General features: G+C 42.1%; 4 protein-coding genes across 12 annotated transcripts; 1 reads left to right on the top strand and 3 right to left on the bottom strand.

Moving 5' to 3' along the window:
- Positions 1-23,261: 23,261 nt before the first annotated feature.
- Positions 23,262-28,878, bottom strand: prdm14 (PR domain containing 14). 3 transcript variants are annotated; one of them, XM_085418645.1, is made up of 9 exons: positions 28,684-28,877; positions 27,199-27,884; positions 26,876-26,929; positions 26,605-26,765; positions 26,246-26,516; positions 25,962-26,164; positions 25,531-25,632; positions 24,451-24,670; positions 23,262-24,079 (listed from the first exon to the last, which is right to left on the bottom strand). In XM_085418645.1, the coding sequence occupies exons 2-9, from the start codon at positions 27,830-27,832 to the stop codon at positions 23,919-23,921; spliced, it is 1,806 nt and encodes a 601-aa protein (XP_085274771.1). In that variant the 5' UTR covers positions 27,833-27,884; positions 28,684-28,877; the 3' UTR covers positions 23,262-23,918. The 3 variants fall into 3 exon arrangements, with proteins under 3 accessions (XP_085274771.1, XP_085274769.1, XP_085274770.1); XM_085418643.1 differs by having other exon boundaries at positions 25,962-26,516; positions 28,684-28,878; XM_085418644.1 differs by having other exon boundaries at positions 25,962-26,516; positions 27,199-27,881; positions 28,684-28,878.
- A 1,424-nt stretch (positions 28,879-30,302) lies between these two features.
- Positions 30,303-92,757, bottom strand: ncoa2 (nuclear receptor coactivator 2). 7 transcript variants are annotated; one of them, XM_085418635.1, is made up of 22 exons: positions 92,509-92,757; positions 75,079-75,161; positions 62,382-62,489; positions 61,290-61,462; positions 58,081-58,184; positions 53,599-53,776; positions 52,055-52,243; positions 49,746-49,847; positions 48,375-48,515; positions 48,050-48,197; positions 46,118-47,462; positions 40,273-40,471; positions 39,959-40,159; positions 38,997-39,200; positions 38,450-38,579; positions 38,117-38,282; positions 37,703-37,999; positions 36,595-36,675; positions 35,927-36,401; positions 34,937-35,114; positions 34,412-34,616; positions 30,303-33,182 (listed from the first exon to the last, which is right to left on the bottom strand). In XM_085418635.1, exons 3-22 carry the CDS (start codon positions 62,468-62,470, stop codon positions 33,171-33,173), a joined length of 4,617 nt encoding a protein of 1,538 aa, XP_085274761.1. In that variant the 5' UTR covers positions 62,471-62,489; positions 75,079-75,161; positions 92,509-92,757; the 3' UTR covers positions 30,303-33,170. The 7 variants fall into 7 exon arrangements, with proteins under 7 accessions (XP_085274761.1, XP_085274764.1, XP_085274766.1 ...); XM_085418638.1 differs by having other exon boundaries at positions 36,595-36,672; positions 92,509-92,756; XM_085418640.1 differs by having other exon boundaries at positions 38,126-38,282; positions 92,509-92,756.
- A 5,487-nt stretch (positions 92,758-98,244) lies between these two features.
- Positions 98,245-105,967, bottom strand: tram1 (translocation associated membrane protein 1). Its single transcript, XM_085418634.1, has 11 exons — positions 105,694-105,967; positions 103,375-103,438; positions 102,412-102,533; positions 102,214-102,330; positions 102,070-102,128; positions 101,903-101,987; positions 101,641-101,711; positions 101,371-101,475; positions 101,156-101,299; positions 100,564-100,715; positions 98,245-98,599 (listed from the first exon to the last, which is right to left on the bottom strand). Exons 1-11 carry the CDS (start codon positions 105,814-105,816, stop codon positions 98,529-98,531), a joined length of 1,113 nt encoding a protein of 370 aa, XP_085274760.1. The 5' UTR covers positions 105,817-105,967; the 3' UTR covers positions 98,245-98,528.
- Positions 105,968-110,912: 4,945 nt separating this feature from the next.
- xkr9 (XK, Kell blood group complex subunit-related family, member 9) lies at positions 110,913-112,519 on the top strand. Its single transcript, XM_085417781.1, has 3 exons — positions 110,913-111,244; positions 111,593-111,807; positions 111,889-112,519. The coding sequence occupies exons 1-3, from the start codon at positions 110,928-110,930 to the stop codon at positions 112,515-112,517; spliced, it is 1,161 nt and encodes a 386-aa protein (XP_085273907.1). The 5' UTR covers positions 110,913-110,927; the 3' UTR covers positions 112,518-112,519.
- The last annotated feature ends 4,367 nt before the right edge of the window (positions 112,520-116,886 follow it).

Genomic DNA, 116,886 nt, shown 5'->3' with positions numbered 1-116,886 from the left:
CAAATAAACATCAAAACCTTTAGTTTTTATTTGTATTTGTAATATGAAGTAGGGGCACAAACTAAGCGCTGGTCCCTTGGATGAGACAAGTACAACACTACCATCTAGTGCATGGATGCATGCAGAGTAGCTATTAAAAGCAGCGCTTTTGGCTTTTTAATGATGACCAGTAGATGGTGCTTTGACCTCAAGATTAGCAGCTTCAACCAGAGGATGCTTCTGGGAAGACATACAGCACTGATTTTCCTGGTTGTAGACTAAATGCATAGTTTATCTAATAATTTTTTTCTGATACTAAATATGAAGATATGCATTAATCAAGCAGAGCATTGCTTAGCCATATCTGCTGCATGTCTGAAAAACTAACCCTTCTCATCTCAGGCTCTCAGATTATTATTAGTAGTAACACCTGAAATGATGAGGTAAGGTAGGTTAGATCCAGCTCTTTCAAGAACCTTCTAAGACACATCTTTACATGTTGGTTACATCTGACTAACAACTGAAAATCAGCCATATCAGATGTGGATATTTAAGAATAAATTGCACAGGTGCCCCTTAAGATTCATTGTGTATCCTGAAAAACAGAAAATGGCTTTCTCACCCATTAAGTGCATTATTTAATTTTTAATCTCCTAGGACCTGGCGTCTACATATGCGGACATCACATTTTGGGTTATTTAGACCAAAACACTACATTTTGCTCTACAAGGGCCTGATGTCCACTTATGAGGACATTATACTGCCACTGATCTATCAACATTTTATACGAATATCCTCATATGTGGCTCTCATTTTTCTTATAAACAAAAATCAGATTAAAAAAAATCAATCTGGTAATTCTTTGTTTTTACATTCACTGGGTCCCACTATGCCCAAATATCAAAGAGAAATTAAAAATGTATGCCATGGAAGAGCTCGGGTCTTGGGAGGTTAATGTTTTTCCTAATGTTCTACCTGAAGTATAAGATAAATAAGGATTATTTTGAACTTGACTCATGCAAAGCTACTCTAAAAGAGCCCAAGAATAGAAATCATAAGTGGTAAATAAGCTTCATAGTCCCCCTTTAAATAGTAGCCTCATTCTTCAGATTCGGTATTTACATAATGCCATTACTCACAGTTTGAGTATTTTTATGTCTGAAGTTATGGAAATATCTTCAGAACGTTTTGGTTATGCTGAATAAGCACAGCACTTTTTCATTCATTCATTCATTTTTCAAAGTTCTCTAAAAGTACACAATGATTTCCAGAGAAATTGAAACATTTACCCACATGTGTTACACAACCTTGCAATACAAACACTTCCCACCCCCACCATAAATTAGTGGTTTGATCTTTCTGGTAGCATCTAAATCACGTGAACAGCAGATATGCTTCTGATTCATTTTCAGTGATTTTCTGTTATTTGTATCTATATATGGACTCTGGCAATCTTAGTTTTTCACAAATGTCCCACGAATGTCTCAACTGAATGATGCCATGTGGTGTACTGATAGCTGCTAGAGTCAATAATGTCAATAGTGCAAAGATTTCCAGGCTCATCAGAACTCCTGATATAATGGGGCTGCAATCCTGTTGCAGGGTTGAATGCGTTTTACATTTTCTAAAATATTTCATTGGTTTTATTAAATGCATATATTCAGTTATTAATAGGAATGGTGGAAGTTGTTTTACAATAACAATCCGGAAAACAGCGAATTTCCTAAAAAACAAACTAACAGATGAACAAAAACCTAACTGTACACTCACTTCATTAGGTACACCTGTTGGACTGCTTGTTAACAGAGACATTGTTGGTGTCAGGCAGGTACCAGGTTGAGTATCTGACCGTCTTATCTACTGGGATTATTCTGGACGACCACCACTAAGGTGAAAATAAGTGTGATGATACCAGAGGTCAGAGGATATTTAAGCTGACTGGATGTCTACAGTAATTCAAATAATAACATTTTACAAGCAACGTTTGCACAGGAATAGACAACACGTCGAACCTTGAGGCAGATGGGCTACAGCAGCAGAAGAGTAGCTACATCAGGTGTTACTCCTGTCAGCCAAGAACAGGAACCTGAGGCCACAGTTCACACGAATCATTCCAACTGAAGACTGGAAAACATTCCCTGATTTGATGACTCTCAATTCCTGATGCAACATTCAGATGGTATGGGTTGGATATTTTCTTGACACACTTTGGCCCCTCAGTACCGACTGATCATTCTTTAAACACCACAGTCTACCGGAGCATTGCTGCTGACAATATAAAGCCCTTTGTGAACACAGTGTAGTCATATTCTATTTGCTACTTCCAGCAGGATAGCATGCCATGTCACAAAGTTCAAATGATCTCAGGCTGGTTTCTTAAACATGGCCTCTACGGGCACTAGATATACATCCAACAGAGCATCTTTGGGATGTGATGAAACGGGAAAGTCACATCAAGGCTGTGCAGTCAACAAATCCACAGCAACTGTGTGATATTGTGTGACACTACCGTGTCAACATGGACCAAAATCTCTGAGATCCTTAGTCCTTAAAGAGATATGTTGTCTCATGTGCCCTCAAAGTTAGGATATTTCTACTATTTTTCTAATTAAATAAATACAGTATGACTTCATTATGTGTTTAATTGTTCGTACTGAACCTGGAAATATTACATTTACACATTTTCTTATAATAATTATAATATGTGCAATGGACAGCTAAACTGGGATGCTGAGAATTACCAAAAGAACTTTGCTCTGATAGGGTTGAATTAAAGTGTGAAATGTTTCAGAAAATATTGTATAGTAATTATACAAGCGGAGGCTGGGGCGGTCCCACGGACCGCTCCAGCCTCCATCAGCTTCGTCTGCCTTCATCCGCCTTCGCTGGGGGGAGGGTCCGTGGGACCGCCCCAGCCTTTGTCGTCGCTGGAGGGTCCGTGGGACCGCTCCAGCCTTCATCCGCCTTCGCTGGAGGGTCCGAGGGACCGCTCCAGCCTTCGTCGTCTGCTGGAGGGTCAGTGGGACCGCTCCAGCCTCCATCAGCTTCGTCTGCCTTCGTTTCAGCCTTCGTTTGTCTGCATCAAACTTTTCACTTGGGGTTACATGTTTGATTTTTGGGTAGGGGGAAATGTTACGTTTCGGTGTGTCAGTGTTTTGTTTTTGCATGACTTATGTATTTCCTGCTTTACTTTGAAAGTCTGTGTTATCTTAGTGTGTTCAGTTTACATTTTCCCTGTCTCGTCAGTTCTAATTTGCCCCAGCTGTGTTTCCCTCCTGTGGTCCATTTCCTGATTGCTCCCGCTTGTCGTGTCCAAATTCATGGGCTGCATTCTCCTGAGGCCGCATTTGTAGACCGATTACGTCACAGCGACGCGCCGAAGGCTGTCCAAATTCGTAGACCCCTCCGAATGCAGCCGACAAATGCGTGCTCCTTTTTCCGAATTTGAAGGATGGGTCGGGTGTGTCCTTCGTGGCCCACCATATCCCAGAATTCATAGCGCGGCCCAGCCAAGCTCCAGTTTCCGGCTAATGGCGGCCGCTACTAAGTTTTAAAAATTACTCTTATTAATCTTTCTGGGTCACGAAATAAACTTTTAACATATTTTCAGGCGAGAAAGTAGCTGTGTAAACATCAAATATCTGCTCGGTTTATCAAGATATCGCATCTTTGCTAAAGTGCTTCGACGTTTTCGGAGACGTCTGCTACCCACCAGCTCGATAGCTAGCCGGGAGCTCGAGGGTTACTGATGCGGCCGAGAATGGCACAACTCCCGGCACATCATTTTCAGATCACCGCGGACTTTCGCTGCTCGGGTTAAACGTTGTCAGCCAGTGATCAGCTGTGATCAGCTGATCACGGGGCCGGGGTTAAAAGAGAGACGCCACCCACCTGTTCGCCGCTCAGACATCATTCTCTTCGTGTCAGGAGCTCCGAAACTCTGCCGACGTCAGTCTCCGCCTGATTCAGCAACCGTGAGTGATTATCCCTTCAATCCTTTTTCTCTTCCCGGCTCCGCTCGCTCTCTGTCGGTAACGACCGTTCCGAAGCCACGCTTCGTGCACTGATCGTTACTAGAATAACTGCGTGCCTGCTCCAAACCCACCGCTAGCCTTCGCCGCGCTTGGGTCTAGCCAGCACGCCACACGGGCACGCCGAATTACTGTGTGTAACCCGCCCGGCCGTGACAAACGTAATATATAAGTCACTTAGACAACCTAAAAATGTTATTGTTGGGCTTTTTTCAGTGTTTTGTTTGTTCGTGAGTAAATCGGTTTGGCTGAGATTAAAGTTATTAGATTAGATAAAATAAAACTTTATTAATCCCCCGGGTGGGTTCCTCCTTGGTTTTTACACAGCTGACTAAACGTCAAACAGAAAACTGATTAAACAGAAGTGTGAGATGGCCGAGAGTTTACTCCAGTGTCCTGTTATATTTTAGACAGCAAGGAGCAGACGGCCGAGTTTATTAAACTCCACCGAGACAGCGGTGACGCTAATCAGAAGGCTAGACCGTCCAATTTCACGGCCGTTTACTTCCGGCCTACCCGATCTTCTGAGGACCCGGCCCACGTAGACCGCGAAGGCCGGGTCCTCAGGAGAATGCAGCCCATGAATTTGGACACGACCTCTATGTATTTAAACCCTGTGTTTCAGTGTGTCATGGTCGCGATCTCCCCCGTGTTGTAAATAGTTTGGTGTTTTGTTGTAAGTAAATAGTCTGTTGTAAATAGTTGTGAATGGGTTTGTCAATACTTTCGTCATGGGATATTTTCGTTTTGGGGATTTTGGTGGAGAGCCTTCGTGGTTTTATTTTCCTTATCTTTGTTTTTCTACGTTGCACCCCGGTTGCCTAGGCCGGGGTGTAACACCAACATCTGGATGTTAAGAAGGGAAAATGTGTTCTCTCAAACATCACATTAAAAACAAATACTCGGTAGGCCTTTGATTTGGGGGATTTAAGCTTTTCGTTGTCCACTGGTCGATTGTACACAGTCTTTACAATACTCAGAGTGCTTCCTGCATATTTACTGTGACAGTGAGATCTCTCTCTGTCAGCTGATGAGTGATGGGCTCACCACCGTCATCAGCCTGGTCCAACACATCCCATGGCCTTGGGTCGGTCTCCCCCTGCCCCATCCCACACTCTTCCTGTTAACCATCCCAACTTTATTGACATTACAGGAATCACTAATGAAGCGCTGTCTGTTTCTTAGCTCACAGTGTCTGCCTGTTACAGGGAACGGCACACACACTGGCATGTTTGTGCATGCATATATATACACACATATATATATATATATATATATATACTGTACATGCCCATCCCCCACTATTCAAATCCACACTTTTTCCTGTATGTGCAGCCTTGAGCATCATGTCCACCGAGTGGCATACGGGAAAAATCTAATAATGGTAGACACGGAGGTGTGTGCATCTGTAACTGGAAGTCAGGGGTGTTACTATGAATTCCTGGACCACTGAGCAAATGTGATACTTTCTTTATAAGAAATACTACTTAATCTTTATAATAACAATGCATCTTTTTTAGGTCTTTTGCTGTTTTTGCGTCACTGTTTGAAAAGATATAATTCAGTTTCTGCTGACTGTTGCATGGCTTCATCAGCTAATGGCTTTACAGCAGCACAAGATTTAGGAGAACTCTGTGCTTGAACTATAACCCTCTGTGGTACTGTTTCACCATCTTCTGCTTGCAAGAACGGCATCCTTGTAAATTAGCTCTTCTCTTTGTGCTGCTTTTCTAAGTCTACATTCTTGTGTTGTGGACAGGATCCCCTGTCTGTGTCTTAGGACTACTTCCCAAATTAGTTCACCTATTCACGCAGGCATGCATCTGGAAACTTCGCAGCCCAGAGAGCAACTGATACATATGAATGAGTCAAGCAGGTCAGGACAGAAGGTTGATGTAGTTGCTGTGGGGTTTTTTTAAAAAAGGGGGGAAAAAGTGCAAGAACCCTGAAATAAAGACCCCTGGTACAAGCCTGTGGAGGGCCCCTTACTGTGCAGAGCAGTCCTAGCAGATTGAGCCCATGCTTATGCTAAAGTCCTCACCCCGCTTTCCCCAGCCCATCCTCCAAAAAACTCTGACCGCCAAAAGCCTGATTGGTAGTCCTGCTCACCCAATGAGAGCTCTTGTATAGAGGTCTCTCCATGACAAAGGCTCACTGAATGTCCCTTTCCCAATAAATCAGGAGGACATTAACAAATATGTGCCTTGTTAAGAAAAGAGCACAACAGCTCCTTTCCCTGTAGGGATCTTTAACACTGATAGAATACAGGTTTGATTAGCAAAGTTAATTACGCAGTGATGGCCGAGAACCATCTCCTGCTGAGGGCGGCATTGGAAAACATCTCAGAGCTTAGAACTAATCTAATGTGATTATAGATTGCTGTAACAGTGTAAGAGTTAAAAACAGAAACTTGAAATCATTATGTAGAATATATAAACAAAGCATCATACAGTTCAATAAGCATAAATAAAATAAAGACACGACTGCGCTACACATAGGTCAAGCTGTTGCATTAACAGCCTACATTAACAGCAAGTGCTGGTAAATAATAAATGAAATCTCTAATCATAAATCTGAATGCATCAGGAACTCAAATGAAATGTTATAGTCGATTATCGTATATCAAAATTTAAAATAACTCTGCGCAGTGCATGCGGAGAAATGATCTCAGCTCGGGGAGTTAAATGAAGAGCAGCTGGCGGGTGAAGGTTAAAGAGTAAGCTGCTGGTATGAGTGCCAGCTTTTCCAGATCCTCTGAAGGGACCAGGAGTTTACTGTAAACAGTGGGATGTTTCAAGCTTTCCTCAATTCCCCCATATGGAAATGGGACATACCTTGAGGGCTTTGTTCTCCACCAGGAGCATCAACAGAGCTCTCACAGTGTTAAAGGAGAGACTGCCAAACATTTCATATTCATGGGAGACAATTACCTCCATATGAATGGAATAATTGAGGATTAAGCTGCTATCTGTAGTATGTGTGAGTGTTTCAGGCCCTCAGGCACAGGTAATCACCATCAGCCACTCAAACAGAGGTTCTGTCTTATCTGTCAGTGGAAAGGAAGGTGTGTATGTGTGGGCTCTACCTGCCTGCTAGCAAGTTAGCAAGACAAATGCTAAACTGGTTATTTCTCTTGCATGTTTTCATTTTGAATAGGAAGCATGATTCCTGAAGAAAATAAAATATTTTGAATATGACTTTGTGACTGAAATAAACCAAAGCCTCTGAACTGAGTTGGTGCTAGCGCGGGTGCTTCTAAAAGGGAAGCTCTTTCCTTTTGTTATCAAGCCACCCAGAAGCACACCAGCTCCACTGGTCTTCAGAAGCCAGGGGTACTTGAGTGTGTGGCTTCTTAACCCTTGAAGAGGATCCTTCTGCCCAGCTCATCCCACTAATTACCTTCTAGCCATACTGTAAATGGGCCACTCCTGATAATAAGCCTGAGCTTCATTAATGAAGGAAATGGTAGTATTTCAATGAAAATGACAGGCTGGACCAAAAGGCCTTAGTTTGACAAGTTTTGGTAACAGTTCCCAAGATGCATTTGGTGAGCTAAGATCAATGCACATCTTAGATTGCAAGTGTGCTTCGTGTTACAGTGTGAGAAAACAGTAAGCACTGCTTTGTGCATGCATCTACAAAAAGACACTTAGCACTGATAGTGTAATAAAAATAGGTCAGTTTAGTAGTTTAGAGTTTGTGATTCTGAGGCTTTGGATAAGCGGTTAAGGAAATGAGTGAATGAGATGAGATCATCACAAAAAAAGGACAAATGAGTAGTTTTGTGTGCACATTCAAAGGGATATTTTTAAATTCAAACAGGTCTTTTGTTTTTCTCATTGTGCTGTGTAGACTTTTAGCTGATTTTAAAACAATACAATACGCACTTATTTAAAATAATATAACTGTAAATGTAGTTTGGGAATACTAAAACAAACACTTTAAACGATGAGTCTTCTTTTCTCATTGTCCTCGTCCAGTAAAAGAAGAAAAGTCAGTTTTTTTTATTTACTACGTATTTACTAAGAATTTTAGGTATTTTTCACTCGTGAGAAATAAATTTGCACACTGTTAATTTCTGTCTTTTTGAGAGATTTGCTGATGAAGACTGAAATGTATGACATCACTGCCATTTTTTTATATATTTATTCATTATTGGTGCAAAAAACCCTAAACAAACAAAAATACACAAGCTGCAGGTTTCTTTCCCTTTATTTCCTCTCTGATTTCAATCATTCTGCAGGCCACACACACACACACACACCTCTTCTTCTTACAGCGATCAGGTTCTTGAGACACAGCTGCTAACAGAGCAATGCCCTCACTTCTGTGGACCCACATGCACGCACACATACACACATAAACACAATACAGCGGTGTTTGCACTGTAATTGCCGCAACACTGTCTTTGTCTGTACCATAATCCCATGGATCTCATTGTTGGCCATACGTGCCTGCTCCTTCATTACTGCCGGTGCTCACCCTCCTCCTCATGCCCTGAACCGCCACCCCCCTAGACCCCTCCAAAAGCTCCAAAAGGCTGTCTTTCTTTCGCCCCACACACAAGAGAAGTGTGCTTTGCCACAAAGGGACTAAGCAGAGGCACAATTAGCCCTGTGACAGTAAGCCCCGTCATGGGCCAGGAAGCATGGCCCACAATGGGCCAAACTTTTATACGACATCTTAATGCAAACACTGGAGTGTGCTGCCCCGTGCCTCTGTGTTTAGAGGCCGGCCACTCTCATCACAGGTCTTTTGTCACTGAGAAACAAGTGGTCATTTATTTCATTTATTAGTTACCCATTAATTGAGGAGGTACGGTGTTTCTATTGAGGCACTGAGGGAGGTGGTGTCATGCAAGGTGGATGAGAAAAAGAAATCATCAGTGGGCTGAGCCTTTAATTGAATCCCATGCCAGTCATTTAGAGATTGCTCCGTCAATGATTATATGGGGATCAATACAGCGAGGGCGACTGCTGTTTAAGATGAGATGAGCTCCCGGCCCTCGCTCCATCAACCAGAGTGAGAAATCAAGCTCGCAACTCTCGATCTTGCTTACAGAAACTCCGACAACAGCCTCACACACACACACATCTGGTGCTGGCCTTGTTTGTGCTGCTGAGCTCTTCCAACAGGTTTCCATCCCTGCTCCGTCTCTGCACTGCAGGCCCCACATTAATGATCGGCAGGCTTAAACCCTCAGTGGTTGTTCTCTATCGATCAGGTGATCTGGCTATCAGATAAACTAACAGATCTATGAAGGACTCGCGCTGTAATTGAGTTGCTGTGGGAGTGTGCCTGTGCTCTGGTTTGCAGGCACATTTGTATACGCCCCAGGTATGCTCCATGTAGGATTATCATCATCATTTAGACACACAGTGTTGCTTTTTTTTTTTGCATGTGTTTTTCAAACTCTCAGCCCAAATGGGAGATGTTTTCCCCGTGCTAATTATCAGTTGTAAAGCAGATTGTGATTGTGGTTGTTGGTTTTCGTCCCAGAGGGGGATCAGTATTCATCCTGTCCATTGCACTGTGTGATTAGAAAGACCGGGGGGGAGGGGATTGAGACGTGTGGATTGAGATGTTAAACCAATTAATGCAAAGAACAGAAATAGCAAGCACATAGGTCACTTCACTTCGCTTTGGTCATTTCGTTGCATTTGAAAGATCTTAAAAATCATGGAGACACATGTGCTGGAAGGCTGGATGCAGAGGCCTGGGCTTAAATCTGTCCTCAGGCTATTTACTGTGTGTCTTCTCATGGTTTCTCTGTTCTAATGCAATAAAGACTAAAAAAAAAGCTGCCAAAACTTAGAAGGGATGCTAATTAAATTAAACAAGTTTATGTGTCTGGGTATGTGCATCCCACTTGTGCATGTGCGTGCACCTGTGCTTCCCTGTCCACCTCTGAATACCTGTCAGCTTCCTCACCACACACATCAAAACCGCCTCTCAGCTCAGAGACTCGTCTCAAGGCAGAGACATGTTACAGGACAACAACAGTCACAGTTAATGGATGCTCGGTCTGGGAGCTGCCTTCATTATGTGTGTGTTTGTCACAGGAGTTGAAGGGACAGTGTAATGGTCAGGTTTAAAAATAATGGGGCACAGGGGGATAGGAGCACCTGAGTGAAGCCCATTGCTCACATGTTACACTCATAAGCATGATCCTATAAGCACAAATGATATGAATGGAAGAACCAACCCTTTAAAGTTTAATTAGAAATTTAAATAACTTAAATATAATAATATCTTATGCACAGTAAACAGTATGTCTCCTTGTACGTTGAAGCTAATGTTCAGCCGTCCAAATTAGCAAAGTCAAGCATGTTTCTTTCAAAGCAAAACAAATGAAGGATATTTGTGTGACAAAGTTCATAACCTCCCTTTTAAAATAACCAGCAGGAGGCCTGTTCGAATGACCTGACACGCACATCTGTAGCAACAGCGAGAATCCATAGATTCAGATGGGCTGTGATTCTAAATCAGTGCATGGAGCCCATTAGAGTTTCTTCCAGCCTTTCTCTTCCCCTGCTCCAGACAGCAGCAACGGCTTTTAAAAATCATCACTCACAGCTGCTGCTGTAAATCTGGCGGGCCTCAGCAATCCGGCAAGAAAACCGAATGAGATCATCCTTTTTCTTTCACGTGGCGCTTCTGTTGCAGCGGTGAAATGTCGAGGAGGAGGAGGAGGACGACGATGATGATATGGGTGATTATTGGCGATTTCCTCGGCTGTGTGTATCTTTAGGAAGAGGAGGGGTGTGTTGTCCTTTGTCTTGTTTATGCACACGTGTTTTTACACTTAGGAGGGTCTGCTCAAGGCGGGATGAATTGTCTGTCCTCGGGTTACTGTTTGGATCGCTTGGTTGATTGTATTTCAGCTGTTGATTAACTAAGGTCGGATTAATGTGAAAGCTATTTCTGGCAAAACAAACAGTGATGACTGTAACTCTGTCATTGCTCAGCCACTGTCTTTATAAATCGGTGCTTTATAAATGAAGCACTTAAGCTCTCTATCTCTCTTCAAGGCAAGCCCTATAGACCCCTGCTCTGCTTCTCTCCCCATCGCTATGTTCCCTCTTCCTTTAATTACTGTGTTCATGCTTGACGGGCACTGATGACTTGATTAAGCCTGCCGTGCACAGTTCCAGTCTCTACCCTGCTGATGAATGAGTCTAAAGCTTATTAACTTACTCATTCTGATCAATAAGGCGCTGGGCCTGAACACCGCAAGGACAGAAGGGAAACTCTTGTGCCGCTGACCCTCTTCACTGGCAGCTGAGATTAAATCAAATCAACACACATGATTAGCATGTGTAACCAATCTGGATGCTCTGGGGAGATAGTACAGAGTACAGGTGGATTTATTTCCTGGACTACTCTTAGTTGAGGAGGCTTCAGAGCTTTCTTCCTCTGAGTTTCTTCAAAAGTACAGAATTATTCATTTCTCTTGATTATAAGTCACTATAAAACCATTTAAATGAGGCATAAACTTAAAGAAGACCTTGACCTGGAGGGAGCCTGAATGCAAGGTTGAAATGAAACCTGCTCTACTCTATCTTTTTAAATCAACACTTTATTTTTTGTCTTGATTCACAACAATGTGGTTAATCCATCTGAAGATCCATAGACTTCATATAAAAGATAGATCTAGTACTTTTACGTCATCCATTGGTTTCTAGGCTGTTTTCAAGCCTTGAGTTCAGTGTTTTCTTTTCTTTTTTTTAAAAGACAAGTGACCTTATTTGCGAGAAAAGGTGGACTCATAAATATGGTACCAATATGTTTTGGACCACCACAAAAAGAAAAAAAATCCATAAAAATTGTCACCTCATGCATTACCATGTCCCTCTGCTTGCTTGTCCTCAGGAGGCCTTCCCACAGTAGAAAGCAGAGGAAGGAAGGGTCACATCTAAACCCTTCTCCCCTGAGGAGGCCTTTCAGGTCCACCAGGACCTTTAGAGATGAGTGGCTCATCAGTGAAGCTAATTTGGCTTCCAATAAGCAGTCACTACTTTTCAGTGGTGAAGGTGACATCTCCAGTTGTTATCCACTGGTCATATCCCTGTCCCTGTCTGCAAAAAAAAAAAAAAAAAAAAAATCATATTCAGAATGTTTTGGTGCCTGTGAATCGATCTTTTTATGGTAGGAGGTGCCATAATTGATGTTTTGCGGTCGGTGAGAAAAAAAGAAAACACACACACACACAGCGAGAGAGAGAGACAAGAAGGCTGAAAGGTGCTTGATTTATTTTTCATGTCAAGAAAACAGATGCTTCCTGTTGCAGAGAACATGCAGATCATATGATAGCCACCCACTCCACCCTCCCTGCGATACGCCACCAAGTCTGAGAACTACCGCTGGTTTTGTTGGGGTCCTTAATGAACAGGACCTTGTAATGTAAGCTTCTGACTGTTAGCAGGCCTCGCTAAGCTAAACACTGGACTGACCTCTGTCTCCCCTCTGCTGGCTACTGTGTTTGACGCATGTATCAGAGTGTGAGGAGGAAGGTCTTCTGGGAAGAGCCCTTTAAGATGATACGAGCACCATTATTGCCGACTGCGGGTCGGCTCCATTTCAGACACATTGATCTGCTCCTGGAGCTCGCTGGGCGAGAGCTGAGGTGGAGCCTGAGAGACGGACCCAGAGTGGATATAAAATCATGCAATGAGGGCTACTAATGCCACATGCTTATCTTTGCTCAGACCTGTCATCGGTGTATCCCAAAAAATCCAAACAAATTAACTCTCCTCACACTTTCTGGAAAGAACAAAATGTCTGTATAGTTATTTCTTAAATAAAACAAAATTTGCAGATATATTTAAAAGGTCTTGAAACTTTTAGTTTTTTTATTGGTCCTCTGAAATGGCATTTTAACAGTGTCTGAAAGGTAGCTTAGTGAGGGTCTGGTAGTCTCAGAGTAGAGAATAAATCAATGTTAAAGAAAAATTCTGCAGAAACATGCTGAGTCCTTTATTTGAGTACATTAAAAACGTCTTAAGATCACTTCATGAGTTTATGTATGTTGCAGTTGTCTGCTCCTCTCCTTTCAGTTTGAGACGTGACTTAACTTCCTATCAGCCTCATATGTAAATATGAAGTCTTTCTAGAGGTGGAAAAACTACAGACATTTTTGACTTAAGTAGAAGTACACATATATGTGTTAAAAAAAATACACTAGAAAAAGTCATGAGCTTCAGCAGATGGGGGAACCCTAAGATCTGTTGCAGTTGCTCAGCACAGGGAAAACAACTACAACTTAAAAAAAAAATAATTCAAACGTGAGCTCCAACAGATTTTGTTTGTGTACAGACTTTGATCAGCTGACCTGCTGCTCTTGTGGATTTATACAACTGAATTCAACCTAAATCTGACCACGAGCACCACAGCCACTGTGCAACAGTCCAACACAGTGCTTTACTGTAAATTCACCACAGTACTCCAAGGCAACCTGTTTATCCTGCACAAAAAGTCCTTTCATGCAACATTTGAATAACACAAGGTTGGATGTTTCACAATATGAAAATACATAATTTATGAAAACACATCATATATAGATTATAAATGGTAAAATTACATGTATTCTTTAAATCTGCAGTATATCAAGTGTCACTGATCAGATCTTACCTTTAAATATATCCCCTCTTCTTCCATCCCTTTCCCTCTTTCTTACATCGTTCTCCACCTCCGACTAAAACCGTTCTCGCCCTTATCTCTCCCTGTGAAATACAGCAGGTGGACCTTCAGCTACCAACACACTGTGCGACAGACTGCTCGCAAACAGTTTGTTTTACATTTGAAATAACGTTGCTCCCTTTATGCTAGCCCCTCGTCTGTAGCGCTAGCTTAATGCTAAAGTACCACAACTTGCTCTGGTCCACTTTAACTCCTATAAAGCCATAAATTATACAGTAGAACCTAAAGTAATAAGCCTGGTAAATGTAAGGAGTACAAAGTACAGATATTTGTGTTTAAATGTAGGGAGTAAAAAGTTGTCAGAAATACCAAAGTACAGATACCTGAAAACGCTATTTAAGTACAGTAAAAAATATACTTGTACTTCATTACTTCCCTCCTCTTGTCTTTTCTCTTCCTAGCACTGCTCAATGCATGATAATTATTGTATACTTATTTTCTTGTCTGTACCACAGATTAGTAAAGCCACAATTCCCATAGTGTGTGTGATAACTCAATTATCTGATGACACCTAGTATCACACTGGCATTGTTTCCAGTCTGCGATGTGTGTTTTCAGGATCATGCCATCTCCCCTGCCTTTGGTGCCACCTTTTTTTGTACAGCTAAGCTGACTCCCATCTGCAATTAAGAGTGCTTAGGGCCAGAGAAAGGTGAGCCCTAATGCCAGAGAGCTTTGGTGGTTTTGCAGCTAGTGAGCTGTGTGCATGGTGGTTGATTGCTCCTGCTCTGTGGAAATGAATGTTTTAGTAGGGGAGACCGGGGATAGTTGTAACATTTTTGACATTTCTGTCTGTAAATTGGAGCTCTTTTAAGGTAGTGGATTCAAAATGTAATGCAAAGTATTTACATGTCTCTGCTATTAAATAGTGCAGCTATTTTCTCTGCAGCACAATTACCCATTGCATGGTATGGTCTCAAACACAAAGAGTGAAATGTTACAATTAACCCCATAGTCTGGGTTAGTTGTAACATATCCTGGGGTAAAATGTAACACAATGAAATAAGGGTACTAACAAAATATTAACATGTAACCTTTGTTTATTCAACACATGAATGCACTTACATCCATTTATGTAGCTGTGTGTGTGTGTGTGTGTGTGACAGAATGCAGAAATCTAGCTTTTGAACATATTCCAACCCCCCAAAAAAGACAAGTTATGGAATTTTCTGCAACTGAATATTTCATTAATTTTGGTTGGTCTTCCTTGAGTTTGGCCTCATTGGCTCAGTGGGCATTATAACCTACAACTCTTGCACCAATTTTGAACATAACAACGAAGCTGAAAAAATTTAGTTGTTCACCAGCATCGCAATTCCATTACTTTTTATCATGGCTTACCTTGGTGTGGTTTGCAAAGTGCTTCAGAAAGACGAGGAAATCTGTTTCTTGCACCCATCCTGATTTATTTCCACTACCAGTACTTCCTACTGGTCCATCTCTGACACAGTGATCTGCATAATGTATGTGTGGGAACACAAACAGTGGAGGAATTGTGTTGCTAATGGCATTAACCGCATATACAAAAGCGACCAGTGAACCTCTCTCTGCTGATGTCGTTGCCCCAACTTGTTTAATATAAGTTAAAGTAATAGTGTGGCAAGTTGTAACATCTGCATTATTGTTACAACTGACCCAGACTGTTGCTGTTACAACTGACCCAGACTCCTATAGCCATGAACTAGCTAACATTACAGCCAACGGCTAATGCACTAAAGACTTACACAGAATATATCCCCATAGACATACAAATAACATAATTTAAGTTTGATGAGTTTAACTGCAAAGCAGATAATGCTATTAGAAATTGAAATAAAGTAGAAAAACTTACTTTTTGGCATACAAATTACTTTTTTTCGTGTTAAAATGTCTGTGTTTGACAAAATGTGCTGATTTTTCACATGTGATAGCAGAACTGAATTGGGCATGCACAGGATGAGTCACATCATTTGAAACTTAGCCCTGATTGGAGAAATTGGAAGTGTTACAACTGACCCACGTTACAACTATCTCCGGTCTCCCCTAACTAACCCCTTTTTTTAACTTACTTTTCAGTTTATTGGCCAAAGCCTGGGTTTTGTTTTCCTTCTTTAAAAGTTGAAAGCGGCTTGTCTGTCTCTTTCAGTTTAGTTAGTAATAGGAACATTAATAAAACCTTTTAATTTATCCATTTTGCCCCCATGTCTCCTTTTTTTCAACCCGGACACCTTTTTTCCCTTTCCCTCATCCCTGGACCCTTTAAGGGAATGTAACAAAGGCTAAAACTCAAATTCAGCCTTTTTAAATTTCAAATGGTCTTCCTCAAACTGGTCATCTGTTTAATTTAAATAATACATTTATGTCCATTTCTTTTCTGTTCGTGACACTGAATATTTCTGGAATTTCTGGACATCTGGAAAAACTTCCTCTTTGCCCTTTATTTATCAGTTCATATGTGCATCCTGCCTCTTTTTGTAGCCCATCTTCCTTGAGCCTGAATTGAAATGATTTAATTTTGGGCATTATTTAAAATTTTAATTTAATGTCAGCTTAGCATAGATTTTTGTGTAGCAGCTCGTAAGTAAAAGCTCACTTTTTGCCTGCTTGTATTGTGTTGTGCTTTTCAGCCCTCAGTTGAAGTGATTTACAACTTGTAATTAGGATAATTTAAATTTAGTAAACTGTTTAGTAAAACAGATACAATAAAGATGTTTGGACACAGTTTTATATCTGGTATGTAGACACTATGCACCATTTCTTCACTTCACTCCAGAAGTGAAGAAAATTCTTGCAGACGTGTGCAGTTTTCTTCTGATGAATGCACATTAAGAGAGATATGGACTGGTCCTTACCGTATCCTGAGGCATTTTCTATGACTATTATCTCAGTCAATAAGAACATTGTCAATAATGTAGTCTGGGGTGTAAAGTTGTGTGGCGTGAGCCTATATGTGTTGCTGAATGCTTAATTAAAAATAAAACAAACCAAGCAACAATTATTCAGTTGACTTCCTGAATTGTAAACACTGTGAGGTAATAGATCATGCTTCAATGAGGACTGAAAACAAAGGACGGCAATGATTGCTACCGCTAATTAATTGGTCTGGTGTTACCAAATGAATCAATGAGCATCAGAAGATTGTCTGTGACCGAGATGAATCTCATGTGTTGGAGATTGTTAAAAAAAAGCATAAACAGATCAATGATGTTCTACTTTATAGGCTTAGATATAGCTTAGATATCCATTCTGACTGATGTTGGAGTGTGTGTGGGGCCGATGGGCCGCCTGGAAACCAGAGCCGTAACACTAGCCCATTTAGCATATGGCATTTTTACCACGGAGAGGTAAACACAGTGGGGAGACCGAGAGAATAGTAAAACACACTGCTCAGGCCAGATCTCCCTGTGGACCCACACAGGGTGGACACACACAGAGGACACGGTCCAATGACACACTGAGGTCATTTTGCTCAGTGCAGAAAGCTTTACAGCACTTTGACTTTTTCTTAAGTTTTATCTTCTGACTTTTTTCTTGTTTTTTTTTTTGTTTTTTTTAAAAAGCAAACTATGTAACTACACACAGTGGTCCCTTCCTGCTCTTCAACGCCTTCCTGTCTGCTCTCCGGGTCACTACGCAGCACTAACGGATGCTGATATCAACTGTCAAACCTTAAACCCTAATGGGGCTTTTTTTTTAAAGTGACAATCTTAACAGATCAATGCAGTGCTTAGGAGTCAGGTTGCAAAAACTGTCAATGACCACATGTGAAGGATGAAAGAAACAAGAAGGGAAACAACATGAACCTGGAAGCAAATGACAGAGCCTGCCTTAGCCATCCCCAAAGACATGGAGGACACACATGTGCATATATGCAGCTTTATTTAGAGCGTCTCTTGCAGTAATGACTACGCAGCCTTCCTTTGTCTGCTAAGGAAAACTTCCTAAGGCAAGGCCTCTCCAGTAAAACTGCTGAAAGGGCTTAAAAGACCAGCAGGGTGTTAAGGACTTAGATGCCGGGAAGCAGCACTAAGGTGACGCTAGGCTAGAGTGAGGCCATAAAGGCCTGTTAGGGTACATTAGTTGGAGGAGAGGATCATAAGGCTACATGAATGTTTCAGCAGGACGGGGGCATTTGCCTTCCAAGCTCTACTGTCAAAAAGCCATCATGACTCAGTATTGGGGGTGGGGATGGACGACTGCGGCTCCAGGGCCAAGACGCTTTATTTTCCTGTGGCAGGGCACAGTCACAAACATTTGATAGACAATACACTTAGGAACACGCATGCACGGCGTGACCCGCAAAGCAGAAGCACATGTACTTTTAGCTGTGGTAGTGCACTCAGCAACCGCCTCGTCCTTTCATCTCCATCACTGTCAGCTCGCGCTCTGTTGAATCATTACCTCTGGTCTCCTAGATGAGCAGGTTTACGACCGTTTGGCCTCGGATTTGCCGATGTTTGGCACCAGTGCGAACCATCAGGTGCTTAAACAGTCATGTCAGTCTTGAGGTAGCTGCTAAACATCCACACCCTGGGGCCTTTTAGTTTCTTCTATCCTTTGACCTCACAGACCAGCGGGAGCTGACTGGGGTCACAGTAAATTGTTTCACAAACAATAGAAGCATAGTTAGAATTACAACATTTTTAAAGGCAAGGGAAGAGCATGATATTTACAGAGACTGTACTAGCTTCAGATGACCCTATCACAAATATGCACCTGGCGACAGTGGGAAGGAAAAACTCATTTTTACACCCTTTTGCTGTGTTCCCCAAGCTGTTCTGAGCAATTATTGCAGTTTGGTGCGGCGCACTGTCCTCCAAAGGGAGGCCGCTGCCATCAGTGAGTGCCATTACTATAGTGGGCTGTGTGTGGATGACGTTACAGTGCACATTACTGTAATGAGATGATCAATCTTATTCAATTCACCTGTCAGTGGTTTTAATTTTGTGGCCGTCCAGTGTACACTCACTGGTTATAGTAGATTGCACAGCTCACTCCTATGCTCTCGTGATAGTCAGTGGGAAAATCAATCACTGGCTGTCCTGTGTGGCTGGTGACTGTGCATTCTCAGGGAAAAACTGATGAAGGAAACAAGGAAGATGAGGAAAAGACAAGGGTGCTTATTAGCTAATCCACCCCAAGAGGAATGAAATCTCCCACTTCCTCCATGTTCACATCTTCTGTGCTCTTCAGTATTTGTAGAAAAGTGACACTGGTACAATAAGCTATGTGTAAGACTGTCTCTAAATCTTTATCTCTCTTTCCTCCCCCAAGGAAGGATCCATTCCCCAAGATGTGACAGTAAAAGTGAGAACGTGAACTGAACTCTGGCACTTACTCTTTGTATACCATACGGGAGCGACACCCTCCAAGTGTTTATCTAAGTGGACAGCTTAGTCAGGATTAGCTGGACTAACGGCAAACATCTTTAGAGGCAGAGAGGTCACCTTGTCTGTGCATGGATGCGCATGTTTCAGGAGTACAGTGTCCATATGTTGTAAATCCTTCCCTCAGGAACACACAAAAAAACAAAACATTAAGGATGCCTGAAGTGCCTTAATGCATGTATGCACCAGAATGAAGAAAATACTCACCCCAGAAAAGACTCATGCACAACTGGGGGTCTAACAACATGAGGAAGCTCTTCCAAAGGAATTACATGGTCAGCGTGTGTCAGCGGAAAAAACAAACAAAAACAAAAAAACATATACAGTATTTACACCAGTTCTCATTGGATCAAATAACCTTAAAAAGGTTCTGAAGAAGTATTTCAATGCATGCACATCAGAGGCGTCACAAGAAAAGGTGGGATGATGTACTGTAGAAACAGAAGCAAAAGAAAGAGGGAGGGAGCAAGGGCAGTACAGTAACACTAAGTCCTCTCCTCACTAACCTATCACCAACTTCATCACCCGCAGGAATAACAGTTGGGCACGGACAAAAGCCTTGCGGCTAAAGACACTCAGATAGCACACAGAGAAAAACTTTTGTAAAGCGCAACGCATGGGGAGGAGAACTCTATAACACTTTCTAACATCCCGAATGACAATGCCACATGTCAGCCTACAAGAAGAATCACTGCTTTCGGCTTAGTTGCATATGAATTGACTCGAAAGAGAAGCCCTGCAATCCATCAGGGGTTAAATAGTTCAAACAGGATGGGTGGATATAAATAGATGGATTGATAGATAGGTACCAGAAGACTCAGATATAATGTATACAGTAGATTCTCATAGGTTGCTTTGTGAGTTGCTGGGGGTTATGTGAGGTGTGTGTTTGTAAGAGTGTGTGTCAGCAAATATGTTGCCCCATGGGACCACAGTGGAACCTCACACCAGCCCCCACAGGGAAGGATAAGGCCATCTGCCCACCCTACACACCAATCCCACCTAGAGGATACACACTCTCAGGAGCAATATGGAGGGGCTTTGCAGACAGTGTTTGATCTGCTTTCATCCAGCCAGCAGCATGCAGGATGCTGATCCTCTCTGTATGTCTTACTCCTCTACTGTCCACTGTCCCAGTGGAAATCACTGGCCGAAGAAAACATCTTCAACCCGAGGCATGAATGGCAGGACACAAGCTGATCAGCTTCATCTCTCAGCTGAGGGAACAGGAGGGGGTGGCATAGCTCAGTAGGTCTTTTCAAACTAAAATGACTTAAGTCTAATATTTCTTTGAAAGAAAGGGTCACACAGAGAATACCTTCTCTGAAAGGATGAACTAAATGTCAGAAAGCTGGGATTAAAAATGCAACAAAGTAGATTTAAAAGACTGAATTAACACATGCAAAAATCAAAAACAACTGCAGAGTCAGTGCCTACATGCAATTGAACAACATGAAACTAATAAAATTAATTAAAATTAAATTAAATGAAAGATGCATTACAGTCATTCGAAGTACAAGTGAAACAACAGATGATTGAGAAATAAACAAATCACTGAGAGAGGACCAGAATCTTTCCTCTGATTCTTCTTCGGACTCTCTGGACATGGTGATAAAGAACCTACTTTCAGCTGCTCCCTTATTCACAGGGGTCTCCACAGCAGGAAGCTGTACATGCTTGGTTTGGCTGAGTTTTTACACCAGACACCCTCCCTGACACGAATCCCTCTGGGTTTGAGCTTTCTCCCAGGACTGAACCAGGGATCTTTTGTTAGTTAATCAAATGGTCAAAACGCTACACCACAGAGCCGCTACGGTGACAAAGAGGAGAACTCTGTCTAAAGTGAGAACCATGATGAACAATGGATCACATCTCACTCGTGAAATACTAGTCGTCAGAGGTTACATTCAATTATTTATCTCGATTAATAATCTGGCAGATGGCTGCCCCTCCCTGACTGGTGTAGATGTTTCTTTCTGTTAAAAGGGAGTTTTTCCTTCCCACTCTCACCAAGTGCTTGCTCATGAGGGGGTCGTCAGAATGTTGGGGTTTTCTCTGTATTATTGCAGTATCTTTACCTTACAATATAAAGCCCCTTGAACCTGTGACATGTGATTTAGCTCTATAGAAATAAAACTGAACTGTATATTGGCTAAGAGAGTTCAGGCAAGAGGTGGTACAGGAAGTCACCCTTGTCAGCTTTTTCTTTTGTGTATATTTTGTGCATAAATTGCATATTTTGACCGAAATGCAAAAGACAATCAGGTAAACGCTGGATGAAGGGGGCAGTAGCAATCAAAACTAAACTTTGACCATTTGTAAAGAACAAGAAGAAACATGTTTTAAAGTTCTCATGTATCTTTTTCATCAGTGAGTTGCTGTGTGGTTTGACGCAGGCTCAGGCACAGATGGACGCAGAGCTGCTGTGGTTGTATTTTAAGAGTCCACTCAGCTGAAGATCTGAGGCCTGTCTGGAGCAACGGCTAGCCTCGACATCAGACTACAGCACACACAAACACACATACACACTGACAGCTATTAGGCAATCGATAGAAGCTAATACATCAGAGCATTTGACTACTCAGCTCTGTATGAGAGAAGAGAAGAGAAGAGCTAATCATGAGTGTAAATGCATGATTAGCTCAATATTTGAATCATACCACTGAATGTTGCACTCTTACGGGTCGCATTTGAGTGTTACAGAGTATCAAAGTATTGAAACTGCTTTGTGGAATGTTATGCTCTATTGCTTCAACCTCAGAGGGAATTAACTGCCATAAAAACTCCACTCCTCCAATCATTAATATCACATTAATACAGAGATGAAGCCGATGAATTGCCCTTTAGAGGGCCCTGTTAGCTTGCCAGGTGGTTAAGTGTGAAATCAATCCACATAAACAACCTAAATAAAAATTCTTCCATGCTTTAGCGCTGAGTTCTAAATCAGCCAATCACAGAGGCGCTAGTAAAACCAGTCTTTTAGCACAGCATGCTAACAATCTCAGTATTTCAGCTCTGGCAGCTCATTCTCGCTTTTCTCCTTCTGTCTTTCTTTTTGTCTTTATTTCTTGTCCCGTCCTTCTCCTCCACCCCTTTTGCTCCTGGAAGACCACAAAGGGGAGTATCTTGTCTTTTCACAGTGGGCCCATTCATGGTGGCTTGAGGGGTTGTATACGTGGGAGGGGCTAGTCCATTGAAGGTTGATCTAGACTTGCTCAAGCATCCATATTTTGGCTATTTGAAGAGAGAGGGAGGCTGTTAAACACTGAGTAAGGAGGTGACCCCTGACCCTGACGACTGCTGTCCATCCATTATAGAAAATAAACAGAGAGGCTGGAGTGATTGCTAATCTCTTTACTGCTCTTATCTCTGCAGACAACCCAGGAGGAAGTCTAATTTTCAGTCTTTAATTGCTCTGAGCTGATGGCAACTTTGAATGTCTAATTTGTTTTACTGGCACTTGTAAAATGTTGTGCTTCGTGATGTGTTTTCGCTCACTTTCTTCAGTGTCTTGCTTCATAGTTTTCCTCTTCTACGTTCTACTTGAACCTACCTTTGCAGTGTGATTGATATTACTCCTCCAAACAGTTTGAAGGATGGCAGCCAAGAGGTTAAAGGTGACATAACAGAGCACAGAGACAAAGACTGGACACTGTGTCATCTGTCAGACCTCATGCTGTTGCCACCACCACACTACCAATTGGGGCTTTCCTTAAATTAACCCTAAGACACACACACACACACACACACACACTTTTCTCTATCTATCCGATCTCAGGGGAACACATGTGGGACAGTTTGTGCCAGCATGAGGGCAGATGTCAGTCATGGCGACTGCCTTTGTGTGTGGAGAAATGACCCTTACTGCTTCATTTCATTGTCATTCATTTGGTCCTGTGGGGTTTGTTCATTTTTACTGTGAGCATGACGCATCCAATTCATCACGTGGCTTAAAAAAAAAAAAGCTCGGCAGACTGTAAATGCATATGGAGTGACATGTGCCTGACTGGATGGATGCATGTCTGGAATTGGGAATGGAGATTGCATTAGGCATGTTGAGATGCAGTTATGTTAATTTACATAAAATAAAACTCTTGCTTCTTGGTTGTAATGGTAAATAACAACTGTTTAAAGGTTTTATTCATCATGAAAACATAAAAAACAAAAACAAAAAAAAACCCTTTAAGACTATTAACAAGCCAGAGTGCACAGTGTGGGCAATGTTAATTTATTTTATTCGTTTTAGAAATACATTTTCTACATTCGGAAATAAACAAGAGCAAAAACACTCTTGTTGCATGCGCTGATTTTTGTTTTTTAGGTTAACCATGAAAAAGTGGACGCTCAAAGTGAACAAACGACGACTCTTGTAGTTGCTTTCTGGCAGCTTAACATTACAGTAAAAAACATTATCATACATTATAAATTAGGAGGGGGGGGGGGGGGGTACATTTATACACAAATCGACTCAAATCTACAGCGATAAAATAGGTTTGCTTTTGAAGCGGTAGATGACGCAAGGAAATAATAATAATAATAATAATAACAATAATAGGCATTACAATGCATCAAAACTGTCCCGCACAACAATAGTAGAGAAGCTTTAAGCCATATGACAATACACAACATGTTCATATATAAACAGACGCGGACACAGTTGCCCAGCAGCTCAAATTATCCAGTTATTATCTACCTATTTAAATAGGCCTGTACAACAAATTTACCTTCATGTTTCACAGTCTCACCACAAACACTGCGTAAAGATTCTTCGCTGTGTTTGTGCTGTCTCAAATCATCTAGAATATATCACAGGATCAGTCATGTTTACAGAAGAAAGTGGAGTCTAGTTCCAGGGCCGATATTCTGGATTTAAAACTGTTAAGCCGCTGTAAGGAAAGTTTTGTCCGCTATTCTTCTGATGGTCCTTCAGCGGAAACAGGGACTCCTCCTGCAATCCTCTCTCCGGAGAAGACGGGAGAATGGTGCTGTCCAAGATTTGCCTTTCTGCGGGGAAGAAAAATACCAGAAAATATGTAGTTTAAAAAAAAAAGTATGCAACATTTTAGTTTGGCAGTTTGCAGTAGTTTTTTTTTAAGGGCATTGCCAATGACAGCAGTCTGTAGCAAAGCTAATTAATATTTCAACTGTCTTAGGTTAATTTTATTATGGAATATTATTATTAATAATAATAATAATAATAATAATAATAGTACTGAACTTCTATTCCTCTTAATATTCGATTGCTTCAATTGCTCTACTGTAATGAAGCTTTAGACAGCACCCATAAAAACGTCTGAACCCATAAAATAAACACCTGATGCCATGCTGTTAGCCTAAAACACTTCCCATGCGGGTATTTTAAATCGAGCGCTTACTTTTGTGGCTTTTCATGTGGTATTTAAGCTCCTGCTCTTCTTGGAAAGACACTCCGCACAGCTCGCATGGATACGGCTTGTCTCTGGCGTGCGTCCGACGGACGTGGCTGTCGTGGGCGGCGTGGGAGGCGAAGGCCTTCCCGCAGTGCTTGCACTTGAAGGGCCTCTCACCGGAGTGCTGTCGGATGTGTGTGCGCAGAATGCTGGAGGCAGTGAAGGCCTGGGAGAGTGGAGTTTAAAACACTGGGTAAATAAGCGCAATTTCAGTTGTCAAGTTAAAGGCAAGATAAACGTTGTTTATTTTTTTTTATAAGCTAACAGTTACCTTTTTCACAGGAGCCATTAAAAAAATATTTTTCAGAAAAAGTTTTGATTTTTGATTTTTTTAATGCTCCTTAACATTTCGTGAACACTTTTGTTAAAGGATTTTTTCCCCCTGTTTTGTGGCATTTTTAGGGGCAGCCTAGTGCTCAAAGGCGGCAAAAACCTTTGGGCTCGTGCCACATTGCTAAAATAGTCGAAATAAAGGAGAAAGGGGAACAGCTTGAACAAAACGTCCACAGTCCGCATAAAAAGGGAAGGATATCGAGAACAAAAAAAACTTCTGCTCATTCCAGGGCCATAAAATAAAAGTATAATCTTGGCAGACAAAGGGGTGGGTGTACATCTGGCGATAATTAGCATGTAAGTGTCTATGCAGAGCGTGCCCTCCGCGAGGAACAATAAGGAGAGGCGCGTGCCAAATGCACCGTAACAGGAGGAAACCCGAAATGGTTTAAAGAGGAACGAGTAGAAAGCCTGCAGGTCTAATAGAAGCAGGTTGGGAAAAACCTCTCAGAGGACAGTGTCGTTATTGCTGGTAAAACAATTTATGTTTCTAAGATTTTCATTTTATTTTGTTTGTATATATTTATTTTTGGCAGCACACCCATGGCGTATTCAAACTATTCTGGCACCAGCAATTAAGTCGAATTCCAGGATTTATTCCTATTTTTCTTCAGCATCGAGCCAATTGTCAAACGGTCTCGTCTTTGTCAAGCCAAACGCATCTTTAGAAAGAATACAAAAAAAGCTTCTTACCTTATTGCAGTAGACACACTTGTACGGACGTTCACCCGAGTGCACGCGCATGTGTTTGTTGAGACTGGAGGACTGGGAGAAGCTTTTCCCACAAACCGAGCACTGCAGCAAATTCACATACACAAAGTGTCACTCGAATGCATTAAGCTCAAAATAAAGCTAAAAAGAACCTAACCTCATTTTGTGAATGGGTTTAAATACATTTCGGAGTTGTTTTCGCTTTTCAGAAACAAAACAAAATGCAAGTCTCATATAAATGTTATTATTTTTTTTATTTTTTTACGTCCAATAAAAATCTGAAGGTCCCTGTGACGCAGTGTAGGAGCTGTTCTTTCAGCACCATCTAAAACTTTTCACAGACCACAACCATGTAAAGGGAGGTTTGTGTGGAAATCCCTCACAAAAGCAAGACGGATGCAGGGATGTTGTACCTTGTGAGGTCTGTGTTTCTCGTGGACGTGGAGGATGTGGATCCGTAATCTGTCCCTCTTCTCGAAAGATCTGTTGCAGAGGTGACACGGAAACTTCCTGTCCCCCTGATCCACGCAGCGGGTGTATTTCAGGTGTTTGTCTCTGTAGTATTTGTACGCAAAAACCTTCCCACATCTGTCACACTTGAAGCCTTCGCTTGAATCTGGGGAAAAACTTTTTTTTTTTACAAAAACACTAAATATATGTATGATGATTAAAAAACTGAAGAAGATTAAATCCTGACCTTCAGAGGGAGGCACCGCGTTGCTGTCCTCTCTAGGGTCTTTCAGTGTGAGGGGGATCCCGAGGAACTGGATGTAGCAGTCTCCGTACCACACCAAAAGCTCCTGGCCTGGCGTGATCTCCTTGCAGGCCTCGTAAAATATCTGGCCCTGGACCTGCACGGCAACCAGGTTCTGCTCCTCGGGAAAGCGAGCGCACTTCACCAGAGACATCCAGTTACCAGATCCCCCTCTTCCGTCCACAAAGTGACTGAGGCGGCCGTTCTCAAACACCTGCAGGGTGTGTTAGAAGTATTAGAAGTATCGACAAAAAAAATCTAGATAAAGACCAGTACTGTGAGGAGACAATTCACCACCCTACCTCCCACATCAAGGTGTTATCGTCGTATATTTTAATTTCGCTTGTGTTGACTAGTTTTCCTTGGAAAGGTCCAAAACGGGCGCCTTTAGGAATACTGCGTTTATCCGCAAAAACACCACAGCTCGAAGCGTTTCCCCAGGATGCCTGGAGAATGGTTAACCCTGCAGCACAGAGCCAAAGCGGTCTCAGATTTCATTACTCTATCATGCAATCAAGGACACACGTAAAGGTGATTCAAATAAATAAATAGATAAAAATGGTGGCTTCTTACCCTCTGGAAGTTCAAGAGTTTCTTTGTCCAGTGGGAAAATGTGTGAGTCAGAAACTAAAGAGAAAACAAACAAATGTGAACAAAATAGGGAGATAAAAAAGGTTTATCGTTACTATTTGAGCGGGAGTATTTGAGTAGTGTTTCATCTTTAACTGCATTACAAAGATTCTGATCGATGTGTTATATTCGGCTATAATAGTAGTGACAGGGAAACATTTATGTTTGGGGGATAGCGTGAAATCAAGGGCAGTTTTTATTATCGCACACCAAACAAAATGAAACGCCAGTCATTTTAATCCATAGTCCGTAATCTGAATTCTCACTTGAGTTTTCCGGCAGGGCCACTCCTGATATGGCGTGACCCACGCTACGCTCCTGGCTGCCGGAGTATCCGTAGAGCACCGTGAACAAGTCGTCCTCACTGAAGTTGTACGATGCGCCCTTTTTCTCTGTGGAATGGTCCGTGCTCCGGAGCCGAAGGAAGCTCTCCTTGGGCGGTGTGTTGGCGGATGTAGGAGCAGAAGAAGACCGTTCACTGGACGGGCTGCTGAAGTCTGAAGACAGCGGACCGGCGGCGTGTTCGGTCACCACAGCAGCCAGCTCCTCCGGTTTGGAGTAGAGTGGGTGTCCGGGCAACATCTGGCTCAGATACGGGATGCTGGAGGCGCTCAACATGTGTTCGTGGAGGACCGAGGCGTTGTGGCCGGCCTGGCCGAGAAAGGGAGTGGCCCCGCCGTGCAGGCTGAGCGGCAGGGAAGCCTGAGCGTCCGACACCAGACGACCGAGGGACTTGAGCGGGTGGAGAAGGTTGTGCGTACGCGGGAAGAAGTCCACATAGTGATGAGGGCCGGGGAGAGGAGCTGGGTAGAAGCCGCGGGCAGGACTGCCCTTCAGCATGCCGGCTGGATAGCTCTTCTCCTTCAGCATTACAGGGATGCTGGACAGGGACACCGACATGACAGCACAGGAGGTGAGGCAAAGGGTCAAATGGAGAAGATGATGTAGCCTTCTGTGGGGAAGAGAGATAGAAGCAAGTGGGAGCGTGGGTAGAGGGGAGGGGGTGTAGTCATAAAAGTTTAATGTAAGAAATCTAAAAAAGGAAACAGGACATCAAAAGAGGCCGAACCCACCAGAACTGATTATTTTAATGAACGTAAGACTTTACTTCGCTCTCCAGTTATGAGCATTTCTTCCAAATATTTTAAGATTTTTCCAAAGGTGTTAAGAAGCTTGGCAACCCTCTGGTTAAATGTGGAACTGATACAAACTGCAGATGATTATGGCTAAGAAATTGAAATCTACAACAGGTTCGCAGTGTTTTTCTTTTAAAATGAAAAGCAATGAAACTGTCGGCGACAGATGAAAATACTGCGCACATAAAGGGGGAAAGCAATCCGCAGTGAACTCGGACAGCCGATTTTGCATTATTTCCAGCTGAAGGGTCACACACAAGCCACACATCAAATGTTCATCAGAGGCTTTTCAGATGACCCCACTGCATGATGGTGTGCTTTTTAGGAACAGTTTACCAGTCAGCCAGTAAATAGAGAGACAAATCAGGGTCATGACACTAATTAAAGAACCGCTGGCCAGAGCAGAGGTCAACATTAATGAAGCTTTTAATGACTTTTACAATCAGCCCGCTGTATGAAGGGAAATAGGGTCGCGATAGGAGTGCGTAATGCCCGCTGGGGGGGCTTTAAAATTACTTTTTTAAAGGTACAAACAAATATGAATCATGTGAAATGATGACTGAAATTAAAGCGGACCGCTACAAACATTTTGTGAACTTTAATAAAGAAGCTTACCTTCTGAAAACAATTAGAGGAGCTTCACGCGGGCGATGTGTCCGTCATGCCCACAGGCCAGAGTTTGATCAACCTCCCGTGCTGTAAAATCAAACACTGCAGACAAACGTTCAGATTCTGCCGGGAGCAGCCGAAACTTAAGAGAGGATGTGCTGCTCTGTGGTCATCTGAGGGCACCTATGCCGTATACAGCTATCTCCTTACTCCTATTGGCCAGGAGTCAGCTCAACCTCATGCATTTCAATGCCACCCACCCCATAGGAATAGATTTTCTCAGGGCCAACCCACCCCCGTGTTCTTTGCACTTCGGAGTCGGCTCTCTTTGCCACAGTGAGGCCGATTATGAGAACGAGCCTAAGATTTCAATTTGCTCACGAGGCGTGGAGTGGATTATCGTGCTTCACACTTAGACGCTAGAAATAAAGAAGAGATTTAAAAAAAAAAATAGCGGGGAAATGACCAGGCATTTATTAGATCACTGCTCCGACCTTTATTGTATACAGAAAAAAAACTTAACCCAATCCCCATCAATACTTCAGTAAAGTGCAAATGTAAAGTTGTTTGCTTTTTTATAAAAGGTTTTTATTGCTAATTTTAAACAGGCAATTTTCTTGTGCTCTAGATCAGCGGAGCTTCTTGTGTTTTTTTGGAAAAATAAAACAAACATAAGAGGCCTACAGCTTCATAAAACCATTTAAAAAGCTCAGTTTTTACTGGCGAATGAAATATTTCATTCGAAACTTTTGGCGATTCGATGACTTGCGATCTTTTATATTAATAAAAAAAAGTCTACCAATTATATAACATTTACAATAGCTTATCATATACTGAAATATATTTGTTCAACTTTGTTATGTTTATGAAAAACTAAATAAAGATGTCACTAAGTAGCCAGCTAATAACTTTTTTATGTTTCAGTTAGAAAAACAAAACCTGAACACTAATCTTCGTGCGCTGGGAAATGAAATAAGAGTCGCTCGATTAAATAATGCAATAACAGAATTCTTTATTTACAAGGCAAATAGCATCAGCGAAGCCATATTAGTTCACAACTTGCATAACTGTGGTTTTAACTTCTCTTGTATATCTAACTTTGCATAAAACGCTCACACACTAGGGGTACAATGATCGATGCGGGTATACAGTGTGACTCGTGAACAATGCAGAAAAAATATCTCGGGAGGAGGGGGGTAAAACACAACAGTAAGCTTTCTTCAGAAAGTCCATAGAGTATATTACATATTGCTTCGGTATCCCTATGTATCATCACCTTTGTCCATACAAACAGTGAGCGGAGGGCGAGGAGATGACCCAACACGGAACAGAGAGCAAAGGAGAACCGTGACCAAGTTCCCAGCAGCTGAGAAGAGTTGAACAATGATGCACCCATTCAATATTGTACACAAGTCATTATACAAATTTATACAGACAGCGGTGTAATGTACAAGAACGGACAAAATCTAAGGCATTATGCTAGGGTTTTTAGCATTTCAAGGTTGCATCTTAGCTCTAAGAAATTGGCAGACAATACAAAAGGGCATTTAAAGTTCTTCAAAACCATAAGTTACAGAGGAAAAAAATATTTTTGATTCATGGGTCCAAAGCCTGGATATCTGTGAGGGGCAAAAATCATTTATTTGCTCCTGTCCTCATTATAAGTGCTAAAAAGAAAAAAAAATGCACTGCTACCAACATGGCTTTAAGTCTTTTTAAAATCTTAACAATCTTTGGAAATTTTGCAAAGGGCTGTGATTCCTTTTTTAAAAATGGCTCAAAAGGCTGATTCTGCATGGCCGCATCTTTTTTTTTTTTTTCCTTGTACAATCAAAACAGCATCTATCAAAAAGGTGGGATCTCCTGTAGGTCTACGACAACAACTAGAACAACAAAAAAAGCACCTGCAGAACAACCAAAGCGTTAATGCAGGCTTCCTTTGTTCCACAGTTGAATTGCTACAGCTTCAAATTTCATACAGAAATTAAAAGTGGAAAAAACAAGGAAAAAGAAGCAACGATGGATAACGTCAGAAACACCGAGAAGAGCACGGTGTAACCGCACATGTTGTCCACACCTCAATGCACCACCAGTCACATCCTTAGGCCTTTATGGACAATACATTCAGAGTGATTCTCTTCCTGTTTTATGATGTAACATTTACATCAGACCCTGTTGAGTGACATCATCATAAATTTCTTGTTTTTCCTGTGGGCCAAACCATGGTAACCATCAAATGGTTACTTAGAAAAAATAAATAAATAAAAAGAAAATGAGTAGAATTCAGAAATCCAATTGAAATGTGAAGATTATTTGGCTTGCTCAAAGTCTGTCCTGGGTTAAAATAGTCAATATAAAAAGTTTATTTTTTTTTTTGAGGAAAATCTTCTGAGGTTAGAGAAGATGACTCGCTTTAGATCTTGTGAAGGCCAAACCAACCCCCCCGTCTGGTGGGGCACAAGAACAAGCAGGTCATTACTGAACACTTTATAGGTGAACTAACTGCCTGAGGTCATAAAATATGGCTAAGTGTCTGTCAGAGCAGCTCTTGTGAAGCGTGCAGTCTTAACTCTGACCTCTGCTATAGAAGAACGGCTGGAGGCAGAGAGGGCATGTGTCAATATGGGGACCACAAACTAACTCCCTCTCCAGATCTCAGCCTATGCTGCATAATCTAATAGGAACGCTGTGTGTGTGTGCTGTGTATGTGTGTGTGTCTGTGGATGTAGACTTTCTTGGTACAAACTGCAATAAAAAACTGTGTTTAATACTGCATCCAAACGCAGAGGAAAAACGTGTCCTTTTTTCCCAGGAAACTGTACAAAAATTACAAAAAAAAACCAAACCAAAAAAAACCAAACCAAAAGATTCTCAAGTAATTGTTATTGCTTGTTTACAACACACAGAACAGTTTGCACCTAGCAGCTTGTATGAAGCATTTTTCCACTCCAGACAACATAGAAAGCACACTTTATCTTTTTTTTTTTTTTTTTTTTTTTTTTTTTTTTAAGTGTATGGCTGTGTTGAATTGATTTTTTTCCTTCTTTTATTTATTTTTGTTGTGTTCTATGCTAAAGGCAGAGAAGCAAGCGATAATCTGTACACTGTATACACAGCACACCCATTTACAACCCTCCCTACCTCCCGCCCGCACCCCTGTCTGCACTGTACCAGAACTTTAAGAAGGTGAAGGTTCTCCCTCCACTTCCTCAAAAAACACACACACACACACACACACAACCCCTCCCCCCAAAACACTGCTCTGCTTCAGGAGGCAGTTGGGGACCAGGCTGAGAGACGTTAAGCCCCAGGGAATAAAATAAATAGGAAAGAAAACGATTTTACTTATTGTTATGTACAAACTCTGTAATTAATTTCAAACTATATTTGATTTTGACATCTTCTGAAACTACATGACCAAAGCAAAATCCACCATTCAGGTTAATAGAAGAATCTTCTCAGAAAGAATACAACCATTGCTGTTAAAATTATAAAAAGAAGTGCCTCTTTCACAATTTTAGAAATATTATTCTTCTTGCTACTAAGATAAAGAATAATCTACAATAATTAAAATGAATCTATACAGAAAATAAAACTTAATTTTATACACTATATAAAACCTCTTTAATTAATCTAATCTTAGAATTCACCATTCAAACCAGTCTTCTGCAGTGTTTTCTTCCCCCCCACGTTCAGTTTCTCTCTCACTCTCTTTTCTAAACACCATATTTTTCACTCTACATCTTAAATTTTCACAACAACAAAAATACAAACAGAAACAAACAAATAGGAAAAATCTAAAAAAACAACAACAACAACAATAATAATAATTATAATAACAAAAACAATAAAATAAAGAACAGCAAAAAGGCAAAATCGGCTAAGTGTCTGAGCTCCATCCATAAGTGTGAACATAACTTGGGAGTATTTGCTGCCATTCGGAACTATGTGGAAATTTCTCCAACGATCCAGAGGTTGGGGGAGGGGGTGGAGAATAAAGGGGGCTCCGGGGGTAGAGAAGAGAAGAAATCAGTGTATGTGATCTTTCGAGATGAGATTGTAAATGGCCGCTGTCCACTGAGAGGAATACATTCATCCGAACAAAATCCACCCACTGCCGCCCCCTTAAGTCAGTGTACCCCACCAGGAGGCCTACAGTAAGTCACACTACGGTGAATGCAGGTGGACAGGCAGATTGACTGGCTCGTCACGAGGCTCTCCCTCCAGGAGGATTAGGCTTGTTGGGACAGATATCCGCGATCCTTCCCCAGCCAGTGTCTGAGTGGGATCCAGCTGGACAGACGGCAAACTTGAGCTGGGGAGGGGCGAGGGGTCGGGGGTCAGGGCACGGCCTGGCTGGTTCAAGGGGCAGTCGGTTGATTACGTGTTTTCTTTCTTTCTCTCTCTCTTTTTCTTTTTTAAATAATTAAAGGGCCGACGCGCTTCTTGAGCCAGGTTGATCACTGAGGTCCAGGTGAGTAGCTCCATGGGGGTCAACAGTATTTCTGCAGAGAAACAGCACACTGTAAGTCCCAACTAGAAAGGCAGTTACTGAATCCGCAATTCAACAGCAGCACATCTGACTGGTTAACTTGAACTTGCAGAACCTAAACTTGTTTGCAGAGCGGAGTGCATCGTCGGCTCAAAAACAAGTCGGTAAATCACAGATGCCTGCACTAATGGGCAAACAGTAAATAATTGAAATAATCTAAGTGCCAATATTTTTCTATAATCCTGCAAGGGAGATAAATCAAGTGACACGTATACTGGTGTGTTACAACAGTCTCAAGTGCAGACATCGAATGGCAGCCCCTTGGTTAAATATTCATGGCCCTTTATTGGCTTAAAAGCATCGCGGACAACAACAGTGCTTTCCATATACCAAGCTAACAATACCAGTGAGACAAAGGAAGAAGGATTAACTTGGACAACATTAAAACAATGATAAACACCAGCAACTAAGTGCTGCCAAAGTGAAAACATTTTCACATTTAGTGAGTGGGAGAAGTAGCTTATCTACATGCAAGTATGACTTCACCTCTCCTAATGACGTAGGGTCACTCTCCTGAATGTGTGTAAAGGCTGTGGCGATTTGACAGATCTGAGGCCTTAAGGAGTCAAGCTCTCCATGTTAAGCCAACCAGCTCGTGAGTCCACAGCTGACAGAGGCTGGTCTTTGATCGGCATACCCGTCTTTAGCCGTCTACAGTCTCAACGCTCCGGCTTGGAAGTGCACATTGCTAATTACATCACTGACCTCTAAGTTCAAGTTATGCAGCAGAACTACAGCAAGAAGAGTTACGTAAACAACTAAATTATTCACTAGCCTGCTGGTTCAGTAAGTGTACCCAAACACTCGGGGTCGTATGATAAGACAAACACTGATAGTAGAAGCCAGGAGTGGAGAGAAAAGCCTTTTAGTATTTCTTGGTCCCCTGATTACTGTGTAAAACTTTGTGGGGTCCATTCAGTTAACCTGGAACTGATTTCTACAGAGTACGACTGTAAAGAGATACCCTGAGGATATTACAGGAGCCCCTGAACACCTCTAATTCGGTCAGGCCAAGCCCGATGATGCCCGACTGTGAAAGGATGAGAAACACCAGTGGGTATTTCCTAAACCACTCAAGTTTCACCATTTTTGCTCTAACAATTAGAAAAAAAAATAAAAAAGCTTCCTAATGTTGTCTCATTTAAAGGACCAATGTATCTGGACTGGCCTGAAAGTATTTACCTGTTCTTGCCCCATGGAGGGCAAGCCAGGTGAGGGACCCGAGGCCATGGACGTGACACTCATTTGTCCGGCCATCTGGCCCATGCTGCTGGTTGCCATGTTGGAGGCCAGTGACGCGTTGTTGAGGTTTATGCCATTGCCGTTGTACATGTTGCTGTTATTCGGCTGGCTGAACTGCGGCGATGCCTGCTGCTGCGAGAACATACTGCGGAGGAGAGAGAAGTTGTGTAAGTAAACACAAAATCAATAATATGAATGCAGAAAGAAAAGTACGTGACAACACTCACTTTGGGGTGTGACCTGCTCGGTCAGCCAGAGAAATCTGGCAAGTTTTTCATCTTTAACAAGTGGTACAAACAACTCTATGGATAATGGATGTCAATACTCTCTATGGATATCAACAATGTTGTTGATAATCATGAATCTCCTCACGAGCCCTTCCTAAAAATAGCTACGCATATATTCATAGAACTCGAGTTGACAACATGAACTGATGCTGTAATGAGGTGCATCAGCCATCCTTACCTGTTGACTCCCATATTGCCCTGCGGCCATCCATTCATGTCAGGGGAACCCTGGAAAGCAGCACTCTGCTGGCCCTGCTGCATCATTGGGGACTGTGTGTGGGCCATGCGGGGTGAAAGCAGAGGGCTCTGTGGTGTGCCGGGACCTCCAAATGTTCCATCTGCCTGTTGGCTCATACCTGTGGATCAAAAGAGGTCAGCCCGACTCAACCCACGGAGACTTGTTAATAAACCAATGCAATGAGTAAGGAAGTGTAGTCGACTCCATGCAAATGACACAAACATGCCACATAAAGACAAAACACTTTGACGAGCACCTCACGCGATAATAGCCCATTCCAGAATTATTAGCCAAAATTTATATTTCCGTCATGCATGTGACAAATAGAAGGCAGAGAACTAGAAAGAAAATGGATTGGGAGATAGGTCAGGAGGGAGAAAGGGGAGAGAGAGATGAAACTATTGCTCTGCAGGCACCCACAAGCCATAAATAAAAAGTTCTCTAACAAACCAGATTACCAAATTATATAGATCATACCCAGGCTGCATGTCAAGCTGTTAGACTGACAGGTACCAGAGATGATTCATGTCCTTACTGATCACAATATTTAGAGTTTGGCATCAGTGTGGAGCATGAAATAATGCTTTATTGTGCTTCTAGTGTCCCCTGGTGGAGCAAGAGTGAATAGCCAGGTCACCCTTTTTGGACAGCGCACAAAATAATAAAGACATATGGCCACACTTACAGACAACTACTCACAAGTTATTCCGTTTTAAAGGGGAGAATATTAAGTATGATTTGCATGATGCAATGGAAGCTGATTATTCTAGTCATCAGTATATAAAGTTACAAATCGCATGATAGCAGCTACCAAAAAGCACATGAAGCAGCTCAGGTGGTCACATCAACACACACATACGAACACGAACACAGGTAGTAGGGTGAGGTGTAGGGTGAGGTGTGTGGTTGGCTGGGGTGGTGGAGCAGTACCTGAGTTGGGAAACTGAAAGGCACTGTGCTGCATTTGGGGGCTGAGTACGGCCCCGTACTGTCCGCCCATCATGTTTGTGTTTCCCATCATCATCTGTGAGGAGGAGGAGGGAGTGGAGGAAGAGGAGGAAGTGCCATGCAGGTGGAGGTTGGGGGTAAGAGAGGGCAGGCTGGGGGAGAGAGGAGAGGGGAAGGAGCTGGTAGGGGGAGGTGACGAAGCCAGGCCTGTACTGGTACCGTAGCTGGGCGGGTAGGGGAGCTGCTGGGGGTTGGCCTGGGGATTCCGAGGGTTACTCATGCCTCCGGCGGCCATGTTGGGAGGCAGGTTGAGGCCCTGAGCCCTCATGGCCATGCTCCTTTGCTGCTGGACCTGCTGGGCCTGTTGCACCTGCTGCTGCTGCTGCTGCCTCTGTCTCAGGTGATTACTCAGCAGCTCCCGCTGACGTTGTGCCAACATCTGAGCATTGATGGTTCCCTTCAAGTAAGAGAGGTGGTTTGAATATAAAAAACAAAACAAAAACCCCCACTAACAGCATCTACAAAAAGCAAGTCTACACAACACTGACATCATAGCCTTTAATTTACTGCAAGCTATTAAAGAGATGAACCCTACCTACAGTCACAACATGTCTGTGCAGGCGGCTCATGTAATGATAGTGGGCATATACCTGGTTTGGAGCATTAGTTCTAAGAGGTAGGTTCACATTTGACACACCGCTCATCTGAGTCATCATTGGTTGGCGATTCTGCTGGAAGAAAAAACAGAGGAAAATGGTTGTTACAGAGAGAAATATACACTTTTTAACCCTCTGTAGCTGACGGAGATGCTGTGTGTCTAAAAAAACAAAAACAAACAAACAAACAAACAAACAAACAAACAAACAAACAAACAGGATTTTCAAGGAAAGCCCTCAAAGCACTAACACAAAACAAAACAAAAACAAGACACCTTTCCTATTGGTGGAAAAATACATCACATCAACCAATCACACACTTCTATGGCAACATGTGGTATTTGGTTGCTAAGGAAAAGGAGAAAAAAATGAAAGTAATGGCAAAAGAGAGCGATATAAATAGCAAGTTTCGAGACATTTAGCATGTTTGGATTCTACAGTTAGTGTGTAGTGTAGTCATGTTTTTGTTTGTGTGTGTCAAAACAATGAGGCCGCTCGTTGTGTGTCAATGAAGCCACTACTGAATATCAGAAATGGCCAAAAAGCCACCAAAGGCAGATTGAAATGTACACGCTATCTGCAGGTGGACAACAGGAGTCACACACCTCGAAGGTTTCATGCCTGTGTACAAATTTAGCAAACAACAATTTATATTTGCATTTCAAGTTATGAATATGATGCATTAAACATATTTGTGGTTTTCATAGTTTAAAAAAATAATTTCAACTTTATACTTAATTTTAAAAGTATAAAGTAAATTAAAAGTAGGAAAAAATGGCCAATTATATCCATGACCCTGGAGGGTTAAAACCCTTAAATAATCTAATTTTTATGAAGACACTGTTAATCAGGATTTGAAAATAACATAATCTATAGTTTTACATTAGAATTAGGCTAAAGTCCACTGGAAGCCTAATGCGTGGCAGGTAGATTTAAAAGTTCCTATGTTGTCATCGAAGCTGCTAAAATGTCACCCTCAAGGATAAAAACACAATTCCTGTCCGTGTGTTCTCGATCCTAAAGAGAGAGGTTATAGTAGAGTCAAGAATCAGTGAGCAAGAGTACTTCCAGCAGTGTCAGGACAGTCTAGATTCATGTGCACCTGCTGTGACTGAAGCCGGTGCTGGAGTTGCAGTCGTAGTGTGTTGGGCTGGTTGGGGACGACTCCAGTAGGCCTGAGTCCTGGCCGGGCCGGCATTCGCATCATTTGGAAACCTGGCCGTGGACCCATCTGGCCAGGCATCGGGTGGAAACCTGGCTCTTGCATGGGGCCACCAGGGTAGCCTCTCGGTGCCATGTGTGATGCTGGGGGACCGAACTGCTGGGTGTACATGGGGGGCTTCTGATCCAACATCACCGAGGGTTCCTGGGGGAACTGGTCTGGCTCCAGTGATTGGCTCTGAAACAGGCAGCCATATATTATTAAAAAAAATGCAGCACCACAAACAAAAATAATAAAACATCACTTAAAAACCAAGAATGTTATAATGTAGGTTTGGCAGGATGGAAATCCCACCTGTTCTACCATAGCAGGGATCCCCAGAGCACGATCGAGCTCCTCCAGGCCATCAAAGTCTTTTAGTGCGGTGTACAGCTGAGACATCAGAGCCCCCTCGTCCACTGCACTGCCATCACTTGAGCTGAGCCCTGTATTGCACAGCAGATCATCCTGGGGTGGAGCCCTGAGCGAAGAGGAGACAAACAAATATTTTAAAAACATTGTCTTGTATATGCCACAGCAAACATTTAGACCAACAGTTAAACTATTAAAAAATATAGAAGTCTGATGAGAATAAAAATGTTAACTGTGTAAAATTATGCCACTGAGCTACGCTGGTAATGAGCTTACCTGCTCTGGTTTACAAAAGCTGTCTGATCAATTGGCATCATGCTGTCTGGCCAGGGGGCCGTCTGGTTGGGTGGAGCCTGTTGTTGTGAGAAATGGTCACCAACCATTCCAATGTCTATATCTGGTTGGGCTAAATAGAGAAGAAAAAAAAAAGATTGGCTAAATATTAGACAGTGAAGTACTTATGGGTCATGATGAATCAAGAGTGAATACTCTTTAAAATAAAGGAACGTGCAGGGTAGCAGATCTGAGTTAACGCCATGTGCTGCACTGTGGTTAACCACTAGATGGCAGCTTTTACAAGTATGACAAGTAGATATCTGCTAAGGAGTTTTAGATGGATCACACCTGACAACTCAGATCTAATTTCCACAAAGTACAAGTAATTTTGTTCTGGGTTTCTATACTGACATGCTGGAGAATCTGGTACTCTCTTAGGGGCTGGGAAATAGCTTTATTGCATTGCTCAGTCTGAAAACCAGCAGTGTGGTTCTTTCTGCATTTAAAACATTGTAATATGTATTTTTTTGGTACACAGCGCTCTTACTATTAGGCATAATTGGAGACTGCATCATCTGTCGGGGCCCTGGTTGGCTGTTGGGCCTCATGGGAGTACCACTGGGTCCCGTCCTGCCCTGTATGGCATTTTGATGGCCAGGGCCCGGCGCTCCTATAGGAGGTGCAGAAGCTGGGCCTACCCAGCCCTCCTGCTGCTGCATGCCTGGCCGTGGACCACTTGGAGCCATCAGTGCTGGGGGAACACACACACACACGAAGATAAGAACCAATGAGAAAAATCTCAGGACAGATTTCAGTAGATGCCCGCTGCCCCCATGATGCTACATAAGGAGGAAAGACTAATATGTGGGAGTAGCAGTCAGAGAACTTTGTGCCAGTGTGGGTGATTGTTTCCTGTCACAGGAAGTGAGTCACAGTGCCATGGCATGATACGTTAAAGGGTGAGCGACACACACGAGGAACGAAGTCCTTCCTCAGAACTCAGGAGCAGCTCTAAGTGTTACCACAGTTATCTAGGAGAAGAAAAATACATTTCTGTCTCTACTTGTTTGGCTGTTGTGAGATTGAAAGGTGGAAATCACACTTCACAAAAACCTGTCAAAAACTGAAAAGAGATTCATTACAGACAGTCAATCTAAACTGAGGAAACACATTCAGCGCTATGTAATCTGAGAAACAATGATCTCAAGATTTAGCCTCCGAGCAAGACGGCCAATGTTTCAGGGTTTCCTTCATGCAGCTAAAGCCTGCTCAAATGTGATTTATCATTAGACTACAAAACTAAAACAAAGCTTCTGGTAGCTAAATACCTGCACAGTAACAAGATAAGCCACTCTTACAGACTGAATATTTTCATCCAGCAATCTGAGCATAAACAAGCATTTAAACATGGATTTAATTCATTTTTTTAGGATATAGTGAGGTGTGAAGGCAGTATCACACACATTCAGACAAATACAAGCTTCTGCAAATCATAACCATCACACCTACCTGCATTGACCATAGCAGCCTGGTTACCCATCATGCCATGGTTCCCCACCATGCCTTGCTGTTGCTGCATAACAGTGTATGGGCTTGTGGTCCTTATGGGGTACTGTAATGATGGCTGCTGGGGGGACATATTCACGTCCAGAGACACACTTCTAACAGACAAACCCCTTCCTGGCTGGCCTGGTCGAACACCACCAAAGTCTGAAGACAGGAATAAATGCAGCTTATTCCTGCATGCTCATTGGAGTATTTTATGAATATACAATGTGGTTAGTGCACTTTTTTCTGTTTTTCAAACAAAGAAAGGGACTCACTAGTGGGTCCCATGCCGGGCCCAAGGCCCCGGTGTTGCGGCTGTGCAGCCATGACAGGACTGCTCTCGGACATCTGCAGGATGTCATTGATGATGTTCTGTTTGTCCATGGGACTGGGCAACGAAACAGGCCGCGGCTCACAGAAGAGCTGTGGCTGAGCGTTCTGCAGGTCATTCAGGATGTCATCCAGCTCCGATGACTAGAGGACAGATAGACAAGTGGGGGGAAAAAAGTGAATTAAATTTGCTGTTAAGGCTCCCATTAAGAAACCCTTCACTCATTCACCTGTAAATGCACAAATCTAAATTATTATTAAGCACATCTACCGAAAGCAAACTTCCACGAGGTGTCTTTCAGTGGGATTGGCCTTGTTTATAAAACAGGATAACTAGAAGAAAAAAAAAAATGGAGCACTTTACATCAAATCTAGGCCAGACTTCACTTTGACTTAGCTTCCCAGATTCTCATTCTACTTTGCGCTTGCTGAGTGGTTCTTTCAGGAGGTTTATTACAACTTCTCTACTTTTAAATCCAAAATTTTACTCCCACTGAACTAAGAAAACAACAAATACAGAAAACATGTGGCTACTTAAACTTTGTCCGGCCAAAGTAAAACAGTAGAGCAGATATAAGCAGCAGTCGGGCTAATGCCAACTGTTTGAACTCCTCTCTGCCTCCTTACTGTAAACAGCTGTACTGAGCCAACTCTTTGCAGCCTGAAGCTGCATTCATACACAGCTGGACTCTCTATACAATTTCTGTTTCATTTCTCCACACACACTCAAACACAAGGGCATGCTGTGGACCTGATCTTGAACAAAAGAACTGGAAGAACCACAAAAGAATAAACTTCTTAGTGTCCGTTTCACAACACTGGCATGGCGTGTATTTATCTTTCTGTCACAGATGCGGAGGACACAATAACAGGAACTCTTGAATAATGCAGCTCAGTAAAACATCTCGGCAACCCACACCCTTTAAAAAAAAACAACAACTGTCAAAGCATTAATAAGCAACAACCAAAAAGAAACTACAATTTCACAAAAGTGATCCGGGCACTTTCTAGCGAGGCTTGAGGGACTTTGAGTAAATAAGTTGCACTAGCTGCAACTGTCCACCAGAGTGCAGCACATACAGAATCACTGAATCCCCTGATCATGACATACTGTACAGCAGGAAAGCAGCACACCAGCACTGTTTCAATGTTGTACTTGACAATGACATGTATTTGTTGGGCATGTAACTGCTGCTACAGATAGAAGGCTGCCAAATATGCCTGATAGAACAAATTATCTAGACGGCTCAAGGACTGCAGCCTCGTCTCGGTTATGCCCAAATGCACTTCTTATTTATTTATTTATTTTACATCTTGGAAGATTTTATTTAAATAGTATCTCAGTACAGCCGAATATAGACAGCCGCACATAGCTGATCACAGCTAGAAGCAGACAGGATATGTAGGAAAGCTAGAGAGAGTAACAGAGTGAGGGGTGGCGGTGGTGGTGGGAGAGAGAAAAGCCCTAATGAGGTCAGGAATGATGTAATGCTTCTGTACACTCTCAGTTTGCTCTCCTCCTCCTCCTCCTCCTCTTCAATTCTCTCTCCTCCCATTTTCTATTCTCTCCACTTCTCCAGTTGCTTTTACCCTTAATGGGTCCCATTTCTATCAATTCATGTTACACTCCACTTTCAAATGCATGTCGGTGCATGTAATGCAATGTGAGCCCTCCTTTTCTGCATCTCTCACCATTTTACTGTATTTCATTTAAAACAAAATAATGAAAGAAATCAAAGATTTTAAAACCATAAAAAGGATCATTTTTCACTGCAGAGCTGATTTACATTTCCAGCAGCCTTTGTAGGACAAATACACAATATATATATGAAGTGGGACACATGGCTAGTTGTAAGTTGAAGCCACATGTGAGTTATAAACAGCACTTGTATTATAAAAGGCATCAAAGTAAACTGCAAGTAAACTATTCCAGCGCTCCTGTATGAAAGGAGCACTGCAATTTTCAGGGAGTGTAGTAAGATCGTGATGTTTGACCTAACAACTTCTTTACTGAGTCTTTAAAAGGTCCAGCAGAAAAAAAAATTCCAAATGGCAACTACAAAAAGCACTACTTAAAAACTCTGTTATCTGTTGCAATAGTTGTATTCGAAACATTAGTTAACATACAATTTCAAAGCACGCTTTCAAAGTACTGGTATTTAGTAACGGACCAACACTGCGAGTGTGACATGCGAGTAATCTCCAACTCTTCCATTAAACGTCCAGTGCCCTAATGGTGATGTGGACTTCAAAAGGACACAGGAGCCCTCCAGAAGCCATGATATAGCGCATGAAATTTTATAGGAAAGGGAAGTGAGAAAGGCCAAGAAAAGCAGAAGTGGCACTGTCAAGTAAGGAAAAAGGAAAAAGTCACCCCAGAGTCATGCTGCTCTTTTGTTACCTAAATGTAAACAAGTGTTAAATAAAATAAAAGTCAGGACAACACATGGCTCCAACATTAATTGCAACACTTGCACAGACATCTGACATTTAACTGGGAGTACAAGTGAAGATTTTCTGCTTCTGCATTTGGTGCAGAAAAGTTATTTCAGTCATTCTGATTTACTTTTTTGAGTAAATCAGTTTTTTGAGACTAGCTTAATTCTAGCTTTTTAGAAGCAGAATTTAAACCAATTTTCTTTTTTCCCCCCCAGTTAGATCCAAAATTAGGTGTCGATTGATCAGCTAGTTCTTGAAGTTACATTGGTGGACGCAGGAAAAATAGGCAACGGAAAAAAACTTGGACTCACTTTGTGAAGAGCCAAAATGTGATAGCTCAAAGAAGCCACCAAAGGAAGTGAAGACTAGTCTGAGAGTTACTGTAAAAACTGGTGAAACCTGCATGCTGCCCCATGTCCACTACTGAAAGCACCACTACTGGGGAATGTGGCCTAGTCTGACCACCTGTGGGCTTTTAACCCTGGGAAGAGAAGGCAGAAGGCAAGCTGGTGAAGGTACGTTAATACTCTGGGAATATTCAACTGAGAAACTTTAGATTCACGGATTGATGTGATATATTTTAAAATATATCACCTAGCTAAATATTACAGACCACAGAAACACCTTAATCCATGATGGGAGTGACCTCTTTCGGCTGGATAATGTTTGCATCATAAAAATTCCTCAAGAATGATTTAAGAACGATAGTGGTGAGTTCAAAGTTTTCACTTGGCCTCCAAATTTCACAGATCTCAATCACACTGAGCATCTGTGGAACATGCTGGAAAGAAGAACCTAACAACTTGAAGAAATAGATCTACTTTAAACTTCTTGGTGCCTGAAACTGAACCTAAAAGCACACACTCAGACATAATGTGAGTATCATGTCTCAACGGGGAACACGGTGCACCACAACAATGTAGGTGGTTTTGACGGTGTGGTCTATTGGTGTATATATGGTACAATAAGAAGTCAATTTTAGCTTCAGAGATAGTCTTAAGAAAACAGAAAATGTAAAGATAGTGAAGCAGGTAAGAGAGTGAGTCAGATACAGCCTATTACCTCATTGTCACCTAAACTTCTAATCTTATTTGGCAGATGTGACACAGCGAACATGTGACAAAGCCAGATGCTTTGGTCATGAGCAAGCACATGAAAAATGAAGTTAAAGATCGGATGAAGGAATAACAAACTGACTTCCTTAAATTAGGGATTAAAGAGCAGAGTCACTTTTACGGATTTAATATCAAAGATTATCATTGTCAGGGAAAATATCTGTTAACTGCCTCGTCAATCGCTAATAGTCGATCTGATCGGCAGTTTGGTACAAGTCTGAACCACCCCTGTTTTCAGCCATACTCATAACTCCATCAGAGCTCTGCTCTGATTTCTCATTTAGCTCTGCTCCAGCCATCAATAATTCAGCCCTCAACAATCATGAGGACGAGAAAGGCAGAGGAAGGGAAGGAGCGTCAGCGAGAAAATAGTGGGTGAGGTTAGTGGAGAGGAGGATGAGTGGACTCAAACTAGTACAGTCAGCTCTCACACATGGCCAAGCAGCAAGTCACCAGTAAGGAACAGAAGCCCACTCACACACATGTAAAGGCTCTAATGAAGCCTCAGCTTAGTGCACGTCTAACAAAATGCTCTTGTTCTAGTTAATGAGATCTGTTAAACTGGAATGTGTCACCACATTAAGTCGTGAGTGTGTTAACGTACTAAAGGCAAAAACCCAGAATTCCCTCATTTCAGCTGCACTTTAAATGTAGGGCAAACGAAATCCTTTTAAAATACAGTCTAACTGTGTTCCCTTGTATACTGGCCACTTCCACAAAATAAAACCCTTTGGCATTACACATTAAAACCTGGATTTCTCTCAATTTCTAATTCTCTTTATTGTTTCTTGCACGTTCTGCAAACACACCACTCCCTCTCCCCTCTATCTCCATGGTAGCAGAGAGGACATGCAGGAGCATATGGCTCATCATTTTCACTCTGCCTGCCGAGGCTGGCCTCTCCTGGGGGTATCTACACCTCTCTCCTCTCCCGTTCTTTGTTCAGTTTAACAGCGGCTCTTACTGTATTATCCAACCAATCACCTTTCCCTCTTCTTCACATTATGTACCCCAGCACACGAGCACATACTGTACATACACTGCGAGCGTGCATAGCTGCGTGACAGTCGGTGCCGCTGTCTCTCTGTGAATGGAGAAAAAAAACAAACAAAGCCTAAAATATATTAAAAAATAAATAATAATAATAAAAAAAGATTGATTTTTATAAATTCCCTTAAAACCCACTCTGACGCAGGTTATTCTTTTGTAGGCGGACATTTCAAATTGGACTATCAAACCAGGTTATCTGCACCCTGATCCACAGTAAGCACAGTTTGCACACAGATTACCTTTTTATAAAAAAAATGAACATGCACTTTGACAAAAAAATGTGACCTCTGTTCAGTGTTACTGACATTTAAATGGCATGCATGCAACCCAGACTACGTGACTGGTCGAAGAAGAGGAAGCTAATGATACAGAGACAGAAAAGAAAAGGAAGGGCATTTATGTAATTATATGTCATTTGTTGTAATTCTGCGGTTTAGCAGTGAAGAGTATGTGATAGAATGACACTTGCAGGCTTGCATAGGTGTTTAGTAGAGCGTGTCATGTGCAGGTTTCCTGTATGAAAGCTTGTGAGTGTCTGTGATGCCGGGTTTCTTTCCTGCATTAGGGCATCAGCAGGTTGTTCTAAACACTCTGCCTTGCTAGAACATCAGCTACAAAGAAATTTTGAGTTTCACCAGCAACACTCTGCCCGCTCACTTCCTTTGACTCCTTTCTCTCTTTCAGCACCAGTCTTGACCTGAGCACGGTGCCAAACCTGAGGAATCTGGCCAAAAGCAACCAGGATCAAATGGCTGAAGAACCACAGGGGCTCCTTCCAAATGTCACAGTTGTTTGAAGCTGGCGGATAGATTCCCTCAGCTGCCAACACACAGGCAGTGAAAGGACCTGATGTGTTTATATACATTAATAAAGAGCATACACAATGAGTTCAGTGTATATGCTGGTCATTCGGAATGTATATATGCGCAACAAATATTGTTTGCCTTCTGCATTCCCTGACTGTTTGTACATTTAGCTGTAACATCCTGCATGGACGTGGCATCTGCTACCTAACCCAGATTCATGCAAAACAGAGAGAAGAGGCAAGTGGAGCAATAGAGGGCAGAAAACTTTTGCTTTTTGCAACAGGCTAAAGAGGTTACAGTTAGTTTTGTGGTAACTCTAGTCCTTTACTCATTTCAAAGAAGAAAAAGACAGGAAACAAGATTAACTCCGTTAAACTGACCTGTTCAGCGCGGTCGTATCCTGCATCTTGTTTCTCCGCCTTGACCTGCGGGTGTTTGCCCCCTTCGACTTTCACTTCCCCAGGCTCTAGCTTAGGGACCTTGTCCTTCATTACAGTGTCATCCTTATCCAGTAGGTAGCGTAGCAGGGCATTGTCCTTCTTCTTGGGGCTCAATGGCTCCTGCTTAGGAGTAATGTCTGCCGCAGAAGCAGCACTACCGGAACCCTGGGGTTGGTCTTGGCCCATCTCTTTGCCTGTAGCCTCTGCGGTGAGCTTAGCAAGATCCACGGGGGATGTACTGTTCTGAAGCAGTTGGTGGAGGATTTTATGTTTTTCTTTAAGGGACGTGGCGTGAGTGTTGCCACCCCGGACCCCTGTCCCAGCCTGGTCCTTGCCCTCAACTCCTGCACCAGGGGAAAGAGGAGTCTCCAGGGGTTCTGGCTTGGTGGTGAGCAGTTGCAGTAACTTGGTGTGGCCCTTGTTGTCATGTCCACGGCTGTGAGCATCATGGCCCTCGAGGGGTCCATCCCTCTCCTCCTTGGGCTCCACTAAGTTCCCCTCTGTTTGGGCCTGGGTGTGTCCCTGACTCATCTCTGAATGAGGTCCAAATGAGTCTCCTGAACCACCAATAGCACTGGTGGATCCTCCAAGTTTTGACATCAGATGAGCGTTTACCGCTGACCCTGGTGTGACCCCAGCTGGGGAGCCCATTTTCCGGTCTGGAGACCCTAGTGTATGTGTATGAGGGGGTCCATGCCCGTGTCCTACACCATGGCACTCACTAAGGGCCTGCAGAGCTGACAGAGAGCTGCTAGTATAGCTGTTAGCATGGGTGCTAGCCGTGCTACTTCCTGCACCTCCAGGCCCTCCACTGCACATCCCCACTGGTGAGGGTGAATGCAGACCCCCTGCTACACGAGGGCTGCTTGCACCCCCAGGACTCCCTCGGTGCCTGGGTGATAGCATAGAGTTCTGCGGAGGTGGATGGGGTCCTCCGGCTGGGCTTGGGCTGGCACGAGAGGGGCTATTCATCCTCCAGTTGGGGCCCTGCTGTGGTGGTTGCATGCTCCCATTGTGGTTGTGTGGCTGAGGACAGCCAAAGCGGTAGACCTGCATATGCCCCCCCATAGCCGTTGGTTCTCTGGGACCAGCAGGACCTGGGGGGGAGAAAGGCGTGCTGTTGCTGCTGATGGTAGTGTCCTGGCCCTGAGGCCCTGAACCTGGCAAGCTGCCTGGGGTTGGAGGAGTCATGGAGGGAGTGGAAGAGTTCATTGGTTTGGGAGCCATCCCTGTGGCCTGATTGCCAGGGCCCATGTCCTGACCCATTCCACATACTGTCTGCTCCCTGGATTTTAAAACACAAACACACACATTAGAAAAAAACAATACCAAAAGTTGTACATGGGAGTTAGAAATCTTAGAAAACTGGCTGCTTTAAACTGAAAAGGAACATTTCTGCATTTCTTCAAATACGCTTTTTACTATCATATGAATGCATGCACAATGAGATGCGCAGAAAATCAATAGGGTAAAGGGTAAATAATCTATACAGTATAAACTATACTGCAAGAAAAATGTCAATGTGCATGCCAAGGATGGGATATGACATGTAATAAAACTCTTCTGTTTGCCAACAATGAGACAAAGTATGAATACAACTACATGAATTTACCATGAGGAGGAAGTGAGAAAATATGTTTGTTTTGGTTTTTTTTCTGGTTTTGTTTCTCTTTGGGGGGGTGTAACATATCGCTGTCTGATTTTGACCAAGAACACTTGGAAGCACATATTTTGAAAACCGTGCCATCCTCACAATTTCCATGAAGCCAACAGGCAGTGCTGCAGGGAACTCACAGGACAAAACATGCTAGCAAGTTGATGCCTCGGGTTTATGTCAGTCTTTTTGACTCACGTGGAGCAGGTAGGACATACCTCTGTAGGATGTGCAGGGACATGTAGAGCTGAGGTTCGTTGGTGGCAGACGAGCGTACCAGTTTGCTCTTGGTGTGGGCTGAGACGATGGTTCCGTCAGAGAGGGAGAACCGATAGATGGGGCTGAACGCCTGGCCGTGTCGGAGCACTAGGCACACATGTACACACATTGATGGCAAAATAACACTTTTCATTTGACCATTTCCTTAATGTGGCTGCAGCCCCTCTTTAAACAACCGTTTCATGCTAATGCAGCCATCCCCAATGACTCTAATATCCAGAGCAAAAAATTAAACACGATTGTCCTCATAGTTAATGGAATTACCTTCCTGCTGGTGTCTCTTTGCAAAAGACATCTCTCCATCATTCTGTAGGTGGAACCTTTGGATGCAGCGCCTCACAAGATCTTCCCAGCCCGGCTTCATGGATGCTCGTAGCAGACTGGTATCTAGGGATGTTATCTTACCTAAGCACACAGTACGGGATTAGAGAGACCTTAGTCATAAAGGAAAGCATTTCGGTTGACATACACAAATGTAAAGATTTAATGTCGACATTAAAAATAAATGTCTCTTCTGTTGACTCGGCCAGGATCTCAGTGGTTTAATATTACTTAAAGAATACATTATAAATCTTTGTTTACATTCTAATTACAGCTTACCCAACGTTAGAAATGGCTTCTGTGTTAGTAAACAGAATAGAAGGTCCTGACTATATAGGATTAGACATGGAAATACAATTATAAGTGCTGTCAGTATAAATTTAAAAAGACCACCATTTAGACACTCATTACAGCAGGTAATGAGTTCAGGGCAGCTCAGCCTCAACTATCTTTAGAGTCCAACAAGTACTCTCATGCTGCGTGTGTAAACACAGTCACAGCAGTGTAACAGTTGTCCCTCACTGGAATACAATTTAAATGAAAGTATGATGCATTTGAAAGGGTGACAAGCACACTGCTGCTTGAATGACAGCCATAGGGACTGACTAAAGACTTGTCAAACTAGCATCCATAATAGAACTATTCACAGCTCCGCACCATGTCCAAGAAGCTCTTGTAGGCATAACAAGAATGTAGAGGCAGTACTTTCAGCAAAATATGAGAGAAAAATAATGCTGTCAATCTAGAATAAAACAAATCACGGCAATTATTTAAAATTGTGCAGTCCAAATAAAGAGGCAAATAAATAATAGCCCTGCCTAGATGCATGGCTACTGAGGTCTGTGTGGGAAACCACAGTAAATTACTATACATGAGTGACTAAGTGTGTGTGTGTGTCTGTGCCACACAAGTGGTATGGGTACATCAAAGACCAGGTAAAACACAAACAGCTGTCTGTGTCTGTGTGCCAGCGTTCAGGCAGGTACTTTACCTCCCAGAGAGCAGCCTGTGGTAGGAAGCTGGGTCTACTAAGTTGTTCAATCCTAAGGAACTTTACCGAGGATATAATATTCTTTGAATCCCTAACTGTAGTGCAAAGTGATTTACAAGCTGTTGACATCAAATATGGTACTGCTGGAACTTTGCCTTACTAGAATCGTTACACCATTCTTTTGATGCAGGGCCAAGTTTTATTTGAAAAGCCACATATGGAAAGATGCTATGCTAAAACAAAGATGCAATAAAAAAAATCAAGAGCAAAGTTTTCTGTGAACAGCGGTTTGTAGTTCACTGCCGGCTGACATGTTCGTGTACCTTGTAGGTCCTGACGTGTAGTGAAGCTCTCGTGCGCGGGAAGCATGGGTCTTTCCTTCGTTGGCACTCTGCGAGCTACACAAATCAGGCACGACTGAAAGTCTAAAAAAAAAAAAAAAAAAAAAAAAAAATAAAGTAAAAATAATTAAAAACTCAGAAAGAGAAAACAGAATAGCACAGGAAAGAAAATAGGAGATGGAGTATATAACAAAAAAAACAAAAACAGAGAGATAAACAGAAGAGGTGAAAGGGGGAAGGGATGGGGTGTAAATGATAGAGACAGAGGGAGGGAAAGAAAATGAAATGCATGTTATTCCCAGGCAGCATAATTAATACAGTTATTAATGAGCATAGGGATCAGGGCTCCGCTCCTTTCATGAGGAGGAGCAGCTATCGCTGGCAAGGGAAATGATGAAGTGTGACCTTTGAAGGCGTGTGTGTGTGTGTGTGTGTGTGTGTGTGTGTGTGTGTGTGCGCGCACGTGTGTGTAAGAGAGCTTGAATGCCCATCTCTGGCTACTCTCACCTGCAGGAACATCTAACACTGATGACACCTCTCCTGGCTCAACATTAAAGTCTGTGTGTGTGTGAAGCGCTGACTGACTGATGGCAAATATGACACTGCCAAGTCCAGGACTGGGGTGACCCCAAAAAGTCTGCCATCTAACTTTTCGGTGCCAGTAATACCCACACTCCCATACACGTTTCTTGTAAATGAATGCATGCCAGAACTAACACACACGCGCACACGCACACTCGCACACAGTCCTATTAAAAAGTCTCTTGGGTGGTCCGACCCTCAAATCTGTGAATCTACATTAATTTCTTGCTTTCCATCGCCTCCATTCCCCCTGTTTCTGTCTATAGCTGGACAGATTCCTGCACTGGTAACCACTCATCTTGCTTTGCCACTTCAGTACACACAAACACTGGCACACCTCTGGCCCGAGTCCTATTTGGCCTACTTGCCAAAGTATGGCTGGCAAACAGCTGGTGCACAAAAAGCAAGCCAGAGAGTAGGGAAAAGGCTCTAACTAGATTTGGAGTAAAACATTTGCTTATTGTTTTAATTTGCCGCTGAGTTAAAGATTGGCAATATAGCCTTTGAACAAAAGGGATTTAGGCTGCTGTACAATCACAAGTCCTGAAATATTCTGGCTAAAGGTCGTTTGTAATGGAATTTTACACTCTTCAGCATCTCATGCTCCCATCTAAAGCCTTGAATACCACTGGAATAGCCCTGTGACCTCTCAGTGACTGAACTCCGAAAGCAGAGCAGAAACAACATACAATTTAAAATCGCTTCCCTGGAAAGGAGAGCAGATGTTTATACAAGAAGCTAACACAAATTCCTCTTCTTTCTTTACACACAAATGCTCCCAAATGTGTCGAGTTTGTTTGTATTCTGTTGTTGTGTTCAAGCTGTTGTGAAAAGTACTGAATGACTGCTTTTGCTGTTGCATTACATGGTTAAAGCACATGGTTCCCTTGGAGTCATAAGCCCAGGTTTGGAAGGGATGTACATGAATTATAGATGAGCTTTAATGACAGCTGCCCAACCTCCCGTCTCCCTTGTGTCACTTAACTTTTCATGGGTGTAAGTTGAGTGGCAGCAGCACTGCTCCTCATCATTTGGCTATACAAATCCAGTTATAAGACAGATAATGGTCAACAATCAACGCCCTATGAATGACTAGCAGCTGATTATTACTTTAAATGATTTTACATTGGGTGGCAACCAGCGTTTCTTAAAGACAAGCAAGCTTTCTTACTTTCCTTCTCCAGGTTTTGTCGATGGTGTGTGTATATCTTTACACTACTTAAAAAAAAAAAAAAAAAAAAAAAAAAAAAGTCTGATCCCGCTCACCTTGACTCAGCTCTCCACTGAAGAGGGCAGAATTCAGTCTAATGTTATACGAGTAGACAAATCCTTGCTTTTGTTTGCTTTTTAATTGAACGCTCCAAAGCAAACTGTCAGTTTTAATTGAATTACTTTCTGAAGAGGTCTTTCAGTCCTCTGTCAAGTGTTTTAACGTGCTGACATAAGTGTGTGCAATTTCTAAAAGGGTCAGGTTGCTGAATGTTAAAATGCTTCCCCCGATGATTCAAACACCTTTGTACTTCAGGCTATATTATTTTCTCGCTCTTGGAACCTAATCATACTATAAAACTATTTAACAAGGTTACTGCAAATGGTTTAGACTTAATCAAAGCAAACTATAACATTCAACGCAATTGTGCCTAGTAGGAAATGCTTAAGTGTGTTTCATAGGGTGCCGCTTTAGTCTCCGTTTTTCCCTCCTTGCATACCGTCTCCTTCCTCCTTGATGGACTTGGGCTCCGAAACGGCAAAACACTGCATGGTCTCATATTTCTGCTGCTGCGGCTCGTGCTCGTGTGGCTCTTCCTGGCTCTCGCCGTGTGGATTGACCAGCATTCGGCAGTTGAAAGTGTGACTGTTCCTTCTTGGACCCTCGCTGGACCACGGGACACCATTTACTAAATCGAGGGGGAGGAAAGGGAACAGGAGATTTTTTTTTAAGCAAATTGTACTGCAGCAAAAACTGAACAACAGGACGCGGAGAATGGGAGCTGCAACGAGCGAGCCAAGAGAGGCTACCACGCTGCAAGTGAAAGACATAATGAGAGCAAGACAGAGAGAATGAAGGCAGAAAAAGTGTAAAAAAGAGAGGGTTGTTGCTGGGTAGAGATCAGTCATAATGAGCAGTTGGAACCCTGAGCCCTGCGCCATCTATCCACAGCTATGCATCACAGCCAGGCCTCCATATGCATGTCCTGTAAAACATCATTGCCAATCTTTCTTCTTCTCTCCAACACTTACACAGGCACGAGCAAACACACCAGAAAGGGCACACACATGTGTAAGCGGCCGTGCGCGTACGTGCACACAAAGAAAGAAACGTATAGTCACACACACCACTCTGTTCACTCTAACAAACTCCCATCACACTCCATCTGGTTTGTGATCTCATTCAGTGCATTGATAATCTCCCAGTATCTGGGACACAGCCCACTGATCGTTTCCAGGGTGCTTCGCTCTGCGCTGCTCTCCCACCCAGATGGGCTGGGTACTCAGACCTCAATCCGAAGCGCCACGAGAGAAGGAGAGGAGAACTTCGAGCTCCTGATGAGCTCCAATGGCACAGATCAAAAATCACCTCTCGTGCGGAAGTCATGCAGAGGCAGGATGTTAAATGGCCGCGGCTATGAAAGTAAATTCTATCTTACGTGACAGAATAAATGGAGTAAGGTGAGGATAAACGCAATGTTTTCCGTGTGTGGGCTAAAAAAATGGGAAAGTGAGAACATGAAAATAGGAACTTGGTGAGCGTTCGTGGCAGAGAAAGAGAGAATGACACAAATAAGTGAAGAGAAGGAGAAGGAAGGACATGAAATGGAAATATAGGAGGCGCACGATGCTGCTGACAGGGGAGAGAAGCCAAAAAAAGGAAGTTAATTAGCTGAAAAGGGAGGGAGGAAGAGTGCGAGCAAATGTTTGGGCTGAGCGTCAGCAAAAGGGACAAATGAAGAACCTATAGGTTTTTGCAGCATCCTAAAAGTCTCTGTTAAACAGCTGAATCAAATGCTTTCTGACCGTGACCGTTTAAATGTTTTACTTAATCTGACATCACTGCAACAACAGCCACCTACAACATACCTGTTTGAATAAGGAGAACGAGAGAGGCGAGGGTGTTAAGAGGCAGTGGAAGCACAGCACAAAGGACATACATGCAAAGTCAGGAAAAGCGAGGGACATGGACTAAAAGAGACACAGTGAGACAGAAACTGACAGCAAGAAGAAAAAAAAGGGGAAAAACAATCTCTGAACCAACCGAGGGATTTAGGCAGCAGGTTCTTGATGAACTCAGCATGATCCCCGACATGCAGCACGCTGTAGACACTGGTGTTCATCAGCTCCTCCTGGTTGTAGCGCAGGTACTGGGTCACGTTCTCTGACACGAACACAATGTTACCCTCCATGTTCACCACAAAGAAGAAGCCATCCAGAGCCTGGAGGATTAAAAAAAAAAAGACAGTTCAGAAGTTTGTTCACTATGGACTGGGTCATTTTTCTTTCACTGGTTAATGGTCAGGATATCCAGTTTTAAGCATATAAACTCCACAAACAGATGCAGAGAAAGATGTATATTCTACTGAATTCTATTGTTTGTTTGTCTTATTGTAACTTAATTACCAATTAGCTCGTTAGCTCATTATCATTAGGGATGTTCTATTTGCGCCTACTGTGCCTGAGATGTGATTAGTGTGCTCCAGCAAGAATGCTTATACAGCACAAAAATGTTGGCACAAATCATGGCAAATTCTACAATACGCAATACTTCCACAACTCCCTAACAAAAAAGGAAATCTCGCCACGTCTGGTTATTTTCCGCAACATCATCTAATAAGAGAAGATAAGATAAGATAACCTTTATTAGTCCCACACGTGGGAAATTTGTTTTGTCACAGCAGGAAGTGGACAGTGCAAAAGTTATGAGGCAAAAATTAGAATACAATAAGAATAAATACAGTACACAACTGTACAGAATAGAATAAAATAATATACTATATACAGTAGAATAAAATAAAATAAATATACAATAAGATAAAAATAGAATACAAATACAAATACTATATACAACTGAGTAAAAATACAACGATGACAGAAAGGATTATTGCACTTAGTATTATTGCATATGTATGGATGTGTGTGCTTGATCAGTTAAAGTCTTTATTATGGAGTCTGACAGCAGTGGGGAGGAAAGACCTGCGAAATCTCTCCGTCCCACACCGTGGGTGCCGCAGTCTCCCACTGAAGGAGCTGCTCAGTGCTGTCACAGTCTGCTGCATGGGGTGGGAGATGTTGTCCATCAGGGATGACAGCTTAGCCGCCGTTCTCCTGTCACTCACCACCTCCACTGGGTCCAGAGGGCATCCTAGAACAGAGCTGGCCCTTCGGATCACCCTGTTCAGTCTCTTCCTGTCCCCAGCAGAGATGCTGCCGCCCCAGCAGACCACACCATAAAAGATAGCAGAAGCCACAACAGAGTCATAGAATTTCTTCAGGAGTGGGCCCTCCACTCCAAACGACCTGAGTCTCCGCAGCAGGTACAGCCTGCTCTGCCCTTTCCTGTAGAGGGCGTCTGAGTTATGAGTCCAGTCCAGTCTATTGTTCAGATGAACACCAAGGTACCTGTAGCTGTCCACAGCCTCAATGTCCATACCCTGGATGTTCAGTGGTTGCAGTGGAGAATGCTTGTGCCTGCGGAAGTCTACCACCAGCTCCTTGGTTTTACTGGCGTTGATCTGGAGGTAGTTCAGCTGGCACCAGTCCACAAAGTCTTGGGTCAGACCTCTGTACTCCTTGTCGTCCCCATCAGTGATGAGGCCGACTATTGCAGAGTCATCAGAGAACTTCTGCAGGAAGCACTGGGTGGAATTGTGGGAGAAGTCTGCAGTGTAGATGGTGAAGAGGAACGGAGCCAGAACCGTTCCCTGTGGGGCCCCCGTACTGCAGACGACCCTGTCCGACACACAGCCCTGAGTCCTCACATACTGTGGTCGGTCGGTGAGGTAGTCCAGGATCCAGGTAGTGAGGTGATGGTCCACTCCAGAGTTCACCAGCTTGTCCTTCAGAACCGAGGGAAGAATGGTGTTGAAGGCACTGGAGAAATCAAAGAACATGATTCTCACAGTGCTTCCAGCGGTCTCCAGGTGAGCGAGGGAACGATGTAGGAGGTGAATGACGGCATCATCCGCGCCAATGCCAGGCTGGTAGGCAAACTGAAGTGGGTCCAGTGATGAGCTTATTAGGCGCCGAAGCTGAGCCAGGACCAACCGCTCCAGGGTCTTCATCAGGTGGGATGTCAGAGCCACCGGCCTGTAGCTGTTGAGGTCCTTGGGGCGTGAAGTCTTTGGCACTGGTACAACACAGGAGGTTTTCCAGAGCTGTGGAACTCTTCCCAACCTCAGGCTCAGGTTGAAGAGGTGCTCCATCACCCCACACAGTTGGTCCGCGCAGGACCTGACGACCCTCGAGCTGATGCCATCTGGACCCGCTGCCTTCTTGCCATTAATCCTCCTCAGTTCCCTCCTAACCTGGGTGGTTGAAAGAGACAGGCTGGAGCCTTGTGTTGAGTGTGTATTGGATGCTGTTGTTGGGGGTGGGGGGGAGTGAGCAGGGTGAATAGAGGAGGTGTGAAGTGTCTGAGGTGGAACAGCAGCAGTGGGGGTGGGTGAGTCTGCAGCCGATGTTGCAGACTGCCTTGCACTGTTACCTCTATGATCTCACAGATAATGCCAGGCGACTCAGTGAAGGCACAGTTTATCTAAAAACTCCAACGACTGCTGATGCTAACATCCCCATGACAGCCGACACATGTACTAGTTGTGTCTGAAGAGGAACGATTAGTACGCCATGTGCCGGGTACATGGATCACTCCCACAGACGCTCACCATCGCTGTGGCTGATAAAAAGCAGGATAAAAGCATGTGCCTGCAGAGACGGGCGGATGTGAAGGAGGAGCAGTACTTAATTGAAAGAATACAGCCCCAGGTCAGCCATTACACACAAGGTGGTGTCAATTAGGCCATCAAATCACCGGGAGCTCTTAAAAAGGGAATTCTGCTGCTTGTAATGCTGTAAAGTTGATGTCAAGATAAGACGCAAGAGACTCTTCTCAAGGTGTCTCACCTCAGCTTAAATAAACATTATCTACACTACACACACACTTGTCAGCGTGTAGGGTCACATGAATTGTTCAATGGGTAGCAAGAGGATTTATAACGTAAATGTTTATTTTGTATCGTGTTGGGTTTTTGGCATCCTTGCTCATCTATAACTATAGTGTATATGTCTCAAACTACACTTCCTAACAAATCTACAGTGAACAGACAAGTCTGGATGTAGCAAACCCATATCCCGGGAACACATGATCATGTTGAGAAGAAAGTTTTCCTTTGCACGCCTTAACACAGCACGATCTGAAAATAGATTAAGGAGATCTCATCTATCACTGCATGAAGCAGAGCTGTTCCAAAATGCAACACGGTTGTGTAAGTCCAGTCTGCATGAAGAAAGGCCATGAACTGCACAAGTAGGGCAAACAAAAACAGAGCAAACACTCTAGTGCCAACGCCTGCCTTCCTCCAGACACTCTTGCATAATGTTCTTAGCCAATACCTTAATTTGCAACACCCTCCCTAAATACTAAATATAAACACTAGAGACATTTCTACAGCAACTACAAATTAATAAAGCCTGAATAAATACATTGTGAGTGATATCATAGAACCTATTGTTTTCACATATGATTAAATATTGCTACACAGCAGGTAATGAATTGCAGCAGGGTAGGAATCTGGGAATTTCTCTGGATTATTTAAATCTGAGCAGTGCTTTGCAACCAGAGTTCTCTCTTCTCATAAATTCTCGCTTAATATTAGCCATTTTCTACATTTCTGTCTTAAAGCAATTCAAACATGCCTCTAGTACTGTATGACAGTGATGCTTAACACTTTGTTGGTAGAGGCAAAAATATGCATGAAACACACAACAGCCTCTGTACCGCGTGGGCTAGCAAGGATGCAAACTACATGCCACAATAAATCATGTGACAGAAGAAGACTGCTCCCAGAAGGTTAAAACAACAGCACACTAATGTTTCTTCACAGCCTTGTCCGTCTTTGAGTTGGCATGAGAGTGGGCAGCAGAAGGCCTTGAAGGAGGGTCATGGGGCGCGTGGGTGCATTTCCTGCCGACAGCCATACTCCGCAGAGCACACTGTAATTAGCCTGGGCTGGCGGACGGGGACATGGCTAGAGCGGAGCGGGTGTGAATGGCCGATCGCTGTGTTTTGGGGCTGCTGACAGATGGGAAAGCTTGCAGGCTGCACTGGTCTATATTTAGCTGCGAGTTAGTATGTCGATTCAGTGACGCTGGACCAGGAGAGCTATAAATATTCCATGACAGGACAGATCTAGAGGCGAAGGAAGAGAAGATGGGGAGGGAGAGACAGAGAGGAAAGAGAACTGAACAAGCAGGAGAGAGAAAGGGAGGGAGGAAGTGAGTGAGAGGACAGGCTCAATGGACTGATTCATCCGCCAGGCTGTTGCTTTCTTTCCTATTATATGTAAGCACTCCAGTGGTCCTTCGTGGTACAACGGGGCCCCATTGGCCCGCTTGTGATTTATAGCCAATCAGGGGCGGATACAAGATGCTGGCAGTGTGGGGTACTTCAGCACGAGTCTGGCATTTCATAATATTTTCTTCACATATGGCGCTATGAGTAAGGAGGAAAAGGCCGTGCACCCACCTCCAGCATCATTGGTCCCAAGGCGTCTTTGTCGATCACACTTTGGCCTGTTGATGAGACGTCAGCCTTCTGCACCTCCTCCTCGTTTGCTGCTGCAGCTTTTTCTGTTAAAAGCGAAGTTAGTAAAAATTTAAGAGACTGTGTCAGGGCTCCTTACTGTTTCACAATGAGGAAGTTACTAAAAAAAAGAAAACTGTAACGTACTGTACTGTCAAACATGGAAAAAGAAAAGGCTGAAACAAACAACTTTACTTTTCCTCTGAAACTAACCCACATACTATAAAAGAGGTCACCCACTGACGAGTCTTTTAACAGGTATCCATGCTGCTGCAAAGCAAACACATCGGTCCCCTTTGTGAAACCATGTGGCCATGGCTCACACCGAAGCACAGAGCAGCAGCACAGTGCGAAAGGTGTGTTAGAGCACACAGCTGCCTTGTGGGGGGCAGTCACTGTTTAGATTACTCTGTTATGCCAAAGCCCTGACAAACAAACAAACAAACAAACAAACAAAAAAGGCCAATATGGAAACAATTAAGCATTGATGGTGTCCAAGCAATGTTGTTCCAAATTGGAAAACAAGTTGTAGCAGTCAATACTCCTGTTGATTTTCTATTAATGGATATGGAGAGTATGAATTACTGAGCACATAGATGCGTATGGCTTATAATTTACTACTGTTTTCATCTTATGTCCAATCAAAATCCACTTAAAAAAAACAAAACAAACATAAATAAATATAAATATCCTGTAAGCTCCTGTACCTGTGCTATAATGCGATGCATGTGTCCGTTTGAGTGGGTTAATAACCATGCAGAGAAGCCTTATGTTCAAAGCGTAGGCTGCCCTACTTTTAGAGATGATGATGTGAGGCAGAATATCATTGGGCTTTTTGTTGTTGTTGTCGTTTCTGGCTTCTTCTTTTTTTTGGGGGGGGGGGGGGGGGGGGGGATGTTGCTTTCGCACGATGCCAAGAAGCAGGCTGACCATATGGTGAATAAATATTGTGGTAAGAGTCAAACAAAATTATCCCGTCCCTTGTATTTTCTTTTTGGAAGGGTGAAAGCAAATGCAGGGTTCCCTTGGCTTTGTGGGTTTGTGCACCATCGCACAGACACAAATTCATCTCTTTCAGCATTAATGATGTGCGCATCAGCAGGGCCTCTCTGGGCCCAGCTGGGCCCTGTAGACCAGCACAGCTGCCCTGGGTGCAGACCCATCACTCAGTGTCAGTGCGGCCCTCCCTGCCTTTCTGTCTGGAGAACTGTGGAACTGTGCCAGACACAGAGAGGGACTGACCAGTTGGGTAACAATTGCTGCTTAACACACAACTAACAAGACATTTGCTATATACTGTTCCTTCTTTCAGATATTTAACAATTTGCTCAGTTTATTTTTATATTTTGAATATTGGAATAAATAATGTACTAGGCTCAGCTTAGCAGCTACACAGACCCCAGTCCACAGTTTTTATGAGTCTTAACTGGGTGCTCCTGCCAACACGGAGTGTTAAAGAAAGAAAAAAAAAAGCTGTAAAACTCTTGGCTATGCCATTATTCTAAAGGCTCTATAAGCATATTTCTCCACATATTGTCTGTGAAGGTGCAACAAGCTGGAAAGAGAAAAGACACGCAGAAAATTGCAACCAGTTTCCAAATCAGGGTGGAAAATGTACGCAGACAGTGTGAGAGGAACAAACAGGGATGAATTCATTGCTTTTTTTTTTCTCGTTCCTTTTTCCAAAGGCCATCTTCACCACATGGCACATCTCTACAGGAAGTCACCAATCAGAGAGAGATATTAAGTCACATAAGTGTATTTGAATACATGTAATATTGTCGCTATAAGCAGAAAGTAAACTAAATGTGGACAACAGAAAAAAAAAAATATACTACTAAAAAATAACTACACCTCTGTTTCAGATCACATTAAACACATGAGGTGCAATGAAAAGCAAATAACAGTAGGACATAACATAAGCTCACAGCATCCCCGCTTCACTTGTGCAGGATGAGATGCAGTAGCTTCCTGCTTTAACTACACACACACACACACACACACACACACACACACACACAAAAAGGTTCATCTACGTGGCCGCTGACGTATGGAGGACAAAGCAGAATAGGAAAATTTAGTCCTTCCCTCAGGGGTTCCTTCTGTACTAAAATGTTTTGCCTTGAGAGTCAGGCAGAGGATGTCATTATAGCAAAGGGTTAAAAAAAGAAAGAAAAAAGATGATAATGCAGAGAGGAAGTGTTGGAGGTAGAAAAGAAGGCAGCACAGAATAAGACATCAAAAAAAGGGGGTGGGAGCAACAGACGCTAGCAAGAATTTGATTGTGATTTTTGCATCACCATTACATAACAGTTGGCTCTGTGAGTCACAAAACATGATGACATCATCAGCTGGTCTGATTCATACACACCTCGAGTGGGCCACTCTTTGTCTACCAGCCACTCGGCTGTTTTTTCGGCTGTGCGACGGTAAAACATTAAGATCAGCACGTTCCTTCAAATTGAAGCAAGAGAAGAAGCCCTGTTTTTTTAAAAGCTTTAAGTGTTCTACCACTTACTAAAGACCCCTACTTCCACCCACACACACACACACACACACACACACACACACACAAAAAGAGGCAGCAGCGAGTACAACCAAACATGCTGATCGATTTTCCTGATGTTCTGGCTCAGAGCGCTCCTGGGAAAGACTGGCAGCCAACAAAAAAAAGAAATAAAAAAACTGCTCTGGCTCATCCACATTGTATGATGAGTGTTGGAGGGAACATTAAATCAATTGTGCTGCTCTTTAATAAGAACACCAGTTACTGTGTATGAAACAGATCCCAAATCATAATATTTATGCTATCAGATCTGAGGTTTCTGTCAACACAAAGCCACCCGTGGAAGCTGTGTCGAACTTTAAAGGCACAACTAAGAACACAGCAACGAATTTGATTTGCAGCTGTGTCAAAGCCACTGACGTGTTTTCACTAAGGTTAGCCATGGTATAAAACTGGGCTTTATGACATAAAAAAAAGCTGAAAGGGGAAAATTACAGAACTTCATGGGAATAAAGAAATAAAAAAATAAAATAAAATAAACAGCTCAAATAACTCCGTATTCCTTTCGCTGTTGCACTGTAGGGATCTTGATTGTTTCTGCAACAAAATATCACGTTTCAAAAATATTAGAGGCTGCCATTTGTACCTTGCTCCTTTATTTGCCTGATTTGTTTCACAGTTTCCTTCAGGATTGCACATTTGTCAGGTTTGACATTGAAGTTGTCGATGTCGTTGAAGTTGGCGAAGATCAGCTCGGCGAGCTCTTCGATGTATTTGTTCTCGTGCTCGCGGTTACGCTTCTCGTTGCTCCGTTTGGGACTGCAGAGACAAAAACAGAAGGGTGAGAAACTGCACTGAGGACAGCAGTAACACAACACGGGCGATACAGATTGATGGCTAAAGGTTCAAGAGAGTGGAAGTGCATCAAACAGCTCCAGGGTAGCAAAGTCCATCCATCTATAAAACTACACCAGGGTTCCAGTGTCCACACAATTTTCCTGAGTAGGGCTGAAGAGGCCTCTCATTTTGAAAGCTGCCAAATGACAGCACACTGACAGTGCAATATATCTACTGAGGCATCGAGGAGAGTCAACACTAGTGTCAATTCATCCTTCTAGGAGCTTTCACGCTGCTAACATGGCACAAGGGTAAACCAATATTACACTTAGAGCCCGATTAAATATAGGATTTTTAACATTCTTGCCGACTTAAAAACTCTTTATTTCAATATGTCAGCCAATATTTTTCTCTTTCGTACACATGAAACAAACATTTCCCCCACATTGGATCTATATAGTTATTTATTTACGTTCTGATTTGCCAGACTCTGCTCAGTCAGCAGGTGGCTGTGTTTGTGATTGGGAAACTGAAGGGTGCCCTCTGGTCTACAAACTATTCAGCGTCAGTCAGCTGAAGGGTGTTTCTCTCGTCTTTTCCTTCATTAACAGTTATAAATGCAGATACCGATAGATTGGCAAATAGCTAATATAGGTCGATATTATCAGCCTGCTAATAAATCAGGTCTACTCCATTTATGTTACAATAGGTTAAAGAAAAATGTGTGCAGGAGATTGTGAACCGGACAACTTTGCAAAGTCGTTACTCATTTGTGTGGACCGACTAAAACTGGATCTGACCTTTAGTGCATGATAACTACTTTGCCCCACATTACATTTAACTGTACACAGCAAAAACTCGCAGAAATGTCAAAAACATAACTCCTAAAGGGACCAAATACCTGGGTCCAAGAAGTTCAGCAGAACATTCTTTGCGTTTCCGTGACTCTGCCCTGCCAGGGTCAGATGAGTTTTCGCCGACTCCACTCATCCTCAATGCATATCAGCGTCTGGAAAATGAACACAAAGAGGCACAAAAGAAGAGTTTTACATTTGAAAGAAATGCTTCAGCACTACAAGCATAGGCAGCTATATAATGTGAAGAACACCCATGCTGGCCTGTATACATGCCAACATCGGAATCTGCATACAACACACGCACACTCTACAATGTGCTGGGGGCACAGGCAGATCCACTCCAGGAGAAATGAGTGAAAATGGAGCAGAGAAAGAGATTCAATCATTTCTCTCTGATGGTGGAGCTCTCCCTAGAGAGACTGAAATGAGAACACAGCACCTTGCCCACAGCACCAGACTGCACGCTCAACCATGTACCAAGAAAAACCCATTTGTTACACAAAACCAAAGCAAAGCTGGCGCACATTAAGAGCAGAGTGGGTTTACAATGACAACATGTGTTCTTTGTTTAAGTGCCTCTGAGAATGCTTCACATTGGTTTGTAAGAGTCGCTTAAAATGTAAATGCAGGAATCATATCTTGTCTGTTCTCTCTGAACTTATGGAACAGACTGTAAGATTTTCAGTGAGTAAGAAATCATGTTGTGACCGTTTTGTGTTATCAGAACTGACAAGGAAGCTGAGACTTTGCTGAATTTGTCTCAAACCCTACATGCCAACACGTTTTGAATGCTGCTTTTACTCCAACCCTGAAAGCAACCATAGGCTGCCACTAAATGAAAGACAATCAATTATTGATCAGAGTAATGTCTTATTAATTACCACCTGATCTGAACATCTGATGGTGCCTAATGGACTTGGGTTTCAACATAAAAGGATATCCTTCTTTATAAAAAAAATGCATTAAAAAAACAACATTGCGTTGGCTCATGCAACATGATTAACTACACCTTTTTCTGCTTTCGGAGTTTGACAGAGCAAAGGAGGGGAGGTTAAAGGCAATTAAGACTAAGAAACAGGCAAACCTGGAGAAAGAAAATGGAAAAGTCTTTCCTCACTACAGTGCCCAAGATTGGGGCATGCTGTGTTGTTCTACGCTCTCAGCCACTCTAACCATGGAAACGGCTATGACATACACACACACGCCGCTTTACTGCTCAGCCATTACATAAGGAAGAACAGAGCAGAAAACAACACAATGTAGAGCAGAGTGGAAAGGAAAAGCTCGTCAGAAGCAGGCTAAACTAAAAGGAGAGAAAGTGACCATGCAAACTTGAGTCTGGCTCCCTCCTGGCCTGAAATGACCTACTTTAAGCTAATGGTAGGGTCTGTGCACAAATGGATGAAGCAGTCATGATTGGCCAGAGAGACAGAGGAGAATCTGAAGGGTAAAAGACATTCGGTTGACAAGCGACTTGAGCACTGTTGTTGGCCTGTACAGTGAATGAACAGAGCATGATACACAAACGTCACTGTGCATGTGCCCTTGTGTTACGCTCTTTCAAATGCCATTAGGCTGCTTTCATGCCGAGGCACTGTGCTGTTCACTGAATGTATAACAGTCTCTAAAAAGAGAGGTTACAACTTTTATTAATGACACCGGAAACAGGCAATTAAACCCTAATAGCTAAGTGGCACTCTCTGCTCCGATTGGCTGTGCCCTGGCTTTCAGGCACAAGTTACCATGGGAATTCTAGACCTGATTGGCTCCACCAGCCCCGCGAGGCCAGATATGATTGGTTGCTTCCGTCTCCTTGACATGGCAGTAATGATGGGTCATTGTACGTTGAGACAAATAAGAGAGACTGGATGTAGAAGGCACGTCTCAATGACACCAATACAGACAGCCAGACACCCTGGCAAGCAGGCTGGTAGGCCATTTGTTGCTGGGGGAGGGCTCTGATCTTCACATGGGCAAACTAGGAAAGGATTTCTAATCCTGGAAAATGCGCTGGTTCCCAGGGCAGCTATAAACAGCTGGGCACTGGTGTTAGTACTTACTATACGGGAGCTAAGATTTGACTTAATTATCAACATCACCCCCTCGGGAAGAGCTCCTCAAAGCTTAAATGCTCTTGGACACAGTAGGTATGAAGGAAGAGAATAGTGGCATGCTCCCCAAGTGTGTGTCTGGCATGATAAATTCTTATCCCCATCCCCCAGACCTGAAGTGATGTACACAATTATGATGACAGAGATCTCAGAGGTAACACAGAACATCACAGTTATAGTTCCAAATGCAGGGATGGCTATGCCTAACGACTCTGCCGTGATCCTTACCGACTTCCCATATGCATATGCTTTATTCAATTAAAAAAATAAATAAATACATAAATAAATAATTTACCACCATACTTGCATTTTGCTTGTAGCAGACTAGGTAGTAGCACGAGGGGAGAAGTGCAATTCAAAACAATTTAATTGGACTAAATGATATTTTAATGCAGGCTATGTTAAACTCTGCAATAACAGGGCTGATGAGACTCAACACAGATTAATGACCGCATAAGAGAGTAACCTCATTATGTAGGGGAGTGATTGGCATATTCTGGAAGGCATCTATCAAATGTTCAGTTCATCAAGCTGTCAGCTCATTTAGTTCATTAGTGCTGTAAGTTGAGACATATGGTCCATCACTCATTACAAGCTACCTTATGTTAGTCATACACAGTGTGACATCTGTGTAAGACCAAGCAGGTTTTGCCAAGATTCGCACAGTCACAATAAAAGAGAGCCGGGCCACTTCTAAACAAATATTCTTCACAAGCCAAAAGAGCTACAGAACTGACGGATAGTACCTCAGCTGGTCATACCACATGTCCACTGGAGTAAGAAAGTGAAATTGAAAAGAGAAGTGTGCCCATACACAAAATTTGGGCCTCTCCATGAACTCTTCCTACACAATTAGGAGTTGCACAATCAAATTAGCACACATGTATGAGAATCAACAAATAAAAAACAAAATAGTGTTGTGGAATTTTACATAGCGATACTGTAACAATACACAGACACCAAATATTGGTATTTCATTAAATAAATGAAAATAGTCAGGGAATAGTAGCAACAAGAGGGCTTGACATTAAAATCAACCCCACAAAACCAAAAAAGACACCTCCTAATTCAGAGCAAGTTAATGAGTAAAAATTCATCAGCAATTTCCTTGCATCCACCAAACAAAAATTCATGGCTGCCTGGTCAGTGTACTGATTTTTTTCCCCCCCACATTTTGCCAATGACTACGAGCTGTGTTGACTAAATGTGTATTCGCGTTGCAACGATTGACTCCTACCAGGCAACCTGTGCAATCTTTCTGCAAAGAGTCGCGGCATGACTTGGACTGACTGCCACTGCACTCAGAGAGATGGCCACAGGTTTGCAAATAATACTGATTTATAAATGTAGACAACTGGTTGCTGGCTGTATTCTGGTCATATTCCTATAGAACGGGAAGGCTGATGAGCACAAATGTAATAATTAAATGTGAATTCCTATGTATGTAGACAGCAACAGATATGCGTTTTTGATGGGTTATCACAGCTAATTATTATATTATCAGATACATTTCCAAGTTGCATGTAATTGCCAACTTGACCCCATTCAGTTGCAGACTGATGGCAGACCAACTCCATGTTACATTAACATTCTGGTGATTCCCACATCTAATTATGATGTCATTATGTTGCCTAGCGGCCTCCTACCAATGGGTTAAAACCATCTATTTGTAGTTTATGTACCTATAGCACTTCATAATGGTTCATAACAATAAGACATAATCTAAATCTCATTAAAAAAAAATTGCTTTGCTATACAATGTCATTTTATGCTTTTTTTTTGTTGTTGCTCTTGACATTTGTCAACTATAAGGCATGGATCATAATCAAAATTAGATCATGAAATCCTCTTTAACATGTCAGTATACACTGGATTAACACAACCTTTTATACCAATTTTTCATTATACACTTCATAATAATGGATTGGATTTATATAGCGCTTTTCAAGGCACCCAAAGCGCTTCACAATTCCATTATTCATTCACTCTCACATTCACAGACTGGTGGAGGCAAGCTGTAGCCACAGCTGCCCTGGGGCAGACTGACAGAAAAAAAAAAAAAAAGTACATAGTAAAAAAATAAATGTCAATATTGTGCCATCGGCCCCTCTGGCCAACACCAGTAGGCGGTAGGGTAAAGTGTCTTGACCAGGACAGAGAGCCCAGGGATCGAACCGGCGACCTGCCGGTTACAGATGCGCTTCCCAACCCCCAGCGCCACGGTTGCCACTTTATGTATAATGTCTTTCACTTTTCTCATTGTGATTAACTATATCAGTTTTCAAACAAGCCAAACAATACCGCATCATGGGGAGTGTAGTAGTAACTATGGTAGTAAGCAAGTCAGTTTTGTTTGTTTGTTTTTTTATATCATGAGGAAGACCATGCAACCATGACAAACATTAGCCTGTAGACTGTAAGAGACTATCTGGAATCAATTTGTTTAAAAGGGGGATGTCTTTTACATACTTTACAGCTGGCTGCAGCGGGCTGGGAGGAGAGAGAGAGGAGGGGGGAAAAAAAAAATCAATGGGAAAGTACAATTCCATATAACATGAAAATGCAGCCATTCCTGTTCTATACTTTTCAAATCCACTTTGAGAAATTCTCCTCAAGGGCACATGCAGTAGTTGCTGCACGTGTTGTGGTCTAGTGTCTTTCACAAACCCTCTGGCATGTGGTCGCCTGCAGACAGCCTTGCATGTACCATCTGATTACAGAACGTCACTCGTACACAAGCCGGCCATCACACACTGGCCGTGGAAACTATAATGCCTGCATAATAATGCACTTGGAAATTATCCTGTGGTCACTGAGGTCCTCTAACACACGTTTCCATGCAGATTTTCCACAACTTGAAAGCTGTTAGGTCTCAGCTCATGTAAGTGCAGTAAACACTTACCCACTGCCCCAAATTGACACTTCATTACAGTTTTACATCTTTAGCGCATCTGTGTGGCTGATTCACAAGGCTGAATTAAAGGTCAGGTAATTAAACCTCTGTAACAGCCACACCCACTAGCATAGCAACACAACATTGATGACTTTCCAATAAAAGTATCCGATCAGTTTTAATCAGAATTATTGATTTTGTCAGAACTTAGACAGAAATGCAAATATGTAATGCTTCCCAGCGTATTAAAACCAAAGTGTAAATAAAAATAAACCAAAAAACAAATGCAAGCAAAAAGCTGGAGAAATCAATTGACTTTGAAAGTACTCTGTGCACTTGAGGGAGGTGCTCATAGGTGAGTGTCATTGCTTATATCTTAGGTGTCACCTAAGTGCAGACTCTCCACAACGGACCTGGAGCCAACCAGTCTGGCGAGGATGGACTGAAGAGACAACGAGGGGCTGCTGCTAAGGTTGCCTCTGCTGCTTGAGGCAACCATCTTTCCTCTGATCAAACTCAGCTGCTTCAACCTTTACATGACATACACTATTAGATGGCAATGAGCACATCCACAGCACAAAACAGAATTTATCTGCATCTGTGAGGAGAGAATGGCACAATACAAAACACTTCACTTAAAGAATACACAGAAGCAGAGGAATTTGCTCTGCAGCGACTCAGCTGGGAAACAGTAAGATGAATAGATTAATGTGCAGTATCTCCACCTTTATGGGGTAATATGTGAGAAATCTTTTGAGCAATTTTAATAATTGAACTTTCATTCATGCACACAGAGAGGCTGGGAAAGAGCATTTTAATTCAGATAGGACTTTATAAACATTTACAACACCCTGAAGTAGGGCTGGGCGATATATTGCGTTTTTAAATATATCAATGTCTAAGGAGCTTGGAAAGAAAAGCGTCTGGACTTATTTGAGTTGCTTGAAGACGTTTCACTTGGGAGTTCCCCCCCAAAGATTTGGGGGGGGATACTCCCACTGGGTTTAAATCTGGGACTCCCCACCATTTGACCTTAGAACTGAAGAAGCTTCTCGGATGAGAGGTGAAACGTCTTCAAGCAACTCAAAGAAGTCCAGACGCTTTTCTTTCCAAGCTCCTTAGACTACGATGACCTGGATGACTGAGAACCTTCACAGACATAAATATATCAATATATTTTTATGTGACAATATCGTTTATATAATGTTACTCTGCCTCGCCTTTCTCCTTCACTGAACACAACTTCCCCTCCCCCATCGCTTCACCTGCAGGCAACGACAAGATGGACACGGCAGCTATCAAAGAGGAGCTGGTCGGTAAAAAGAAAACATTTGGAGATTACGATTTTAGTGCTGTCAGCGTTAATCTCGTTAAAATGACGTTAACGCCATAACTGCTGTCAGGGTGTCAGTCACTCAGTAGAACTTGGGAACAGAGCAGCTGCAAAATCTGTCTTTGTTATTATGCTCAGCGTCTTTTAGTTTACATTTTGACTGCACAATTGCGAGCTTTTTGTTATGCACAAAACCAACATTGTTTTATTTTATTTATGGAGCATTATTGTTTAATAAATGCTGATAATTTATTTGAGTAATTTTTTTATGTACATCTACGCTCTATGATAATAAAAGTGCCCGTGTGAGATCTGGGACACAGCATGACTAAGAACTCTTTTTGCTCTTACTTTATGGCTTTAAAAAAAAAATATAATAATCGCGATATATATCGTATATCGCCATCCAACTAAAGAATATCCAGATATGAATTTTGGGCCATATCGCCCAGCCCTACCCTGATGTTTTTAGCTGTATTTCCAAACCGTTAACAATGCAACGGTTTCTGCTACCTTAAATCGGTTTGTAATACTCTTAACAGTATACAGCTCATATACCCACAAAAGGTGAACCAGGTTTAATGTGTGCCACCAAAGGGGGCCTTTAAAAAACACTGAATCACCCATTCTAGTCATACTATAATGATGGGGGAAAGGGATGCAACGCGGGGGGGGGGGGGGGGGGGGGGGGGGGACTGTGTCTGATTGCCAAGAGGAGAGGGTATGTGCCAGTGTGCCATTCCTGTAATCATGTGGGTTAGCAGGGCTTTGATTATAGAGACACACCCAGTGATTCTGGAGCTCAGAGAGCTGGGCATGACTATGCATCAAACTGCATCAAAAGCTACTGGGGAATCGTTTGAAGTCTCCTGCACTATAATAATGAGAGCCCTTCCAGAAAGTGCAGAGCCTCTGTGGGGCACTGAACATTGTCTCGCTGGTGTGTAATCTCTCCTCAGTTGGCTCCTTGGTTCAACAGGCCCCCTGAGAGAGAAACGGAGAGCAAGAGTGCACCAATAAAGACTGCTTCTGGAGCGCTGCAACATGGTCCATTTATTTCCCACAAACTGAAGGGGAAATAGTGAAAGGGGAGGGGCACAGAGGACTCGTGGCTTCTCATTTTATGCTCTCGATATTTGCGATGGGTGAAAAGATGTGCAGAGAGTGCCAAAACACAAAGAAACATGACGGGATCATGTAAGATGGTATTAAAGACAAATGCGTTTGTCTTAAAAACAATATAAATATCAGCAAAATACCCAGTGGGGTGGGGTCTGCAGTGAACTGCTGACAGCTGCTATTACCTTAAACCAGATGTTGTGATATTAGGCTTGGGCTGAGAAAGAGGCAAAAAGAGATGGAGGGATGTATGTGGTGATGGATTTAGTGTTTTGGAGCAATATGACAATGGCGCTTGAGTGATGGGTATTTCCCTGTAGATATATTCCATGTAGAGGAATCAATGGTGAACTGTGATTACAATAATTCAGAGTCAGTAAATGAACAGAGGGGACAGCAACACAGCACGTTTTGTTTTGTCTTGGCTTTTGTTTTGTTTTTTCCCCATTTAAGAGAAGGTTTGCAGAGTGTAATGGCTTGTGTTTAGTGGTTCAAATGAGTGGTTCAAATCTGCAACAAAGGTTAACTTTCAGTTCTCTCCTCAAAAACATAATCACTTACCCACCTATACGCTTACCATGACATTTAAACAACCATTGTTATGAGGGTTAGCCAGTAAACAAAGTAAATTCTTTATTCAAATTACATGTGTCCAAAAAGTTAGACACAAACACACAAACAGACCACTGCTGATTAAATCAACAGAGAGGTAGGATATTTGCCTGCTACCAAGTCCCACTCAAGCATTTGTCCGCTCTAGAATCACTGCAAGGTAATGGCTCTAAAGTGCCCGAGTGCAACCAAGAGCCCGGTCCCCATTTACTGAAAGCTGATCACGCTCATCAATCTTTTAACGCTGGCAGTCACTTCAGGATGTCGCAGGATGCGAAGCAGAGGTCTGTCGGTATAATAAGCACAGAGTGCTGGCTTCTGGCTGTCCGAGAAACACACAAGATTGGTCAGATAGGTGAAGTGAAGTGTCAGCTATCGAGGGATGGTGAAATTGATTAACTGGTATAAGTAAGCGACTCCCCACAACAATCCAGTCAACAATTCATCTGTGGCTGACAGCAATGCCAGAAAGGAGATTCAGATATCACTGCACAAATCCGATTACGGAAGAAGCTGGAAGTAGGGAAACTATGAGCTGATCTTTGAAGTATCAGTTGCTTGATTATTTACTTGCAGCTGTATATGGCAGTACTAAAGGAATTACCACGGTTTCTACAAAGGTCAATAAAATGTAGCCTGATCTTCATCTAAACCACAACTGTAGAAATGCACTGATGAAAGTACTGAAAGTGCGTAAATCTCTGTTTTAATGAATCCCCCTAGAGTCAGGTGTTCCAATCAAGGAGATGCTACTGAAAGTGTGACTTGCAGAAGGTTCCCCTCCCTCTAGATTAAGCCATTTTTTATGTCATGTCTTAAGATTGAGGCACAATTCCCACCAACCGCTCAGAATTTTCAAATGATCTCAGAGGAAGTGGCATAAAATTTAAGAAAGGTTAGAAAAGCATTTCTAATTACTTTGGCATTCATGAAGTAAAAAAGACACCAAGAATGTCTACAAGTCATGTAGTCATCATTGTCATAGGAGTGGAACAAGTTTAAAAAGGATAAAATTCAGGTTTTTGAAAGGCCGAATTGAAGAGTACTGACCTTAACTGAACTAAGATGCTTTGGCAAGACAGAAAGGTCTATTCAATTAAAAAAAAAAAAAAAAAAAAAAAAAAAACACACAAACAAACAAAAAAAAACAACAACCCCAAAACAAAACACTCAAATACTCAAGTATAAAAGGAACAGGAACAGTCTAAAATTCCTCCTAATAATTGTGCAATAAGTATCTGCAGGAAAGGAGTTACTAAAGTTAGAGTTTCATGTTAATAGTTTAGTCTGATTGTGTGTCTAAAACTATGACTTGGATGTAGATGAGAACAAAACAGAGCACTCCAACAGCTCAAACTTTATTTTGCAACTGTACTGTGCGGTGCTGAGAACTGCATACCATCTTTTTTTTTTTTTTTTTTTTAATATTCACTGTGCCACTGTGGATCAGCACGTGGCAGCGCATTCAAGCCACACAGACACACTTAGAGTGTAGCTACGTTAAACAAGTGCAGGCTGCATCAAAAATACAACAAAACTCAGAACATGAAGAAGAAAATCCAGTTTTAGCAACAGCAACCAAAACCATGCCATCTTATGCAAACTATTATGATGATGAATCCCCTCAGAAAATGGTGTAAGAACAGTGAGCAATACAATAATCCCAGGCCCCAACTGAAATGTAACCTTTAAAATAACAGAAACTTAGTAGTAGTAGTACTGGTTCCAAGAGTAAAACATTCTTTCCCATCCATCCATCCATCCATCCATCTTCATCCGCTTTATCCGGGGCCGGGTCGCGGGGGCAGCAGCCTAAGCAAAGAGGCCCAGACCTCCCTCTCCCCAGCCACCTCCTCCAGCTTATCCGGGGGAATACCAAGGCGTTTTCCCAGGCCAGCCGAGAGATATAATCTCTCCAGCGTGTCCTGGGTCTGCCCCGGGGCCTCCTCCCGGTGGGACATGCCTGGAACACCTCACCCAGGAGGCGCCCAGGGGGCATCCTTGTCAGATGCCCGAACCACCTCAGCTGGCTCCTTTCGATGTGGAGCAGCAGCTGCTCTACTCTGAGCCCCTCCCGGATGGCCGAACTTCTCACCCCATCTCTAAGGGAGAGGCCAGCCACCCTTCGGAGGAAGCTCATTTCTGCCGCTTGTATCCGCGATCTCGTTCTTTCGGTCACTACCCACAGCTCGTGGCCATAGGTGAGGGTAGGGACGTAGACCGACCGGTAAATTGAGAGCTTCGCTTTTACACTCAGCTCCCTCTTCACCATGACGGACCGGTGCAGCGTCCGCATTACTGCAGCTGCAGCCCCAATCCGTCTGTCGATCTCCGGCTCCCTTCTCCCATCACTCGCGAACAAGACCCCGAGATACTTGAACTCCTCCACTTGGGGCAGGAACTCATCCCCGACCCGGAGTGGGCACTCCACCCTTTTCCGGCTGAGAATCATGGCCTCAGATTTGGAGGTGCTGATCCTCATTCCCGCTGCTTCACACTCGGCTGCGAACCGTTCCAGTGCGAGCTGGAGGCCCTCACCCGATGAAGCCAACAGAACCACATCATCTGCAAAAATCAGAGATGAGATTCTGAGGCCACCAAAGCGAAAGCCCTTCGCCACTTGGCTGCGCCTAGAAATTCTGTCCATAAAAATTATGAACAGAACCGGAGACAAAGGGCAGCCCTGGCGGAGCCCATCACCCACCGGGAACGAGTCCGACTTATTGCCGGCAATGCGAACCAAGCTCTTGCAACGGTTGTATAGGGATCGAATGGCCCGTAGCAATGGGCCAGACACTCCATATTCCCGCAACACCTCCCACAGGACACCCCGAGGGACACAGGCGAATGCCTTCTCCAAGTCCACAAAACACATGTAGACTGGTTGGGCAAACTCCCATGCACCCTCAAGTATCCTGGAGAGGATAAAGAGCTGGTCCAGTGTTCCGCGACCAGGACGAAAACCGCATTGTTCCTCCTGTATCCGAGGTTGGACTAATGGACGAACTCTCCTTTCCAGCACCCTGGCATAGACTTTCCCAGGGAGGCTGAGGAGTGTGATCCCCCTGTAGTTGGAACACACCCTCCGGTCCCACTTCTTAAAGATGGGGACCACCACCCCGGTCTGCCAGTCCACAGGTACTGCCCCTGATCTCCACGCAACATTGCAGAGGCGTGTCAACCAGGACAGCCCTACAACGTCCAGAGCCTTCAGGAACTCGGGGCGGATCTCATCAACATCAACATTCTCTCCCCTCACACACAAAATGGTTGAAAAGGTCTCTCACTTGCAAGAACAGCTGAATCTGGACACTGTTAAGCCTTTAAAGCCGGTCGGAGCGGGCACGCTCCGTTTTGCAGAACTATTTTTAAATCCCACATAGAACCGGAACCATGTAAGCTAGCGCAATAGTTTTTTTTGCATATGAAACCGGAGGAGTTGTACTTACATCTTATGCCATCAGCTTGTCCTAGGTCACGGTTTCCTTCCACATATAGCTTTGCAAAAATTGCATAAAAAGTGCTTGCAGGAACAAAAACATAATATTCCAGAAACACGCTTTGCCGATCCGATCAGCTGTTCGTAAAACTTCCTACATTGAAATAGACGTCAGCGCGAACGATCGCATGTCCGACATGACCTGCCCGAAACTGGAAGTGACGTCATTTTCACGGAAAATGTCGTTTTTTTTACTTGTAGGCCTTAAAAGCCCATACTGATGTTTTTAAAAGTTATGTTTGACTTTATGCTTTTCTGAATAGTTTCTGGGATGCTTAGAACTCAAATTGCACTGCTTTAAATAGTTTATTTTGATGCACATGCTGTTTTTTTTGCAAATTTGCATCATAGGTTTGTTTTTTCTGCAGTATTTAATAATTGGTGTATCTCAAAAATAAAACTATGAAGACACTCAAAATAAATTTCCTGTTGTTGTAAACTATTTTTTGCAACTTTTTTGTATTTAAAGTTTTGAGGGATAAACCCATTAAATTTCTCCAAGTAGAAGTATATGTAAAAAAACAAAAAACAAAAACGATTTTCAATTTTTTTATAGTTTATTGCACTTTTTTGCAATTTATGTAGTTACTATGGACTTAATGCATACATATAATTAAAATTGGGCTATAATGGTTGTATTGATGTATAGCAACTTGAAATGCTCCCAAAAAATGGCACTACAGCATGTAAAAATATAAAGTAAGCTCTGGCGGACTTGGTTCTATGCTAGGTCTTAAAGGGTTAAACACAAAGAAAGGGGTCAGGCAAGAGCTGTGGTAGATCAGGAGAGACGGTTAAGAAGGCCTCGATCTCCCAGTAATATCTGCATCAGGCAGACTGATCCCTCCAAAGGGAGCTCTAACCTGTAACGAAAATCTTCACTGTGTAGCTGCTCCTCTCTTAAAACTACAAAACTGATCTAAGAAGCTGGAGATAATAGAACACATGAACAAGGTGCTGAAGAAGACATGCAAGATTGTTTTCAGACAAGCTTGAAGACAAATCTAAACTCCCCCCCCCAATAACTTATTAAGGATTGAAGAAAAAAAAAGAAGGTTTGAGCCTTGCATCATCAGTACATCTGGTCTCTCTGTGTTTGGAGAGGAGTGCTTATTTGCCATGTTGCACAGCAGAGTTGCGTTAAACAAGAATTGGCTTTGGCTTTGCTTCTCACCTTGGCTTCAGTCCAGAGAGTCCCTCAGGCCATTGCTGCAAGACGTTAATGCTAGGAAACCTTTATGCATCATCCACTTCTCCCTGATGAAAGAAATAACAGCAGAATTGGGGTCCACAGTCCACAGTGTGAATCAGCACAACTCAGGACAAAAATAAATTAAATCTGTAACTGTGGTATATTAGAACATGTTCTAAGTCAATAATGCAACATCTGCATGTTGTAAAGTGAAGACATATCACGAAGCAGAAAGCCTGGCCTTATTTTCTTGCAACTGTAGCATTAACAGTTTACATTAAGTTAGTGTGAAACTGCAAGTTAGTCGTCTGCAGTCTTATAATATCCTTGGGGATTGTGAAGCCTATTACATCGTGGAAGACAGTGAGCACCTTTTTAATCATGGCATACAATTAATTAGATCCAGAAAAAAAGGTTTCAATTTTAAATGATATTCCCACTTGGGTAATTATAAAATGCAATGGTAACTTTAAAAAGGACTCTGCCAAGTTATTTGGCTACACTGGGGGGTGGGGGGTGGGGAGTAAATGAAAGGCTTCAGTAGCCTCACGCAGTCGTCCTTCTGCATGAAGGTGCCAAGTGAGTCAGCCGAAGGAATTCACTCACGTGATGTCATTTGCTGACATAAGAGTAAACTGATTCCTCTCGTGAACGCTACACAACTGCACGGCTAGAAGCCATGTGGAAAGGTGATATTTGGCATTCTCAACTGCTGCACACGACACACTTCAATACCTGGCATCTAAGAGGAGTCAGGGAAGGGTTACCAAATACTTTAAAGACAAAAATAAATTAACAATTACTGTCAATCTGCACGAATTAGCTCACATGTCTGGAAAAACTGCTACAGTCAATTTCATTTAAAGAAAAATGTCAGTATTACTGTATTTATCAGCTCCACCTTTCATTTCCTCTTTCTAGTGGCTCTTAGTTTTCATCCTCTGGAGGAATTTTCACTAATGCGATCACATGCGAACTCACAAAAAACCCTTAATCTGTGGGCTGAGCGCGAAAACACTATAGAGTTGCTTTAACATTAATATTCTGTACATGCTCAACTGGATCAATACATGTCAGAAGCTATAATCAAAAATAAAATGGATCTCACGGATCTGTTGTTTGGATCATGAGGAGTTATTGCTATGATGCACCACAGGGGGGAAAAGGGTGGGTTACGAGTAATGCTGAAGCATCCTTCCCATTACATCACTTTAACTGGCAGGTAGCATCTCTCCAATCTCATCTAACAATATCAATAGTTCCTGTGACACAGGGAACCCGGTGGTGACATTACCGGTGTCATCGCAGACTAGGATCAAGAGTCATAGCAGAAATATGCAAGACACAAGCATACAAATTATGTAATTAAAACTGAGCAGAGCTGCCCCTAAGAAAAAGGCGGCGTCCCTTTAGATCCATGGAACCTTCATGTTGTGATTGCAAAAACAACAACAAAAAACCAAACACACACACACACACACACACACACACACACACACACACACACACACACACAACACTGTCAAGCCAAGCTACCACTGTGCTTAAGCCGCAACATTAACTGAGTTATGTACTAACATTTATCCAGTAAGACACAGACACACAAAAGACGCTTGCTACTAAAAAGGCCACAAAACCTCAGTACTAGAAGTCACAAAGTTGCAGACTCACTAACAGTGCTGGTCACACAAACCTCAAAACCTGTCACTGCGCTCTGTATGGCCTCAGTCCAACCATCTGTTGGCATTTAGAAAGAGGTCAAAGATCATGAGGTCAGAAGTTCAGGTTCCCCTTAAACAGACTTCAGCCAATTAAACAGTTAACTGATAAAAGACAGTTTCATTATACGCAGCAAAAATCCCAGCTGAATGAAAGAGAAGCTACAAACTATGAGGGAACTATGAACTACTATTTTATCAATAGCGTTTACTTCCAGGTTTACACAGCTATAAGGTGGAATCAAATGTGTGCGTGAGACTTGCACTCCACTCTCTGATATGACACATCAGATGGAGAGCTGATGCTGCTATGTGGATCTCACTAAATCAGGGACTACAATCACCCACTACATTTTTAGTTAGTGAAGTTGGGAGTCGACCACACTGGAAGAGGGGCTTACTAGAGAGGCAGCATGTTACCGCTGTGTTATATCCTGACATTAGTTTGCTCTGCTGTGATGCATACTCTGCCACAGGCTCTTCAGATATGCTATTCAAGACCTAATCAGCATTTCTAAGGAGCCAGTTATGGTGTACTTTACATTTGGCTTGTAGTGCTCATTATCCATGTAGATAAGTGCGGTGCTAATTGACAAGATAAGATAAGACGAGATAAAATTCCCTTTATTAGTCCTGGGGTTGGGAAATCATTACGGCAGAAAAATGAAGAGTACAGGAATAAAATAAATAGATATTGTTATTGTTAGTGTGTTCCTTGATTTTTGGTGCCCACTTAGGGCTGTGCGATATGAACAAAATCTCATATCCCGATATAACAATTCTATCGTCCCGACAACAATATAAATCACAAAAATGTAACATTTTCTGTAATCTCGGGCAGCTCGACTTGCGGGAAGTGTTTCCAGCTGCGCATCGTGTACCTGGAGTCGAGTGTTTTAACCGATGCATGAAACTATACATTTTTAGACATAAGTTGTAACGGCCGCCGTTTTCTTTTTGAGTATTTATTACATGGCGTGCTGCGGGGAAAAGCCTATTCTAACGTTTGAGTCTAAGGTTTATTTTTTTAGCACCTGGCGGCTCTTTTTTACTTCTCATCCGTAAATAATCTGCTGTCTATGCACACAGCAACAGATATATGATTATCGACAACTTGTCACAGTTAGTTTCTGTACTATCAGAAACAGATTGCATGTAATTGCCAACTTGATCCCATTTAATCGCAGACTGACAGCAGTCTGACTCTGTCTTACGGTAACATTTATAACAGGTTTTAGTGTCCATGTTGCTTTTTTTCAGCAGTATCATGATAATATTGTATTGTTGAACCTTAACAGCAAGACAGACTATTGAACATTGCACAGTTTGAAAACTATTGTACTCAGAGATATATCAGACCTCAGACAAGCCTTAGTTCATAGCCTTAGTTTGTAGGAACCGGGTCATGATTCCTGGAAAGACATTGCTGTTAAGTGACAAATGTATTTTTTTGGCACATTGAGTACCACAAGGCAAGTGCCATCAAGTTCCATTATACTCAGAGGGCAGAAATTTCTAAAGCCAAAACTGGGTACCCCACACCAAAGCAATTTTGATTGGTAACATTTTTGCTCTGGTTGATGCCGTTATCTAAAGCCAAAACTTAGTAGTTGCAATCCCTTACTGCTTACTGTTCATTTTGAGTCAAAGACTTTGTCATTGAGGCTGGGCTAAACAATGCTACAAAGCCAGCCAATCAGGTTTTCATTGGACAAAGGGTAGATAGTTCATGACCATAAGAGCCAGGTCACACAAGGGTTAAGCACCAATGGAGCTATAGCTATGTGCCTTCTGAATAGGGCACTAATGGCCATCAATTTAATTAAAAAATAAAAATAAACAAAAAAGGTTGATGCCTATCCTCATGGAAATACCTGGCCGTTAAGTCCTTTAAGCCATTGTGATGTCAAGATATGGTCAAGACGCTGTGGTAAAAAGAAAGGCAAAGGAGAAACTGCAAGGTGTACAGCATTTTGCCAAACTGAGATTTCCTACGATCTTGAATAGTTGTGATGATGATGATGATGCTGATGGCGAGTGCTAGCTAAACAGAATCAGCCTGAGGTGTTGGGTTGAGATCTAGTGACCACAAACGCAAACAGCATTCACATACTTATTTAAACACCGAGTCCCCCCCTCATATCTTATGAAGTGGGACATTGTCACCATTGGATACCATTCTTATCAGGAAATAAATGTGTCATCGTAGGATGATGATAATCATTCTGAACAACTTGTACAGATTTTCATTTACTGCTACAAAGAATACAAGCAGCAAGCACAAAAGGGGAGAGAAGGAAAGAGCCTGCTATCTAAACTATTTGACTAAAAATTCAGTGATTTTTAATCCAGTGATCAGTGAGATCAGCATATACAGAGATACGCTCATTAATAATTCAAAAGACTGGTGCAGATGAAGCCCGGTGTTTGGTGCACTTACATATGTTGCTCAAATAGCAACAGCTAGCACCTTCAACTGTGACCTCACTGGGAGTAAACGCAAATGTATAACGACCGTAATGACATTAATAACGTGTGATGTGAAAGGTGAGTCACAGTGACAAGAGGAAGCACATGGATACATGTGTGTGTGTAGCTAAAAGAGCCACGGGAACACGAGGTTGAGAAAGGGTGTGAACAGAAAGAATAATCTGTGGCCAATTGTATCAAATTTTAGGATGATCTGGAACTTGTCTTGTGACTTCTCTATATATCGACTGCATATCTGTGTGTGTGTGCGTGGGGGTGGGTCTGCCATCTTTTATTGGTTGTCACAGTTTGTAAGGAATTAGTTCCCATGGCGCCTGAAGCTGTACAGTGGAAGCAGAATCAGGATAAGGCTCCATGTTAGCGGGGGGGGGAGGGGGGGAGGGCAGATCAGCTGACACAACTATGTCACTTTCTCAGCCAAAGACTGAGACAATGTGACAGGCTAACAGTCACTGCAAACACACACAAAGACTGATGAATCTGCAAAAGGCTTAAATAAACGTGCTTCAGTTTTTAGTTCTATGACAGTAGCAAGGATAGGGAAACGGTTCCAAATGCTGTCTTCTGCTTCACGCTACACTGTAAGCATGAGCCCGGTAATCATCTGTGAAGCATGTTTAGGGGGATGACTTTAAACCTCAGCATTACCTGATTAAGACAACTGCTGCTGCTCTGATAGTGGAACATGTAATTGGACGAGACAGACTAAAGACCTACGCAAAGCACCCTTCTCTTCCTCTCTCACCATTCCTTCCATTTACACTGTATCCCACTGAAACACTTGTATATGCCAGGTCAAGTAGACCCTAACCTATTTGACCTACACTTGGCAAAGCACACACTGACTATCTCAGTGGAAATTACTAACAGGAAGCAGTCAGTAGTAGCTGAGTTGGTAGCACCACTGCCTCACAGCAAGAAGGTCCTGGTTTCAAATGCAAGCATGGTTATCCTCAAACTTGTGTAAATGTCATGCACTAACTTAGTGTCCAGGTGGCGGGGAAAAACCCACACAAAAGATTCTTGATCTCAACAGTTTCACTTCCTGGTTTCATAATTTGCCAAAAAAAAAAAAAGAAAGAAAGAAAAAAAAAACCCCCACACACAATCATCTAACACAACAGTAATTCATACTTTTCAAAACATAGAGATGCTTAGAGATGGACAAATAGAAAAGCCAGGGCTTAAGTTCCTTAAACTTGCCTTGTGATTGCTGGGGGGTTACATATTCCTTATTGGGCACACATTGGATGTTAGGCTCTAAACGGCTTGAAAAGACTGAAGATCTGGATCACTTAAACTCTGGTGTCATGTTTTCTGAAGAACTGAAGCACAAATTAAATCTAAATTGAAAAGATTATAAATGAAAATAGCTTAGAAGTTTTAGTAGGTGCGATTTTCTGCCCCTGCAGTTCAACTTGTGTGTTCAGAGGTGCTCTTCTGCAAATCTTGGTTGCATGTAACCAGTGGTTGTTGAGTTACTGCTGCCTTGCTATCAGCTTGAAGCAGTCTGACCATTCACCACTGACCTCTGGCATCAAAGCAGCATTTTAACCCAGAGAACTGCCACTCACTGGATTTTTTCTCTTTTTAGACCATTCGTTGTAAACCCTAGAGATGGTTGTGTGGGGAAAATACCAGTAGATCAGCAGTTTCTGAAATACTCAGAGCAGCCCATCTGGCAACAACAACCATGCCACGTTCAAAGTCACTTAAAACACCCTCCTCCTCCATCCTGATGCCCAGTTTGAACTTCAGCAGGTCTTGTCGACGATGTCTACGTAGCGTTTTACTGCGTTTGGCCTCATTCCAAAATGTTTTTTTCTGTGACTTCAAAAGAATTTTAACTAGACCCAACAATACCTTTCAGTCCTTATTAGTGCGCATTTATCTAGTGCATAATGGTTTTATACCTTTAGTGCACATGGCTATTGTGCACTAGATAAATGTTGCCCAGCTTGTACCTGAAAGAATAACAAACTAACAGATAAAAGCATTTGGAAATTATTGTAGACTCCAAATGTTTAGGATAGTTTAAATCAAGCCGAGAACAGCAAGAGTAGCTGTTTGTCATGGGTTATGTAGTTCTTCTTTAATTGATTTTTATTTCTTTTAGAATTTTGTTTACTATAATTGCCTTTTTATCTCTGAGGAAAGACTTTATGGACTGCCATGAGTGAAACTGTTGGAGGCATTTCTTGTCTTTTTTGTCTCTGTTGGTTAATTTCTTAAATAACCAAAGAAAAAGTAAGTACATTTTTGATTTAAAAAAAATGGAATGAGAAAAAAAGAAGTTGAAGTGCCAGGCAACTTTCCAAACATTAGTGATATATTATTTAAATATTCAGTTTATGAGGATACGAAATTATTTCCTGTCAGCACTGCTTTTAATACCAAAGAAAGCTCTCCCCACTAGAAGAGTTGTTAAATTAAGATACTGTCAGTTGGCTTCCACGGCGTAGCATCAGTGCTCAGCCTCTCCTGTGTAATCTCCTCTCCAGCGAGGGCCTTTGTTTTGAACTCCACTGCCAGATGAGATGGGAGGGAGTTTTGTTTTGACAGCCCACATCTTCAGGTGCCAAAACCACAAATCTCTAGAGTTCAGGCATGAATGGTAGCACGTTAACATGCAAACAAACACATGCACACTCACATACAAACACGAGCGACAAATATCTGACAGTTCTGACAGGAAAGAAAACATTTTATTAAGTTATTAAGCATTTGAATGCTTGCACATGTGAATTTCAATTACTATTTTTTTTTTTTTGCTTAAATCCGGACTAGAGATTTTTGTGAAAAACAAAACCAGGTTCCAGCTTAAGGCCACTATAAGAGCTGGCCTTTAAGGATGTGTGTGGGCTTTAACTGCACCTTGGTTTTTTGACGTAGGAATTGGATGGGTTAAGGTTACCAAACAGCTAACCCAAACCAGGCATTTATCCTACAAGCAAGTTGCATCTCTTTAGCCTAAAATTGTTCTCGTCTGTATCTTAGGTGGTAAAACTCCACTGTTTACCAAAATCAAATGTCAGAGCCACACTTTTGCATGGTGGTATGCATGCATACTTTCAGTACTCTGAACAAAGACTTAAGTTTACATCTCTAAGGCTGTCAGCCTCGCTGTCAGTATTTGCATGATGTGAGCCTGTTAAACTTAACATCTAGAAAAAAAAGATGGTTTTGTGTAAAAAAAAAAAAAAAACAAAAACAAAAAAACACTCATAAGTGAAACATCACAGAGGAAAAACTCAACATACGTGTTGCTTTATTTTTACTACTCTCTCCTTCCGCATGTAGTAGATTTAGATTGAGAGCTGAAATAATTTGAGCAGTCAGACAAATTTTTTGACTATGCTCAAACCCATCTGCTGTTTGGTCTCATCACAAGCTCTCTTCTACATTCAACAACAACAAAAAATAAATCTTTCAATTTTTACTTTACACTTATCATAATCGAAGCAGATTAGTTCAGCAAATTCTTGTTAATTATTTCCTCAATTATATAAAAGCCCAACAGCTGAAGTGCTGTTGTTATTTGGTTACAGTACTTCTGCTTTATACCTAAACTCTAGTCCAGATTGAAAACACAGGTTGGCTAAGGAGATTCCCATGCCCACGGAAAGCAGTAAAGACAAAGCACGCAAAACCACATTATAGGTCACTGACGAAACGCTGCTGAGTCAGCAGAAAGAGGTCAACAGAGAGATGAGAGAGATGGGAGGGTTAGGAGAAACCGCACTGGTCAGAGTTTGACTCTCACAATGTGCACAGAAGTGAAAAGCCTGAAACTCAATCCCCGCATTCCTCTGGCTTTATGACAAGCGGGTGAGAAATGCTGCTGCTCTGCACATCATTCCCTGCCACCCTAGCTCGGCCTGTGATGGCGGTGGAAGTGCGGCGTTTACCTCTGTCCTAGAACAAGAGTGAATGCATGGCTTTCTCAAGACCAATTCACACTGCATATTTTTGGACCACCCACCCAACTCCAGCAGGCAGCTTGCTCAATCCAAGTTTTCTCTCCCTCCTTCAGTGCCAAGGATTCCATCCTGGGCAGTGGGAAAGATGCCAACCACATGCTAGCACCCAGAGCCACAAACACATTGTGGCAGAGGAAAAAGGCAATTCACCCACTCACACAAATTAAGACAGCATACTCAAAGACCCTTATCTACAACTCACTACATCCTGTCATGCATCAAATTAGAAAACGCCAAGCTCCCTTTATCATAAAGCTCTCCATGAATGTCTATTTATTTAGACATTTAGTTTTATTTAAGTAATCTTTCCATTACACTAGCGATGACTGTGGAAGGAGCTCCTCTAAAATAATAATGAGCACCTTACGCATTGTTAGATCTACAGTATTGTACAGCTGAGCCATACCAGGTTAACAAACAAAAGGGCAAACAGCAGCAGAAGAACAGCCACACAGACATGTGACCTCTGCTGTCTCCTCTGGTAAAGCCAAACAGGCTAAGGGCACCTTCTTCTCAATAAGCAGTAGATATCACAATATCATTTAGCTTAAGAGATCAATATGCACTTTGCTGTGGCTGACCTACATAAGTGGAGGAGCGCAGAATGTTGAAATCATTGGATTGTCTGTGAGCATCACCATCCCGAGAGGCCTGGTGGAGTCTCCATGGGAGTAGGGCATGAGTCAATCTTTGTGTGTTGATGTTTTTAAAACCTTAATGTCAAAACATTCTCAAACATCTCACAGGGTTTCTCCTGCACAGAAGCACCCCCAGAAGAGGAAAATCACCAGCATTTGTAGTATTTTTTTTTTAAACAGATCTGCTAAATGAGATTTCATCTGTTTAAATAGTTTCACTAAAGGTCATAAAAGGAAAATGCACTGATGTCCAAATAAGGCTACACAGACTGCAAGTTGATGTATCACAATTACATCAAAGGCCCATCTTAAGCCAGGAGTACACCCTTAACAGTGCAGGTGTTTCATAAGCTAAATGCCACAGAGAAATAGCCCGCCCTTATTATGATTAAATGCAAGATTAATAACATTTACTTACTGAGCTTAAATGTTCTGAAATATTACATTAAACTGACATACTCATTATTTAGCACAGACTGGTGTCCTTGAATGCCAAATACTGAGCACGCTTAAGGCACAAGTTATAACTCTAACCTCAGAATTAAACTTCTAGAGTCCTGATATCAGCACAGCTACCTTTGCTCTGTTTACGGAATAATACAGTCCCAATCTAATCATTGAAGCTGGCCTAAAGATTTCTTGGTTAAAAATAGAGCTGGGCGATAGAACGATAACGATATGTATCGCGATATAACTTTTACTCGATAGAGAAATTAAGCTATCGCGATAGACTTCGCCGCTCTTGTCCTCAAAAAAAAAAAAAAAAAAAAAAAAAAGGTCAGCCAATCCAAATTAAGTAGCGCAGAGCCGAACCAATCACAGCCGCAGCGTCACGTCCGCGTGACTTGTTACGTACAGCACAAGTGCCAAGCCGCACGTGTGTTTGTTTGGGAAGCAGCCAGCGGGTAATGGAGCCAGCGGGTAATGGAGGAAATGAGTGTGCCGACTAGAAAAATCAACCGAGCGTGACCGAAGAGAAAACAGATGATGGTTGCAATGCCGGAGAGATTGTCGAACGGAAGAGCCAAAGAAGTTCCGTAGTGTGAAGGTATTTCGGCTATTTCAAGTCTGACAAAAAACAGAGTAGCGTGCACTGTAAATTGTGCCGAAAGCAAGTCTGGAAATACAATAAACTGGTGCATGCGTCACACTGTGCGCCACGTTATTGTTTCGGTGAAATGAATTTCTACAATACTGTTACTGTTAATTCTACTCTCTGCAGTGTTTAAATGCTTACATATACACACAGTTACTGTCCCTCCACACATACGACTCGGTTCTGCTTCTATGCCCCAGCTTTGTTTACTTTTTCCCACCGAGGCTTCTAGACTTCTGATTGGCCAACATTTCGGCACGGTTAGGAATCTAGCGCCACCTGCTGCTTTGGCATGTTCATAGCAGCGTTTTCCTTCATTTCTCCCTTTATGTGTGGACGGGATTATTTTTTAAAACGAAAACCTCCGTTTTCAAAAATACCCATGTACCCGTGGACGTAGCCTCAGTCTCTGACTGGAAGCGCTAATTCGTCATTCGGCTTTTGTCAGACTAAAGTAACTGTTAAAACTGTTTGAAAAGCTCAGCTATACAACAAGGAGAGATTGAGAATTTCCTTTTAGTTCTCAGTTTATTTGATATTGACAAAAGTTAGTCAGTTTTGTCTGTTCTTCTGTAAAACAAACTAAGATTTATTTTTAGAATTAATATTTTGTTTCTAAGTGGAATTGACAATTTAGTCTGTTTTGTTTGTTCTATTTTGAAACTTAAACGCTTTAGCGGCTGCCTTTTGTGTAGTTTGCAATATTTGCCTTTATTTATCTGAAAAAGTCTCATGTTCCTTAAGTACATCTACCCTGTTGAACTTATTATGGGAAATAAATATTTAAATAAAAACAAGCTGCTGATTATTTCACATTTTACTTGTGAGCAACGGCACATTTAAATCTTACAAATATAGTTATTTGGCTTATATCGTGATAGATATCGTTATCGCCTGAAATGAAAAAAACATCGTGATATGAAAAAATCTCATATCGCCCAGCTCTAGTTAAAAAACAAACAAACAAAACAACCTTTAATGCCTCCATACTGGAGACCCTTTGTTGTTAGCTCTTTCAACACTATGTAGCTAGCCTTCTAGCCAAATTGTACTGACGCGTGACATAGTACAAGGACATATGCATTAAAAAAAATTAACATAATTGTCCAATAGATCAGTTCCAATCCTGTATATCAACTTATCTGACAATATATGATGAGAAAGCATCTTCAGAACTTTCTAGAAAGCCCACAAGCAGTTTAACTAAAAAGAGAAACCATATCCAATGTGGTTTCTCTTTCCACTCCACATCGCAAATAGATGAGATGATTGATTTGAGTTCATTTAATAACACAATGAAAACAGTCTTGAAGCACAGAGGGGATAAATTCTCCCCCCCCACACACACTTCTCCTCTTGGCGTCAAAGCCCTCACAGCTTTTTCACCAATCATCTCGGCCTTGCTTCAGATACCTCTCCTCTGCCGTTACACCCTCTTCTCTCCCTCTGCTGTAAAAACCTGGCCATTACCCCACAGCTCATCCCTCACGCCCACCCAGGACCTGTCACATTGCTGTTTCCATGACAACACAAACGCAGAGACAGCAGGGTGAGATGCCCAGCAAGACAAGGCATATAGATACCAAGGGGAGGGGTGCACCATGTCAAGAAAACACTCACAGCATGTGATGGATAGATAACACAGCATAGGTAAATCTGGTACATCTAACCTACCTACAAACAAGAGCCACTTTAAGGTAATAATTCCCCAGTGGTCACTGTAAACTCTGTTAAAAGCAAAGAAACACACTGAATTAAATGTGCACACTTGAAAACAGACCAGCGATACATTTCAACATTCTCATAAATATGAAGCTGCACAACTGTGAGTGTTAGCTGTTGTCTTTAAAACATTAAAGCCCTCAAGTAAGTCAGAGGTCTGTGGTGATGGTCAGAGCGGACTGTGCTAAGCAGCAGACACATGGATGTCATCTTCCAGCCTGGTTCAAATGAGTCAGCTTAACAATGTTAGCAACTGTGTGTAGTAACAAGAGGAGTAGTTTTGTTCACCGCTAAAATGTGACATGGTTAAAAAGGCTTCTGATGTCATTGTTTAAATACTTGTGTGTTAAAATTAACCCAGCATTATCATTGTTCACCAGATTGCTCATGGGTCACAGAGGTACCATATGACAGTGGTTCTCAAACTTTTTTTGCTAGGTCCCCCTTTGTTTTACAAGAATAATGTTCGCACACGCACAAACACATCCTCCAACCACACACACCCCTATTTTGCTCCATTGCGGTTTATTTCACACCTCAAACATTTAGTAAACAATTAAGCAAATACAAGTAATCTGCAATAAATTACAGGTAGTAATAAAATAAACTACTAACTCTGTTACGCTACGTCCGCACCTACACGGGTATTTTTGAAAACGCAGCTGTTTCGTCCACACGTAAACGGCGTTTCGAATCACCGAAAACTGCATTTTTTTTTTTAAAACTCCTTTTTTGCGTTTAGGTGTGGACGAGGAATACAGAGTTCGTCATGCAACGTCAAAGGTATGTGCCTTTTTTCACGTCACGCTGTGCGCCACGTTATTGTTTACATGAGATGAATTGCAGAATGGCAGATAGAGACGAAATACTGTTAATCTGACTATCTTCAGTTTTTACACGCTTACATACACACACAGTTACTGTCCCTCCATTTAGAAAGGCAGAGGCATCATGGTGTGATTATTTTACGTGTAGTTGTTTTTTTTCCTGTGTAATAATATTCAACATTGCTATCAATACATTTTTCCAAAAATGTCTCTCTGTGCAAAATGGGTTTAAACACATAAACAGCTGTGGGATACTGTTTGTCCGGGATTTGAACCGGGGGAACAAATTGTGGCAGGATCAGCCTGATATTATATGTATCCCACTGTACTTTTACTGTATAAAGAGCTAACATCTCCAAAATGTCAGGAGTAGTTAGTCATTATGAGAAGTGTTTGTGAACTAAAAATCAAGAATGTGGGATACTGTTTGTCCGTGATTTGAAGAGCCCAGCGCTACTCCCGACGAAGGGAAAGCCAATTATGCAGGGGAGACCTACCTCGGCACTTGTGCCGGTGAAATCAAAGGGCAGATATGCTTCACCATATTTTCTAGTCTGTGGCTTAGAATGAGGTTGGTTTGGAAACATATTCAGCGATGCTTCATCTCCTGCTTTACGTTTGTGTGGGAACCCCGTGCTAGCAGTGTCCAAGCCCCCCCTTCATACCGCGCCCCCCTGCAATGGCTCTGCGCCCCCCTAGGGGCGGGCCCCACACTTTGGGAAGGTCTGCCATATGACAAGGCTGATTTCTCCAGCAAGGCTTTCCCTGGAGGGAGATCCAAGTTCTGCATAATTTTCCTTTTGAAATTCCTTTTTTAGGCAACCAACAACCCCAGTGACCATCAGTTAACTCTCCAAGAAGACTAAAGAAACCAACTACAATTAAAAACTGTAAACTCTAACTAGAAAGCAGCTTACAACTACCTCTTAACAATCTTACCAAAACATATACAAGTGATTACTGTCAACAGATCATATTAATAACTCAATAAGTCATCGACTGCAACTGGGTTTCGAATCCTAGACACGAGTCGTCAGTCACTGTTTATTTTACTAAAACTAACTGTTATTTGAATAGAACTTTGGTTACAAGTCTAAAATATACAGATTTGCTAAGATAAACGTTAATGTACCAATAACTAGTTTCTGTGTGTCCAATGCAGCGTCAATCAGAACCTGTTGATGCTAGTGCTGTCTTTCCCCTCTCTTGTTAAAAACACATTTGTCTGAACACATGTCAGGGTGCCAGATGTCAGCTGTGAAACTACCCATGGCAACATTATCCGAGCGTCATGTTGACACATCTCTCTTTGCTGCATGCCTCTCAAAGTTTAGTTAAGAATTTATGCGATTGTTTAGCTTAATTGATCATACTGAATTACAATCTTCCATCCCCTAAAATGCGAAGCAGTAATTTTGCCAGCATCTGAGTGCTACCTCTCCTTTCAAATACCAATGGACAAAGATTACAGGCAGCTTATGATTTAGGAATTCACCTGCGCATGTGGTATAGTTATTCACACTGTACAAATAAAGTAAGATAAAATAAAATAAAACTGAAAACGAGCTGAGACCACAGGTGACCACAGTGATAAGAGTTATGGCAGGCAGACCCTGTGACAGGACTCAAACTTAACAGAATCACATATTATTATTATTATTGTTATATATTATTTTACTGTCTTAACAGCATTTATAAATTGCAACATGACCACAGACATCATTACAGTTTTTTCCCCCCACCAGGTCTAACAAAACTGTTTATAGTGCTGTGGGAGGATTTTCTTTACAGGTTAATGGAAAACTTAGCTTGCCAACTTATCGGTCAATAAAAACAATGTGTATCAAAAAAATAATAATCTGGTTTCAAAAGACTATATTTTTCAAAGTAACAGACACATAAGCTTGCAGTAAGTTGTAAAAAAATATGGCTAAATATACAGTTTTACATACAAAACTTTCAATTTTCACATGTTTTCCAAGCACATCTGGCATCACTGCAGCCACTGCTACCTACCAGCAACCACGTGAAACTCACAAATCCCCTCTTTCTCAACAGTACGTGTTTCAAAGGCTAACCCGTGAACACCCACTGATTTAAAGCACTTTGAAATTGTTTTATACTTTTTGATACACCCTGTATCTAAATAAATAAATCGATCATTCCTTTACCACTGTCAAAGTTGTCTTCATATGCCCTGCTTTGCCTGACAAATATTAAATTCCCTAAAATTCAGTTATATTCATTCACAGCCAAAGATGACATTTTGAATGAAAGTCTGTACAAATCACTAAACACACAAGTTGCATGCAATTCTATAATTGCACTGAAATCCAAAATAGACCCATTACTGGGGCTAGATATTAGTCCAGCTGTGATAATGGAATAATAAAAAATAAAAAGCCAAGAATTGGCAACACAAATGCAGCAGAACAAAGGTCAAGTTAATACAGTATCACTTCGTGTGACACAAAGCAACTCACAATAGGACAAAAGTCAGCACGTATATTAGGAGGGGCTTATCTCCAAGTTCACAGCAACATATTGGCTTGATTTAGGAAATTATGAACACACGGTTAACAGGCAGTAGGACGCCACAAGGACCTTAAGGGCAATATACAAAAAGTCTGTCACCAAGTGAGACAACAAAAAGAAAGCAAGTATGCAGGAGAAAGGCTTGATTCTGAATCATGTGACGTGACCAGCACGTCTGTGCCACACACCTGTTGCTGGAGCTGCAGTTTACAATGCGCTCAGGCTGAGTTCTCCTTTTAGGAAACGCCCATCGCACAAATAGTGCCAAGTGAGTGTGAGAAAACTTCCACCCAGTTATCCTTGTATAAACATCCACATACTTGCTTACATGCTTGTGTGAATCCCAGCAGTCATTCTTTCACTCTGTTCAGTGAAAGCTATACAAAAATATTTTCCTTTTTTCTCTCCCCCCCCCCCCCCCCCCCCCCTTTCTTCAGTAGTCTAGTATGTCTCCTCTTTTAAACTAGACAAAAAGCATACAGGCATCTAACAACAGCGCTGGAAAGCAGGTTTGCCTCTGAATAGGACTGCATTCCTTTAACCAGTAGTGGGCTGTCACATACACGTCATACAAGAGATCCACACCCCTTATCTAATACAGCCTGAAAATTTAAATCGGGTCAGCTCAGGAGGACATCTTTACTTTCTCACAAGGACGAACAGTTTAATCTGCCTCGATCCACCACACACTGAAATACCTGAACAATTTTCTTTCTGTGCAAACTACAAAGTCAACAACTTCTATGCCTTGGAGATTAAATGCTGTTCAGGCTTGCAAAGAGGGATACTTTCAAAGCGGTTTACACACAACACATGCATACATGGATGGGGGGGTTGAAAAAAAACCCCACAATAAGTTAAAGAAATACACTTTTTGCATATTCCTCTGGTCATACTTCAGATGTATGATTACAAGATGCATGCAGACATACATGCACAGCAGCACACATACACTTTTCTGTCTGTTACATCTTCTCCAGAATTTGCATATGACTACTGTGAGATCTGACAGACTCCCATCTCATCCCATTTCCATATAAGCAGTGAAGCCACAGTCAAACCTGCAGCTGGACAGCATGTCATGTTAAATCTCGTATTGGTGATGTGACAAGCCCTGTGCACAATCAGGTGGGGAGAGGGATGCAACAGAAACTGCTCAACTGGTTCCACGGGATGCGCTCCTGCAGCATTACTGAGAGAACAGTTGACAGACATTGAAATGGCTGTGTTGTCTGTATAGTCCAGAATCAGTCATGCAAGAGGGGCCCTTAAAAAGGAGAGTGCTGCACTCCTTCAACACAGGCACAACAATGCAACACACAAGCAGACCCACCACACACACACACACACACACACTGCATTAATGCCTAAAACTGTATTCCAGATTAAGTTCCTTCCTCCACCATCATGCGACTGGTGCATGTGTGAATCCATGGCAATTTTACCCTTTTAAAGCAAGGCCAAAATACACTACAAAAAAAAAAAAACCCCTCCAATCTGTGCTCGTGTCATGTGACCATGTGTCCATGGGCAACTTTGACACTGACTTAAACTGCTACAAAGTTACAGTTACAAAGCGCTGATTCTGACTGCTGTAACCAAGTCCACGAGTAGTACCGTCAAACACAGGAGAAACATTAGTTCAGAAAAAAAAAGAAAAAAAGAAATGAAAACCAGCAACAACAAAACAAAAAAGTAGTCTATGCTCCCTAGAAAAAGGGGGGGAATCGCCAACTTACCTAATGTGTCAAGTAGTAATGAGGCTTGGATAGTACAACAACAAACAACAACAGCCCGCTCAAGCACATGGTGATGGGAACTGTCCTGACTCACGTTTTCTGACAACAACGTTAAAAAAAGAAGGAAAACATTAAAAAAAGGGACTCCAGCCTGTGCGGCTACATCGTTAGCATGCTAACTGGGCTCCTGCTTACCCTGGCGAACTTCGTCCGGTGTTGTAGGCACGGTCTCTAGCTCACTCAGCACAAAAAAAAAAAAAAAAAAAAAAAACACACACACACACAATGACACATGAAAGTGTTGTGCACTTCGCATTTTCACTTTTTGCCCATTTCACATGCGGCCACCGCCGAATAAAAAGCGGAGCGCCTACGCTGCAGTAACTCCCCGCTTCAAGGCTCGCTTTTTGCCCGTGTCGTCTAATTAAGTTTGCTGCAGAAAACACCACCGATACAGGCGGCGAGCTTAGCCAAGCAGCTAGCGCTTGCTAATTTAAGCTAACGCCGAAGCGAGAGCCTGTGCCAGACAGACAAGACACAACCGAGATTTGAAGAGCCTCTCGCTCCTGCTCAGCGGATTTCACACACACAAAAAAAACATAGAAAACAAAAACAAAAACACCAAGCCGCGTCTCGACAAGGAGCACAAAAGCGTGTGGCTACTTACGATTTAACACTTTTGGCCGTGTCCTCGCTGTTAAATTCCGCTTATCCGAAGCAGCTCTGACCTTCGCGATAGTGAAACAACATTTCTGCTGGCTAACTGTGCCGCCATGTTACTCCTGCTCTGCAAACCAATGCCGAGTGTTTATCTGGCTGGTAGCGATCCTATCCTCCCCCCACACACACGCCACACCACATCACGGGGGCTCCACAGCGCTATGAGCTCGGTTACGACCGGGGGACTCGTGAGCAGTCCTACGGCGATTTACCTGTCACGATGACCCGGCCACTTGCAGTTTGATTGATCGGCGTCGGATTTGGCAACATTTTATCTGACAAGCAGTTACTTTGACGCGCCACTGTGCCACGTCAGTGTCAATAATATTTCAAAAATGTGTTGTACTTTTATGCGCGGATCGAGCAACTCCCCAACTCCAGGTTCACACAGGAAACAAGTGCATTTTTATGTATATATTTAGAAAATATCCCCAGAGCTGTGGTGAAATGGCTCGTCAAGATGTGTGTACATGTAAGGTCATAAAGATTTATGTGTGCCTATAAATGATGTGTGTAAGCACTGTGCCTTGAATAAAACGCCTGGTGAAAGCAGTGTTGGGCTTCCCTTCAACCACAGCCCTAAAAGTGCAATTTCGGTCTGTCCTGGTTAACCCTAGTTTAAAAATCGCTATTACACTCGTCAGATACAGTAAATGCATGAGGGAAATGTACAGCAAAGCCATGATTATTCACCACACGATTCCACTTTGGTGGCTATTTAACGAAAGGGACCTTTAAAAATACTAAAGGGGCTTTAAAAACCTAGGAAATGTGACAAGGCGTTTCCAGCTTATCTGGCTACCTTGATTTACTGTCTGGTCAACTATCTGTGGATCAAATGAGCAAGCAGGCGTTTTCTTTACATTTAAAAGTTGTACAACATCACCTCCCAGTGGTGCAAAGCTGAAAAATTAGGCTTAGAATGGAAATCCCTCGGAGACCTTTAACCCTATTTGAAATACATGGAAATTGAAAATTACAACCTTAGAATTTTTACCTTGTGTGACTTGCAAACCTTTTCATTCTTATGTTGCAAATCAAGTTCAATGAAGTTAACATATAGAGGGCAGTTGTGGCTCAGGAGGTTAGAGCAGATCATGTACTGACTGCAAGGTTGGTGGTTTGAACCCTGGCTGCTCCACTCGCTTTCATCGGAATGTGAATGTTACACAGAAAGCACACTGAAGTCGATTTTTTTTTTTTTTTTTTTTTTTTTTTTTTTTTTTGGAGTACGAAACAACTGCTTTGTGGTACTTGGTGAAGCTGCTGTAACTCTGTAATAATGTCAAAAAAGAAACTTTGGCTAAACATCTTCAAAGATATGGCATGTGATGTGTATATATAAAACAAAACAAAAGACATTGTAATTACTATGGTATAACTATGGTGCCCTTACTATTTTTCCTAGATTTTTCTTATTACAATTTATTAAATATTATATTTTATTTAAAAACAATCAGGCCTTTACCACCCGTTTGATTATGTTAATAATAATAATAATAATAATAATAATAATAATAATAATAATAATAATAATAATAATAATAATAATAATAATCACTTTATTTATGAAGCAGCTATTTGAAGATAAAAAATATATATAAATAAATAAAAACTATACAGAAAAAAATACAACTTAAAAACTGGTAACATAAATATTTCAGAACCAAGAGAAGCGAGAGATGGCATGCCATGATACCCAGCGCCGTCTTCCACTCTCTCACATGTCCTTGACATAGTCAGACATCGTTAGCATACTTACTCAATCATATATATAAAAAATAATCGTCATTTTATGTGTTAATAACAACAGCTGCAATGCTTTCAACAAAGGATATGAATGGTTGCCAGGTAACCTAGACTTTCCCAGCAGCTCTTCTGATGGTGTACCTGATCTTTTCTTTCTAGATGAATATAACATATAACCCCTCTAATCTACTAGCCAGATGTTGGGCGCAGAGAATCCTTCCACCTCGAAAGAATGCACACTCTCGCCAACAGAGAAGATACAACAATCATGTTCACATCATGCTCACTAACAGAGATATTTAATGAGACCAACCCTGAGCAGTGAAATCAATAGAAATAGATTTACTGTTTATCCGCGTAATTTAGAAGACGTCCCAAAAGTGTGTGTGAATCTGTGTAGCTTTATACAGATTTTACTTACAATCTCTTTGGAATCAATTTTGCATTAAAAAAAAATCAATCTAAAATTGACTGGCCAGGATATAAAGGGTGAGAATCTGAATTAGATCAAACAAAATACCTGAGCTGCAAATAGCTTCGTGTGTGTGGCCTACATATATATATATATATATGTATATATATATATATATATATATATATATATATATATATATATATATATATATATATATATAACAAAAAAATAAATAAATAAATATATATATATATATTTATTTATTTATTTTAAATTTTTTTTTTTTTTTTGAGAAAAACTATTAAAAGAAGGCAAAGCTATTTCCTATATATAAATCATAAAGTGACCATATCCCAGATTTTAGGCATCAAAGACTGCATCAGTTACAGTAGGGATAAACACATTGCTTTTCGTTACCTGTGTATGAAACTACAAACCAAAAAGGCTGGCATGTGGTTTTAACTGTATGAAGAGCATTGGATGTATAGCTTGAAACTGGCTGTTTGAGTGGTAAAATAAGTCATTCCTGTCTTGTATTCAGTTGTAGATTAATTTACACCTTTTTTTATTATATAGGTTTTGAGGGGTCTCATGTTGTCCATAATTTTCTGTCATATAACTAGTTGTTGTCAGAAGCTGACATCCACTCGTGATGGGCATGAACATTATAGTAGTTATGGGCTTTTAATGATTTCTTTGAGGCCAAGACCTATTAACTTCCCGTTAGTGATCGTGATTGACTATAACAGGTTAATTCTCTTTGCCAGCACAAAAATTAATTTGTTTGACAGAAGTTGTTGGATTGATCAATACTCCGAACAATAGGAACGTCCAGTTGCCTCAGTGAACATCCAAGAACGAAAATTGTAGCTTTATTTTTGGCTCAAACAACTGTACATAAATACAAGTTATTTGGACATACCAATGTCATGGTCTGTAGGAAGACCCAAATTATCACCCTCAGATAAGAGGAAATTGTTCATGATGTTCAGGAACAATCACCACCATGAACCACCAAGGGTCAAATCTGCCATGAACTGGAAACTGCTAGAATACCAGTGCCGCTATCCATTGGTGAATCAAGTTTTACATTAAAATGGGCTAAAAGGGAGCTGACCAAGAAAGAAGCCTGTGCTCCAAAATCAGCACCTTCAAGCTTGACTTAAATTTGCAAGTCTACCAAATGTTTTATGGCCATACAAGATAAAGATTGAGTTATTTTGCCACAATGACAAGAGGTACATTTGGAGTAGTAAAGGTGACGCTTTCAAACCCTAAGAACACTGTACCAACTGTCAGGCACAGTGGTGATAACATCGTGCTCTGGGTCTGGTTTGGTACAAGTGGTAGTGGTACATCGAACAAAGTGGATGGAATAATGAAGAAGGGGGACTACCTCCCAATTCTTCTAATTTACCTCAAGTCAAAAGCTAGATGTTTGAAAAATGGACACAGCTGGGTATTCCAACAGGACAATGATCCAACAGCACACATCAAAAGTTGTTCTGGAACGAATAAAGCAGGCTAACATTGTACTTCTACAACGACCTTCCCAAACCCTGACCTCAACCCTATTGAAAGTTTGTGGGCTATGCTTCAAAGTCTGGTCTGTACCAGGAAACCAACCAATTGAAATAAATGCTACCAATTGTGCCAAGAAGAGCGGTCAAATATCCAGCCAGAATTATGCCAGAAGCTTGTGATGGCTACTAAAAGTATATGGTTGTGGTCCAACTTGCTAAAAGACACTTAACCAAAAATTAGTGGGGCTGTATGTAAATATACTTTTGACAATGCGGATTATAGAAAATCCAAAATAAATTTTAACTTGTGCACCCAGTTCTTGTGTGTTTTTTTTGTTTTGTTTTTTGAAGCCACTTATGTCGTTGAATTGTCCAATCCTGGGAAAACAAACCAAAAACATTTAAAAGAAATCATTAAAATCCCCAAATTACCATGAAATTCACACCCATAGTGAGTGGATGTCATCTTCTTACCACAACTGCACATACCTACGTGACAGAAAATCACGACAAACACAAAGCCCCCTTTTAACTTGTATAGTGAAACAATTAGAGATCTTAATTTCGGCGTCTAAAATAAAAGCTTCATACAGTGTTGAGGCATAATTTGTCGTAACACTGCCCCCTTCGCATTAAATATCAGTGAAATGAACTATTCTTGATTTTTCACTCCAGGTTCCCAGCAGGTGTTGCGTCTATGTAAGAAGTGATTGCATTCAAACGTTAAATACCAGGCTTCATCTAAGTTATCTCAACTGTGTGCCTCTTTCTTCAAATAAAAACTAAAATGTGTACACGGATAATAATACACAAGTCACAACTCCGAGAATTTGTTTTCAATACATTTTATTCCTTTATCAAGATAACCCCTCAGGACAGGTTCAGAAATCCACATGCAGCTTAAAGGCAACCACTGCATACCCAACGGGTTAATCTTTTGGAACAGGCCGGTGTTAACTGGGAAACTACTTGAAAACGTATTTGATTGCTCTCTGTAGCTTTGCAAATTTATCTTATGGCATGTAAATAAAAGGCATATCAACCAGGCTCATATGGCACAGTGAATAGTAGGGTAAAGGGAGGGGAGGGGGGTGTTAAAAGCTAAACAAAACATAGTTATGTTTCATTCTCGGTCCATGCTTTTACAACAAGTCATTCATGTGAACATTTTTCAAGCAGGCCATACAAACACAGGGAAACAATTCCACTTAAACAGCAAATGAGGCAGGATCATACAAGACAGCGATTCAAACTCACTAAACCGACATATTGCCTGATTAAGTCTTTTCCGTCTCTCTTAGAAAGTCATCTCATCCAAAGCTAAAACACAAGGCGTGTTTATTTCTTAGAACTATAGATACAAACGCAACAGTTTATGATCTCAGTACAAAGCTGTTCTGAACTCTGACACTTAATGCTACATCAGGTTACTTTGCTGGCAGTTTTGCACAATACTGAACCGTGAATCTACTTACATTATTACACAAAGATGTCTCCTGTTTTCCTCGAATGCTTTTTGCACACTCACCTTTATTCTTATTCATAAGGGGACTTTAAAATTCTCCATATTCTACCTTACGTTCCATCTATAGGTGTCCGCTGAAGAACGAAATGGAGAAAACACTGAGTTTGAGTCGATTTGTGACCCCAGTCTTAATCTGAAAGACAAAGATAAGATTTTGTTTCCTTTTTGCATCCCTCACTTAGGGGAAAACAAGAGACATTACAGGGAAATTCACATATAGTGTCTGCAAAATCCCCCCACAGAGGGGCAGGAGTCGGTGGCAAAGAAAAGGAGCAGAGCGAGCGGTTATAAATAAAAGGAGACGAAAAAAAAAAAAGAAGAGACGAGTTGAAATACACAGTATTTAGAAAAAGCATGAAAAGATAAAATGGGAGAAACATTAAAACACTGCAGTGATCATTCCTGAAATTTTAAAATTACACTCTGTACAAAAAACGCTCCGTATCAATAGGCACTTCTTAAATAAAGGTCTTTTTTTTTTTTTTTCATAGTTTATTTTCTTAATTGGTTTTCTTTTCATTCACAATAGCACAGCAGGGCAAAGATTCAGAAATGACGGTGTGCTGGATGAGAAGCGAAGCTGCATTCTGGTCCTTGAAGTCCAGCTGGGAGGTCAGTCGTGTGTGGGAGCTGAAGATGCGTGTCGTAGATCAAGGAGCCGGAGGATCTGCTGGGCCGGACGTGAGGAGGGGACAGAGAGTGAGAGGAGAGCTCTCTGAGGTGGGGAGGCGATGGAAAGGGCTGAGAGGAATGTTTTATGAGGATTTCTCTTTTCTGGCTCTTGGTGAATCAGCTTGGTGAGAGTTAACTCCATTTACTCCGTTGGCTAAAAAAAAAAAAAAGGAGAGATCAAAAATGTGAAAGAGCAGACAAGCCTTTAAGTTATGTACTGTTTTGTCATTTGAAAAACTGAAAAATAAAAGACATTTAATCGTGTATTTTAAAGAACAACTGTGGTGATCCCACTGTGTGAATGAGAGCTGTGTTCAAATAGTGCTTTTCTACTCTGAGCACTCAGGGCAGTTTTCCACTACAATTCCTTTTATCGTACATAAACACTGCCCACGCTATTTTACTACAGAACAGTTTCATAGTCCAAGCTGAGCTGAATGCAAGCACCTATGATGATGGCACTGGAAGTGAGTGGTAGAAGGGTAGGTGGAGTTGGAGATGAGGACTAATTTGCATATGCACCACAAAGCCGAACATACTCCAAGAAAGAAAGGTGTAGAGTTACATTCAAGCCAGTCTAGGGCATGAAAGGATTATTTACACACACAAAAAAAACAGCTAGATATTATGCTTTAAATATGGAAAGTTGTAAGCTTAATTAATCCTGGGAGAGGAACCTCCAGCTAGGGCTGGGCCATATTATACCGTTCACGGTAATACCGGTATAATGTTAGGCAACGATAGGAAAATGAAATATCGCGATAGAATATGAGTAAAACGCGCATGCGCAGTGCCTTTGTTTTCATACGCACATGGCCGATTGTTGAGTGAAACAGATGAACCAGAATTGTTTTGTAAAAATGGTGCAACTTCAGTGATGTGGAACTGGTTTGGTGTTTGTCCGTCAGATACACGACAAAGCACATTTTTTTTTGCAGAACATGCAAGCGGCCGTCGGACTAGGATGCCCTTAAATCTGGGAGTAATCTGGGTCCTAAACTCTGTATACTTCAGGTCAAACGAACACTGCAGCATCACTAAGAGTTAAAAACTGTCTAAATTCTTTCATCTTTAATAAAACGATCAGCATTGCTGCTTTACCAGGTGTAACTGAAGTTTAACTTCCAGGCATCCATGAAAACAAAATGTATTACATTTAACGGAGTTAGAAGTTAGCAGGAAGCTAGCGGAAGTTAGCTCGCTAGTTTCGCTAGTTACCTAAGCATGATATTGCATGTTCTGACTGAGAGATTTCTGAAAAAAATCAAACGTACAGCTCTGCTATCACTTCCAACATAAATGAAGACAGGAAACTAAACAGCAGTGACGTTTGTAGGGTTACTGAAGTTGGGCTAGCTGGTATATAATAATGTGCTACGTGATCGCTAGCGACACAGCTATGTTAGCATAACATAAACAGTGAAGCTGGAGGACGAACACTAACACTTTTCCACTTATAAAAGTTAACGTTAAGGTTCCTCATGGTTAGAGACAAATGCAATCGCATGGCAGGATGCTGTAAAAGGACCAATCTTCAGTCAGGAGAACAACTGAGATAATCCATCCACAATACGAGGTTAGTCATATACTGCAACAACATGGGAATAGAGCAGCTGCCAGAGAATTCAACATTAATGAATCAATGGTACAGAAGTGGAGGAAGCAAGAAGAATGAGTTTAATAAAGTTTGATTTATCTGACTGCTTTGTTTCGCGTAATGTGCCTTATAATCCTGGGCACCCTATGGTCCGAAAAATACGTACTGCACACTACAGTTTAATGTTGCAAAGCACCTCTTATGTCAGCCCATTTCTACTGGAAATGCCTTTTGGTTAAACTTTCAGCAAGGAATTTGCATTTGCACTGTTACATTTTTATAAAGCTTTAATGTACATAAAAACCAGCTTCTTGTTTAAGTGAAAATAAATGATAGGTTGTCTTTTTGCGCTAGTAATGTTGTGGAGTTGTATTTTGTCTCGCATCAATTATATCGTCGGTTATATCGTTATCGCAAATTTTCAAATATATATCGTGATAAATATTTTTGGCCATATCGCCCTGCTCTACCTCCAGCAATGTTTTTGCAAATAGGGAGCTAATTCATGCTCGTGCTCTCACCTTTGTCTTTCTTTGATTTGCTCTTGGAAGGAGCTTGTTTCTTTTTCAAGGTCTGAGCTTGGGCATGCTCTCTCCACCGGCGCAGCTGAAAGTTGATAAATTTCCACATCATAAAGGCCTGTGTGAGGCAGATGGCAGCCAGGACAGTTACCCTAGTAGAGAGAGGGATAAAAGCATCGCACTTTATCTTACGCACAAGACACTGGTAGAAACGGCACACAAAAACAAAGTAGGAAGTGTTTAATCTGCTTAGCACAAGATGCATTGTGGTTGCGCGTCATGCTCATTTATGGACGCAGGAGTGCACTTCCTGTTGTATGACGATGTTCTTGCTGTAGGTTTATTTTAGCTCTATACAACATGCTCTTAAAGGTCTACAAAGAAGGCCTCACGTCTCCACTGTGAGCAGTCTATGAGCGCTTCTTACAAATTTGCATTTGCCGCACATGAATTTTTAAAAAAAATATCAAGAAATTTAGCTTCAATCTCCACGAAATACACATTTTAAAAAAGGTTGTCTGAGCAAAAGAAATTAATTTCAGCTCCGTTTGCAAGTTCAGATATTTCAGTTTCTACTCTCAGAAACACTTACCGAACAAAAAGGACGTTAAAGTTTCCTGCGGCCCAATCGAAACCTTGGTTCTCAGCTGTGGAGAGGCCAAAGCCCACGGTGAGGACAGATAGGGACAGGGTGAGCAGCCGTCCGAGGACAAACAAGACCGCCCAAATGGTGAAACTGCAAAACAAGAGGACAAGTTTTAAGACTTTGCCCTCTTTCGAGCTAAAACCTCCTAATAGTGAACTCACCCCAGTTGCCTGTTCTCATTGCTGAAGTAGATCAGACGGGAAATGTGGAACAGAAGCTCGACAAAGTAATGACACACAAGGAGGACCAGACCCAGGCGGTTCAGGCTGTAACACACAAAGAAACATCTTTAGAGAGTTTTTCATTACAAATGACAGGAAAAAAAACCCCACAAGGACACCACAAACTTTCTCCTAAAGGGCAGTGTACAAACACAAGCCACACCAACTCACACACTTAATTAAAGGCTTTCTACAGTGGGCGCTTCTTACTTTAGAATGTAGGCGCCAGCGATGTGCACCAGGTACAGGGAGATGTACACAAGCTGGCGTGGAATATCCTCCTAAACAGTAAACACAAAGGGTGGGAGGCCAAACATGGTCAAAATATTTACAGCAGTGCGGCTCTGCACATGGTGATTTAAGCGAGAGGATGATGAGACTTTGAAACAATGCGGCTCGGCCGTGGAAGTCAAACAGGAAACTGCGTCGCATCGTCCCATCCCAAAGCGACTGGCTCCGCACGTCCTCTTACCTTCTTTGTCTTTTGGAAATACAGCTCCGGTAGAGCATGCAGCCAGTAGCCCAGCTGACAGATGTAGTAGAATTTCATCTGGAATCTGAAAGAAAGCGAGACATTACAAAAAGCTTAGAAACGTCCCAAATGATTGATGAATTTCCACAATCAGCATCACAACTTACGGCATCAGTGTATGCGGATAACCCTCCCACAGGCTGACTGGATTGGACAGGAAGTTTTCCTAAGAACAAGCAAGCTTTTAAGTATGTTTTATGGGGCCAGGCATAAGCAAACAAAAACCAAAGGCAGCTGGCTATTGTACGTACAGAGAGCAGGATGCTTGTGCCCCAACCAAAGGAGAAGAGGTAGAAGGCGCTGAGCTGGCCGGACTCATTGAACTTGCTGTGTTTGGTTTTGGAGAAGTGCTTCTTCCTGTTGATTTTCTGCAAAGATGACCAGCAGTGAACAATACAGAACAGTTTCTAACAGAGATGACCTTAACTCCGTGTCTTTATCCCACTTACATCCAGCACATACTCCTGGATAATGGCATGCATTATGATAGCCACCAGCATGTAGAAGAAGATAGTTGCCAAGTCCTTGATCCCGTGGTGGAAGTGGTTCACGGCAGTCTCCTCTGGTGCTTCTGCAGCACACAAAAGTCACGCAGAGTGAAAAATCAACACCCATCTGTGATTGATTCACATCCAAAATGTCAGGTGCGTTTTCCTGGAGTGAGATGTTTGGATTAGTGAGCCCCGGCTGTGCAGAATTACACCGCTTTGAAAACGCAAGAGACTGTATTTGAACTAATATACACGCTGAATCTCTTCTAGTTTTCTAAAGTTACATTTATTTCCATGCACCCTTGAGCTCAGTGTCCATAAAAACAGATATAGCCGATACGTGAACACAGTTCCCAGCAAGTATTCTAGATGGACTGAGTGGTTTTGGTCATCATTTACAGAAACTCGCAAAGAAATCGATCCAAAAATACAGCAGCCATCATTGAAATCGTTTCAGAACACTCACTGCAGAGAGATTAGGACGCTGGATGCTATGTGGCTCATGAGATTCGAGCTGTAAATAAGTTACAGAATACAGCAAGTCGTCAGGTGCAGCAGATAAGAGCTGAATCACCGAGCTGGAAGCCTGCACACCACACACAGCACGAACAGGTCCTGCAGTGTCGGTATCTGAAGTCAGCTGGCAGAGATTCTGTTAACCTTGAAAGGAGCAGGACTCGGATTGTGAGGCCTATATTACACCTTAGCCCATATTCGCCCGGCGCAACCTTGCCACAAGAGAACTTTATAAATCAGGCAGACTAAATTTAGCTCGGAAGCAGGGGGGGGAAGAACCCTGAAATGGGTTTGTGCAGGGCTGCGTAAGTGCCACTTTAGAATCCAAATGAGAGGAATGCAGCAAGTAAAAGAAAGTACTGCACTGAAACATCTGTTCTCCCCACACACCATTGGTTAACCTACCATTTGTTGATATGGTGACGTTGTACTGGACAGTTATGAAGAAGACTGCAAACTTAGAGGTGACCTGCAGACAAAAGGCAGTCGTGTCAATCTCAGTCAGACAGCAATTGTACAAAATACAAGTCAAAATGCTTATTAAAAATTGAAATAATACATTTAGGATGTGTATGAATATAGTGGTAATATAACACACCTGCGTTAATGCTGTTATGTTTAACACAAACTTACCGATATTCAGTATTTTTACCTGTTTGCTTTCTCTGTTATGCTTTTCCCTATTCGGTCCAGGAAAGCAAACATATCATCACTATAAACACAACTTTTCTGCACAATAGACACAGTGGAAAAAAACACTTAGAGTTTATATTAGTAAAAGTCTTTTTATTAAGCTATACACCATATAGACAAAAGATTCTGGCCCTTATCTTTTAATCACTGAATGCTGTGGGGTTGTTTTGGGGGCCCCTGGGCCCTTTAGCCCCAGTGAATCTTAAATCTTACCGAGCCATTTTGGACAATTCTAGGTTTTTCCAGGTTTGTGGGAACAGTTTGGGGAGGAGTTTTTCTGTTCCAGGACAACTGTGTCCCCGTGTATAAAGCAAGGAAAACGGGTGGATGCGTTTGGTTAGGAAGAACTTGACTGTGCCACCTTGATCTAAAAAAACAAAAACAAAAACCTCTTTGAAAGAAAGACTTTGAGCGAGGGCTTCTCGTTCAGCACAACGCTCTTCTGGATAAAAGGGCAAAAATTTCCACAGACACACTCCAAACTCTTGTGGAAATCCTTCCTAGAAGAGCGAACACTGTCGTAGCTGCAAAGGAAGGGGGGGTGGGGACCAACTCCATATTATGTAATACCTATGTACTTAGAATGGGATGTCATAAAAGCTCCTGCAGGTGCAGTGTGTAGGTGGCCAGATACTCGTGTCCATATGAGTAAAAAGGCTTTTACTAATACAAGAAGTCAGAGTTTTTCCTTTGTGTCCCACTAATTTTGTGCAGTTATAGTTATATTTATAGTGGAGATATTTGTTTTCCTGGCCTAAAGAGGGAAAACTATAACAGAAAGCAAAACAACAGGTACAAATACTTGACATTTCTATGCCTTCCAATTGTTTTACTTTCATTTTGCTTATGTATTTTTTTGTATACAATATTTTTAGTCAGAAAATTTAAGAACACGAGATAATGCATGACACTAAATGTGAATTATGTAGAGCAACAAACTCCTTACCCTCACTGAAAGTAAAGATAACTTAATCAAGGCAGGCAGCTAATGAGATATCAGTTGGAAGTTGCATATTAGTCCTTCACAGCAAGACAACCCGGCTTGCAACAAATAAATATCTCAAAGCAAAGAAAAAAAGAGCTAAAGCTAAAGTAGCACAGATAAATCTAACAATTCCTGCAAATATCACGCTTTTCAACATCCACGCTGCCAACAGCACGTAGTTCCCAGGAGTTTTACTTTGGAAAGTACAAACAGGAAGCGGTTTTAATTATGGCCGGCTGGACACCAGCAGCGGTGGTGCTTTTTTTCCGCCTTGGATGAAACGCGCTTTGACATTAACGCACATTTGCTTCAAAGCAGACCAGATTGAAGCGCGTTAAGACACTGCCGTGCTGTGTGACACGATCCCGTGTGTCAGCTCGCTGTGTCCGGTCACGTCTGAAGCGCTCTCCCAGCTCCGGTGACAACTTTGAGTGACGGAGAAAGCGGGTTTCGGTGATGACAGCGCTGTGTGAACCGCTGCGCGATTGCCACGTAACACATACAAACTAACCCAAGTCCAGAGTGTTGCCAAACACCGTAACCACTGAGCTCGATAAAGTGCTGCAATGCAAACTTGCCGCTTGATGGGAAATTTCTGCAAAACATATCGCAAAAAAATACTTTTGTTTTTGATTTTCTTTTTGCGTGCATACTCGATCCGCGGGCCTTAGTGTCGATGATTTTTTTTTCTTAAATAGCTTGTCGAATTTTAGGTGGGAAAGCAGCCAGATGTGAGTGAAATAGTTCCCACGACGCTTTAAAAAAACCTCATATTTAGTCACTGTAAATAACATTACCCGAGAGCAGTTGAGTGAGGTTAGAACGCTCTGGAATGAAACGCAAACGCGAGGCCATCGTGATGGGGAAAAGTTTCGATTACGAGAGGAAGTAGTGTGAAGAATAGATCAGACAGCCATGTCAGTTCTCATGAGAACCGATTGGGAGTATTCGGCATTCATTCTAGCGATAATCCCCCTCACTTTTCCTGCCGAGCATCCCTCGAGTGATCCACAGTTTAAAATAAGCCATTCAACATGTGGACTCACCTCAAACATCAAGCCGAGGAGAAACACCATAGCAACACAGGAAACAATATCTGCATGGTTCTGGATGACAAACTCATGGCTCAGCACCGGCGGATTCTTGTTAGTCTTTTTTCGGATCCCCATGTCGACGCGATTCGTCCAACTTTTGCTTCACTGTAGCCGGGTTTTCTCCCTCCTCCTGCCTGATAGTAAGATATCCTTGTGCTCAAAGCTCCCTCCTGTTTCCTACATGCAGCGGGCCAGGCAGCAATTGAATGGCGTGTCACTCTTCCACTAGTGGGAGGGTCCACGGATAGAGCTGGTGCGCCTGACCAACGAGCCATCTTTACGCACAGGAGAGTAACAGCTGGGGCTCTCTGTCGCTGCCTAGAGGTTCGGAGTACAAGATGTAAGCTGAGTTTAGTGGCTGGAGAAAGCCTTCCCTTAAAATATTTTCTATCATATCAGCTGCTTAATTTACTCTAAAAATAACCTGGACCAAGCCACACCTTCATAAAGTAGATAGTGAGAATTAGTTTGCACTCTTATGTCATTTTGTTAAAGGATAGGGAAAAACACAATTTATGAGCAAATATACACTGGTCAAAAAAAAGAAAGAAAGAAAACTCAGTGGGTAGTGATGGGATTTCTCTTTTTAGAGAACCGGTGTTGTGCCAAAAAGTGATTGTCTGCCAAAAACTGATTTCCAGTGTTTCTGTGTATTTTTTATGTGTAATATCTTTACGTATGTTCGTAAATAGACTTCGGTGAACAGGGTTTACAAAGGGGTTATATAGAGAATTTAAAAATTATCCGTTTTTCAAGTATCTTTACAACTCTGTGTTATTGTACTTACATTATAACCAATCCGGTCCTTTATCCCCACTTAAAATATTTTTACAGAACTATTGTAATATTTGCTGCCATTTCTGCTGTGCTCTTGGCCAACTTACTCTTACAAAAGACATTTTAATGTTAATGAGATTTTTTTAACTGCATAAATAAAGGTTATATAAAAGTCACTGCCAAAAACTGATTGCGGCTTCTACCTTGTTACACGAATGTTGTTTGTGGCTCAAGATGACTTTGTCATCCATAAGGGATGCATTTGACATATGTTTCACATAGTATAGCCCAACAAGTTACTTATAGCAGTTTAAATACGAGCAATCAGTTTTTGGCAAATACCGGAAATCAGTTTTTGGCACAACACCGGCTCTTTCGGTTCGGCTCACTAAAAAGAGCCGGCTCTTTCGGCTCCGAACCGGCTCTTCAGGTTGTTTTGTTGCTTTAATTAATTTATTATTAACAATAATATAAAATTATGCACAAAATGAATTACTAATGTAAAAAAGAAAAGTGGTTTTATTTATATATGTTTATATATAAATATATGCGGTGGCCCCTAGAGACAAAACACGTACAAACTCCAAAACACATTTCTAGCATGAACTGAACTTCCAAAACAGAGCTACCCAGATCAGCGTCCCCCAACCTTTTTTGCGCCACGGACCGGTTTATGCCCGACAATATTTTCACAGACTGGCCTTTAAGGTGTCGCGGATAAATACAACAAAATAAAACTAGTACCGGTACCGAAAAAAAGAAGATTTATTCATAACACACGTGAAAAGACCCAGGAAAACAGAGTAAACGATAAAAACGATAACAAAATAACGCTGAAAACCGATAAAAACCCTGAAAACCATACATTTCACACCTGAGCCTCAACTCTCGAGGCCCGGTACCAAACGACTCACGGACCGGTACCGGTCCGAGGCCCGGGGGTTGGGGACCGCTGACCTAGATCATTTAAATTACACAATTGAAAGCATATGTGTATTGTTTGTGTATTTATACACAAGCATTCATATATAGTCAAATAATAATAATAAAAAAAGTACATTTACCTGTTACTACCACACACCAAATCCGGTCGTTGGTACTTGCTGGCTTGTGTAGTCACTAGGTAACAAAAGTTCAACACTGCCCCTAGCATCCTGGAGCACTTCTGTTGTCTTTTGTACGTGTTTTGAATTTTTATGTGCTTCTGAGGTTTTTACGTGTTTTGGAGTTTTTACGTGTTTTTACGTGTTTTGGAGTTTTTACGTGTTTTTACGTGATTTGAAGTTTGTATGTGCTTTGTCTGTAGGGGCCACCGTAAATATACTTTTATTTATTCACTCCACATAAAATGTAATAAATAAATCATATAATACAAAAATCAACTATTCACATTTCAACTTTTAACTATTTAAATTTTCAGCTTTTTCTTTTTACAAATTTAAAGTGACACAACACAAAACACTGCAAACCATAACACAATTAAATATAAATGAAAATATGAAAACAAAAAGAAGATGCATATTCTCTGTCATATGGGCCTGCATGAACAAACTTTCTGAATCCTTTATCATCTGCAACTGAAACTAGTTGTGGATGATTACTATACCTTTCTATTGTGACATTGTTGTCCCTGGCTCTCTCTCTCTCTCTCTCTCTCCCTCCTGCTCTGTTCCTGTGCTACTGCCACCGCCCCTCCCCCCTCTGCCCAGCGCAAAGCACAAGGCTGCATGCGGAGTGAAGCGAAAAAAAAGTGCAAGAGAGAGGGTGAGCGAAAGGAAAAAAAAAACACGGCTCGCGATAAGGAGCGGCTCAAGTCGTTCACGTCAAAGAGGCGGCTCTAAGAGCCATTTCGTTCGCAACCGACCCATCACTATCAGTGGGGGAAAAATAATGCTGGATACCCACAGTGATACAGGATGGTTCATGTGCTTGGAATGAAAGGATGCCACACCATTTGATAGAAATAGAAATAATCATCCGACAGAGGGCTGAATTCAGAAACACCCCAAAAAATGTTGTGGCAAATGAGTCCATTTTGGCCCCCAAGTGCTTGTATGCATGCTTGACAAAGTCGGGGCATGCCCCTAATGAGATGATGATGGCGTCCAGGGTGGATCTCTTCTCAGATCTGTACAACCTGAGGTGCAACCTGGTAGCGTCAGATGGACTGAAACATGATGTCTCACAGGTGTTCTGTTGGATTTAGATCAGGTGAGTGTGGGGGTCAATCAATGGTATCAGTTCCATCCTCCAGGAACTAACTCTGTTCACGAGGTTGGGAATTGTGGCATGCCAGGAGGAACCAAACCAGACATGATGAACAATGTTACAGCATAACATTCTCCATGCCCAGTTTGATTCTGCTCTTGTCTGTGAAAAGCACAGGGCACCAGAGATGGTCAACTCTGGTATTCTATGGCAAATGCCAATCAGGCTTCACTGTACCAGGCAGTGAACACAGAGCCCACAAGAGGACATCAGGCCCTCAGGCCACGCTCATGAAGTTTGTCTTGACAAAGACATTCACTTCACTGGCCTGCTGGAGGTCATTTTGTAGCTCTGGCAGTTCTCATCCTGTTCCTCCTTACACAAAGAAACAGTTACGGTCCTGCTGATGGGTTAAGGCCCTATTCAGCTTCTAGAATAACTGAATAGAATAAGTCCCCTGGAATCTCCTCCATGCTCTTAGACTTAGACTCAGCAAATATTCTGGCAATGGCACATATTGATGTGCCATCCTGGAGAAGGCGGATTGCCTGTGCAACCTCTGTAGGGTCCAGGTATCGGCTGATGATATCAGTAGTCACACCGACCCTAGCCAAATGCAAAACTAGTGAACAAACAGTCAGAAAAAACAAAGAGGGAAAAATGTCAGTGGTCTGTTTAGGACACTGTCTCATTGTTGCTCCTCTAGTGCACCTGTTGTTAATTTCATTAACACTAAAGCAGGTGAAACTGATTAACACCTTCCTCTGATCAATATGCCAGAGGTTTTAATGATATCAGCTGCTTATTTGACTCAGAAAATATACAGGGCAAAGCCACACCCGGCCTCAGGCCACAGTGTTTGTTGCCCTCATGTGATTTTTATGTATATAGCAAGGGAGGAACTCAAATCTTGGCTCCCTTATGAACAAATGAAAAACATGAATATATGATTTAGCCTATTTGAATATTTGACAAGATCCAAAAACTTACAGTGAGGATCCTGTGCCTGTTGTCATAAAAGGAAGCTACAGTAGTCATTGTTATGCCAATATCAATGTTTATCTATCAATATATTATTTATTTTTTTAAACTAATTTCTATTTTTGCCATTTCTATGTTTCACTTTTGGAAAAAGGGAAGGGCAAGCTGCTTATTGAGCTCAGGCAAAGGTAATCACATGCTTGCAGTAATCATTCAGATTACAGGAAATCCGCTGAGGTGTTACATAACTTCACCTGTCTACGCCTATGTGCTCAGATCAATTAAAAGGTATGTACACAGATCGTCGTGCACGAGTTTTCTGTTATCAAGTTTTAAAATATGTGGAAACCCGGGCATTTCGTCACTTGCTGGTGATATCAGATATGAAACTGTTACAGGGAAGTGTGAACTGTGACCCTGTTCCTATACACGTATACACATTTCCGACCTGACTGTATAGTTATGTGAGGTGGAGCCCTTTAAAAGAGAAAGGACAGCGGCATTTACAGTTTCCTTCCCTGAATGAACACCTCTCTCCTCTCAGAGTGCACTGGTAAGTTAAAATGCTTGTGTGTGTTTGTTGTAGCCTGATTTCAGTGTGATAACACGCAATGATAACTGTGTAGACTGAATATTATCAAACAGATCTGTAAATGACATCTGAAAATTTTATAAATCAGCTACCTGAACATAAACTTTTTTTTTTTAATTGCAGTGCTGTTTTATTCAAAATGTTTCTTTTGCCAGCTTTTGAAAATTCCTAATTGAACAACATAGATTTGGCTTATTTGTTGTGTGAAATGTAAGAACAATCCAGTCTCTTATGTAAGAGTTCTAATGCTCTGATTTGCCCTGATAGAAATAATCAATAATTGTTCTATTACATAAATTAAGTGCTTATCAGGACTTTTTTATGTGTTCATGACATGGATCAAAGGTCAGTATCACGCAGCACCTGACTAAAGTCACGCTGCATTTCATATCAATGACAAAAACAAGCAGCAGTTTGTACAAGACAAAATGTTACACACACACACGTATATTATATATATGTCTTTCTTTGTGTGCCTTCTTTGCAGATTGACCAGAATGGCCCCTGAAACACTGGAAAGGGTCCACAGCAGCATTTCTCCAGACCCTTCAAAGCAAAACTGAACTTCAGGCAAAAGCACATCTGTCTGCAACACAGACGGATACTTCAAGTTTCAAGTGACAACACGATGCTTCAGCCAGACATTCGGTACACCAAAGTGCGATGGCTATTAACCATCGCTGGAGTCTTCCTGTATGTCGGGGACATTTGGACAGACATTGTACTGGCTGTGAAATATTTTCAAGAGGAACAATACGTCTGGACTGGGTTCACCGTGATGTTTATTCTGATCGGGCTACTGGTTACTCAGATCTTCAGCTATGCCTGGTACTGGGATGACTTGAATGACCCTCTCTTAAACCCTGAAGGAAAAAAAGAAATATCAGACATGTCAAAACCTGGGCTTGTTGTCCTGCATGCATTTGGATTTGGCATCTTTACCAGGTATGCCATTAAAATTACAGCTTTCATGAGACCACAGTAGCCGAAGTAGGATATGACCTTTGAGTTTAACACCTGCAAATTAACTTGAGGTTGCTTGCTGTACCTACAAAAAGGAGTGCCTGCATGTTGTGAGTCAAAACGTGCTTTATGATAATCACGCACATTGACAAAGTGGTATTTAATAAACTGGAATGCCCACATTCAAGCTGTGTTCAACTTGTTGTATGGCATTAAGATAAAAGCCTTACAAATGAATCACCGTCTATGCAGCAATAGCACGCTATGCAATAACACGTGCACTGCAGGGTGGCAGCTTGTTTGTTTTCATTGTGTTTGCCTTGTCTCTAGGTATTACCACCTGCTGAAAGAGGGTTTCCAAGTGGTTTGGACGAAATCAAATGGCGATGGGGTGGATAAGCTGAGGGAAGTTCACAAGAAGCTGTTTTGCGTGGCCACCGATCTGAGCATGCTCAAGCTCTTTGAGACTTTCCTGGAGAGTGCCCCCCAGCTCCTTTTACAGCTTTACATATTACTGGGCCACAACGAGGTCTCAGTCATGCAGTGTAAGTAGAGACAAAAGATACTCTACACATGTGTGCGAACTTGAAGAATCACTACTTACACTGCCTGTTCTTGTCTTTCAGGTCTATCTGTGGCCTTCTCCTTCTGTAACATTGCATGGTCACTGGTGGACTATCGCCGCTGCCTGCGGAGATCTCTCCCCTATATCAGAGAAATGCCTTCTGGCCTCCCCACAGCAATCTACCTCCTCTACAAAATTTGTACCATCACCAGCCTCATTCTCAGCTACAGCCTCCTTCTCATACTGAGTATCTACACCACAGTAGCGCTCACTGTCCTCTGGCTGCTGGCAACAATATGGACACACTTGCTTGAAACCAAATTCTGCTCAAGCAGAAGCCTGGAGTTTCTCTACAGGGCAGTTGCAGGAGTCATCCTGACATTCACATTTTTTAATGTGAAAGGACAAGACACAAAAGTAGCCATGACCACCTACTACATTTTCTGCACCGTTATTAACATTATGTCGCCGTCGTTGATGGCTTTGTTGAAGCCGGAGCTGCAAACAAGCACTTTGCTGCTGACAATCAGCGGTTTAATCTGTGGATGCTCAGTGCTGGGACTGGTGTGCCTCATTTTGTACTACGTCCAACTGCATCCCAGAAGGGTGCAGCGCGAAGAGGATGAGGTGGACGACCCGGGAAAGGAAACAAAGTCACTTGCAAGAATCAAGAACTTCTTGAAACCTTAATGAAGAATTTCTTTTTCAAATTAGTGTAAAAGGGTTCAAAAAGACACGCACAGATTCAACCGGCCTAACGATTTCACACGGAGATAAAATAAAGGAGCTTTTAGAGGTTTTGAAGGTACCATTTGCACTATTGGTGGCTAGCTAGACAATAATATATGTGGTTGAATGTCTATTTTATTTTTTCTTTACCTATTTATTCTTACAATGTGCAATACAGTAGGTAATCTGCAAATATTAATGAAAGCAGAATTATCTCTTGATGTTTTCACATGACTTTTAAATCTGAGAAGAAACTGAAAGACAAGATTAATAAAATAAAGGATTTCCCCCAAGTGTGTGTAGTATAATATACCAGTGATGAGAGCAACATAAATACATTGTTGTGCTTCTTAAAGGCTTGTTTGTCAGTGCATCACCCCACCCATATGAGCATTTCTACCCTTAGCAGCTTGGTGAAGCACCAACCAAAGCGTTGTGCAGTGTAACATTTGTATATCCAAATCTTGCAAGTGGACCTGTAGTGCATATGCTCAACACAGGATGGCGCCATTATCTAGGCTGTGAGCTCAATGGTGGCGTGAGCAACAGTAACAAAGCCACCAAAGTTGTTCTTTTAGTAAGAAAGCATGAAAGATTACTTAAAGATGGGGTCAAGTCATTTTTAATCCCTCTAATGTTTTCTCCTTAACATTTTCCATAATCTTTAAAATTATACTGTAGTTGATTTTTTAGGATTCCTAAGTATACTATTTAAGCCTTTAACCTATATATCATTGCCTTATATCGCTTGTTTTTGCCGAAAAGTGTAAAAAAAAAAAAAAAAGTTCAGCTGATCAAGTACAGGATCACACACAAAACAGGAAAGCTGGACAGTCGAGATGCTCACCAAGAGTTGAAGAGTGGATCATCTACCACTTCAGTAATGTCACTGAACTTGAATATTACTGCAAATGTAGCTACCAGAAGGATCCTCAGCATCCTAATACTCAGAAACTGAAAGGTGGCAACTAAACATCCCCCCTCCCCTCTTGAGAAGTAGTGAAGACAGGGGGTCATGGATGAGCTAACTAGAAATAACAAACCACTGCTAATTTTGTTTTGACTACCAGCAAAATATTGTATGAGTCAAGCCGGAGAGAGCTGCGGACGCTGTTTCTTCCTGGCTTGGGCAGAAAAGGAGGGGAGGGGAGGGTGGCCCAGTGTGAGCTCACCTGGGAGGAACGCTGACAAACCGCAGGGTCCAGAGAGCACGATGGTTGTTGGCTCTCAAATAAGCGCAGCACGTCCCCCTCCACCCCCACCCTCACCCCTGGCCTTCCTTTAATTTAGCCAAACTCTGAGCTTTCTGACTTGTTTACTCCAAGAGGCCACTTTAACTTTCATCTGTCGGTTGTGCCGTGTCAGAAGCACTCCATAAAATGACAAATTTAAGTGAGCAACTTTTGTTGGAGAGGAAATGAATCACTGCCAGGTAGTGCACAGAATTTTACTGTGGAACCTCATCGGACACACTCCAACTCCACGGCGTGCATTTGATTTGTGCGTATTTAGAGAACACAAAGGTGATTAGATATAGTTCAAAAAGACAGAAATGTATGTGTAGATTGTCCGTGATGCTGATTTTTAACAACTTTCCTTTGGGTATTAGCACCTGCAGGGAGGACTCTCAACCAAAATCACATCAACCTTTGCATTTAAGATGATGAATGCGCACCTCTCTGCCCTCTACTGTATATTTCCTCGGGCTCAGTGAACTAATGCAATGTAAATCTGCCAGAGGGATTTTTATTGGGAGAAGACACATGTGTCTTGTGCTGGAGTCCTAAGCAGTCTATCTCTCTGTGGTCTTTGTCAAACTACATATGGCGGTGACTCACCACTGATAGCACTGCCAGGGAACAGTCGCAAGCCATTGGGATAAAATGTGTTGAGTAAAGCATTACCTCCCTGTCTCCAGGAGAAAACAAGCAGAGAGAACGCTGGCGTTGACAGCCTCACAGTAATTTCCACTTCTGGCACTGAGAGCGTAATACCCAGTAATCTCTAACTCCGATCTCGTTGAAATGCGCCTCCAGAAAATGCTGGAGCGCTCGGTGAGAATCTGAGAAACTAGACCCAGATCAAAGATGAATCTTCAGAGCACCACAGGTCTCCATTTTGCCAAGTAAAGGCCTGATCTTGCGGTGCTATCGAACACTCGCACAACACGGCAGCAGTACCAACCCAAAGGCATGCAATCACCCACTGTCACTGCCTCAGCACCGGCTCTGATTTGTCTGATTTGAATGGCACTCCATGTCTACGTAAACAGTCTTGACCGCTGACCTTTCCATAACCACCGCTAAACTTTTCACCAAATCTTATCTTTTTGTTTTCCATCACTACATCCTGGAACAGCCGGTCAGAGTTGGAGAAACGAGGGGGGGGATTCCTGGCATACACCATCCCCACAATTTGTACAGACACAATAAACCCGGGAAGGCAGGCTGTTTTTCATTAGGGCTTCAAAGTCCATATAAACTATGATTAATGAAGCCCTAAGATGCTGTATGTCTTTAATTATTATGGCTTGACTGCTACACCAGTGCCTCAGATGCATTAGCAGTGTTGGCGATCTGTACACGTCTGCCTGGCTCGTTCTGACATGGCAGCGTCGCCTCATTCTGGGAGAATTCCTCAAATGTGGAGGAAGGGAGTGATAGACCCCCCCCCCCCCCCCCCCCCTTTTTTTTTTTTTTTGCAGTGGCACAGAAATTTCTTTAATCACTGTACATGCACACTTACAAATTAGGTTGGGCAGTGACAGATTGGAGAGCAGGCTGAGTATAATTACATGCAGTGGGCTGGTGTGTGTGATCACAGCGTGGCATTGCGTTACCCAGAGGGTTCTGTAAATAAAGCTCTCGTACAATGAATGAGAATATTGTATGCATTATGGTGGGTACAATGGTCTTACCATCGTTACTACTAGGATTTTTGCTACGGAGTAGCTGTCAGTCTTGTATGTCAAGAGGCACAATGAGGGAAAGTCAATCTGGGATTAAGCAGAAATTACTGTATATGAGGTCAGTTGTTGCTATAATTCTGACATAAGGCATCAATTTGCCTGAAGCAACGAGTCATCTAGCGTGGAGAATTAACCTCAGATAGACATATCTTAATTCTCGGGAGACATTCTCCTTATTTAGATATTTATTGAGCAATATGAATGTTGATTTAAAGGGATTGTCTGTTATTATATGGCCCTAATATTTGCTCTGGTTATTATATAGCCCCACATTTTTAATTGAAAAATGGAAATCAGTGCACTGATGTGGAAAACACGTCTTAAACTGTTGACCTCATCTCTATTAAGAAGAAAATTGGTGTTTATGACTGTTTTGAGCAAACAGAACATCTCAGGTGAGAAAGGGGTTGTAGCTGATCACCTACTGCTTGCAGATTGATCCTGCTTGAGACTTAACCCTCCCTTCTATGTAGACTAACACACGATTGTATGATATAAGTTCTTTTACTGGCCTAAATCAAAACCAGTTCCTTGGAGCTAAGCTAATAGAAAATAAATGTTAAAACAATTACAGGCGTGTCACCTTGACCCCCATTTCGGCTCTTCACAAACCCACATGTGAGTCATCTTTAGAGGACTTCAAAGCTCTGAAGCAAAGCGTGCTCCCCGCTCTGCGTCTTGTCCAGCCAGTGGGACGCAGAAACAAAGAGCGAAGAGGAAGCTCATTTGTATAATCCTCATTTAGTGCAGGAGGTTTATGTTTCACAGCCACGGACAATCAGCGTGCACTAACATAATGGTGCTACCCATCCCAGCCCGCACACGCGGTTTCTCCCGCACAGACATAGACACAGATAGAAAACAGAAGCCATGTTTATGTTGGGCACACTCCCACAGCGCACAAGATGATGGATTATCCAGTGTTCTTGTTTATTTGTGCTGTGCAGGGTAGAAATATGGGTAAGAGGACCTCATGCATACAGCCTATGTATGGCAAATACAATCAGCCGTAAAATAAGATTGCATATTATGAATGAGCAATGGGTTCACACGTACATATGCACAAGGCTGCAATCAAACACACTAGCATACACACACACATACACACACATCTTTGTGCAAGGGAAGCTTGTCTTGATTAACCTGGCTGGCAGAACCTGACATGTTTTTCCTTTTACGTCATGGCCTGTTCCTCGAGCGGCTCAGTGGAAGCCATCAATTCTAGTTTGTCTGCAGTTTGTCTATTTGAATCTTTTGCTAATCTGGATTATTCATTGATGGCCCGTTGGACTTAAACAGGAAGTGCTGAGCGATGGCCACTGTGGTATAGTTTTTAACATCATATATCATGTTTTCTTTTTT

The sequence above is a fragment of the Rhamphochromis longiceps genome, linkage group LG9 (genome assembly GCF_057381845.1).
Source record: "Rhamphochromis longiceps isolate RC_006_pf linkage group LG9, R_longiceps_female_GT1.1, whole genome shotgun sequence".
NCBI lineage: Eukaryota > Metazoa > Chordata > Actinopteri > Cichliformes > Cichlidae > Rhamphochromis > Rhamphochromis longiceps.
The sequence above is the reverse complement of the archived record's forward strand: the minus strand, read 5'-3'. Positions and strand labels throughout refer to the sequence as shown.

What these genes read in the sequence shown, in the direction of transcription:
- xkr9 (XM_085417781.1), top strand. Translation starts at nt 110,928, where the DNA reads ATGCTTCAGCCAGACATTCGGTACACCAAAGTGCGATGGCTATTAACC. An exon ending in GGATTTGGCATCTTTACCAG is followed by an intron (nt 111,245 to 111,592) that starts GTATGCCATTAA and finishes CCTTGTCTCTAG; the next exon opens with GTATTACCACCTGCTGAAAG. An exon ending in CGAGGTCTCAGTCATGCAGT is followed by an intron (nt 111,808 to 111,888) that starts GTAAGTAGAGAC and finishes CTTGTCTTTCAG; the next exon opens with GTCTATCTGTGGCCTTCTCC.
- ncoa2 (XM_085418635.1), bottom strand. Translation starts at nt 62,470, where the DNA reads ATGAGTGGAGTCGGCGAAAACTCATCTGACCCTGGCAGGGCAGAGTCA. An exon ending in CATCAAGGAGGAAGGAGACG is followed by an intron (nt 49,848 to 52,054) that starts GTATGCAAGGAG and finishes TTTTTTTTTTAG; the next exon opens with ACTTTCAGTCGTGCCTGATT. An exon ending in TCCCTGCACATCCTACAGAG is followed by an intron (nt 47,463 to 48,049) that starts GTATGTCCTACC and finishes TTTAAAATCCAG; the next exon opens with GGAGCAGACAGTATGTGGAA.
- prdm14 (XM_085418643.1), bottom strand. Translation starts at nt 27,832, where the DNA reads ATGTCGGTGTCCCTGTCCAGCATCCCTGTAATGCTGAAGGAGAAGAGC. An exon ending in AACTCTTGAACTTCCAGAGG is followed by an intron (nt 26,766 to 26,875) that starts GTAAGAAGCCAC and finishes TCTGTGCTGCAG; the next exon opens with GGTTAACCATTCTCCAGGCA. An exon ending in ATAACACCTTGATGTGGGAG is followed by an intron (nt 26,517 to 26,604) that starts GTAGGGTGGTGA and finishes CACACCCTGCAG; the next exon opens with GTGTTTGAGAACGGCCGCCT.
- tram1 (XM_085418634.1), bottom strand. Translation starts at nt 105,816, where the DNA reads ATGGGGATCCGAAAAAAGACTAACAAGAATCCGCCGGTGCTGAGCCAT. An exon ending in TATCCGCATACACTGATGCC is followed by an intron (nt 101,988 to 102,069) that starts GTAAGTTGTGAT and finishes GCTTTCTTTCAG; the next exon opens with ATTCCAGATGAAATTCTACT. An exon ending in ATTTCCAAAAGACAAAGAAG is followed by an intron (nt 101,712 to 101,902) that starts GTAAGAGGACGT and finishes TTTACTGTTTAG; the next exon opens with GAGGATATTCCACGCCAGCT.